Source organism: Vulpes lagopus, chromosome 5 (assembly GCF_018345385.1).
Source record: "Vulpes lagopus strain Blue_001 chromosome 5, ASM1834538v1, whole genome shotgun sequence".
Lineage (NCBI taxonomy): Eukaryota > Metazoa > Chordata > Mammalia > Carnivora > Canidae > Vulpes > Vulpes lagopus.
This window is the reverse complement of record NC_054828.1, coordinates 73,353,903-73,493,566: the sequence shown is the minus strand read 5'-3', so window position 1 is coordinate 73,493,566 and position 139,664 is coordinate 73,353,903. Positions and strand designations below refer to the sequence as shown.

Below are 139,664 nucleotides of genomic sequence, written 5' to 3'. Positions count from 1 at the left end.
CCAGTGTGAGTGCTCCTCACTGGAGGAATTGGTCACAGCAGAGGTCCTTTGACTGCTTAGAAATTCACCAGGCAGCACAGGAGGAAGTAGAGCCACTCCATATCCTTTGCAGAAACGACAAGCACTCTGGAAATGCTGACAGGAGCCGGTTAAGGGTTTCCTGTTTGGCTTTCTCTGAGCACCGTTCAATTAGTCCACTGATCTTTTTCTTTCTTTCTGCCAAGAATGCAGTTGACTGCAGCCCCCTGGGGCATAGCCAAATTTACGTGAATCCTTTCTAGACCAAAGGAACTAGAAATGCAGCCTTTTTATCCCTGGCCACTTCCTCCTAGCTCCCCTTTCTCCTTCAATGCAGAGAATGGAAATTTTTCACTTAGGACTTTTTTTCCCTCTTCTGCTCATTAGCTAATTCACACCCCAGGTTTCAGAATGCATTGGATGGAGACCTTCCATTCCAGACCTGATTGTGTCTTCTAACTGCCCAAGGTTCTGTTCTCTTCTTTTACAGTCTTGATTGGCATGGGCCTATATAGACTGTGCTTTTCACAGAGTATGAAGAGGGTGGAAGCAGGGTGGGGTTGCCTGTGGCACCAAGACTTGCAAGGCTGGAAGGCAGGAGTGAGTGTACTGCCATACTGGAAAGGGAGGCTCTCAACCCTGGCCTTGAGGGCTTGGTGGGGTGAGCAGAGACTCAGACTGGAGGAGATGAAGTGGTCTGGAGACCAGAACTGGAGATCTGAGAGTCCTTGAACCAAAATATGCCTCTGCTGGACATTTACCACAGTTTGGTTGTATCACCATGTAAAGCAGCAGGGACTTGCTCCAGGGGCTAAGGAGGGTCTATGGGAAGAGGAAGTAGTCAGAAAGGTGGTTTATTTATACCTTTTCTATGGAGAGCAGCGACAGGAGGAGGGTGATAAAGCCCAGAGCCTGAGGAAGGGCGAGGTGAGCAAGCTGCTCCTGATTTCAGCAACCTGTTTATTACCTGTGTTAGGTCACTGGTAAGCCAATTCTTCTGCGCTGCTTGAGTATTTTGTGGACGGAGGATTGAATCTGCTTGCCTGGGACCTTTGCCATCAAGGTCTGTTTCTTTGAGCTGGATGCTGAGAGCTGCCCGGACACGCAACTGTCAGCAGCCAGCTTCCTGCAGATCTGGTACATTGGCCCCAACATGGGAAAAGCAGCTTGCAGGAGCACTCCTTGCTTTCTGAGCAAGAGCCCCTATTCCTGTATCTCTTCACATGTCCCCTTCTGCAAATAGAAAAGGCCTGAGAGAGGGACATGGCATGTCCCCAAGAGGTGCATGGCAACTTTTAAAATTTTTACTTATTTTCATTTTTATTTAAATTCCAATTAATATATGGTGTGGTATTCGTTTCAAGTGTACAATTCAGTGATTCAGCACTTCCATACAACACTCAGTGCTCATCACCTATTTAATGCATCCCCCCCACCCATGGCAACTTTAAAATTTTCTTTTTTTTTGTCCCCCCTCTGTCCGCGCACCCCGCGTGGGCCTGCCGCCCAACTTTATTTTTTTTTTAAGATTTTTATTTTATTTATTCATAGAGACAGAGACACAGGCAGAGACACAGGCAAAGGGAGAAGCAGGCATCATACAGAGAGCCCGATGTGGGACACGATCCAGGGTCTCCAGGATCACGCCCGGGCTGCAGGCGGCGCTAAATCGCTGCGCCACCGGGGCTGCCCGCCGCCCAACTTTAAAATTTTATTTTATTTTTTTTTAAAGATTGTATTTATTCACGAGAGAGGCAGAGACACAGGCAGAGGGAGAAGTAGGCTCCCTACAGGGAGCTGGATACAGGACTTGATCCCAGGACCCGGGGATCACACCCTGAGCCAAAGGCAGACACTCGACTGCTGAGCCACCAAGGCATCCCACCGCAACTTTTTTAAAAAACTAAATTTCTAAAAAAAAAAAAAAAAACTAAACTAAATTTCTAAAGCCCAAAGGTGATTTGTGCATCTTCATCTCTATTCAAAAGAATCTTTCACCATGAAGTGTTCCAAGATTTACCTTGGAAAGATGCTCTGATAAGATACAGCTTAAAACAACTTAATTGACGAGAAGGGTAGCATCCCTTGGGGTTCTGAAGCAGCTTTAAGGAGATCTTCGGTAGGTGTTGCTGTTTTTTGTGGGGCTTCAAGTAATCCCTGGGCTCCTTTGTTCCTCAACGCCAAGTGGCAGAGCCGGGGCTTCTTCAGGCTCTGACCTGACAGCAGATGTTAGCCTAGGGCGGTTGGCTTCTTTTCCATGCTTTGATTTAGTACTCTGGCTTCCCAAGGAGAAACTGTGTCCTGTCTTCCATGCTCCAGTTCTAAGCGCCATGGTCTTGAAACTCAAAGTTGGAGACCTAAATATCTTCCAGACCCTCTTTCTCCAGACTGAAGACAAAGTTGTTTTTTACAGGTAAGTGATTTCGAGCTCCACCTGTGCAGAGAGTTGGCAGTGAGACTTCTTTGAACTCTGAAATGTGTGTGGCCTTTCTGCTGGAATCTTCTCTTCTTCTGGAGCCTTTCAGGACACAGGACTGAGGGTAGATGGTGACGGGATAATTAATTTCCTGACAAGGTGTTAGTCACCAAGTTGTAGAACACAGGATCTCAGATGACAGCTAGGGAGGAATGAAGCCATTCACCCTCATCACTTAATCTGTCAATTCAGTGCTGCATAGACACCTAGGCCTTTCCTCCCACTCCCCACTATGCTGGGTACTATGTCTGCAGGAGTCTGGGGACCCTTCAACCTATTTTACGTCTATCTACATGTGTGTGAGGGGGGGGGGGGGGCGCGTGAGCTGAGCCATCCAGATCTCCCAGGACACTTCACTTCTGACACTCCTGGTCACCAAACATGTAGGATTTTCCCCCATACCAAACCACTGAGGACACCTGCTGGGTGTCTTGCAATTTAACTCCATTCTGACATGATTTGCCTGGAAACACGTGTCCATCCTGTCCCTCAGGATAAGGGCTCAGTCCACAAGGCTGCCCCCCATGGCAGATGCCAGTCACAAGTAGCAGGTCCCCCAGGTACCTACAACTTCTGTCTGACTTGGCTGCAAACTGGAAGTTCCCACAACCCCCTCGTTAGCTTCGATGAATTTGCTAGAGTGGATCACAGAACTCAGGGAAACATTTAAGTTTCCAGTTTATCACAGGACATGATAAAAGATACAGATGAACAGCCAGGTGAAGAGAGAGATACCTAGGGTGTGGTCTGGGAAGGTCCCAAGTGCAGAAGCCTTTGTCCCCATGGAGTTGGAGTGCATCACTCTCCGGGTGTTTGGCAGCCTGAAAGTTCTTGGAACCCTATACTATTGGGGGTTTTTGAAAGCTTTCTCAAATAGGCATGGTCAGTTTTTAATTCCATTTCCAGGCCCTCCCCTCTCTGAGGAATGGGGGATGAGGCTGCAAATGCTAAGTTTCTAATCATGGCTTGGTCTTTCTGAGGACCAGCCCTCATCCATGAGCTTGCCCAGAGTCGCCTCACTAGAACAACGATGCTTCTGGTGTTCTCTTATCCCTTAGGAATTCACAAGGTTTCCAGGAGCCCTGTGTTAGGAGCCAGGGCCAAAGACCAAGTAATTAGAGCAAGAAATATTCCTCATGCTCTTATCACTTAGGAAATTACAAGGGTTGTCAGAGCTCTGTGCCAGAACTGGGAACTGAGACTAATATATATATTTTTTTCTATTATCTCACAACTGGTCTAGAGGGCTGACCTCTCTCCTTGAATATATTGTAATCTTAGGATAAGGAGGACAGAAATTGACTACCTTCCAAAATATCTCCCCTATTCTATACTTTCTTTTGTAAACAGTCACTCTCTTCAGTGATTCAGGCTAGAGACTTGAGATTTTTTTTTTTTTTTTTTTTTTTTTTTTTACTTGACAGAGCACAAGCAGGGGGTGCGTCAGGGAGAGGGAGAAGCCGACTCCCTGAGCAGGCAGCCCGATGGGGTCTTGGGATCATGACCTGGGATCGTGACCTGAGCCACCCAGATACCCTGAGCCATCTTTAAAGCCATCTTTGATTCTTCTTTCCATTCCTTTGTCCTTTGTGTCCAGTTGGTCAACATGTCCTAATGTCTCCTAGTTTGAAAAATCCCTCAGACTTGCCTCTTCTTGTGTCTACAGCCTTGTCTCAGCCAGTCTTGAAGGCTGGATTGCCTCAGAAGCAACGCCTGCCAGTCCTCTAATTTCCAGTCTTTCCTACCCCAAGCCCATCTTCCTTACAACTATCATTTGAATCTTTCCCAAATGCTAGTTTCATCCTATCAACTGAGGTTATTCAGTCCGGATAAAAAGAGGCTGTTGGGAAACAAGACAGTCTCCAAAGATGAAAATCTCGTCTGTAGGGAGAGGGGCAGTTTTACCCTCCCCCCTCCCCGCCTGGCTCCAGAGGGCAGAACTCAGGTCTGTGTGTGGCTTTGGTGGGACACAGCCAAGAAACAAAAGGATGCACTGACAGAGAGTCAACTGGACTGTGATATCCAGTTGGCAAGTTTCCCCCATAGACACCAGTAACAGCCCAATCGGAAAACACCGTGAAATATAAAATACCTGGAAGTTGGGGTGCCTCTGTGGCACAGTTGGTAAAGTGTCCCGACTCTTGACTTCGGCTCAGGGTTGTGGGATTGAGCCCCACAGTGGGCTCTGTGCTCAATGCAGAGTCTACTTGAGTTCCTTTCTCTCTCTCTCTCTCTCTGCCCACCCCACCCCTGTGCTCACTCTCTCTCAAATAAATAAATCTTAACAAAAAAAAAAAAAAACTAGAAATCGTCTTTATTGGAAATGTCAATTATCAATATGAAGACAATGACCAAATTTTGCTGCGAAATATGGGAAAGGTCAATGAAGAAAAGGTTCTCTGGGTGGCATAGTTAAAATTGTAAAGATGTCAATTCTTTCTTATTTTCAGGCTTCATGTAATTACAGTGAAAAATCCCAACAGAATCCTATTTAGAATTGGGTATAATTTATCTGGAAGAATAAACAGGGGAGATGGCAAAGAAAACGTTGAAAACAGAACTTAATTGGGAGGAGTATGAGCCTTGGCAGATAGTAAAACATATAGCTTACACATCAATTAAAGAGACTGGCTAGGCAAAAAGACCCAATTTTATATTAGGATTTAAAAAGAACAATCAGGAGAAATCAGCATTTGAACAGTTGGTTAAAATTTGGGGGATGAGAAAAAAATTTTGGGATGGGGGAAGGGGAAAGGCTCTATTCTTGAACAGTACACCTAAATAAATTCCAAGTAAAGTAAATATTACAAGTTAACTAGAAAAAAAAACTGAGAGGAGATCCTCAGATTTAAAATTTAGAATTTTAAAAGGTCGTGAAGGTATATGTCAATTACACCTCAATAAAAAAATTTTAATTCATATAAATGTGAATTCTTTTTTTTTTTTTTTAAATTTTTTTTTTTAATTTTTTTTTTATTTATTTATGATAGTCACAGAGAGAGAGAGAGGCAGAGACACAGGCTGAGGGAGAAGCAGGCTCCATGCACCGGGAGCCTGATGTGGGATTCGATCCCAGGTCTCCAGGATCGCGCCCTGGGCCAAAGGCAGGCGCTAAACCGCTGCGCCACCCAGGGATCCCATAAATGTGAATTCTTAATTAAACTAAAGAAAGCCAAAAGAGGGACGCCTGGGTGGCTCAACGGTTAGGCGTCTCCCTTAGGCTCAGGGCGTGATCGCGGAGACCTGGTTTCCAGTCCCACATTGGGCTCCCTGCATGGAGCCTGCTTCTCCCTCTTCCTGTGTCTGTGCCTCTCTCTCTCTCTATGTCTCTCATGAATAAATAAATAAAATCCAATAAATAAATAAATAAATAAATAAATAAATAAATAAAATCCTTAAAAAAAGCCAAAAGAATGAGGAATAATTAGTGACAAAGATGATGAAAATGTAGGATTTTTATTGATAAGCTCAAACAAATTGATAAAAATACGAAGATCCCATTAGACCACTGGTCAGTATAAGAATGGATAGTTCATACACATTAAGCTCCTACTCTGTGCAAGCCACCTAGCCTCAGACTGAGGATTCAGGTAGGGTGATAGCAGTGAGACAAGTGTGTCAAGTGGGATAATGTGGGTTGCAAGTCCAGTTGGCTTAAGCAATAAAGGATCAGTCTTATGGTTCAGGTAACAGGGGGTGGAAAGTCAGAGATGCTTTAGGCCCCGGCAAGTGTTCACAGAGTATTTTGAGGTCTCACTAAAGATCTGGGGGATACCTGGGTGGCACAGCGGTTTAGCGCCTGCCTTTGGCCCAGGGCGTGATCCTGGAGGCCCCGGGGATCGAATCCCACGTCGGGCTCCCTGCATGGAGCCTGCTTCTCCCTCTGCCTGTGTCTCTGCCTCTCTCTCTGTGACTATCATAAATAAATAAAATTAAATAAATAAATAAAAAGATCTGGGTTGTTCTCTATCCTCTCTCAACACAAGAGGTTTATTGCCATGCTTCTTGTAACAGTGTAAAATGGGAAGTGTGTCCGACAAGAGAGAAACGGGTTAAGTACGTGAGGATGCAACCCCCCTGGAATATTGTGCATGCACTACAAATGGCCTTTATGAAAACTATGTTGCATCAGGGAACAGTGCTTAGAATGTTAAGTGACAAAAAGTAGGGCACAAAATTGTATGGGCACTTACTACAGCTTTGCAAAGGGCTAGCAATAAATACTCTGAAACACTCACCAAGCTAGGGCAGCATGGTTTTTCTGTTTGCTTTCTATTACCTTGACCTTTCATTTTCCAAATTTCCTGTGGCCTTCATTCTTCTCCCTCCAGCAAGGCTGCTTCCCATGCTGCCTCTGCTCATGCGGGGACCATTCCTGTCTCTGTACGTTTTCTGGTGTTATTTCCTACACCTGGAATGCCTTCCTCTTTTTTTTTTTTTTTAAGATTTTATTTATTTATTCCTGAGAGAGGCAGAGACACAGGCAGAGGGAGAAGCAAGCTCCCTGCAGGGGATCACACCCTGAGCCGAAGTCAGATCTGCCTTCCTCTTTTGACCTGTTAGCCCATTAGATATTTCCTGACACAAGAATATTGTGTTAGCATCTGGAAGATAATGTACATGAAAACTTTATAAAGTGCTTTACAGATTTTAGGTTTTTTTAGGAATTAAAAAAGAAGAGGGGGAGGAAGATAAAGAAACCTATCATTTGTACAGTATTGTGCCAGGTGCTAAAAGGGAGGTCAGAAAGGAAAAATCCAGAAGCTTACAATCTTGCCAGGTGGATGCAGGGGTCGGTGGGGTGAGGGTGGGGGTGGAAACATGTGGAATGTTAATGTGAGAGGCAAGTAGTGCTGTGAGAGAAGGGTAGGGAGGATGTGGGGTTAGAAGTAGACCCTGGGGGCACCTGGGTGGCTCAGTGGGTTAAGCGTCGTCTATCTGCCTTTAGCTCAGGTCATGATCCCAGGGGCCTGGGCTCAGGCCCCACATCAGGCTTCCTGCTCGGAGTCTGCTTCTCCCTCTCCCTCTGTGCTCTCTCTTTCAAATAAATCTTTTTTTTTTTTTTTAAGATTTTATTTATTCATGAGAGTTACAGAGAGACAGAGACATAGGCAGAGGGAGAAGCAGCCTCCCTGCGAGGAACCTGATGGGGGGACTCGATCCCAGAACCCCAGGGTCATGAGCCGAAGGCAGACGCTCAACCACTGAGCCACCCAAGCATCCCAATAAATAAATAAGTCTTAAAAAGAAAAAGAAACAGACCCTGAAGGATTTGAGCAGGTAGGTTCCAGGAGAAAGGGCAAAAAGAAAGCCGAGTTAGAAAAAATCAGCCTGTGTGGGGGATGGTGAGCATAGCTGAAGAGTCTGGCTGGAAAAGTAGTGGAGGATTAGAAGGAGGGAGAAGTGGCTAGTCTGGACTCTAACTTCATAGCAACAGGTCTCCAATGGAGTTTTTTCAAAAACTAGTATGTAGGTTTCAGGTAGGGGGAGGGCAAGGATCTTCCTCGCCTGTCTTGTTCAGCACTGAATCCCTAGTGCATAGAAGAGTAGTACCTGGCATACAGTAGATGCTCAATAAAGATTACTTGAAGGGAAGTGGGAATGAAGGCTAATCCCAAAGAAGTGGATGACACAGATTGAAAAAGTAAAGGCTGGGGATCCCTGGGTGGCGCAGCGGTTTAGCGCCTGCCTTTGGCCCAGGGCGCGATCCTGGAGACCCGGGATCGGATCCCACATCAGGCTCCCAGTGCATGGAGCCTGCTTCTCCCTCTGCCTATGTCTCTGCCTCTCTCTCTCTGTGTGTGTGACTATCATAAATAAAAAAAAAATTAAAAAAAAAAAAAAAGGTAAAGGCTGGTGGCAAAGAGACAGGTTAACAGACTGTCAGGGCCCTCCAGGCATGAAATAATGAAACTGACCTGGAATAATGGCCATGGAGCTAGAAAGTAAGGGACTGCTGTGAGAGTCATTTGGAAAGATCAGATAGTTCTTGGTGACTGATCAACTGAACGCAGGACGTGGCAAGAAAAGAAAGATAACATCAAGGAAAGTCACTTATGCTTCAAGAGAGCCTGGGTTCCTCTTCCAGAAAGTCTTCCCAGAATTCTCAGGCCTGTGCTGTGTATTCCCTTTCTGAACTCAACACAAATAATCTGTATCACCCTGTTTTAGGGTGTAGATATTATAATCCAGAGTATGCATATGTCTGTTTCCCCAACCAGACTGCAAGCTTTTATTTATTTATTTTTTAAAGATTTTATTTATTCATGAGTGACAGAGACAGGAGAAGCAGGCTCCATGCAGGAGCCCAATGCGGGACTCGATCCCAGAACTCCAGGATTATGTTCTGAGCCTGGGGTAGACACCCAACCACGGAGCCACCTAGGCGTCCCAGACTGCAAGCTTTTAAAGGTCAGAGGTATCTCTAATCCCCTCAATGCCTGAACCTACTACTGCCACAAAGTAGATAGATGCTCAAGAAGTCTTTATTGATTTAGAAGAAACCTGTATTCTCATCTGTGCTGAAGAGGGCGCTTTACTTCCCTTGTGTTTTCTTTTTTTAAATTGTTTTCATCTTCTCTCTTAGTTGGCTCCAGGGAGTGAGAAGGAGGCACATCCTAATACTTTCCCCATGGAAAAGTCAAGTGCCAGCTATTGGCACTGCCACCAGCAATGAAGAATTTCATTCATTCATTTGTTCTTATACTGGGTTAGTTATAGGGGAAATATTGTAGCATGGAATCTAAGCTCAGCGGGGGCTTTGGATCTTGCTTATAATCTTAGATCTATCACTTACTGGCCATGTTGGTTTGGAAAACTTATTTAACCTCTCTTAGCTTTAATTTCCTCATCCATAAAATCAAGATGATAATGTCTACCTAGTAACATTTACTGAGTGCTTACAGTGTGCCCAGCACTGCCATTAATTACCACTTTACAGATAAGGAAGAGGATATACAGAAAGAGTAAGGATGTATAGGTAGGAGATGTAGAACCAGGGGTCAGTTATAGGCAATCTGATCCCACAGCTCTTGTGCTTTGGTGCTGTGCTTTATAACCTCACAGGTGTGGCAGTGGTCAACACAAAGCCATGTGGGAGGATCACATGTCATGTGTCTGGCACACAGCAGACACTGAGTATGCTCATTATTGTTAATATTTTTGAGCATCTGGGCAGGTCGGGTGGCTCAGCGGTTTAGTGCCGCCTTCAGTCCGGGGGTGGGGGGTGCGATCCTGGAGACCCGGGATCAAGTCCCATGTCGGGTTCCCTGCATGGAGCCTGCTTCTCCCACTGTCTGTGTCTGTGCTTCTCTCTTTCTCTGTGTGTGTCTCTCATGAACAAATAAATAAAATCTTTAAAAAAAGTCAATCTAAATAAAATAAATATTTTTAAGCATCTATCTAATATGTCAAAGGTAGAGACATGGGCTTTGGGATGTGAACAGGAAAAGATACAGACTCTGCCCTCAAGTGGCCACCAGTTTAGTAGTGCCACCACTATTTGTGGGCCAAGAGGCAGACAATCATAAACCATCACTGCTCAAAGAAACTGCAGAAAACCATAGAACTTCCTCACTTTACAGGTGAGAAAATTGAGGCCCAAAGTGGGGGTGGGAGTGGGGGTGAGTCACTCAAGGTGAAAGCTTGGACAACAATCTAGATCTACACTGGAATGCTGTGTCCTTGGCATAAGAAAAGGTTAAAAAAAAAAAAAAAAGTAGGAGATGGTCCTTATCCAAGGCCTGTGTGCACTTACAAAGCAATTTCCCTTGGGGAGCAGAAGACGGGGTGGGGGTGTCACTGACAGGTGGAGAGAAATCCATTAGATCTTCTCTGTTCATCTGGCTCACCAAGTCTGCAAATTTTTAGTATCATCGTGTCTTTCTAAACTTCAAATGGCTACTCTTCTCTTCCTTCCTTGTCTTTCAGTGAGGATGGGAGTTTCATTCCAGACTATTTCTCTAACTGGGATGTGTCATTGACCAAGTAACACAATCTCTCTGATCCTTGGGCTCCTTCTCTTTAAAAAAAAAAAGCCAACAAAATTGGGGTTGGACTAAGGTCCCTTTCAGCTCTAAAATGACATGGATCTTGTGGGGAACACTTTCAGAGCAGCACATTCACTCAGTAAACCTGAAAAATAGAGGATGTTTTGTTTGCTAAGTGAAGGGTAGCACTGCACCGCAGGTTGTAGGCACCAGAGGGCAGCAGGTCCTCCAGTACCTGGGCAGGTGGCCATGGTGGGCCCCACAGGAAGAGAAGCAGCAGCCTTTCTCCTGGACCTTGCCTAGGGCCCCAGAGTTTCCCTGTTGTAAAGGCCAAACTCACTTCTTTAGCGAAGGGCAGCCAGCCAGGTTGGGGTGAGACGAGGGAGCAATTTTGCAAATTAAGTCTAGCACCAAAAAGATGAAAGACCAGTCCTAAAAAAAAATTGGATTCTAGGAAAGTAAATATTTTGTGAAAAATTTTAAATGCATCCCTGTCCTAGTTTAAGTTGCCTAAGCTCACATCATCAGAGGCAGAATTTTGAGAAGAGCTGGGAACATTTTACAGGCTGATAAAAAGTTTGGCAGGCTAAAAGGTGATTTTAACAACTTATTTGTGAGGCTCATGGGTTAGATCAACATTTCCTAAAGCTACTTGAGAAGTTTTGGTTTATTTTGCTCATGTTTAGTTAGGCCTTACTCAGGAAAGAATTAGTTCTGGAAGTTTCCAAAGAGCTCAGCCAAGCCACCACTATTTTTTTTTTTCTTGAGAGGGTTAAATAACCCAGATTATCATGTGTCATTGGGTGAAGAGTACCAGCCTGGACACATTAATGTGTGGAAAGGAGAGGAAGTTTGGTGAGGGTGTTGAGGAGAGCTGGGTGCTGGCCTGGCTTATCCTCCAGAGTTCCAATCAACAATAATCACATTTCATACATTTTTTAAAAATTTTATTCATTTATTCACGACAGACACAGAGAGAAAGAGAAAGGCAGAGGGAGAAGCAGGTTCCATGCAGGAAGCCCAACGTGGGACCAGGTCTCCAGGATCAGGCCCTGGGCTGAAGGCAGTGCTAAACCGCTGAGCCACCCGGGCTGCCCTCACATTTCGATCACCACAAAAGCCTGTAGATTCCAGATGACCTGCCCAAGGGCCTTTTCAAATGTATAAAAGACCTTGATTCCTTGAAAAGAGAGTTCCCATTGTAGATTATAATCTTGCAAAACTTCTAGACCACCCATAGAACAGACTTACCTGGAAAGATTACCTTGCTTAATTAACAGCAGTAGAGGTAGAGCTTCAATTTCTTTTGCCCCCACCCCCAGGGCCATGAAGGGGTGATGGGATTAAGCTGCCCACTGCCTTACTCATTCAGCCTCATTTCTGGACCTCTACTACCCTGTGAGTTTCTAAAACACACTGTGTCTTTCACCATTTCTGCTTTTGCATATGCTGTTCCCTCTACCTGTCATTCTTTCCCTCCCCTTATCCTTCTAACAAGCTTCTATTCAACCTTCAAAACCTCACTCAAATGACACTGTTTGGTGAAGTCTTCCCTGACTCCCCAGAGAATCCCCAGACTGTTAATCAGCACTCCCATAGCAGCTGGCACAAAACTTATCCCATTGTACAGTAATTGTTTTCATGTCTGCCTCTCCCCCCAGACATGAGAATTCCTAAAGGGTAGGGCTGATGATTTATCTCTATGTCCCCAGCCCTGGCTCAGTGCCTGACATGTTGTGGATACTCAGTCAATGCCAGCTGAACAGAAATGGATTCTCTTTCCTGTAACTGGCAGAGTGTTTTGCAAGATAACTAACCAGAATTATAGAACAAAACAAAATCATTCCTGAAGGGAGCCCTGGAGCACTTGCCTGGTATCAGGAACTAAATGCAGAAAACTGCTAACGTTTAATGTTTGTGCTTTGGAGGGCACACAGCATTCAAAGCTTAATGGAGGGCATTTGCCTAGAATCTATTTTAAGAAGATTACATGTAAGGAGAAATTTTCTGATCATGTGATTAAGCTCTGGGATGTGAATTTAAGGGAATGGCGGGTCCCCTGTTGAAGATATTCATAATCTATATTTTTTGGAAAAGACTTACGAGTGAGTAGGTTAAATATGAACAGAGACTTCTGATTACAAGTTTATGTAACAGAATTGCCCAGCTCTGGGCACTGGACATGGGGTGGGGCTTTGGTAGCTTCCAGTGGAATGACGTGGCCCTCCATGAATGGGTGTTGGGGTTGGAAACATAACTGTCACTTCTCTGCACAGCTCCTCACAGCTTTGCCTCATTTGCAAACATCTGAGAGATTAGTAAATATTAGTAGATACGTGTTGTCAGTAAATAGACTTTGTTAGAGCTGTCGACACCTGCTGGTGCTAAGTGTGCTTCTCTCTGGCTCTGAGTCTTTCTCTCTGCCTCCTTGTCCCAAAGGCTCTTGGCATGGATGTGGGGAGATCCACACATCCTTTAGCTGTACTAAAGAGGACTGAGAGACAAAGGAAGAAAGGTGCAGGTAAACTCAAGGGGAAAGTAAGTGGGTATTGCAGTGGGTTACATTCTGTGCAGGGGATTCCCTTGCAGGAAGCTTTTGGGGCATGGAATTTCTTGATCTGTATGTCAATCAAAACAACGGTGTGTTTGAGAAAAGAGGGAAGGATGACACACGAAAGGGAAAGAAGTGATTGCTGAGACTAAGAAATGATTCTTGGGGATCTCTGGATGGCTCAGCTGTTTGGCACCTGCCTTCAGCCCAGGTCATGGTCCTGGAGTCCAGGATCAAGTCCCACGACGGGCAACCTGCATGGAGCCTGCTTCTCCCTCTGCCTGTGTCTCTGCCTCTCTCTGTGTGTTTGTCATGAATAAATAAATAAAATCTTAAAAAAAAAAAAAAGGAAATTATTCTCACCCACAAAGTGGGCAAGAGTTCAACATAATGGTATCAGAGAGAACCATGAATTTATATCGCTTTTCATTATAGGCTTTTTCAATTTTAGTGCAATTCCTTCATTGTATATCTTAAAGAGCATATTACATTTTTTATTGTGATAAAATAGACATAAAACTTACCATTCTTTTTTTTTTTTTAAGATTTTATTTATTTGACAGAGAGCAAGAGAGCACAAGCAGAGGGAGGGGCAGAGGGGGAAGCAGACTCCCCATTGAGCAGGGAGCCCAACATGGGGCTCCATTCCAGGACCCTGCAATCATGACCTGAGCCAAGGCAGATGCTTAACCTACTGGGCCACCCAGGTGCCCCCAAACTTACCATGCTAACGACTTTTAAGTGTATGATTCTGTGGGGATAAGTATATTTTCATTGTTGTGCGACCATCACCACCATCCAAGTTGAAGAAGTTGAACTTCTTCAACTTCCCAATTGAAAGTCCATACCCATTAAACACACTAACCCCCCATATCCTCTTCCTCCAGCCACTGGCAGCTACCATTCTGCTTTCTTTATAAATTTGACTACTCTAGAAATCATATAACTGGAATTATACAATATTTGTTCTTTTGTGACTTGTCGGTTTCTTTGGCTCTTCTTTGAGATTCATCCATGTTGTAGCATGTGCCTCACTGTTTATTACTTATTATTATTATTATTTTTAGAGAAGAGGGAGAGGTGGAGGGAGAGGGAGAGAGAGAATCTTAAGCAGGCTCAATGTCCAGTGCAGAGCCCCATGCAAGGCTCGATCTCACAACCCTGAGATCATGACCTGAGCCGCAATCAAGAGTCGGATGCTTAAATGACTGAACCACCACTGTTTTTTAAGTGTACCCTGCAAAATCCTATTTCTTAAAGCATCTCCATGTGTAGATTGTGGGTAGCATCATCTCTAGTTTACAGTCAGAGAAATCAAGTTGAAGAGAAGTGCATCAGAGAAGTACAACTGGCTGCTTCTCTGAATCCATATTCCCATGTACTCTCTCCCTCATACCCGTCTTTCTTTCAGCAGAGCCCCAATTGTGTTATCATATTTACTGGCAAGCCATGCTAGGGACTATTCTTAGCTCCATGAGTAACTCCTGATTAGTTTGGATCAATCTAATTTTAGGTCCTTTGCCAATGATTGGTTTAGAGGATACACCTTCGGCCAATGAGACATGAGAGAAAGCTGATGCAAGACTTTTAGAATTTCTTTGCTTTTACAGATAGACACAAGAAGAAATTTCCTATTTTCTGCTTCTCAAAGTGGCCGTGTGCCTGCGTGATGCTTGGAGCTCAGCAGCTACCTTGCCACCATGGGAGGAGTTAGCCAAATGTTGAAGTGGCAGAGAGAGATGGGAGGAATCTGATCTTTGATGAAATGAATAAGCTGCTGAATTAATCAACATGGAACTCCCTACCTTAATCTTGCTATTTGTTTGAGGTCATAAATTTCCTATTTAAAGCACTTTACTTTTTTAAAGATTTTATTTATTTGAGAGAGAGAGAGAAAGAGAGAGAGAGAGCACAAGGTGGGGGAGGTTCAGAGGCAGAAGCAGACTCCTCTCTGAGCAGGGAGCTTGACACCAACACGGAGTGATCATGGGACTCTGGGATCAATACCTGAGCCAAAGGCAGACGCTTAGCGGACTGAGTCACCCAGGTGCCCCTTGTTTAAAGCACTTTTAAATTTTCTCTACTTGCAACCGAAAACATACTGAATGACATGTTAAGGATTACAGCTAAACAGGAATGCAGAGGACCCAAGTCTCACTCCCCTTTTCCACTGGTTGATGCTAATGACTCAGGATTGGTCTTTTTACTATGCAATCTCCCGACCTATTGTATTATTTCTGAACTGTTGGCTCTAGGAAGTGTTTACTGGGGAAAAGGACCCCTGGAAAATTAAGTTTCATTTTGAGGAAAGAGTGGGGGGCACTGGAGAAAATTAAGAGAGACACAGATAACAGAGTGACAACTGCCTAAGGAGTTACAACTGGAAGGATGGTGTAAAGTGTTATGTGGGAATGACCCTCTGAAACATAGCGGTCGGGTGTGGTGAGAGGGGATGACAGAAAAAAGCTAGCCAGTGTGGCTGTAAGAGCCATGGAGCTTTTCTTTCCAATGGGAAGCCCAGCAAATCTGGGAGAGGTGGTATGTAGCAAACTGGACAAGGCATGATAAGAAGATGGCCAGGTGAAGGGCATGAACCACCACAACTACAGAACGCTAAGAGAGAAGTAACATAACTACATACCAAGCTGACACCAGTGCTCACTTAAGCCTGTGGTAGATTGTACTAGCTACTTTTTATAGTTTACCCAAAAGCTTTCTTTTGGCATGTGCTCTTGGTATGGGATCCAGGTTTGGATATAGTTTTCCATTCTCCTGGCAACTTTAATTGTTCCAGGTGATGGGCACATGACTCAATGGAGGGCCAAAGTCCTGCCCTGAGATTAATATATCAATTCTGAGAAAAATAAGGTGTTTTTTGCTAATAGATAAATAGAAGCAGAGATGAACAAAAATGAAAGGCAGATGAAAAAGAATTAGGTCGCCCTGAGTTCTGTCTGACCCTGAGGCATTGGTTCCTATGGCACTTGGCTTGAATCCAAGAGCCATCCCAATGTGGAAGATTATATTTTTCAGGGATGGCCATGCTGATATATCCCAGCAGCCATACTCTGATTAAGCTGCAAAATTGACACTCTTCTCATCTAGTGGTGGTTGTGTCTGTGTCCCCTTCATTGTACTTGGGCAGAACTTTGTGACCACTTGGACCAAAATAATATGGTAGAATGATGTCATGTGACTTTCAATGCTGAGTCATAAAAATTTCATGCACTATTGTTTTATTCTGGAACATTTGATTTTGGAACCCAGACACCATGCTTGAAGAAGCCAAGAAGAAATCACATGAAGAGGCCATGTGTAGGAGTCAGGTCAACAGCTCCAGCTGAAGTCCCAGAAGCCAACCAGTCTCAATTGCCAGGAATAAGAGATTCCCAGATGACCTCAGCCATCCAGTCACCCTTAGCTTTTGAGTCTTCCCAGCTGAGGCCCCAGGAACTGTGGGGACAGAAATCAGTCATCCCTATGGCTCTCTGAATTCCTATCTGAATTCCTGACTCATAGGGTCCATAAGCATAATAAAATGATGGTTTTATATGCCACTAAGTTTTGGGATGGTTTGCTATGCAGCTACAGTTAACATGAATACCCAGTGTCCTTCTTAGTTATGTGCAAAAAATTCTCTTTTTTGCTTAAGCTGGTTTGAATTAAGTTTCTGTCACTTGCAACTAAAATAAATTTGATTCATAAGCCCTCTAGTCTGTAGATGTTATTCACTTGCAAATCAGTTACTCAATTTACCAATAAATAAATAATTTTCATATGGTCTTTCTTCATGGAAAAAATACTCTGTAAAACAGTGAGGAGGATAGAAGAGTCAGAATTAGTCTGAAAAAAGGGCCCTCTTTTTGTTTTCTTCAACCCATGAATCCGTGGGTAATGACACAGCCTTATTGCCTCACGTAAGCAATTTAATTTTTCTTCTTACTGTTGAGTTCTAGCCACCGATCTGCTGAGTGACCTTTGATGTCATGATACATTGCTGAGTCTGTTTCTGTTTTTAGAGGGTGGTAGTGGAGAGAGCTATTTCTTCATCAGCAAAATGAGGGAATGGGGCTAGATGTGATATGTATTAGTATATGTATCAAAGATAACAATGTACTAAGCATTATGTCAGGTGTTTTCCACATATCACTCATTTTACTCCTATACAGCAGCTGTTATTAGCCACTTTCTGGTTCTTCTCTAGACAAGACTCCATCAATATTCCTCTTGTGCCTCTTACTCTCCTACCCTCTGAGGACACAAGTCACATGTGACACATTCCTTGTTTTCCAGAAACTGAAAGGTAAAGCTAGACTAGATATTAAATTATTTTGGTCTAAATTGAGTGGCACACCATAAATACAACCAGAGTTACATTTGTTATCTCCTGCCATGTAACAGATGACCACAAACTTAGCAGCTTAAAACAACACACCACACATTTATTATTTCATAGTTTTTGTGGGCCAGGAGTCTGGACTCAGCTTAGCTGGGTCTTCTGTAGAGTCTCACAAGCCTACAACCAAGGTATTGGCTGGGCTGTGTTCCTTAAAGGAGCCCAGGATCCCCTTCCAAGCTTATGTGGTCATTGGCAGAATTTCTTGCAGGCACTGGACTGAGGGTCCTATTTTCTTGTTGTCAGCTGGGGGCAAATCTCAGCTTCTAGAGTCTCCTGTAGCTCCCTGCCGTGGGCCTTCTCCATAGGCAGCTTTCTTCTTCAGAGCCAACAGGAGACTCTTTCATCCTAGTCTGCTAAAAAGAAGTTATATAACGTAACTTCAGCATAAGAGTGACACACATCACCTTTGCCACATTCTATTTCGTAGAAGAAAGTCACAAGTCCTGCCCACAGGCAAGGGGAGATTACACAAGCTCGTGACTCACTGGGAGGTGGTGGTGGGGGGTGTCACTGGAAGGTGTGTTTGCCACAGGAATTTAGAAAAAAAGATAAGTCAGAGTGAATTGGAATCCTCAAGGGAGGCTTTATGGAGGGCCTTAAGCTAGAGCTTAAAGGATAAGTAGAATTTAGACCCAGAAAGAGGAAAAGAGAAGAGGCTGACCACCCAGGATCAAAGGACTATATACATATGAGCAAAGGTGTGAAGGTCAGGTACTTATTTAAGTTAATGCATATACAGGGATCCCTGGGTGGCTCAGTGTTTTGGAGCCTGCCTTTGGCCCCGGGCGAGATCCTGGAGTCCCGGGATTGAGTCCCACGTCAGGCTCCTGGCATGGAGCCTGCTTCTCCCTCCTCCTGTGTCTCTGCCTCTCTCTCTCTCTCTATATATATATATATTTATCATGAATTAAAAAAAAAAAGATTGATTGATTGATTGATTTATGTATTTATTTATTTGAGAGACAGTGAGCCAGGGGTGGTGGGGGGAGGGAAGGGCAGAGGGAGAGGGAAACAGAGTCTTAAGCAGACTCATGCTGAGCACACAGCCCAGGCAGGGCTTCATCTCATGACCCTGAGATCACAACCTGAGCCAAAATCAAGAGTGGAATGTGTAATGGACTTAGCCACCCAGGTGCCCCAGAACTTTTTTTTCTCTTTAACCGAAAAGAAACTGCGTAGTGAAGAGAGTACTGGCCATAGTGTCAGAAAATTTGGGTTCATGGTTCGGTTATGCTATAAACCAGCAGTATGACTGGGGCCTTCTGGTTAGCTAAGGTAGTTCCCTGTGGATGATTCTATTAACACGTCTATTGTGAGGACTATGTAAGTAAGCTCTAGGGTGGGAAGTGCTCTGCAAACATCCTGGGTCCCATTTCCAAAGGCAGCTTCAGTGAGTTCCAAAACCCCAGTCTCCCCAAGGCTCTCACTCTTGGAATCCTCTTTATCACTCTGTCACCAGGTTTCTCTTGAGGTCTCCTGAATGTCTCCAGGGAGGCACTCTCCAGGTTCTGGCCTTGGCACCCCAGTCACTTTGTTACCTGCTCTGCCTTGGTGCACTCCACTTCCACTACCGACCACCTGGAGTCCACGCTCACCAATGCATGCCCTAGCCACCCCCTTCCCCAGGGCCAGCCTCACAAGTCCAAACCATTACTCAATCCATCCCTCTTGGATGCCCCCAAGACCCCTCAAATCCTTTGTACCAAGAACTAAACTCATTGTCCTCCCCACAAGTCTCTTCCTCTTCTGCTTTCGCCTGGTCTTGGGAAATCACACCACAGAATCTGGGCCCTTAGGCCATTCTTTTCTGCCCTGCCCTCACACCTGAGCTCCAACTGGTGCCAAGTCCTCTCTGACCAGTGAGGCCTCTCCCACCACAACTGCCAAGCCTCATTCTCATCAATTCCCGGAAATCACAGCACTTCGGTCTTAACTGATCTTCTGGTCCACACTTCCTGCAGGATGAACTTCCTCAAGAACAAATTTAATGTCTGTTCTGCTTAAAAACATTCTCTCTCTCTCTCTCTCTCTCTCTGTGTGTGTGTGTGTCTCCCATGAATAAATAAAGTAAATTTTGAAAAAAAAATCATTCAGAAGGGGATGCCTGTGTGGCTCAGCAGTTGGGTGTCTGCCTTCGGCTCACGGCATGATCCTGGGATCTGGGATCCGGTCCCACATCGGGCTCCCTGCATGGAGCCTGCTTCTCCCTCTGCCTGTCTCTGCCTCTCTCTCTGTATCTCTCATGAATAAATAAATAAAATCTTAAAAAAAAAAAAAACATTCAGAGGCCCCTAAATACTTGAGAATAAAATTCAAACTTCTGGACACTATATTCAATATCTGAAATCCTCTCAGATCTGATTCTTGGGGGCACCTGGGTGGCTCAGCAGTTGAGTGTCTGCCTTTGGCTCAGGTCATGATCCCAGGGTCCTGGGTCAGGTTCCACATCAGGCTTCTCTTGGGGAGCCTGCTTCTCTCTCTGCCTATGTCTCTGCCTCTCTCTGTGTCTCTAATGAATAAATAAACAAAATTTAAAAAGTAAAAAGATCTGATTCTTGCCCACCTCCTCTGTCCCTGCTGCTTCAGTTCTACTGAAGTGCTGGCAGTTCTCACATTGTATGTTCTTTCAAATCTCTTCGTTTGCATGCACTGCTCCCCTTGTCAGAAATACAGGACCACACCATTCTTCTCTGCCTTGCCAACCTTTTTTCTTTCTTTTTTTCTTTCTTTCTTTCTTTCTTTCTTTCTTTCTTTCTTTCTTTCTTTCTTTCTTTCTTTCTTTCTTTTTCTTTCTTTCTTTCTTTCTTTCTTTCTTTCTTTCTTTCTTTCTTTCTTCTTTCTTTCTTTCCTTTCTTTTTCTTTCTTTCTTTCTTTCTTTTTCTTTCTCTCTTTCTCTCTCTTCCTTCCTTCCTTCCTTTCTTTCTTTTCCTTCCTTCCTTCCTTCCTTCCTTCTTCTTCTTTTTCTTTCTTTCTTTCTTTCTTTCTTTCTTTCTTTCTTTCTTTCTTTCTTTTTCACTTTCTTTCTTTCCATTTTCATCCATGATTACTCAGCCTATTTGCTGTTCCGTGTTCAAGGCCCCTCCTGTGGACACTCTTGCCAGCTTGTGTGGGCCTCCATCACAGCTCTCATTACTCTGGAGACCCAAGGCCTGTGTTGTAATGTTTTTTTTTTTTTTTTTTTGCTTTTGCTCTCTTGCTAGACTGAGTTCTCAAGAGCAATAATGATATCTTATTTTAGTTTCTTTTTTGATGCTCTGATCACCTTTTCTTCCAAGCTGATCCTTTCTACATATTTTACGCATTTATTTTTTGAATAGGTAACACATTCATCTGTCTAAAAATTCAGAAGTTACAAAAAGTTACAGAATGAAAAGTCTCCTTCCAACCACTGTTCCCACTCCAGCTGTCCAGTTCCTCTCCCCAGGAGCAATCAAAATGATCAGTTTCTTGTGAATACTAGAGATAGAAATACTTTAGAGATAAAAACATATCATTCCCCTTTTATACAAAAATGCTATGATGTTCTACAGACTGTGCTGTACCTTGTTCTCACATATGTACTGTATCTATGGGATCATTCCACTTTAGCACATAAAGAGCTTCCTTATTCTTTATTTTCAGTCTTCCATTGTGGTTGCATTCCAAGTTAACCAATGAGCATTAGGTTTATTTCCAGTCCTTTGCAAATACAGAAAATACTTCAATGACTATCTTCACAAAAATGTCACACTTCACACATGTACAAGTGTGACAGTAGAATGAATTCTAGAAGTGGAGCTGCGCCAGATCAAGAAGTATGTGGTATTTATGAGTTTCACCATGTCCTATTGCTCCTCATCGAGTTTGTAGATAACATCTTCTTTATCTTTGTATCTCTAGCCACCATTGCAGAGTCTAGAACAGAGCAGGCATTCACTACATTTTTTTCAAATAAACAAATGAAAAAAAAATAGCTCTTTCAGTGGAAGCTCCCTTTTTCTTTTCTTTGAGGCCTTTAGTGGATAAATTCCATCCCACTCAGAGCTCAGTTCAAATCAAATGACTGCGGAGTATTATTGTACAGCAAAATCCTTATTCCAATTTGTATTAATTTCCCTATTTGTGCAATTGAGACCCTTCTTCATTAGGTTGCTTACAAAATAAGGTTATACTAACTTTTATGTTCCAATAATGGAATCCTCATTCCACATTTTAAGACATGTCTTAATTATTCTACTACTCTCTTCCCCCACATTCCAAGCAATTACTAGAAACCCACACACAGTCCATGAATTCTTCCAGGGGGTTGCTTGTTGCTTTTATAAGTCACCAGACCTCTCTGTGCAAGGTAACTTTACTTTTCTTTTTTTTTTTATGACTTTATTTATTCAGTTTAGAGGGCAGAGAGAAACAAAGGAAGAGAGGGAGAGAATCTGAAGCAGACTTCTGCACTGAGGAAGGACACCCACCTGGGGCTTGAGACTAATGACCTCAAGATCAGGACCGCAACTGAAATCAAGAGTTAGACACTTAACCAACTGAACCACCCAGGTGGCCCACTTTTACTGACTTTTTTATTTTTTATTTTTTTTAATTTATTTTTTTTTAAATTTATGATAGTCACAGAGAGAGAGAGAGAGAGAGAGGCAGAGACACAGGCAGAGGGAGAAGCAGGCTCCATGCAGGGAAGCCCGACGTGGGATTCGATCCCGGATCTCCAGGATCGCGCCCTGGGCCAAAGACAGGCGCTAAACCGCTGCGCCACCCAGGGATCCCTACTGACTTTTTTAAACTACGAATCCCTGTTACTTCTCCTGGATTGTTTACTAGCTGTGTGGCTTCTCTACGCCTGGTTTATTCATCTATAAAATAGGGCACATTACTGAGTTGTGAAGACTAAATAAAATTATAGATGTAAAGTGCTCAGAATAATGTTTGGCACACAGTAATGTTGAGAGAAACAGTCCTTCATTGGTCTGTCATGCTTCTACCCATCTTCCTGGGTATGCCAAAATGCAAGACCCTGACTGCTTTTTACCAGGGTCATTTCTCAAGATTGTGTTTATAGTGAGCAACTTTAAGGAATAAGGTAATGTCTCTCTCCAGCACAAAGAGTAGGTTTGCTCACTGCTTCCTATAGAGGACAGGTTCCCCAAACCCAGTGTTCTTCAACTGCGACGTAAATCCACCAAGTAAGTGCACATTCATGTGAGCCCTCCCTGTCATCCCCATAAAACGTGGGGGAAGAGGAATTGACACCAACCTGCTGAAGCTCATGTCGCTTGCTGTGTCATAATAGTCCTTTGTCTCTCACCCAGGAATTCTGTCTTTTGTTAGCATCCACAAAACAGTAACAGACTAACTCACTAGCCAGTCAGGAGGGTAAAATGAAATACCAGACTTGAGTACTACATGCTTCAGTAAGCTATTTTCATTATTTTTGCTCTAGCTCTTCTTGTCTTTGCTAGGCATCCTACACACACTATCTGTGAGTGTGTGTTTGGGTAGGTAGCTGACAAACATCAACTGCAGCCATTGCCAAAGATTTCTACTGTTGTGGGAAACAAAATGAATTAGAAATAAAGGTAACCTGGGACACCTGGGTGGCTCAGTTGGTTGAGCATCTGCCCTCTGCTCAGGTCGTAATCTCAGGGTCCTGGGATATAGCCCCACATCAGGCTCTCTGCTCAGTGGGGAGCCTGCTTCTCCCTCTGCTGCTCCCCCCTCTGCTGCTCCCCCTGCTTGGGTTCTGTCTCAAATAAATAAATAAAATCTTAAAAAAAAAAAAAACACTTCAAAATCGTTGCCCAATTTAAATTACTGGACTCCTCTAATATCCAGTTCTGCATCACTAAGGCCATAGTCTTCTTTGCATATACACACACATATACATATTTTTTGTATAGTTGGAACATAGTTTTTATGTAGTTGCAATACATGAAAGTTGCGAAAAAAGCAGCCCGGTGGCTGAGCGGTTTAGTGCCGCCTTCAGCTCAGGGCGTTACCCTGGAGCCCCAGGATTGAGTCCCAGGTCGAGCTCCCTGCATGGAGCCTGCTTCTTCCTCTGCCTGTGTCTCTGCCTCGCGCTCTCTCTCTCTGTGTCTCTCATGAATAAATAAAATCTTAAAAAAAGAAAGTTGCGAAAAAATAACCGGGCCTTAGTTCCTGTTACCTAACAGCAGGATGACTTTGGGCTCTCTATGGTTCAGTTTCCAAATAACTGAAGTAGAGAAACGAATTCATGATCCTGCCAGCTCACAAGGTTGTTGGGGTTGTTGGGGCCATGGAATAAAATAATGGATTCATGTGAACACAAGCTATTAAACAAATGAGTTGTTATAATTTAAGGCTGAAACTTAAAGCTGTCGTCACAAACATCAGTTTATGCACATATTATTGTTTTAGAGGCTAAGAAATGAGTTAGGAAATGAAAGAAGCAAAAACTCGCCCCAGGTCAACAGGTTCATCAGTCGGCTACAATCGGTGCTGGCTCAGCGGCTCAAACTACAACTCCCGGCAGGCTTTGTTCCTCAATTCGTCACGTAATCTCCGCTCGGGCCCGGGCCCTGCCCTCTCCCCCGCCCCAACCGTCCAGAACTCCAACTCCCAGGAGGCTCCACTGGGCGCAACCGTCAGTCTCCCCTTTCCCCCCGCCAGCAGCTCTGTGGCCGACTCCGGTCCCGCGGGCGGCGGAGCGGGCGCACGCCTGGGGGTCGCACGGCTGCTGAGCGGGGCGAGCGCGCTCGAGGAGGGAGTGGAGGCGTAGGAGGGCGGGGGTACGGCTCGCTCGCTCGCAAGATGGCGGACGAGGACGGGGAAGGGATTCACCCTTCAGCCCCTCACAGAAACGGAGGCGGAGGCGGCGGCGGCGGGGGGTCCGGGCTTCACTGCGCGGGGAACGGCGGCGGGGGAGGCGGCGGCCCGCGGGTCGTACGCATCGTCAAGTCCGAGTCCGGCTACGGCTTCAACGTTCGGGGCCAAGTGAGCGAGGGCGGGCAGCTGCGGAGCATCAACGGGGAGCTGTACGCGCCGCTGCAGCATGTGAGCGCCGTGCTGCCCGGGGGGGCGGCCGACCGGGCCGGGGTGCGCAAGGGGGACCGCATCCTGGAGGTGTGAGTATCCGGCTGCCCGCCGCCCCGCCCCCTCCGCCCGCAGCCCCTGCCGCCCGCTGGCCGCACCGTCCCCTCCCCCTCCCCTCCCCACGCGCCCCTGAGCCGGCTGGGTCCCACTCAGGCCCTTCCGCCTCCCCGCACGCTGGGGACCCCCGCCTCCCTCCCTGTGACCGGTCAGAGCTCCCCCGCTGCTCTTACCTTCCTACCCCCCCCCCCCCCCCCCAGCACGCTGCCCTCTGCCCCTTTCTGCCCTCGCTGATTGCGGCTCTTCTGAGTCTCTCCTGGCCTCCTCCCCAAGTTCCCATCTTCAGCGTCGTAGTTTCTTGTCCACCGCTGCCGTCCGCGCCGCGGACCGTCCGTCTGGCTTTTACACCAAGCAGCCAGGGCCTGCGCCTCCACTTCATTCCTTTTGCTCTCCTCGGTTACCCTCGCTCGGGGTTAAGCACCCCTGCATTTTTATGCCCTGCGGAGTGTCCTTTCCCCTCCCTCTTGGAGCCACGCTCCTGAGAGCGCACCTTCTTCTCTGACCCTTTGTGAAGGCATGCCTTTGTGTTTGTTTTGCTTTGCTGGTTGGGGAGGGTGTCTGGCCGCTGGTTTCTTTGCCCCGTTGTACCGTATTATACCGGGATTTTGCACCCAGCGTCGCCTGTCTCCACGTTCCTCTGAGAGCATCCCTGCCCTGGCCCATCTTCACTTCTGCACTAACTCCTACTTCTTTTTAGTGAGATTTGTGGTGGAGCTCTCCTTCGTACCGACTTCCCCCCGAAACTAGACCCGTCTTTTGGGTCTTTGACCTCCTCATTTTTTCAGGGCATGCCCCTCTATTCTCTCTTTCACTCTGTCCTCTTGTGCTCCCACGCTCGACTTTCTTTATCCTATTCTTTATCCCCTCCGGGCTGCTTTCCTTGCTCTTCTTAGGCTCCTGCTGCAACCCATCCCCTTCCTTACTGCAGCCCCTCCCTCCCATACTCCTTCATCCTTCCTTCCCCCCAGCATCCTGAAGCTCTAGCAGGATGCTGCCTTGTCTTGCAGTTTCTGTGCACACCTCCGCTACTCTCTTCCCGGTGTTACCTTTGTGGATTTGTACTTTGTATTAAAATTTGTATAGTGGTGGCTGGTAGGTGGCATATGCCCTCATTACCTCCATTCTCCTCAGCAGCCCTCAATCTTGTATCTCTTGCCTTTTTACTGAACCTTATTTTTTCACACTTTTGCCCTCTCCCTCAGTACTTGGATTTGCCCTCATGAAGTCTTTCTTATTTTTTGTAAATGTTATTTTAGTTATAATTTCTACAACCTCCAGTCTCCAATAAAATAGTAAGTTTGCTCAAGGTTTCAACAAGGTTAGTATCTTGAACATCTGGCCTATAGAGGAGTCCATCCCTTTTTATTTACCTTATTCCCCCTGCCCTTACCTTGACATTCTGTTTTTTTTTTTTAATTTTCTTTCTTTTTTTTAAATTTTATTTACTTATGATAGTCATACAGAGAGAGAGAGAGGCAGAGACATATGCAGAGGGAGAAGCAGGCTCCATGCACCGGGAGCCCGATGGGGGATTTGATCCCGGGTCTCGAGGATCGCGCCCTGGGCCAAAGGCAGGCGCCAAACCGCTGAGCCACCTAGGGATCCTGACATTCTGTTTTTTTAAAGATATCTATCTATCTATCTATCTATCTATCTATCTATCTATCTATCTGAGAGAGTGTGTGCACAAGCAGGGAGAATAGCAGGCAGAGGAAGAGGGAGAAGCAGCCTCTTCACTGAGCAGGGAGCTCTGAGCTTGGGGCTTGATCCCAGGACCCCGGGGGATCGTGACCTAAGCTGAAGGCAGACGCCTAAGTACTGAGCTACCCAGGTGCCCATTTGACCTTCTTACTCAATGATATTCACTCATTCTCTTTCCTCTTACCTTTCACCTGAAGAAAGAGTAGCTCACTAAAGTAAGTTTGGAGCTATTAAAACTTCTGTTTATGCCTTTTTTTTCCTTTAATGTTCTACATGCTCTTTTCTTTTTCTCTGGTAATATGTTCTTAATCTTTGAGAGCCAGGGTATTCAGACTAGAATGCAGTAGTGACCAAAATTTTGCTCTGTACCTGGGCATATAATTCTTTTTTTTGCTAGATAACTCAAAATCTGTGGCTATTTCCTTCAGATAGAAGCTCTTGGAATTGTCATTTTCCTTTTCTTTTGCAAGTTAACTTTGGATCCAGCTGTTTATTTTTAAATTTAAAATTCAAGTATTTATTTGAAATTATAAATTTATCATAAAATTATAAATAATTTACTCTTTATAAGAGTTAAAAGAACTAAATGAAAACAATTCTTTAGGGACAGCCCGGGTGGCTCAGCGGTTTAGTGCCACCTTCAGCCCAGGCCATGATCCTGGAGACCTGGGATCGAGTCCCATGTCAGGCTCCCTGCATGGAGCCTGCTTCTTCCTCTGCCTGTGTCTCTGCCTCTCATTCTCTCTGTGTCTCTCATGAATAAATAAATAAAATCTTAAAAAAAAAAAAAAAAGAAAACAATTCTGTAGATGACTACAACTAACATCAACCATTTCAAATATATATTTATGTTTATATATCAACTAACATAGTAGCTTCTTGCTTTTATTATAATTTTGTAGTGAAGTCTAGATATAAATTAGGTATTGTAAGGGAGACCGCAGATGTTCCCCTAGGACAGATGGAAGGACTTGTGTCAGGCCCATGTTCCAGTTCAGGCCCATTCTTCCTTCAGGGGAGAAAATAGTGAGTTTTGGCACATACTTGGTGGTGAGCAGAGACTGTCTTGAAAAAGACAACAGAGTGGCCAGGACAAAAGAATACTCTTTGCTTAGAGAACCTTACTCTGGAAGGTTGTGATGATCAGACTTCTTCCTAACAGTGGTTTCTCACCTTCCAACTGTATTTTGATTCCAAATTCTATGAAGCTTCTTTGCTACTATAGTGGAAATGGTGGTGGTTACAGTATAGAGTCAAGCAAGTTGGCAAATTCTCAAAAAAAAAAAAAAAGTTGGCAAATTCTCTGAGACCTCAGCTATATAGTCTCTTTCCTTTTTCCAAAGTCTGCATCTTCTCCTTAGGTTTTCTTTTCTTTTTTTTAAAATTAATTTTAGAAAGATTTTATTTATTCATGATAGACACACACACACAGAGAGGCAGAGACATAGGCAGAGGGAGAAGCAGGCTCCATGCAGGGAGCCCGATGTGGGACTCCATCCCAGGACTCCAGGATCATGCCCTGAGCTGCAGACGCTCAACTGCTGAGCCACGCACGCGTCCCCTCCTTAGGTTTTCAAGTGAGAGGAGGAAATCCGTGATCAAACATGATTCTTCAGAGATATCTGGGTCTGCTACTTGTTTTGATTTTGGTTAGCTTGATGCTAATTTTCCTAAAGCATTCTTTAGTCAGCACTCCTTAGGGCTTTTCTGTCTCCCACAAATTCGTAAATTAATCTCTCTGTTGTCTCAGGAAAGTTTTGCATGTTAATTGAAGTGCTAAGTGGGGTCAGGGTTAGGCATAGGTAGATTATTATTGTGTAGACATAGTTTGCATGAAGTCATAGGTGGATGTCTGGTCCTTGATGATTGCTGTTTAAGACTTGTCCCTATTTTAGACACTTTCCTCCTGTACACAAATTATTCCAACTTTTTTATATTGTGGTCCTTTGGACAGCTGATTGAGATATGAAAAGAATAGAGTAACTTTGAGATTTAAGAGACTAAAATCTTGGACAAAAGTCAGAGCTTGTATTTCTTTTAAAGTCTGCCTACAAAGGCCTTGTCCTCATTGAATCTTAGAACAGTCATTAAAGGGGGACTCCCCAGGTGGCTCAGCGGTTTGGAGCCTGCCTTCGGCCCAGGGTGTGATCATGGAGTCCTGGGATCAAGTCCTGGGATTGAGTCCCGCATCGGGCTCCCTGCATAGAGCCTGCTTCTCCCTCTGTGTCTCTGCCTCTGTGTGTGTGTGTGTGTGTGTGTCTCATGAATAAAAAACAAAACAAAACAAAACAAAACAGTCATTAAACTAAATTGAGTATGGTTCTGTTTGTCCTTTCTCCCTTCAAAACTGACTAGACTTTAACTGGTTTGGGAAAGAGAGATGTTGCAGGGCTGGTTAGTAGGGTATGAACAAGCCCTCTGGGCTCTAAGTTTTACTGCAGATGGAAAGTTTTGTACTAGGAATGTTAATCTCCACCTTGTAATTTTTCCCAGTATAACACATCGAGAAGGTTTCCCTTTGATGTGTATATACCTGGAGGTATGCTTTCAAAAAGTAGAACCAAAATAAATATGTCTTTGTACTAATTATATAGTATATGAAGTAACATTTAACTTCAGGTTAATTTTCTTAAGGTAAAGTATTTCCAAGGGCTCTTGATTGATTTCTTGGGTGCCCTTAGTAGGGTTTAACATGCAGTAGATATGGTTGTGGTACCATCTATATTTTTAAGGGATTAGGTTTGTGTGTTGGCTAGCTTGTTTTATCTCTTTGGTATTTGGGTAGTGTGGTCTTTAACAAGCCAGTAAGATTGGCTTGCAAGCATTTAAAATCATCCTATATTTGTGCAGGGTAGAGTATGTGCCTTCCCTCTTGATAGCTACAAGATAATATACCCATCAACTTTCCCTTGTTAAAGTTACACTTGGCTCAAAAAAAAAAAAAAAAAAAGTTACACTTGGCTCTTAGCCAAAAGGCCAAGAAGCAATTCTCTTGTTAAAGTAATCCATAAGAAAAATTAATGCTATGTATATGTATGTATGTATATGTTTATTGGGATTTCAATTTAATAACAGGAATATCTCATGGTCTTTTTTTTTTTTTTTTTGGCTTCATTTAATGTGAAGTTTGAGATAAAGAGCGTGGTGCCACAAGAAGCATTTTTACAAGTTAAGTGTAAGTCATTTAATACTGACTGCTAAGTACCTTCTCAGGAGAAAGCATTCTCAATTGTAGATGAATTCTGTTTGGCCCAGATTTTCCAGGTAGGTTTTAGAAATGGTGTTTGAAATCATGGTTATTGGTCAAAGGAAAAGTGTATGGTAGTGATTCTTAAGCTTTAGGGAGTATAAGAATTACTAAGTATGTTTGTCAAAAGCATAGTTTCTTGGGCTTACTGTTTATATATGATTCAGTAGGTCTTGGACGGGACCTAGAAGTCCTTATTTATTATTTAAAAAATTTTTTTATTTATTTATTTTTATTTATTTATGATAGTCACACAGAGAGAGAGAGAGAGGCAGAGACACAGGCAGAGGGAGAAGCAGGCTCCATGCACCGGGAGCCCGACGTGGGATTTGATCCCGGGTCTCCAGGATCGCGCCCTGGGCCAAAGGCAGGTGCCAAACCGCTGCGCCACCCAGGGATCCCTATTTATTATTTTTTAAAAGATTTTATTTATTTATTAGAGAGAGAGAGAGAGAGCGTACACAAGCAGAGGGAGGGGCAGAGGGAGAAGCAGAATCTCCTCTGAGCAGGGATCTGGACACCGATCATGGACCCTGGGATCATGACCTAAGCCAAAGGCAAACTCTTAACTGACTGAGTCACCGAGGCGCCTCCTAAAAGTCTTTTTTACTCCCTTTGCAACCTGTGTACCCAACCTGTACCTGGAGCGACCCTGCAGTCTAGGCCTTGAATTCTTAGTCCATTTTATCTTTGTGGTTATATTGAGAGTCATGGGCTAAGACTGTACTAACCGAGAGTAATTTGTTAGGCTCTTGAACTCTAGCCCTTAACAAAATCATTTCAGTATGATAGTGGACTATTTATATGTGCTCATCTAGATTTTATTGAATCTTCCTTAATGTAATAAAGATGTATGGTGAAGAGGTAGAACAAGGTAATAAAAATCATTGTATCACTTTGCAATTTTTTTGGTTAAAGATTTATTTATTTATTTATTTATTTATTTATTTATTTATTTATTTATTTATTTATTTATTTTAGAGAGTGCATGAGAGAGTGGGTGTGAGCTCGAGGTGGGGGTGATGGTGCAGAGGGAGAGAACATCAAGCAGACTCTGCTGAGCACAAAGCCCAACTCAGGTTTTGATCTTACCACCCTGAGATCATGACCTGAGCCAAAATCAAGAATTGGACATTGAAAATCAAGAGTGGGATATTCAACCAACTGATCCCCCTAGCGCCCTCACTTTGCACTTTATGTAGTGTGTTAAAATTTACACGGTATTTTTACATTTGATTTTCACAACAGTTTTGTGAGATTGGGAAAATATAAATTCCTTGAGGATAGGAGCTACATACATCTATGTTGTTTTCCCAGGCAAACATCTAGTGGCCCATACGGAGTATTAGTCAATAAATACTTACTGAATGAATGTATGAGTATTATTTGTCCCTTTTTCATAAGAAAAGAAACTGGTGTTGTAGTAGCGAATGTTAACCAGAATTAAACCCAGGTCTTTGGATTATGAATCCAGTATATTTTGTATATCTTTGTTTTCTCAGCTTTTGTTGACTGTTAATAGTCAACTATTCTTGACTGAATAGTCACTTAAAATTCAGTCGCATCCCTATAAACTTGGATAGCAGTTGAGCTTTGGGTTTTTTTTTGTTTGTTTGTTTCTTTGTTTTTTAAAGATTTTATTTATTCATAGATAGAGAGAAAGGCAGAGACACACAGGCAGAGGGAGAAGCAGGCATCATACAGAGAGCCTGATGTGGGACTCGATCCAGGGTCTCCAGGATCATGCCCTGGGCTGCAGGCGGTGCTAAACTGCTGCACCACCTGGGCTGTCCTGAGCTTTGGTTCTAATGTAAAATGTAACTGTCTCATATCTTTATTAACCTGGTCTCTCTGATTATTAAATTGGGTGGGTGACAGGGAACCAAATCGGCTATTCTTTGCCCTTGTTTGTTGATACCTTTATTGGTTATCAGTAAAGAGAGCCTGACATAATTGCAGCCCCAGGAATTACTTTTAATTCCCTAAGTAGTTGAGGTAGCAAACAAAACTAAATTTGAAAATAGCATTATATTCCCCTTGGAAATCACTTCCCACAACATTGCTGTTACCAGGAAAAGATGTTGTTAGTACCATGAAGATGTGGCTAGGTCATATAAATTATTGTGAAGAAGGGTTCTCTTTAGCCCCCACAGACTGGTTTGTTTTAGGTGAGGGTTTGTTACCATGCTCTCAAAGATAATTTAAAAAAATTTTTTTTTTTTTTAATTTATGATAGTCACACACACACACACACACACAGAGAGAGAGAGAGAGAGAGGCAGAGACACAGGCAGAGGGAGAAGCAGGCTCCATGCACCGGGAGCCCGACGTGGGATTTGATCCTGGGTCTCCAGGATCGCGCCCTGGGCCAAAGGCAGGCGCCAAACCGCTGTGCCACCCAGGGATCCCAAAGATAATTATTTTTTAAGATAAATCCCGTTGGGAGTAATTCTTATGATAAGCAAAAAGACTCAGTTGACATGCAGAAACTTAAAATTTATGATCAGCTGTCCTATGCTTTGGGAGCATGACCTGTGGTGAGTTTGTTAGATGATGGCATTACTGACACAGTGGATATTGTGGTGGTTTAGGTTAGAGCCAGTTGAGATCATTCCTTTTGACTATCAGCTGTATAGATGATTTCTGTGCTTTACTTGGGCAATCCTCTAAAAACCTATGTATGGGTGGTGCAGTTCCAGCCCCACACATGGAAAAAAAATATTTAGAATTTTTTTTCAAAGTAGGCTCCATGCTCAATATGGGGCTTCAACTCCATGATCCTGAGATTAAGAGTTGCATGCTCTACCAACTAAACCAGCCAGGTACGCCCAAAATAGGCAGCTGTAAAATATTTTTTAAAAACTTGGCAACTCTCTGTAAGAGATACATTTTATATTAGAACCAATATAAATGCAAAAAAACCCCACCTGAAGCAAGTTTCACAAAACCATATGTAGTGGTATCTTGCTTCCTACCATTTTTTTAGTCTGTTCAGTATTTTGGAGTTTTTTGTTTTGTGATTTGAAGCTTGATGGTGGTCTACATTAATTTCATGACTATTAGGTTATGATCCATTGTTTGAAAAACATACAGGGTATCACTTATCTGGTGTTCGCCCACTATCACTTCATATTCAGTCTGGTTTCGAAATTAAGTACAAACTATGTGTAAATTACTGTTAGGCTTGTATGAGTCACAGAGTCTCTGCATCTCTGCCCTTGAGAAGCTTACACTGCAGTAGGGAAGTGTACAATTTACTGTGTGTAAAGCAAATGAATTGATGAACATAAAAGAAAAACAATGGGAGTTTTAGTTTTTTTTATTATTAGTTTTTAAAACATTTCTGGTTCAAACTTAAGGGATTTATTTATTTATTTTTAAGATTTTGTTTATTTATTCATGAGAGACATGGAGGCAGAGACACAGGCAGAGGGAGAAGCAGGCTCCCCACAGGACTCAATGTGGGACTGGATTCCAGACCCCGGGATCACATCCTGAGCTTAAGGCAGACGCTCAACTGCTGAGCCACTCAGGTGTCTCCACATTGGAGTTTAAAGAGTGAATATAGTTGAGATGATTGGTGGATAGATAGGTCATAAAAGACTTTTAAACTGATTGAAAGGACAAGTGTAATTTCAGGAGGCAGAGAAGGGGGAAAGATTCCATAGGCTGAGGGAACTGATTGAAGGGAGGAAGACATGAAAAGTTCCTGGGATAACAAAGAATCTAAAGTTATTTGTAGACAATTGTGCTTGAAGTTAAATAGGGTTTTGAGTGCAATACTGTCAAGTTTGGATTCTGTTCTGTTTTTGAGGTCAGAATATAATTACATGTGCATTAATACCTAGGACTCCCTGTGAATTTAGTTTTTATTTAATTATTTACCTGAAGAGGTTGAATAACTTCCAAGGCCAAAAAGGAAAATCACTATTAGAAGAATTTCAGAGCATCAAGTCTCTTGGGCTGTCTTGTACTATATAAAGAAGGGAACTAAGAACAACTAAGCTCTTAACACCCAGAGCTGGGAACAGCTGCTAAAGAGCTGGTTGCCTTTAATTTGTGTATGTTTTACCTCACAATCTAGTCCAGCTTGTTGAATATCCACTCCTCAGGGTTTTTGGCTTTTTTTTTTGTTTTGTTTTGGTTTTTTTGTTTTGTTTTGTTTTTTTAGGTTTATTTGAGAGAGAGGCGCAGGGTAGGAAGGGCAGAGGGAGAGGATCTTCAAGCAGACTCCCTGCTGGGTGCAGGGCTCCACACTGGGCTCCCCCCAGATCTCATGACCCTGAGATCATGACCGGAGTCCAGATCAAGAGTCAAATGCTTAACCCACGGAGCCATGTAGGCACTTCTCTTTAAGTTTTATTTTATTTATTTATTTTTAATTAATTAATTAATTAATTAATTTATGAGAGACAGAGAGAGGCAGAGACACAGGCAGAGGGAGAAGCAGGCTCCATGCAGGAAGCCTGATGTGGGACTTGATCCTGGGACTCCAGGACCATGCCCTAGGCAGAAGGCAGGTGCTAAACTGCTGAGCCACCCAGGGATCCCCCTCTTTAAGTTTTAAATGAGCATACTTACTGTTGTGTTCACAGTTGATAAGTTTGATCCTTATGTGCTGCAGGCCCACTGTGCTCTGCCCTATGATGTTCTGTTTTAGCTGTTCTAAGAATTCCTACTCTGCTCCTCTGATTTGAAGATGCCTCCTTTAATTTAAAGCTTTTGTTTCTGCATACAGTATATTGTTGGGATTTGAGGGGACTGAAGACAGGCAACTTAAGATAGTACTAAGGTTTATACCTGCTGTCTCCCTTCAGAATGAAAATCCATATGAAGGTCCTTAAAATAAGAATCAGTGATGACCACAAAGTCAATTTTTGCTTTCTCTCATAAGTGTGAGGGGTACTTCAGGATTAAATTGTGTGATATGGTATTAGTCAAATAATAGGTAGTATGTATGTAGTCTCTTTTGTTTATTACTTAATGCATTCCCTGCTAACCAAGTAAGGTTCTCCTATTAGTTGAGGAAATACACCTATCTGCAAGGTATTAAAGTTGCAGAGTAAGGAACTGTATTTGAGTACTCTTATGTATACTTTATTCCATGAACTTAATGTTATTATGAAAACATCTTTTAAAAAATGATTTATTGGGATGCCTGGGTGCCTTAGTGGTTGAGCGTCTGCCTTCGGCTCAGGGCATAATCCTGGGGTCCTGGGACCGAGTCCCACATTGGGCTCCCTGCATGGAATCCGCCTCTCCCTCTGCCTATGTCTCTGCCTCTCTCTCTCTCATGAATAAATAAATAAAATCTTTTAAAACAATGACTTATTTTTGCTTAAGTTATCTAAAACCGTAGCTTCTTATGTCAGACCTCAGAGCAAAACTAGAATGAGATTTATGTATTCTGTGGACTTGAAACAAGTAATGAGTTTCCTTCTCTTTGGAAAAGTACAGAGTGTCTGTAGAGAGTCAGCTGCTTATGTGGGTATTCTCCCAGCTGTGTTCGGGCAGCTGATTACTCTCCGAGAACTATTCAAGGAGATTAACCTGGAAGTTGTCTTTTTTCCCCCCAAATACTGCAGTACTTTTATATTTATATGTCTGTCTAGTTTTAGTTATGTTTATATAGTATGTTTTAAAAATTGGGTGATTGATTAAATTAATTTTTGGTGATCTTGAAAATGTCAAAGTTTTGGAAACTTCTTCCACTTTGCTGATCAGTTTAATCATCTATAAATTCTGTAACTTGTAAAATGTGTTGTCTACTGAATGTACCATGGATTACTTAAAATTTTTTTTACCCAATATTATTGTCATTTTGATTTTGGTAGGGTTATTTTTTTTTTAATTTATTTATTTGTGATAGTCACAGAGAGAGAGAGAGAGAGGCAGAGACACAGGCAGAGGGAGAAGCAGGCTCCACGCACCGGGAGCCCGATGTGGGATTCGATTTCGGGTCTCCGGGATCGCGCCCTGGGCCAAAGGCAGGCGCCAAACCGCTGCGCCACCCAGGGATCCCTGATTTTGGTAGGGTTAAAAACAACTTTCTGAATCCATTTTCTCAAGGTATGTAACCTGCATCTGTCTTAGCAATGAGTTTTGTTCTCTGGCTGGTATTTTGAACCCAAGGAAATGTGACACTTTTATGAGTTATGTGCTGGTAGATTATTTTAGATTTCCCTACCCTACCCAGTTATCCTTTATATTGCTGATTCAGAAAAGTTCTTACTATACCTTTCTTCTTGTTCAGTGTGTTAAAATAGACCACAACTTAAACTGTAGTCTGTGTTCCTCAGCTTCCAGGAGAAAATTGCCCATATTTAATTTGGATTAAAGGGTAGTATTTGGTTACTAAAGGACTGTATCCCTTCAAAAGTATATCTTTTTTTTTTTTAAGATTTTATTTATTTATTCATGAGAGACAGAGAGAGAGGCAGAGACACAGGGAGAAGCAGGCTCCATGCTGGGAGCCCGATGTGGAACTCGATCCGAGGACTCCAGGATCACGCCCCAGGCCGAAGGCAAGGCGCCAAACCACTGAGCCACCCAGGGATCCCCAAAAGTATATCTGTTGATATTAATTGTAGTTGTTATGAATTCTTAAAGGCTGGCTATCATAGATGAAGGCATTTTTGAGCTTTTTTTTTTTTTTCCAGTAGTATTGATCTACACTTCTTTCTGTATACTTATGTATAGTACCTCTTGAGAGTAATTGACTAGGAAATAGGTATTAGGATTCAAGGTGTAGGCTGTTATCTTAGAACAAACTTACCAGATCACAGGAGTAGTTATGCTTTTAATTACATTATGTAGTAACCCAGAAATAGTAGTGAAATAGAACTTTTAAAAAATTAAGATTCCTTCTTTGGTAATTTATGTCAGTTGCAAGCTAAGGTTGTTGATAAAACTGGTAGATTTTATTCTTTAATTAACTTTCACTGTGATCAGTATACCAAATTAAAAACATTTTGGGGATTGTATTTAACTTAGCCATGTAGGCAGTGGTTCAAAATAGAGCAGATTTCAAACTCTTTGAGTTGGTGTTGGGAAATGATTTAGAACTGATTGTTTTCTGGTGAATAACTGAAGGAGGGGTTCTCAGCAACAGTAGTATATGTAGGAGGCAGTGTCAGTTTAGGGAAACCATATGGCTAGTAGCAACTTTCTTTTATCTAGCATTCATTATCCCACAGTGTAAAGAAGGAACCCATTTTCATATCCAGCCTTACATTTAAATAAAACCATGAATTGCTACATGCTGATCAAATGTTTAAAGACAAAAATTGAAAAACAAAATCCTATCAAAACAAAATAAGTCAATGTTATAATTTTATTTTATTTTAAGATTTTATTTATTCATGAGAGACATAGAGGCAGAGACATAGGCAGAGGGAGAAGCAGGCTCCTAGCCCCATGTTGGACTCCATCCTGGGATGGTGGGATCACGCCCTGAGGCCAAGGCAGATGCTCAACCTCTGAGCCACCCAGGTGTCCTAAGACTTGAGCTTTTTAAATGTCAACATGTTTATTTCTTACTCCTTTTCACCTCATTTGACTATCCTTGGAGTTAGTATTTATATTTAAAAATTAATAGCAATTAAGTTACTTTTATTTTCAACATCTTTGAGTAAAAGAAAACAGCTTCACTTTGAAATTGCTTAAGTAATTGAATGCCATATTTTACTGAAGCATTATTTCTACTACCTTCCCATAATAGAAAGCAAAATGATCACTAGTACTAAAATTTGAAAAATGTAGAGCTTGCATAATGTTTTTAGTACTTCCCCCTAAACAGTGAAACCAGTATAAAATTTAAAAATAAGGAGTGGAATTAAGAAAGTGCATGAGGAGAACCATTATTGGATGTTTTTTTTTTTGCTAGCCTTAATAATTTTTTCATACATTCAGGGAAAAGTTTGAATGAATGCTTACTACCTAATGAACATGGGATTAGACACTGGGGATAGAAAGCTGAATAACATGTAGTCCATGCCCTTAGGATATTTATGGTCTGGTGGGGAATGGGCAGAACAGACAATTTGTTGTTGGAGTAAACCCTGGGGAGGCTGAGGAAATAGAGATGGCACCTGACCAGACTGGGGTTGGCAGGGAAGGAAAGATAGAAGCCTCAGGTCATCCCCCACCCCAGGACATTTTTAAAGCCCAATTGACCTGATGTCTCAAACCTCCTCTCCACTCTCCTCCCAATGGGATGAGCAAACCTAATTCCTTCGGTTCCTAATAAGTACTTTTTTGCCCCAAGTTATCTGAACTAGTAAATGCAAGTGCCCAAGAACCATGTGCATTTTAACAGAAGGCTCCCAGACAAAATGTGCTGAAATTATAAGGACTATATATGGTTTATCACCCAAACCAAGACACTTGAAAATGACAGAGGACTGTGAATTATGCCAGGACAACAGATATAAAATAGGTGTGTCCTGGCAATCTGGAACACAGGTCTGTATAACTTTAATGATTTAAATATAGAACGCTTCCTTTTTTTTTTTTTAAGATTTTATTTATTTATTTATTCATGAGAGACACAGAGAGAGAAAGAGAGTCAGAGACACAGGCAGAGGGAGAAGCAGGCTCCATGCAGGAAGCCTGATGTGGGACTCAATCCCAGGACTCCAGGATCGCGCCCTGGGCCAAAGGCAGGCACTAAACTGCTGAGCCACCCAGGCGTCCCTAAAGAATGCTTCCTAAGTGGAAGTGAAATACCATTTAACTCTTTTAAGCTGTGGCATTTTTCTTTTCTAGCTTTTTATTTTATGTTTTAAGTAATCTCTATGCAGAGTGTGGGGCTTAAGGTCAACCCCAAGATCAGGTCCTGTGCTTTCCTAATTAACCAGCCAGGCACCCCACTAAGCTGTGGCATTTCTCTGATTTGAAGATTTCAGATCTTTGTTTGATTTTCATAACACAAAATGGACTAGCTCACTCCATCTTGTTATTGAATTATTTATTTACTAAGGAGTCATGATAAAGTCCTAGTCTTTTCGTTTAGAATTTTAGTGTTTGACACCTGAGGTTAGACCCAGTTTTCAACTCCCTTGGGTAATACCCAGGAGCATAATTGCTGGTTCAGATGGTAAGAGTAAGTTAGTTTTGTAAGAAACTGCCAGACTGTCTTCCGAAGTGGCTGTACCATTTTGCATCCCCACCAGCAATGAAGGAGCATTTCTGTTAATCCATGTTCTTGCCATCATTTTGGAGTTGTCAGTGGTCTGGATTTTGGTCATTCTAATAGGTGTGTAGTGGTATAAAATTCATTCTCTAAATTATAAAAGTATTGTAAATATGTAGGAGAAAATTTGGAGACTAAGGAAAAGAAAAATAATCCCCCACTTCATCATCCTAACAAAACTACTTTGGGTATTTTGGCTGTTTTATTTATGCATTTTATATGAAGTTGAAATCATACATCATGTATAATCTGTAATCTAATTTTTAAAATTAATACTTTATTTTCCAGAACAGTTTGATTTACAAAAAAAATCAAACAGGTCCCATATATCCTTCTCCCACCTCTGCCATATAATAATTTTTAAAATTAATACTTTATTTTCCAGAACAGTTTGATTTACAAAAAAAATCAAACAGGTCCCATATATCCTTCTCCCACCTCTGCCATATAATTTCTCCTTTTGTGAACATCTTACATGAGTAAGTCCATTTGTTTAAGTTAATGAACCAATACCGACATGTTATTACTAACTTATGCCCATAATTTATTCACATTTCTTTGGTGTCTAGTCTAATGTCTCTCTGTTCCAGGATCCCATCCAGAATACCATAGTACATTTACTTGTCATGTCTTTTTAGACTTGTTTTGACTGTGACAATTTCTCAGTGTGTTTTTGATGACTGACAGTCTTGAGGAGTATTGGTCAGGTGTATTATAGGATTATAGGATGCCTGACTATTGGATTTGTCTGATTTTTTTTTTTCACAATTACACTGAGGTTTTTTTTTTGGGGGGGGGAATATTACAGAGGTGAAGTACCATTTTCATTAGTTCATACTATCATGATTTGTGATGCTGATCGTCTGACTGGTTTCTACACTGCAAAGTTATTCTCATCCCCTCTGCCCTACTGTACCGTTTGGACAAGAGTCACGCTTTGTACAGCCTACACTTGAGGAGTGGGGAGTTATGCTCCCCTACTCTAGAGTGTAGTACCTGTATAATTTATTTAGAATTGTTCTGTGTAGGAGAAGGATGTGTCTTCTCGCCTATGTATTAATTTATTCAGTCATTTACATCATTATGGGCTCATGATACTTATTTTATAATATGGGCTATATAATCTGATATTGCTTTATTTTATTGCTCTAGTTGTTCCAGCTTTGTCCATTGGTAGCTCCTTTCAGTTGGCCCCTGTGCATTTTTGCCACAACCCCCATTAATGTTTTGTTTTTGAGTACTTATTTACTCTGTGGCACTACAAAAGCTCCAGGCTCATCTTGTATATTTTCTTTCCTAGTCCCAGAATCAACCATTTCTCCAAAGGGTCATAGTTCTTTTTATTGGGGAATGGTATTAGAAACCAAGATCTGGGCACTAGGTGTGGTGGTTGCTGCTAGGGGATAACTTCTTTCAGGTCCTCTCAGCTGACAGCAAAAAATATATGTGTATATATTAACCCCTGTATATCACATATCTATAAATATTTCTATATGTAACCTGTATCTATAATTAAGTTAAACATGACTTCTTATTCCATTACCATATGGATCTTTTTTGTCACTCTCCCTTGTAGATCTGTACCAATTCAACAGTTAGAAATTTGGCTCCCCACATTCACCATTCATTTACCTTAATTGTTCAATTCCAGTATACATGTATAGCAATTGTTAATATGTACCCTGGGGAAGCAGTTTTATCGACTAGAGAATAGTACTTATGTGCAATCCCTTCATTTCAGTTACTTAGGTCTGTACCTACCTCCATCAATGAGGTTGTTTGAAATGCGTTTGAAATACAGTTAGATTCTTTTTTACAGTCTGGGATTCTCTCAACCTCCTAGCTGATTTTTTAAAAATTTGTGTACATTAAGGTTTACTCTTTGTGTTGTAAAGTTCTGTAAGTTTTGAGAAATGCATTATGTCGTGTTTGTGCTGTTATACTGTCATACAAAATAGTTCACTGTCCTAAAAATCCCCTGTGCTTCACTTATTCATCTTCCCCCTCCCTGGCAACACAGTGATCTTCGTGTTTTCCAGAATGTCTTATAACTGGAATCATACAGTATATAGCCTTTTCAGATTATCTTCTTTCCCTTAGCAATATGCATTTAAGGTCTCTTTCCCTATATCATATCTTTCTGTGACTTGATAACTTATTTCTTTTTATAACTGAATAATATTCCATTGTCTGGGTGTACCACAGTTTTGTTTATCCATTCACTTATAAAGTAAATCCATTCACTTATGGTTGCTTTCAGTTTTTGGCAATTATGAATAAAGGTGGTATAAATACTTATGTGCAGGTTTTTGTGTAAATATAAGCTTTCAAGTCAATTGAGTGAATACCTAGTAGTGTGATAGCTGGATCTTATGGTTGAGACTATGTTTAGCTTTTTAAGAAACTGTCAATTTGTTTTCCAGAATGGCCATACCATTTTGCATTCCCACCAACAGTGAAACATCTGTGTGCAGGTGCTCTTGTTCCACATCCTCATTAGTATTTGGTGTCCTTAAATTTTTTTATTGTAGCTATTCAAATAGGTGTGTAGTGGTATCTCGTTTTGATTTGCAATTCTCTAATGATGAATGAAGTTCAATAAATTTTCATATTCTTATTTGCCATCTATGTATCTTTGTTGGTGAGGTGTGTCTGTTCATATCTTTTGTCCAGTTTGTAGTTGGGTTGTTTTTTTTAATTGTTGAGTTTTAAGAGTTCTTTCTGTATTTTGGATAAGAGTCCTTTATCAAATATGCATTTTCCATGTTTTTCCCCAGGCTGTGGCTTTTCATTCTCCTAATAGTATCTGTCACAGAGCAAAAGTGTTTAATTTTTTAAAAAGATTTATTTATTTATTCATGAGAGACACACACAGAGGCAGAGATATAGGCAGAGGAGAAGCCGGCTCCTCACAGGGAGCCTGATGTGGGACTCAGTCCTGGATCTTGGGATCACGCCCTGAGCTGAAGCCAGAGGCTCAACTGCTGAGCCACCAAGCGTCCCAAGTTTTTAATTTTAATGAAGTTCAACATAGCAATTTTCTTTTTCATAGATCATGTTATTGTTGTATATAAAATCTCTTTGCCATATCCTAGATATTCTCCTTGTTACCTTTTAGAAGTTGCATTTTATTATAATCTACTTTTTTTTAAAAGATTTTATTTATTTATTCATAGAGACAGAGAGAGAGGCAGAGACACAGGCAGAGGGAGAAACAGCCATCATACAGAGAGCCTGACGTGGGACTCGATCCAGGGTCTCCAAGATCATGCCCTGGGCTGCAGGCGGTGCTAAACCGCTGCGCCACCGGGGCTGCCCATCTACTTTTTAAAAAAAATTTTATTTATTTATTCATGAGAGATACAGGCAGAGGGAGAAGCAGGCTCCATGCAGGGAGCCCGATGCAGGACTCGATCTCAGGACTCCAGGATCACGCCCTGGGCTGAAGGCAGGCGCTAAACCACTGAGCCACCCAGGGATCCCCTATAATCCACTTTTTAAAAAATATTTTATTTATTTGACACAGAGTGATAGAGCAGCATCAGAGGGAGAGGAAGAAGGAGAAGCAGGCTCCCTGTTGAGCAGGAATCCTGATGCAGGGCTCAATCCTGGGACCCTGGGGCCCTGGGACCCTGGGAGCATGGCCTGAGCTGAAGGCAGATAGTTAACCACTGAACTACCAGGAACCCCTATAATCTGTTTTTAGCATAATATTGGCTCAAACATATTTCTAGATTATTTTCTTCATTTCTGTAATTTTAAGTGATTGCTTTATGGTTCATTTGTGCTATAATTTTCTTAACCATTCATCCCTCTATTATTGACTTTTTATTAGAACAGAAATTTGGAAACAGTCCAACTTTTCTTTGTTGAGTATTATTTCATTCTTTCAACATATATTTGAGAGTGGTCTACATGCCAAGGTAAAGTTCTTGCCCTTTTAGAGCTCCTATTTTGATGTTTTCCTTAAGATAAATTTTCAGTAATGCCATTTTAGTTGAAAAGATAAGAACATCTTTATGACTTCAGATGCATATAACCAGTAAAATTGCTTTCCAGAAGAATTTTACCTATTTATGTAGTTATCGTTTTATTTTCCATGTAAGTTAACAGTAAAAGTACTGAGATAATAATTTTGAACTTTTTAAGTTGTTGATAAGATTTGCTGTTTATTAGAAAAAGCTCAAACATTTTAGAAACCTTTGGCCATTTACATTCTCTTTTCCCATCAATAAATTAAGTGTTTTAAAATGTAGGATGCAAAATGTTATTATTTTTGAAACAGATTCCAAAAAATTTCTTTAGTGGTCCAGAATAGTAATTTTGCATAGACATATCCAAGCTTCACTTCTTGTGACTATGTTTTTGGCATATGTGCTTGTTTGAATATCTTATCCCAAGAGTTAAGGGCAAAGTACAGCATGATTGCTAAGACAATTAGTCAATAAAAATATTCTCTGACTTTATTGTTTGCCTAAGTAATATAGCAAGGAGGCCGACTTAGTTGAAAAGGAGCCAATCTAAGCCAGTCAGATGACTTAACTGCAAAATTGGAAAGGACAGATTTTCACATTTCAGTAGAGTAGTTCCTTATTTTTATATGGTCTAGTGTCTAGTATTGCTGTGTACCCACTAACTGACAATGAACCAGTGAAAAGTCAAAGGAAATGTCACTCTTCTGATGTGTCAGGAGTCTATTTTTCTCCAACTTGTGAGTCTTCACCCAATTTCCAAAAAGATATATTGTGGAGAAAGTAGGAAGGTTATTTAAAAAGTTTTGTGTAATTGAAGATATAACAGGTATGTAAAATTTTTAAGAATTACCCATTATTTAAGAATTTTTAAGAATTACCCATAGTTCTAGTCACTCTAACTCAACTATTTTCTTATTTTACACATTGTGCCTTTTCTTGGGCAAAAATATATTACATGCTTATAATCACTACAGACAATATTTTGCATTTAACATAATGTAAGGATTTTTCCATGTTATATTGCACATAGTCTTTATAGATATTTTTTAAGAATAACTGGTCAAGGGTGCCTGGGTAGCTCAGTCAGTTAAATGACTGACTCAGGGCTCAGGTTGTGATCTCAGGGTTATGAGATTGAGCTTGCACCAAGTGCAGAGTATGCTAGAGATTCTCTCTCCCTCTCCCTCCCACTCTGTTCTCCCCCATGCTTGCATGTTCTCTCTCAATAAATAAATAAAATCTTAAAAAAAAACAAACAAAATAAACAAAATAAAAAGCCAGAAAAAGAATTGTATGGTCCATTTGCTTGATGTACTTCAGTGTCTTTATTCAGAGTAATCTAAAGTAGTAGAGGGATTATGATGGACTACTGTTTCACATTTATAAATGAGGATATTGTAGAATAATTTTTAATTTTTTAAGATTATATTTGTTAAGTAATCTCTATACCCAGTGTGGGGCTTGAACTCACGACCCTGAGATCAAGAATTACATGCTTTAAAAAAAAAAAAAAAAGAATCACATGCTTAAAGATTTTATTTATTTATTTTTAAGGATTTTACTTCTAAGTAATCTGTACACCCAGTGTGGAGCTTGAACTCCCAACCGTGATATCAAGAGTCGCTTGGGGCACTTGGATGGCTCAGTTAAGCGTCTTTTGGGTTTCCTGCTCAGCAAGGAGCCTGCTTCTCCCTCTTACCCAGCTTGTGTTTGTTCTCTCTCACTCTCTCTCAAATAAGTAAATCTTGAAGAAAAAAAAAAGTGTCATATGCCCCACCGACTGAGCCAGCCAGGTGCTCCAGTAATTTTTATTTTTATATCTACTTCATTGAGGTTTAATTTACATACAGTCAGATGCACACATCTTGAATGCAGAGTTTGAGTTTTGACAAAGGTATAGACCCATTTAACCACCACCCAATCAAGATATAGAACTCTTCTATAGTTTTTGAAAGCTTCCTTGTGTTCTTTTGCATTCAGTATTTACCCCTGTCTCCCAGACAGCCACTGATTTGATTTTTACCACTGTAGAATAGTTTTGCCTATTCTGGAACTTCAAATAAGTGGAATCAAATAAATCAGACCCTTTTCTGTCTCGCTTCTTTTGCTCAGTTTTTGAGATTCATCCAGGTTGTTGTGGATACCAGTAGTTGGTCCTTTTTATTGCTGAGTAATAGTCCATTGCATAAATATGTCACAATTTTTTTTTAATCTGTTCACCTATTGAGAGATCTTGGGCTATTTTCAGTTTTGGACTTTTATGAATAAAGCCTCAGTGAATATTCAACTGCAATTGTTTGTGTGGATATGTTTTCATTTCTCTTGGATAAATACCTAGGAATGGCATTATTAGGTCATATAGTAAATATGTGTTTAATTTTATAAGAAATTGCCAGATTGTTTTTGCTTTATGCTCCCATCAGCAATGTATGAGAATTCCAGTTCTTCCACATCTTTGGCAAAACTTGATTTTGTCCTCTTTTTTTATTTTAGCCATTCTTGTGGGCATGTAGCCATAGTGTTTTAAACTACATAATTGAAAACAAATCATATTGTTTGCATTTATAGGAATTTATTGTCTATTTTTTTGATGGACTGCCTTTGAGGGACTAATTGCCCTTTAATTTACTTTCTTTGGGACACCTGGGGTGGCTCAGCGGTTGAGCATCTGCCCTTAGCTCAGGGTGTGATCCCGGTCCAGGGATCAAGTCCCTGCATTGTCTCTGCCTCTGTCTGTGTCTCTCATGAATAAATAAGTCTTTTAAAAAAATTTACTTTCTTGAATGTCACAGGGGGTCAAGATAATATTTCTGCTTACCATCCAGAATGGCTCCTTGCTGTGGTACATTAAGTGATTAGCTCTGTCATATTTCCATCCATAGTTTTAGTGTATGCAGCTTCCTTCACAGTATACAAATCCTGACTATTTAGAACTTTTTCCCCCTGCGTTTTAGGGTGTTTATATTAGCTTTACAATTTCCCCAGCTGGCTAACTTTTAGTTGAGTAAAAGTCTTAATCTAAAGCCACTCCCATTAGCTAGCTAAAGGCCCCTGATTGGGCCAGATTTTGGTCTTATATAAAAAATGAGAATTTTATTAAAATTATTAGGTATATTTTTATAATGCTGAAGACACAAAGAAAATTTTGGGTATCATCTACTTACATAAACAAGATTTTTGGTTTTGCAACACCTGGGTGGCTCAGCAGTCGAGCATCTGCCTTTGGCTCAGGTGGTGATCCCGCAGTCCCGAGTTTGAGTCCCACATCGGGCTCCCTGCCCAGAGCCTGCTTCTCCCTCTGTCTGTGTGTCTCTGCCTCTCTCTTTGTGTTTCTCATGAATAAATAAGCAAATCTTAAAAAAATTTTGGGGGAGTCTTATTTGTGGATTGTTGGGAGTTTTTTTACTAGCCTTCTTTTTTTCCCCTCACATTTTATTATGAAAAATCTCAAACATAGAAAAGTTGAAGGAAATGCACAGTGAATACTTGCATAACTACCACCTAGATTTTATAATTAACATTTTGCTGTTTTTGTTTAATCACATATTTGCTGAAAATGTTTTGATAGTGTGTTTAAACCATGCCCTTTCTTTATGGAAGAACATAAATGAGTAGGACCCATTGGGCAGTAGTTACTTTTTGTGTGGTGTATGGTTAGCTGATTCCCTGATGCAGTGGTCTTATGAAGGTGATTCCCTTCTTGTAATGGATCAGCATAAGTTGAGAACTCAATCATTTCCGTTTTTTAAAAAAAAAAAAAACCACAACATTTTATTTATTTATTCATGAGAGGCAGAGGGAAAAGCAGGCTCCATGCAGGAAGCCCGATGTGGGACTCGATTCTGGAACTCCAGGATCATGCCCTGAGACAAAGGCAGACGCTCAACTGCTGAGCCACCCAGGCGTCCCTCAATCATTTATTTTCAAATGAATTCCAGCTAGATTATATTACAAAAACAGAAGAAAGGCAAAGGAGGTTGGTGGTAGAAAGGATTTGTGTCATCATGAGGCCAACATACTACTGACCTGCTTGCTTAACTGATACATGAGTAGCTATCATTTATTGAGTGGTTACCTTCTAGAGCTTTATCACATTTTAGTTCTCATTCTGTTAGTCATAGGTATTATTAGCACCATTTTATGGTTTGGGAAACTATGTTAGTGAGATTGAATAATATCTGTTAAATGGCACAAGTGATACTCAAACCCAAGCCTGTCTAAAACCTGTGCTTTGAACCAGAAGTCTACTGCTGAAAGTTTATTGCAGAACTTTATTGCAGAACTTATAGTTTACATTTATGTCTTTAGAATTGTCCAAATTGGACCACACTTAATTTGAGCTTGGTATAGTGGCATTCTTGTGGAAAAGATAACACAGAAACATTTTTATGATTGTGAAGGCCTCTTAATTCTTGAGGAGGGAGGACCTTTTTTGAAATTAGACATCCTGGGGTTTTTACTGACCTCATTTCATTCTCTGAAGAATGAAGGCATTTCTAGCCTTCTGTGAAATTGTGGAATGTATAGCATTCCTTCTGTAGTTGAACCATATAAACATTAGCAAATGTGCTTAGAATGTGACACTGGTAGTTACCTTTCTCTCTCTCTCTCTTTCTCTCTCTTTCTTTTCCCGTTTGTAAAGAGGTTCTTGGGATGATAGCCAATTTGAATCTTGGTCTTACTGATAAAGAAGTGAAACTAAGCAAGCTCCCTTGCTCCCTGGCTCTTGGAATAAGACTCACTTAAATTTCTCTGATGACTTTCATGGCTTGTTTTTGTGAGTGACTCTAAGAACAGTGTATTTTTCTAACTTACCTGAATGGGTGAAGGAAATGTGCGTTGAAAGCAGTAGTTCTTCACCTTTCTGGAGGTTATATGCTCTCTTTTGAAGTCAGTGGAAGCTGTGGACCCCATCCTCAGGGGAAAAAAATATGTATATGTACAAATACAGTTTTACATACAAATGCTATAGGTGTTCACCAATCCCTGACCTATTGACAGAGTACCCAGATTAAAGATCCTTTAAAGGGAAAAATTGGGGAGCTGGAAAAGAAGATTTGAGCATAAACTTTTTTTTCATAAATGTGCATTTCATAAAATTAATTGTACTAACATAAAAATCTTGTTTTAGTATCCAAGATGTTCAGTTTCTTTTTTTTTTTTTTAAGATTTTATTCATTTATTCATTGAAGACACACAGAGAGAGGCAGAGACACAGGCAGAGAGAGAAGCAGGCTCCATGTAGGGAGCCTGATGCGGGACTTGATCCTGGGACTCCAGGACCACGCCCTAGGCGGAAGGCAGGTGCTAAACCACTGAGCCACCCAGGGATCCCCTGATGTTCAGTTTCTAAAGCGAGTTTTCCCCGCTTTGTTGAAAAACTATTGAAGATATTCATGTGTAAGCTAAGATTTTTAGGGTTGGACGAAGTTCTCTGTGTTGATTTCTAATTTTTGCTTTTTCAGTTTATTACTTCTACCAGCAAAATATTTTCTCAGAACTAATAAGGCTAAAGATTTAGATGAAATCCTTTGGCAATCCCCAACTTCAGGTTTCCATTTCTTCTTCAGCTAACATTTCTTCAACAGCTTCACAGTACTTCCTTATTATACCTTCTGATGTAAATGTTTAGGTATTGTTCCCAGCGAGTTAACATGTTTCATTACATTAATCCTCACAGCAGTCCTTGTAGGGGCTTATTATTGTCCCCATATTACAAATGCAGAAAACAATTATAAGAAATTTTATTTTTTAAGATTTTATTTACTTATTCATAGACAGAGAGAGGCAGAGACACAGGCAGAGGGAGAAGCAGGCTCCATGCAGGGAGCCCAATGTGGGACTTGATCCCAGGTCTCGAGGATCACACCCCAGGCTGCATGCAGCGCCAAACCGCTGTGCCACTGGGGCTGCCCTATAAGAAATTTTAAATGACTTAGTCAAGACCAGTGCCTGTTCTAAAGGCAAGGCCAGAATTTGAACCCATAGCTTCAAAGCCCATTTTCTCTCTCATCATCTGGCTCTGTGATCAGAGTTGACCATTTTTTTCTGATTTCTAGTTTGACCTGATACAAATTTTAAATATTCAAATTTCCATCAGTGGAAGGGGTGCTTTTATTTTCTTCTATAGCTAGCCAATTGTAAAATTACTGAATATTTTTGTGTTAGACGTTAGGTTGTGAAATGTCTAGAGTGCTGAATTTATTGATTAGATTGTTAAACCCAAGTAGAAGGAGGCTTAGCTGAGTGATCTCCTGCCTGTTCTGTTTATATAAATGGATGTTTCAGATACCAGAGTCTGATAGAGACAATTCTAGTGACTGAAAAGTCTGTGGAAAACTTGTTACTAAACTTAGCATCATTTTCAGGAAGGAAAAATCCTAATGGTTTGGAATTGAAAAGAGCTTAACTCTAAAGGGTAGATAAGCTTTTATCAAATTGACTAAAGGCCAGGTGTGTGTTTCCTAACTCTCATGGGATAGCCATGGAGGGAACCTGCAGGCCAGCTAGCTGCCTAATGGTTTTTGCTGAGACAGCAGGAAGGGGCAGCATTATAGGAAAGTAGTTCAGTTTGCTAAGTGAGTTTTGTGAGACTCAGCATCTTTCTTGACAGAATTACCTTTCTTAAACCTTGTACTTTTCCTAGTTGCCGCCTTTTATCCAGTGAAACAGGGAAGACAATGAGTAGGTTGATTTACTATATAATTTAAGATGTAGATTTTTTTTTTTGGTTTAAACTGATGACACAGGGCTTTAAGTGAGATAGCACAGAGCAGAAAGAAGAGTAAAATGCTGAGAAGAAGGTAAAATGCTGAGAGATGTGATTGAGAGGACAAAGGAAGTTGATTCAGATAATGACATTTCAAAATTGCCTTTTTAAAAACCAAGTGATAGAAGAAATTGTGTGTATGAAGATAGATAACATTTAACTCCCAAGGTGATGAGACTTGGTATGAAGGTAAATTAAGTTGACTGATTTGGAGATAGGGTGAAATCAGATCTAAATATAAGAATGATCTTAAGTCATACTTTTTGAGTCTTTACAGATTATAGGAATGCATTTTGTAAAAAATTTCTTCTAACAGAAATTTCAGGAGGTTTAAAAAGAACTTAAGTACAGTTCAAATAGCATTGTTAAAAGCCACTTTGTATTGTATACATGCTTGGTTAGGATGAGGAAATTAGCTTTGAAAGCTTTGTTTCCTCTGCAGCTTCACCATGTGCTTTCCTGAAGCTATGTGTGGGATTCTAGCATAGAGGAAGGGCAGGTCCTCTCACCTGTTTCCATTTTTTCTCCCTGCCATAAATTCACAGACACTTTTTTACATTATGATCTATAAAAATATAAACAGCTTTTCTGGAACCAAATTAATCTTGATTTTATAGTTCATATTGTGTGACACTAGAGTGGGGGCAGGAGGGTGGAGATATAAGGTGTTTGGACCCTTCTGGTTTATGGGATTGTTTTTTTCCCTTTTTCCCCTTAGGAACGGCGTGAATGTTGAGGGGGCGACACACAAGCAGGTGGTGGACCTGATCCGAGCAGGCGAGAAGGAATTGATCTTGACAGTGTTATCTGTACCTCCACATGAGGCAGATAACCTAGATCCCAGTGACGACTCGTTGGGACAATCATTTTATGATTACACAGAAAAGCAAGCAGTGCCCATATCGGTCCCCACATACAAACATGTGGAGCAGAATGGTGAGAAGTTTGTGGTGAGTGTCAGCCCAACTCAATCCTTAAAACATTGAGCTTTATTCCCCCCCACCCAGTCTTGTCATTTATAATACATATTAGAGTACTAAAAGTAATCACCACAACCTAGGTCAGCTCATCTACCAGGAAGGTGGGTTCACACATAAATAAAAGACACCGACCATGATTTTTTGCAAGGGGTAAAGTACACTAATGGAAACGATTTCTATTTCTGCTTAAATATAAATTCGTTTTCTTTCCAGACAGTTTTATGTTTGCATTCTGGTCTTTTGTAAACACGCAAGTTGGTTTTGTTTGTTTTTATTTGGTCACCATATCTATTTGCTAATAGCAGTCTCTCGCTTACTGTTGACTCTCTAGAGCTATAGAGCTAGTTTTAAAAGATGGTGTCTCCCAAAACATTTGGGTAATATGGAGTTTGTCCACATCAGAATCTACAGGTGCCCTACACTCCTCTCTACCACATCTTGTTCTTTTTCATTTTCTTTCAAGATACCTGTGTGAATGATTAATTTGAGTTTTCCCCAAGCTCCTCATTATACTCTGAATACAGTTCACATGAACTATTCTATATATTTCCAACCTGTTGCTATTGTAGATATGCAGGAAAGTCCACCCTGAGTTCTGGGTGATATGTGCCAGCCCCTTTTTTGAGTGCCTTTGCTTGTTCCTCAAAACCTAATAGCTGCTGGTAACCTAATCTACTTACTTTTTCCCTTTCTCTCTCTCTTTTTAAACTTTTTCTCTTGACTGAAGTATGCTTTATTTGCCTTTGATTATTTGAGGAGTGTTGATATAATGAGAAATTCATTATTCTTTGTAGACAGTGCAGTGAGTTCTGTTGGATATTGGCAGACCGACTACATGTGTTTCAAGCTGAACTACTGATTGAAGTTGCAGTCTTGGAAACTGAGATTTGTTTCCCATATAGTAATGAGCTGCAGGACATTTATGGTAAATTCTTAGTGGGGAGATGAGAAAAGCGAGCAAAGAAGCCAGAAAAGTTCAGAAGGATGTAAAAATGTTCGACTGCATTTGTAATTTAGCTGGTGATGATAGCATGTAGCACAGTGTTCTCCAGCTTAGTCTATGGATTCCCAAAGCCATATACCCAAAGTTTAGAGTTTTGTGTTTTGGAGGTGCTATACTTTGAACCATAAGGCATGTAAAACATAGAAACCAAGGTCAGCACCTAAAAGAACAGATTAGATGCTGAGACCTTGGGAATGTATGTAGACTTGAGAAAAGGAATTATCCCTTTTAAGAAAATCAACATTATTGAGCATAATGTATCTGCATTAACATTCACCTACATAGGGGATCCCTGGGTGGCGCAGCGGTTTGGCGCCTGCATTTGGCCCGGGGCGCGATTCTGGGGACCCGGGATCGAATCCCACGTCGGGCTCCCTGCATGGAGCCTGCTTCTCCCTCTGCCTGTGTCTCTGCCTCTCTGTCTCTCTCTGTGTGACTATCATGAATAAATAAAATCTTAAAAAAAAAAAAAAACCTTCACCTACATTAAATGTCCAGTTTCATGAATTTGGATAAATGTACATAGCTTTATTTTATTTTCTTTTTTTAAAGATTTTATTTATTTATTCACGAGAGACATACAGAGAGAGGCAGAGACTCAGGCACAGGCAGAGGGAGAAGCAGGCCCCACGCAGGGGGCCCAATGCGGGACTCGATCCCAGGTCCCCAGGATCATGCCCTGGGCTGAAGGCAGACACTCAACTGCTGAGCCACCCAGGCATCCCTGTACATAGTTTTTAATCACCATCACCACAATCCAGATACAGAATATTTTCACCACCGCAGGAAGTTCCCTCTTGACCTTTTGCAGTCAGTCCTCTCCCCATAATACTACCTCTATTGACCACTATCAGGTTCCTGTTAGTATATTTTGCCTTTTCTAGAATGTTAGATCAACAGAATCACATAAGTGGTTTTTGGTGTCTGGCTTTGTTCATTTAGTGTAGTTTTTTTAAGATTGATATGTGTTGCATATATCAGTAGTTTGTTCCTTTAATTGCAGTTAATTTTTAATTGGATAAACTTTACTGCAATTTGTTTATCCAGTGACTTGTTGATGCATGTTTTGGTTGTTTCCAGTTTTATTATGACTGAAGGTGACATGAAATAACATTAATACATGGGGCTTTACGTAGATGTCTGTTTTCATTTCTCTTGCATAGCTAGAAGTGGAATTGCAGGATCCTATGGCAAATGGAACTTTAACTTTATAAATAACAAATTGTCAAACTTTTCCAAAGAGACTTTACCATCTTAACATTCTCATCTGCAGTGGAGTTCCAGTTGGAGTTCCAGTTGTTCCATAACCTCTTCAACACCTGGTAATATCAGTTTTTTAAATTCTAGGCATTCTAGTGGTTTCTCTTTCCAGTTTTTTTTTTTTTTTTTAAGATTTTATTTATTCATGAGAGTCACAGAGAGAGAGAGGCATAGGCACAGGCAGAGGGACAAGCAGGCTCCCCATAGGGAGCCCAATGCGGAACTCAATCTAGGACCCTGGAATTGTGACCTGAGCCAAAGGCAGATGCCCAACCACTGAGCCACCCAGGCATCCCCCTCTTTCTAGTTTTAATTTGCATTTGCCTAATGACTCATGATGATGAGTTTTTCTTCTTTTTTTTTTTTTTTAAGATTTTATTTATTTATTTGAGAGAGAGAGAGAGAGAGAGGGAAAGAGCACAAGTGGTGGGAAGAGGCAGAGGAAGAGGGAGATAAGCAGACTCTGTACTGAGGAGGGAGCCTGACTTGGGGCTCAATCCCATGACCCCAGGATCATGACCTGACCGGAAGGCAGATGCTTAATAGAACGAGCCACCGAGGCACCCCAGAGTTTATTTTCATGTACTTAGTAGCCATCCTTATATTTTCATTGGTTGAAGAGTTCAACTTTTTTTTCCCGTTTTAATTAATTTTAATTAATTTATTTTTAAAGCTCCTATCTATCTATTCATGAGAGACAAAGAAAGGCAGAGGCACAGGCAGAGGGAGAAGCAGGCCCCATGCAGGGAGCCCAATGTGAGACCTGATCCTGCAACTCTGGGATCACGCCCTGAGCTAAAGGCAGACACTCAACCACTATGTCACCCAGGCATTCCTTTATCCCATTAAAAAAAAAAAAAAAAAAAAAAAGATTTTATTTATTTGAGAGATAGCGAGAGTGAAAGAATGAGTGGGGGGAAGGGCAGGGGAAAAGGGAGAAGTGGACTTCCCACTGAGTGTGGAACTGATGGCAGGGCTGGATCCCAGGACTCTGAAAACATGAACTGAGCTGAAGTCAGACGATTCATCTCTTAACCATCTGAGCCACACAGGTGCTCCTCCCAGTTTAAAATTTAAATTGTTTATCTTCTTATTTTGTTGTTAAGAGTTCTTTATATATTTGGAGTCTTTTTTTTTCTTTAAGATTTTATTTATTTATTCAGAGACACAGAGAAAGAGGCAGAGACCCAGGCAGAGGGAGAAACAGTCTCCATGCAGGAAGCCTGATGTGGGACTCGATCCTGGGATCACACCCTGAGCTAAAGGCAGATGCTCAACCACTGAGCCACCCAGGCGTCCCTGGAGTCCTTTATCAGAGAGATATTCTTTATTTACTCATGAGACACACAGAGAGAGGCAGAGACACAGGCAAAGGGAGAAGCAGGCTCCATGCAGGAAGCCTGATGTGGGATTCGATCCCAGGACTCCAGGATCACGCCCTCAGCTGAAGGCAGATGCTCAACCACTGAACCACTCAGGCATCCCCTTTTTATTTTCTGTTTAACAGTATCTTTCAAAGAACAGAAATTTTAAATTTTGATGAAGTCCAGTTTGTCTGTTTTGTTCATTTATGGATAATTCATGTTCCAAGACATCTGTCTAACCCAGGGACACTATCTTGTAAAAGTTTTATAGTTTTTTTGTTTTTGTTTGTTTTTAAGATTTCATTTATTTATTCATGAGAGACACAGAGAAAGAGGCAGAGACACAGGCAGAGGGAAGAGCCAGCTCCCCTAGGGGAGCCCGATGTGGGACTCAATCCCAGGACTTAGGGATCACGCCCTGAGCCAAAGGCAGATGCTCAGCCACTGAGCCAACCAGACATCCCAAAAGTTTTATAGTTTTATTTTTGTTTTTGTAATAGCTTTACTGAGATGTGATACATACTAGCAATTGTATACCTTGAGTGTATATAATTCAGTGGTTCTCCCTTTGTTAGAATAGTGCAGCCATTTACCATAGTCAATTTTAGAACATTTTCATCACCTCAAAATGAAACACTATACTTTTTAGCCACAATCCTCCAAACCTCCCATCTGCTCCCTATAAATCTTTCTCTCTCTATAGATCTGCTTATTCTGGACATTCCATGTAATGAAATCATTTGTGTTCTCAGAGTTTATCCATGTTGTAGGATGTATCAGCCAAGTAACATTCCATTGTCTGGACATACCACATTTAATTTATCTCCAGTTGATGAACAGTTATTTCTACTTTTTGACTGTTATGAATAATGCTGTTTGGAGTATGTATATACAATTTTTTATGTGGATACATGTTTTCATTTCTCTTGTATATTACATAGAAGTGAAATTACTGGGTCATATGGTAACTCTTGTTTTAACTTTCTGAGGAAATGGCAAACTGTTCTCCAAAAAGTGGCTCTGTCAGAGTTTTCACTATTATGTTTAGGTCTGAGGTCCATTCAGAGTTGATTCGTGTATCAATACTGTATGATATATAAAGGTTAAGATTTTTTCCCCCATATAGATATCTAGCTGTTTCAGCAACCTTTGCTGAAAAAAGAATATCCTTTCCTCATTGAAATACCTTGACTTTATTGTTGAAAATCAGTTGAACATATATATATATATATATATATGTGGTTCTATTTCTGTATTCTGTTCCAGTGGTTATATCTGAACTTTTTTTTTTTTTAAAGATTTTATTTATTTATTCATGAGAGACACAGAGAGGCAGAGACACAGGCAGAGGGAGAACAGGCTCCATGCAGAGAGCCGATGTGGGACTCGATCTCAGGACTCAAGGATCACGCCCTGAGCCGAAGGCAGACATTCAACTGCTGAGCCACCCACGCGTCTCTATATGTGAACATTTGAATGTTTATGTTATTTTGAGATTGTCCTCTGTTTAGTGTCTTTTCACTTAAAAATGAGTAATAGCCTCCTGGTTCTTTGTACAGAGAGTGACTTTGGATTGTATCTTGGATATTGTGAATGTTGCATTGTGTAGGCCCAGAGTTCTATGGTGGTCCCCTGGGAAATGTTGATGTTTTATTTTACCTGTCGATTAACTGTAAGCTATGCCCCTAGTTCAACTCTTTCAGACTTTTCTGTGCTAGTTTGAGTCAATTCTGCATGTGTATTATTCAGAGAGAGATCAGTGTTAGAAGGATGTGGTGTTCATTCACAAAATTAAGGCATCCTTTTCTCTATTTCTCTCCTCTGGAATTCCCTATTCATTCTGGTGGCAGTCACAGTTGCCTAGAATCTTTTTTCTCTTCCCTTCAGTCAACAAATGTCAGAATTTCTGCTGGAATTTTAGTTTCTGAACTTAGGTTACTTTGTGACTGATGCCTACTATCAGGACAAAGGCCCTGAAAACAGGAACTCCCCCCACCCCACCCAGCTCTGTGGGGGTCTCCAACCCTCTGCAGCCTGCCTGCATTTAAGTGTAGTATTCAGAATTCTTAAGTAATTGATTTTGCATTTTGTCCAGAGTTTGTAGTTACTGTTACTGGAAGGTTGTTCTGTAGAGGAATCTTTAGTTCTATCAATTTTTTTTTTTTAAATGTATAAGAAACTTGCCTTCTTGATGAATTGGCCCCTTTAATGTTACAAAACATCTCTTTAGTTTTTGTAATACTCTTTGTTCTGAAATCTCTCTGATATTATCATATTAGCCACTAACCTCACCTTTTTTTTTTTTTTTTTAATTTATTCAGGAGCAGCCCTGGTGACTTAGCGGTTTAGTGCCGTCTTCAGCCCAGGGTGTGATCCTGGAGACCCGGGATCGAGTCCCACGTCAGGCTCCCAGCCTGCTTCTCCCTCTGCCTGTCTCTCTTTCTCTGTATGTGTCTCTAACAAAAAACAAACAAACAAAAATTCATCTGAGAGAGAAATAGCATGAGTGGGGTCGGGGGAGGGGCAGAGGGAGAGGGAGATTCTCCCCCCCCCACCAGCAAACTCCCCACTGAGCATGGATTCCCAACACAGGGCTCCATCCTAAGACCCCAAAATCATGAGCTGAAATCAAGAGTCTGCCACTTAACCGACTGAGCCACCCAGGTGCCCCTCACCTTTCTTGTAGCTATTATTTTCATTGCCAAATTGGATAAAGAAGCAAGACACAGTATATGCTGTCCTAAGACACTCACCTTAAGTACATCTATATAGATAAGTTAAAATTAAGTGAATGGAAAAGATATCCAATGAAAACAATAATTATTTGGAATGTATAGTCTACTTATAATTTCATTTAATTATTGTATAGTCAGCTTTAAGTCTACCATATTACTCTTTATTAACTATATCTTATGTTCTTTATTCCTTTTTTCCTTCTTTCCAGCCTTCTTTTTGATTAATGGAGTATTTTTTTAGATTTTTTTTTTTTTTTTTTTTAAATAATCTCCACATCCAACATGGGGCTTAAATCTACAACCTTGAGATCAAGGTCACATGGCACTACCAACTGAGCTAGGCAGTCCCCCGAGTGGAGATTTTTTTTTTGTTTTCATTTTTGTTGTTTTTTGTTTTTTCAATATTTATTTATTCATGAGAGACACACAGAGAGGCAGAGACACAGGCAGAGGCAGGAGAAGCAGGCTCCATGCAAGGAGCCTGATGTGGGACTCCATCCTGGAACTCCGGGATCACATCCTGAGCCAAAGGCAGATGCTCAGCCGCTGAGCCACCCAGGCGTCCCTGTGTGGTTTGTTTTGTTTTGTTTTTGAGAGAGAGAGAGAGCACATGAGGAGGGGCAGAGTGAAAGAGAATCCCAAGCAGGCTCCATGCCCAGCACAGAGCCTGATGCATGGCTCGATCTCACAACCTGGAGGTGACCTGAACCAGAATCAAAGTCAGACACTCAACTGACTCAGCCACCCATGAACCCCTGGGGTATTTTTTTAATGATTCTATTTATCTCCAATATTATATTACAGATAAACTTGTTTTATTTTATTAGTGGTTGTTTCAGGTTTATGGTATTCGTCTTTATAAGTATTACCTTTAAATAATACAGTATTACTTCTCATATAATAAAAGACTTTTACAACAGTATATATCATTTCCTTCTCTCATCCTTTGTTCAGTTGTCATATATTTTACTTCCATGTGTATTATAAATTCCATGTTACTTATCATTGCTTTAAACAATTCAAGAGATTAAAAATGAGGAAAGAGTTCTTTTATATTTAACCACATATTTACCATTTCTGGTGCCCTTCATTCCTTTGTGTAAATTCAGTTTCCATCTGGTTGCCTATTCCTTCTGCCTGAAGAATTTCCATTAATATTCTCATGGTACAGATTTGCTGGCAATGAATTCTCTTAGCTTTTGTTGGTCTGAAAAAGTCTTTATTTTGCATTTATGTTTGAAAGTTATTTTTACCTGGTATAAGATTCTGAGTTGATGATTTTTTTCTGTCAATACATCAAAAATGTGACTCTGTTGTTCTGGCCTGCATAGTGTCTGACGAGAAGTGAGAGGCCTGCTTGTTTTAGTTTTTGTTCCTCTCTATGTAATGCTTTAGCCCCTTTTAGTTACCTTCAAAGTTTTTAAACTTCAAAACCAAGTCTTTCTTGGTATTTATCCTGCTTGGAGTTTCCTAAATTTTATAGATCTGTGGTTTGATATCTTACTATTTTTCAAAAATTCTCAGTATGTCATCAGATATATATATATATATTTTTTAAGATTTTATTCATTCATGAGAGACACACACAGAGAGAGAGAGAGAGAGGGAGGCAGAGACACAGGCAGAGGGAGAAGCAGGCTCCATGCAGGGAGCCCGACATGGGACTCGATCTTGGGTCTCCAGGATCATGCCCTGGGCTGAAGGTGGCGCTAAACCGCTGAGCCACCGGGACTGCCCTCACCAGATATTTCTTTAACTGTGTTCTTTTTCTCTTGTTCTTCTGAGATTCCAATTACATGTATGTTAGGCTGTTCAATATTGTCCTACAGCTTTTGGATGCTTTATTTATTTTTTCTTTTTTTCTTTTTTTGCTTTATTTTTATTACCCTGTTTTGTTTTCTTTTTTTAAAAAGGATCCTATTTATTTATTTATGAGAGATACAGAGAGAGAGAGTGTGAGAGCAGAGACATGGGCAGAGGGAGAAGCAGGCTCCTTGCAAAGAGGCCGATGTGGAACCCAATCCCGAGGCCTGGGATAACACCAGAGCCAAAGGCAGACACCCAACCTCTGAGCCACCCAGATGTCCCTACCTTGTTTTTTTTTAATGCAAAAATTCAGGTTTTATTTTTACTTACTCTTACGTTGGTGGGAGCTGATTTTCAGGAACTTATAGGCAAACAAGAACTTTTCTACCTCTTAGCCGAACAAAAACATGCACAATGTGGCATTATCATTATTCAAGACATGCTTTTTTACATTTCACACAAGAATACAAATGTCCAGATTACTAAGGAAACCATCTTTAGAGGAAATGTTTAATAAGCATATTTTATTTAAATAAATCCTCCAGGAGGAAATGGGAGAATTCACTGTCTTTACTTAGAAGGCAGCTGTTAAGTAGTTATCTGTCAAATTTATCCGTGCAGCTCACCAACATTTCTTTTTTGGAAACATCAATATTTCCACATCACAGTTCCCAAAATGACTTTAAGAGTCTTAAAATTCTGTGTCTCCTTTGGCTTGCTTCTCTCTTGATGTTCACTTCATATGATCATCTCCATCTTCATAAATTTCTTTTAGCAGGTTCATCAGTCGCTCACTAGGATCTGTTTCAGTGTCATAGGACGGCTTTTCTTTCTTTTTGCATTCTTTTTCAATCTGAGTCAGATAGTCCCACTGTGTGTTTTCTGCTTTCTTTCTACATAAAAGAAGAACTGTATCTGTCCTGACTTTTTTTGAACTGCCTTCCACAGAGATGGGTTTTAAGAAATTGTTCACTATCATGGAATAACTCTCTTCCCATTTATATTCTTTACCAAAAGATCAAATCACCTCTCTGTGAGATGCACTTGCACATTCTCAGTGGGGACTTGAACTCCAGTTAAGGTAATTTAAATTTTCACAAATTTATCTGATTGATCCTATCTGTAATTACTAATTTCCACTGTATATCCTATTGTAATGGGAGCAACCATAGCAGCTGGCTTCTCATTGTCAAGAAGTTCTGCCTTTCTCTGTGATTTCTGCTGCATCTTGTTCTTGATTTCTATCTTGATCTTGGATTTTTCAGCTTTAAGGGCATCACATACTCTTTTTCTATTGGCCTTTTCTAGAAGTACCTTCACCTCTTCTAGATCTTTCTGTAGCTCTTCCAAAGCTGAAGCCATGATTGAGCTGATCAGGCAAGGCCCAAGCTGCAGCCACACAGGGGAGAGAACTGTAAACACTGCACAGAACATGCTCACCCGGACATAGGCCCCAGCTGCACGAGTCACATTGCCCAAACTTGCATGCACACCCAACCTAGCAAGACCCGGCTTGCCTCCCCCCAGGCCTATTACCCTATTTTCAAGTTCACTGATTATTTCCTCAGCTATGTCTAATCTACTGTTGAGCTTGTCAGAGAAATTCTTCAGTTCTGATGTTGAGTTTTTTACTTCTATCATTTCCTCTGAAATTCTCCATCTATTTATACATGTTGTCTGCTTTTTCCATTAGATTTTCTAATGTATGAATCATAGTTATTTTAAGGTCCCTGTCTGATGGATTTGACACCTAACTATCTCTGAGATTGCCTGTCTCTTGACATAAGTGGGGTTTTTTTGTCTTCCTTTTTTGTCCTATAAAATATGATTGAGTTCCAGGCATCATGTGTAGAAAAGTAGAGACTGAAGTAAATAGTATTTAAACCCAAAAATATGCATATGTCTTCTGTTAGGGGATTGAGTCAGTAGGTTCAATTTGAGTATTGTTTGGCTTTTGGTACCTTTATTGTGCCATAGGCTTCAAATCCCTTTAATAATAGGCTGCTTTGTGCTTAGAGTAGGGGCTGGGATTAGAGGCTCTGTTTTTCTGTGTTCTGCTCACCTTTCCCTCCCAGCTTTTAGCCACGCCTGCATGCCTGCACCACAGACAAGTTCTCTCCGTCTTTGCCTCTCCGTCACTGGTGGACTGTTCTTGCTTTTTATTTAGACCAGATTTGTAGTAGGGGTTCTCTGTTGTCTGGGCCAGCTTCCATTTTAGACAGGTCTACAGATACTCTCTGCCTATGTCTTGGGAGTGAGGCTTTTTTCATTTTTCTGCCCTTCTTCCTTATCACAGTGAAACTCTGCCGTGTGTCTGTGGTTAGTCTTGGAATTTTTGCTTGTCCCTCCCCAGCTATAGACCTCTACTTAGTATCAGTATAGGAACTTGAGCCTACAATAATTTCCTGCCTCTCACCAGGAGTAAGGAGTAGAGGGGTTTTGCTTTACTTTTTTCCAGAAGCAGTGGATCTTTGCCAGTTGCCCTCTGTATGAAAAGATTTGCTGCCCATCACCTTAAGGCTTAAGGCTTTGCTTAATAGAAGAGAAGGGTCTAGGGGAGATAGGTAGGGCATTGTGTCTGTCCCCCAACAATTGCCAATCACCTCTCTCATGCCTAGGCTGCCACAGTAGCCCATTTCTAGTGTCCTGCTCTGTCCCTAGTCTTTATTGTGAGCACAAGAGGCCCAGGGGGAAGACTTGCACGTGCATGGGAAATCTCTTATATCTGGTGTGGGATTACTGTTCTTGCAGTTTCCTAAATCCTAGATAGAAGCAGCCAAAGATAACTGCTTGATATATTTGTCTGCTACTACTTTTGTTTCTGTCTGTTCTGAGTCTGTTTCTACTGCCTGGAGTTTTCTCCTGCTTATAGGTCAAATTTTCATGCTTCTTTATATGTCTGATAATTTTTGATGTGATATTGGACCCTGTTAATTTAATGTTATTCTGTATTAGATTTTGTTATATTCCTTTAAAAGAATGTTTCTTTCTTTCTTTCTTTCTTTCTTTCTTTCTTTCTTTCTTTCTTTCTTTCTCTCTCTCTCTCTCTCTCTCTCTCTCTCTCTCTTTCTTTCTTTTATTCTGGCATGCAGTTAAATTACCTACAGATTACTTTGATCCCTTTTCAGGTTTGTTTTTAAGCTCTTTTAGGGTGAGCATAGAGTAGCTTTTACTCCAGAGCTAATTCACCTCTACTTGTAAAGCACGACCCTTTTGAATTCTTTTGAATGCCCTGGAGATTCAAGGGAGTTCTCTTTATTCTAGCTGGAGGGAAGTCAAATGATTCCAGATGCTCTTTGAACTCCAGTAATTGTTATTTTTATAGCTCACCCTTAATAGTTCTTTGTTCAAATTACTATTTAACCAGAATTCAAGGGGATCCTATGCAGGTTTCTAGAACTCTTGTCTCTAGCTGCCTCCTCTTGTGTATTCTATCCTACAAATCCTACCTGCTTTGGCCTCTCTGAACTCTACCTAGACTCTTTTGTCCACAACTCAGTGAAGTTGCCATAGTTTGGATGCCCCTGTCTGAGCTGCAGTGCAGGCGTTACCTCTAGACAGAAAGCCTGGGTTATGGTTACGGCTCATCCTGTTTGTTTCTCTTTTCTCAGGGAATCACAGTTCTTAGTTGCCTGTTATCCAGTATCCAAAAATAGATGTTTCCTATGTTTCCCCCCAGTTTTCTAGGTGTTTACTGTGAGAGGTTAATTCCAGATCATTCAAAATTCCCAGATTATCCTATAAAAGCAGAATATTTTTATTTATAGGTAATTCAATTTAAATTTAATTTTCAGTATTCTTGATTTTAAAAGAAATACCAATAGAAGCCTGCTTCATACTATTTAGAAAAATTGATTCCAGATGGATTAAGGACTTAAGTGACAAAATAAAAAAATTAGAATCTCGTAGTAGAAAGTATAAGTGAATAGGTTATTGATTCGGGGTATAAGAATTTAATACAGAAAACAATGGCACTAAAAATATTGATAAATGAGACTCCATAAAACTGAGAAATTTTTAAAAATCAAGTCACTTAATAAAGTGAGATGACAAATGACGCAGGAGAAGATACAATATACACACATGAAAAAGATTGTCAAGAATTTATAAAGAACTCTACAAATCAATGAGAAAAGCACAAAAACTTGGTGTAGTACTGGGCAACATATATGAATGTGTATTTTGCAGAAGAGGACACTTACATGACCAAATATGTGAAGAGATCATCAACATGATGAGATGAAACGTTAGAGAAATGTAAATTAGGACCACAGTGAGAAATCTTTTCACACTCATTCCCCATTGGCAAGAATAACAGGACCTTTTTATGGTTTACTGAAAGGAGTATAAACTGATGTAACCATTTTAGCTTATAGTTTGACATTATCTCTTTAGGTTGGTTATTCACATACTTTATAACCTTGCAGTTCTACTTTGAGTATACCCAAGAGAATCTCTTACAGATGTACAGCAGAGGGCATGTGTACAATTTCATAGCAATATTTGTTCAAGATCGCAAAAATCCAGCAACAACTGAAGTGCCATCAGCGGGATAACAGAGACTTAAAAAGCAAAACAACAGGGACACCTGGGTGGCTCAGCTGTTGAGTGTCTACCTTTGGCTCAGGGTGTGATCCGGGGTCCCAGGATCCCGTCCCACATCGGGCTTCCTGCTTGGAGCCTGCTTCTCCCTCTGCCTGTGTTTGCCTTTCTCTCTGTGTCTCTCATGAGTGAATAAATAAAATCTTTAAATATATATATATATATATATATATAAACAAAACAACAAGCTGTTATATACAACAGAATAAACCACACAGGTATGTAACATTGTGGATGAGATTAAGGGAAAAGATAATCCATGGAAGGTGTCACTCTGCATGATAACCTTTTTATAAAACTAAAATACCCCCTTTGTAAAAAATTAGTTTCAGAGGTAGAATTTAGTGATTCATCAGTTGCATATAACACGCAGTGCTCATTACATCAAGTGCCCTCCTTGTTGCCCTTCACCCAATTATCCCATTATTATCCCCCCCAGCAACCCTGTTTATTTCCTAGAGTTCAGTCTTATAGTTTGCCTCCCCCCCAATTTTTATCTTTATTTTTTCTTCCCTTCCCCCATGTTCATCTGTTTTGTTTCTTAAATTCCATATAGAGTGAAATCATATGACATTTTTCTCTGACTTATTTCGCTTAGCATAATACCTTCTAGTTCCATCCATGTCTTTGCAAATGGCAAGAATTTTTTTTGTAATATTGCATTAAAACTAAAATACCTCTTAAAAATTAAAATAAAGTACAAATTTAAGAATTACATATAAATACAGGAAAGTACAATAAAAAGAAAAGCAAGAGAATGATAAACATGGTTGAGTTTAGGGGGTCAGGGGAGCAGGGAGAGGGGATGATGAAGTTGGTGGAGACTATGGTTAGAAATTATCAGGGTCTTAGCTTACAGTTCACTTTTTACAAGGCCAAGAATAACTAATTAAATATCCAAATAAAGAGCTTGCCATAATGAGACTATATTGTGAACCAAGGATTATGATTAATCCAGTTCGGTCCAAATAAAGAAAAAAAGTAACAGAGACCATTTATAATCCTTCTTAGGGAAATACACATTCGCGTGCATGTGTGCACAAACAAGGAACCTAAGTTATTTAAGAGCATATCATGGCCTTTATGCTTTTTTATTTCCAAGAAGGAGCCTTTGGGAAAAATCCCTGAGTTAAGAAATCTCCCCTGATTTACCCAGAAATCAACTAAGAGTACTGTATTTCCTTTTGCTTAATAAGCAGCTTGTGAATGGCAAATAATGTAGTCTTTTTAAAGATGAATTTTCAGCTAAAAATAAGATTAAATGGCAGGGTGGTGTTGGAAACAATTTGTTGGTCATAATGTTCATTGAAGATTCATCCAGATCAATAGTAGGAACCAGGACAGCTTATATTTTACTTTTGGAAGCTGAACCTGAGTGGTGGTATTGCCATGGCCAAAATGTCGTCATGTTATTTTTTTCCCTAATAACTTTTGCATTAAATAAGGAGATTCTCTTTTTGTGTTCAGTAGCACAATTCCTGTCAGTTACTAGAGATTTGAGAAAATAAGAACTTTTTGAATATCAGAACCTATATAGGATGAGGCATTATCATTTAAAAGCCTTAAGAAATCTATAGGTGGGGGTTAAGGAACTAACAAAATGAAGATCTCTGATATCTGGGATTTTGGTTTTCCTACTGAATGCAGAGGAATAGAATCCAGATATTACCAGAATTGCTTTCCCTGTTACTAGGGTTGTGCTCATTGTAAGATTTTATCAGTTACAGGGCTCCTGGCTGGCTCAGTAGAGCACGAGACTTGATCTCAAGGTTGTGAATTCAAGCCCCACATTAGGCATGAAGCCTATTTAAGAAAAAGAGAAAGAAAGAAAAGAAAGAAAAAAAAAAAGAGAAAGAAAAGAATGTATCAGTTACCATCTTCTGGCATTCATTACATAGAATTAAATCGTGAGGCTAGAGAGAGAAACAGCATGGCATGAATTTTCAGCATTTACATATTAGAAATTATTTTGAAGCTGAATTTTTAAAAATTTTTATTTATTCATAAGAGACACAGAAAGAGAGGCAGAGACATAGGCAGAGGGAGAAGCAGGCTCCATGCAGGGAGCCCGATGTGGGACTCTATCCCAGGACTCCAGGATCACGCCCTGAGTCAAAGGCAGACACTTAACAGCTAAGCCACCGAGGCATCCCATGAATTTTGAATCTTAGACTTGCAGAATCCAGAGAAACAAGATTAGACCACTGATAGATGAGTTTTACACTTTCCCCACCTATACTTCATGCCATTTTCCTTTTGGGTTCTTACTAAGCAAAGAGGAACTCAAGAGGACTGAAACTTGTTGATGGCACTAGGAGCGGTGCTGAGCATGCTGGGTTCAGCTTGTGGGCTGCCTCCCAGCTCACCACGTCCTGCCTGCCCTCCCCAGGAGCCTAAGGGCAGGTGCTGTCTGAACTCTGTGCACAGGCTCTACTCTGCTCTCCATGTGTATATTCGCAGACAAACATGAATGGTTAGCAACAGATAATGGTATTGGAAGGGTGAGATTCAGCAGTTTTGCACAGAAAACTCTGGTAGATGTTGCTTAATGTAGTCTTAACCTGAAGTTGGGACAAAATTGAACAAATGATGAATTTGGTGCTTTGGAAAGTGTGGAAAATGCTAGTGAACTCTATTCTCTATCAGGAGAAGCAACTGAAATTAATGAAACTCTTGCAGAAAACCCAGTACTTGTCAACATACCCTTTTATGAAGATGATTGGGTGGTCAAGATAATAGTCAGTAACCTTTAAGAATTGGATGAATTAATGAGTGAAGAAGCATATGAGAAATACATAAAATCTATTAGCAGTGAAAATGGCACCCCTAAACAAACTAGTATGAAACAAAAAAAAAAAAAAGAAATTTGTTACTTCAGACAGCTGGCATTGTAGTGTGAACACCCCGACTTTTGAAGTCTTATAGGATATAGTCAGATCAGAAAGTGACCAGTGATCATTAAATTCAGTGTACTGTCACAAGCTAGACTAACTTCATCTATTCCATTTATAAGCCAGCCAGTCTTAGGGTTTAAATTAAGGTGGAAGCACCCAGGTGGCTCAGTGGTTGAGCATCTGTCTTTGGCTCAGATCGTGATCCTGGGGTCCTGGGCTGGAGTCCCACATCAGGCTCCCTGTGGGGAGCTTGCTTCTCCCTCTGCCTGTGTCTCTGCCTCTCTGGTCTCTCATGAATAAATAAATAAAATCTTTTTTTTTTAATTTTTTTTAAATTTTTATTTATTTATGATAGTCAGAGAGAGAGAGGCAGAGACACAGGCAGAGGGAGAAGCAGGCTCCATGCACCGGGAGCCCGACGTGGGATTCGATCCCGGGTCTCCAGGATCGCGCCCTGGGCCAAAGGCAGGCGCCAAACCGCTGCGCCACCCAGGGATCCCCAATAAAATCTTTTTTAAAAAAAATGCAAGTGGAAAGATCCCAGAATGCATTAAGTGAACCAGTCTTTTTTTTTTTTTTTTTTTGCAAATGAGTGTGTCCAAACCAGGGAAATAGGAATACTAATAGATCTTGGTTAATTTTAAGGACCAGTGAAGAACAATGCAGTCTCTGTTGGTACCTATTTTAGTATGTTTTTCATTTGCTAAGCACAGTTAATTTAAAAATGGTTTGGCTCCTGTGGAAGCCATTCCTATTTACATCAAAGTACTACAGAATTGTCAGATGCCTGGGTGGCTCAGTCGGTTGGGCATCTGCCTTTGGCTCGGGTCATGATCTTGAGGTCCTGGGATCAAGCCCCAATTGAGCTCCGTGCTCACTGGGGAGTCTGCTTCTTCCTCTCCCTCTGTGTGCTCTTTCTCTCTGTGTCAAATAAATAAGTAAATCTTAAAAAAAAAAAAAAGACTATCAGGGCATACTATTTATATTTCTGTACCTTTTGATGCCACATTTAAATTGAGAGTGGTGAGGACTTAAGTGAAAGTCTATTTGATGTTACTCTTCTCACTTTATAAGAAGTTGAAAGTTGAATCAACTTTTCAGGTTTCTTGTTGAAATTATCACAAAGGCCTCTCAGGCTGTAGGGTTCTTTTTGCCCTAAGGAAATGTTTTACTGGACTTGAGATCACTCATGTGATCACCTTTGAAGAAATGCAGTCATAGTCTTCATGTGCATTATCAAAGACTTTACTCTTCTTTGGAAAAAGACATTGAAGAATATCTTTGAACTGAAGTGTCATTAACTAGTTTTACCTCCCTCCCTTCCTTCCTAGTATGAGGAACTCAGGCTGATATATATCACCCTTAGTGTTATAGACTTCTTTTTAAGCAAAGGAATGACGCTGTTATTGAGAAATTTGGATAGCTTAGTTTGAGAAGGAAGTATACAAGACCAGGTTGGCTGAATAAGACTTTCTAAGACTTCCGGCCCTGAAGAGAACTGTGGTATTGTTCTAAGGGGGATGCTCTTCTTCATTTTATGCATTTGTACTTCAGGAGGCAGTGATTGGAATGCTTTATAATATATGTGATCCATGACAATTACAACTTTGAGTGATAATCACAGGAAGAAAGCTCATTGATCAGGATCATACTCTTCTCTGGAGACTGTTGCATAGTGATTAGAGGCTCTGCTTTTAATTGAGGAAGGAATCATAGGTTGGGTATTAGGGGAGAGGAGTCTTGAATGAATAAATTATTTTATGTTTGCATTTAATTCATGCTTCCTAAATCACAGAAGCATGGGAAAGATAACTTCTTGAGGGTTGAAGGAAAGGCTTTGGCCTATGCATTCTCGGTGATTAACTCTTGATTCCATGAGTAGATGATCTGTTTTTTGCACATTTGAAATTTGGAATGACTTTTGCAAAACCAGTAAATATGATTCGGGGCCTGTTTTTCCATCTCTGCCTCATTTGTTATGTTCTAAGAATACAGAGGAATTATTAGATGTTTTTGGATTACACATTCTCTCACTTTCCTTTATGAGGGTACATATTCAAGAATTTCACGTATATCCGTTTATTTCTTCATCAAATATTTCCTGAGTGTCTGCTATGTTCCACACCCTGTTCTGGAAGCTTGGCATGTATCTATGAACAATAGACAAAAATCTCTAACCATTTCTTCATGAGGATTATTAATTCTTTGTAATTACAAGGTGGTCCTTATAATACATTTATTCTTCAACTTTTTGTTAACCCTGTTTTAATGATGGAAGGAAGAACAAAACTAAAGATATCTGACTTCAGGAAAGGAGGTTTTTTTTTTTTTAAAGATTTTATTTATTTATTCATGATAGTCATAGAGAGAGAGAGAGGCAGAGACATAGGCAGAGGGAGAAGCAAGCTCCATGCAGGAAGCTCGACGTGGGATTCGATCCCGGGTCTCCAGGATCACGCCCTGGGCCAAAGGCAGGCGCTAAACTGCTGCGCCACCCAGGGATCCCAGGAAAGGAGTTTTTGCAACAAAGACACTTTGCTAACAAAATACTACTGTTACTTAGATCATTTTTAGACCTTCCTCTGGATGTTTGGGCTATACACAAGTATCAGTCACATTGCTTTATAGTACGTCCTCACTAATAAAAGTCCACTCTTAAGAACTGATAATTGCCTTTGAAGATATTTAAAACAATGTATCGGAGGTGACTTTAATAGCAAAAATAAGATTATGGGCCACTTGAAAGGAGTAGCACTCTTTTGTACATATATCATTTCTGGCATGTTAATTAAAAGTTAGCCTTATTTTACAATGACCTTGAACACATTGTTAAGTACATAGCAGAATATACCTCACCAGTTACCGGTCTGTGTTTTATTTTAGATGATTCTGTGATTTAATTTGTAGTAAGTAGGCTTTTTTTTTCTTTTCTTTTCTTTCTTTCTTTCTTTTTTTTTTTTTTTTGTTCTTTCCCCTCACCAGGTATACAATGTTTATATGGCAGGGAGGCAGCTGTGTTCTAAGCGGTACCGGGAGTTTGCCATCCTACATCAGAACCTGAAGAGAGAGTTTGCCAACTTTACATTTCCCCGACTTCCAGGGAAGTGGCCATTTTCTTTATCAGAACAGCAGCTAGATGCCCGACGTCGGGGGTTGGAGGAATATCTAGAAAAAGGTAAGCTGGCTATTAAACTCTACTATTTTAAATAGACATAGAGTCTAGGTATGTGTTGCAACTCCTAAACTTCATTGCTAAATTTCCTGAAACTCAGTAGTGAAAGCCAATCATATATCTGACCATCAGTGTTGAATGATCTGAGCTTTGAAGCCAAGACTGAAATGTCCAGTGCAAGGATTAATAGCCTATTTCACTGACTTGTTGAGCACTTAACAACAACAGAAAAATGTGTAGTTTTTGGTGCATTAGGGACCTAATTATTTATAGGGTTATATTATTTGCCAGCAGACACATACAGACTCATCAACATGCTAAATTGATGGGAACTAAGTGGGCAGTATTTAAAACATTTTTATTAAAATGATTCTCAGTTCACTAGCCTATCCTACTTGAAAACTCGTTTTTCCTCTTACAGGTGCCAAGTTGTAAGTAACCTAAGGTCCCATTGATATAAGCAGGTTATAGGTTGAAGTATTAAAACTCACTTGTTATCTTAGGACTTCCAGATAGTACATCAGAGGTCTGGAATGTGAATGCTGAAACATTTGCTTATCTGAAAGGCAAGGAGAAATGACCCAGATTTCCAGAATAAGATAGTCCATTTTGTGGCTCAGAGAAGAGATCTTGCTTCACTATATTACAGAGTTATATAATTTGTCATCTGTGCAGTAGGCTTTTCTTTAAAATACTAATTTAATAGAATAATGGTCCTTTGTGATATTTATTATGTCCTTGTATAAGAACTAATTGACCTAGTTGAGTTTTTTTTTTAAAGATTTTATTTATTTATTTGGGAAAGAGGGAGCATGAGTCGGGGGAGGGGAGAGGGAGAAGGAGACTCCCTGCTGAGCAGGGAGCCCAATGCGGAACTCTGTCCTGGGGACCCGAGCCAAAGATGCTCAGCTGACTGAGCCACCCAGGTGCCCCTGAATTTTTTTTTAAACTTTAGTAGAGAGCCTTATCCCTGAAGAAAAACTATTTCCCCTGTAGAAGGTAGTAAGACTTTATCTGTTTTTAGCTTTCTTCTAACATGGGATGGCCTCTAAACATAGCCCTTGAGAAATGAAAAAGGATATAAATTTTTAAATAAAATGAAGTAAAATCATCAGTATAACTCAATATCCACATGAGAGTGTCAGGAAATTAATTTTCTTAAATTTAAACAATTACCTACTTACTTTCCTTCCTTCTTGTTTCCTTCCTTCCTTCCTTCCTTCCTTCCTTCCTTCCTTCCTTCCTTCCTTCCTTCCTTCCTGTTGTTTTGAAGCTAAAGTTAGTGAGGTGAGAAGATGTGCTGAGCTTAGTGCTTAATTAACCATCCATTTTTTTTCCAAAGTAGTTTTAACTGCTTATGGTTCTCTGACTGTCCCGGTTCCTAAGCCAAGTAGACATTTTTCCTTTTGTATTTTAGTTTTGTGTTTGCTTTATTACTTTTTTAAAATATTTTATTTATTCATGAGAGACCACAGAGAGAGAGACAGAGACACAGGCAGAGGGAGAAGCAGGCTCCATGCAGGGAGCCCGATGTGGGATTCGATCCCAGGACTCCAGATCACGCCCTGGGCTGAAGGCAGGGCGCTAAACTGCTAAGCCACCCAGGCGTCCCTGCTTTATTCCTAATTGACCTTACCCTTGCTCTATTGTCTGATTTGTTCTTAACATGAGATCACAAAGTTAGATTTACTCTAGTGTTGTTTTTTGGGGGTAACTTCCTTTGGCTATGTTTAATATTTTTAGGAAGCTTGGGGATCCCTGGGTGGCTCAGTGGTTTGACATCTGCCTTTGGCCCAGGGTGCGATCCTGGAGTCCCGGGATCGAGTGCCGCATCGGGCTCCTGGCATGGAGCCTGCTTCTCCCTCTGCCTGTGTCTCTGCCTCTCTCTCTCTCTCTGTGTCTATCATAAGTAAATAAATAAATCTTTTAAAAAATATTTTTAGAAAAAAAATAAAAATAAAAAAATAAAAAATAAATAAAAAAAAATAAAAAATAAAAAATATTTTTAGGAAGCTTCATCTTTAAACATCCTCTTATTCCCCTCTTCTAGTTCATATTTATAAGAATCTTTCTTGTGCCTTAACATGTCATATGTCAGGAATGGCATACCACCTCTGCATTGCCTGCTACTAATGATTTACACTTAAACCTTGATATGTTCTTGACTTTAAAGTCTTGATTTTAGGGCCTCATGCCAGATTCTATTTTTATTTTCTACAGTGTGCTCAATACGAGTCATTGGTGAGAGTGACATCATGCAGGAATTCCTATCAGAATCCGATGAGGTAAGTCCCTTCAGTGACTGTTTACACTTTGGTTCCAAGTGCAGGAAAATAAGATCAATTATAGATGGAATTGCCATAAATTCCCCATATGATTGTTTTTTCAACTTTCCCTTTCTTCTCTATCTTGCTTGTCTTTCAAGACCAATGCTAGGTTCACCTTTTCTTTGAAGCCTTCTCTGATACTCAAGTCATTGGTTTTCCATTCCACCAAGAACTTATATAGTCAGGATTACTCAATCATCACTTTGTTGCTCTCTCATTCTCTAATTTTTTATACATTTAATCAAATTATCACTTTATATTTTTAGTTCACTAGACTGTGAATTACCTATAGATAAGAGCTAAGTCTTTTTTTTTTTTTTCATTCTTATTCAGGTAGAATTGACAAATAAGAATCATCTATATTGGGCATCCTAGGTGGTTCAGCGGTTTAGTGCTGCCTTCAGCCCAGGGTGTGATCTTGGAGACAGGGGATCAAGTCCCATATCGGGCTCTCTGCATGGAGCCTGCTTCTCCCTTTGCCTCTGTCTCTCTCTCTTTCTCTCTCTCTCTGTGTCTCTCATGAATAAATAAATTAAAAATCTTAAAAAAATATCTATATTTGAGGCATACAACTTGGTGTTGTATGTATATACATTGTATGATATATGTATACGTTGTGAAAGATCACCACAATCATGCTAGCGAACATATCCATTACCTCATAGTTATTGTTTTCTTTCTTTCTTTTCTGTGTGTGTGTGTGTGTGTGTGTCTGTGTCTGTGTCTGGTGAGAACACTTAAGATCTACCCTCCTAGCAAAATTCAAGTATATAGTATAGTATTGTTAACTCTGGTCACTGTGCTCTTATACATTAGACTCAAGAACAAGAGCTAAATCTTGGTCATCTTTATATTCCCAATGCCTTACCACAATGACAAGCATATTGTAGGTGCTTAATAAATATTTATTAAGTAGAAGAATGAATATGTAATGCTGCTATATTAAATAATGTGTAATCTGCTAATTAGTTTATATGTATATGTCTTATTTTCCCAGCTAGATTATAAGTTTCTTTCAGACAAGGGTATATAATGAGTAATGCTTAGGACAACTAATCTAGGTTTTAGATGATAAAAATTTTTTAAGTGGTAAATGAAGGTGGACTTGCTCTTAAATAGTTGTTTCTTGCTAATAAAACTTAGAAGGTCAAATATCCGTTAGAAGAAGGGCACCTGGATGGGTCAGTTGGTTAAGCATCCAATTCTTGACCTCAGCTCAGGTCTTTTTTTTTTTTTCTTCCAGCTCAGGTCTTGTTCTCAGAGTCATGAGTTCAAGCCCCAAATTGGGCTCTATGCTGGGCATGGAGCCTACTTAAAAGAAGTCTGGGGGGTGCCTGAGTGACTCAGTCATTTAAGTGTCTGCCTTTGGCTCAGATCATGATCCTAACTCAGCAGGAAGTCTGCTTCTCCCTCTCTCTCTCTGCCTGCTTGTGCTCTCTCTCATCAAATAAATAAAATCTTTAAAAAAATTCTGTTAATCATCAAAAGCAATAAGAAAGAAGGATCTTTTGAATTAAGGGATAAGACTTATTTACTCTTCCCTGGAAGAAAATTGGGCGTTACATTAACTCAGATTTCCTGCATTTCATCAATTTTTCCTGTCAGAGGTGTCATGATGACTTCAGGGTTCAGAAAGGAGCTTGGGATACTACTTGAACCAGTTTAGCATGTGTAACCATTTAAACCCAGAGAATATTTGTCAAAACTACTGCTTTCAGTTGTATCCTTTTCTCATTTGCAAGTTCCCAGTGTTTGGAAGTAAGTAAAAAATCTCTCCCTGGGTGTTTGACCTAAACTGCTTTACACAAGTGTTCTGTTTAAAATGTGAACACGGGCAGCCCCAGTGGTGCAGCCGTTTGGCGCCGCCTGCAGCCTGGGGTGTGATCCTGAAGACCAGGGATCAAGTCCCACATCAGGATCCCTGCATGGAGCCTGCTTCTCCCTCTGCCTGTGTGTCTCTGCCTCTCTGTGTGTGTATCTATGAATAAATAAATAAAATCATAAATAAATAAATAAAATCATAAATAAATAAATAAATAAATAAATAAATAAATAAATAAATAGAATGTGAACACATTGGCTTTAACATTTCTTTCCTCCGTCTTCTTTTTAAAGGTTAACAACGTCTGCTGTAGCCTGAAGTCAGCTCTTTGATTTATAAAATATATTGACTTTAAGGTGTCTTCTTTCCCCCCTTTTCATTGGAACATGTTTAGATTATTGCTTAGCTAGCATGTTACAAGGAGAATGAGGATATGCTGGCTCATAAATTCTGTCTCTCTGTCTTTTCCCCCAGAACTACAATGGTGTCTCCGACGTAGAGCTGAGAGTAGCACTACCAGATGGAACGACTGTTACGGTCAGGGTTAAAAAGAACAGTACTACAGACCAAGTATACCAGGTAAATTAGACTTGAACAAGTAGACTCATCATTAGATGGCTTAAAGCTACGGAAGATGGATTACATGAGTTAGTACATACAAAATGCTTAGACTGTCTATGTAATAAGTTTATTAAATGTTAGCTACTATCACTGATGTTATTATTAATGTGAAAGTACTTTGCTCTCCTTGAAAGAAAGATACAGTATATATCCTGGGCCAGAGTGGTTGTGATTAGCCCTCATTTTAATTGTAAAAAGTTTTAACATACATGAAAACAGAACAGAACCTCCATTTTTGCATCATTCATATTTAATAATCATCAAGATTTTGCCACATTTGCATTATATCTTCTTTTTTCCTTTTCCTTTGTTTAAATATTTTAAAGCAGATTCCATTTTTATTGAGCCTGTGTATATTTCAGTATAAATCTCTAAAAAAAATAAGGACATTCTTATATAAACACAAAGCCATGATCAGACCTAAAAAATTGACAGTAGCCCGGGTGGCTCAGCAGTTTAGCGCTGCCTTCAGCCCAGGATGGGATCCTGGAGATCCGGGATCGAGTCCCACGTCGGGCTCCCTGCATGGAGCCTGCTTCTCCCTCTGCCTGTGTCTCTGCCTCTCTCTCTCATTCTCTCTCTCTCTCTCTCTCTCTGTCTCTCATGAATAAATAAATAAAATCTTAAAAAAAAAAGTTAACAGTATTTCCATGGCATTAACTAATCCATTGTCAAATTTTCCCAGCTGTCTGAAAATGATTTTTTATAGTTGATTTGTTAAAATCTAGATCTAAACGAGGCTTGGTTTTTATGTTTGTTTTAATATAAAGTAATCTCCCTTCTCTTCCCCAGCTTTTTATTTCCATGTTATTGGTTTGTTGTGGAAATTAGGTCTGTGTTGCACAATGTCACACATTCTGAATGTATCTGTTTCTCTTATCTATGTCATTTAATACGTCCATCTTCTTACATTTTGCATAAATGGAAATTTGCTCTAGAGGCTCGATTAGATTCAAATTCAGTTTTTTTAAATAGACTACTTCATAATTGGTGATATATATGTACATCCTATTGCTTCTCAACAGGAGATATCCCACTTTTAATGATTCTAAGATTAATCAGTGGATTTAGGTGGTGATAACATGGACTCTTGATTGTAAAATTCCCCATTTATCTGTAATCAGGTGAGTGTATCATTGATGGTTGCTGCCTTAACCAGTGATTTCATTAAGGGTTGCAAAATACTGATTGTCTAATTCTGTCATTTATTCATATTGGTTAGGTAGAATTCTTCTGTAAAGAACTTTTCCTTACTAACTAAGACTATGTAGTTATCCAAAAATGCAGTTTGTAGGAAAGGGAGGATAAATATTTAATTTTCTTATTGCCAATTTCAGAGTAAAGAATTAGTGTCCTCGTTGATTCCAGTGATGTCCAATGAGATAATTATTTTTGTTTTGTTTTATATTATTTTAATATTGTGGGTTTTTAGATATTCCGTGTGATTTAATCAATAGCATATATTATCTTTGATGCTCACATTGTTCCATTTTTGGCCAGTGGAAGCTCCTTCATGTTTGCTTCTGTATTTTTCTGATGCAACTTATTTGTTTGTGATATAGCATTTTTGCTTTTTGGTACAAGATGTTCTGCCCTCACCTTTGTATATTTCCCATCCTAGTTCTAGAACCAGCCACTTTACTCAAGGAGTCCTGGTTTCTTTCTTTTTAAAGTTAATTTTATTTAAATGCAGTTAATTAACATATAATGTATTATTAGTTTCAGAGGTAGAGTTCAGTGATTCATCCATAGTTTATAACACCCAGTGCTCACCCTACGTCATGCCCATCACCCAGTTACCCCAACCCTGTTTGCAACCCTCAGTTTGTTTCTTTTTTTTTTTTTAAAGATTTTATTTATTTATTCATGATAGACATAGAGAGAGAGAGAGAGAGGCAGAGACACAGGCAAAGGGAGAAGCAGGCTCCATGCCAGGAGCCCAATGTGGGACTCGACTCGATCCCAGGTCTCCAGGATCACGCCCTGGGCCAAAGGCAGGAGCTGAACCGCTGAGCCACCCAGGGATCCCCTCTCAGTTTGTTTCTTATGATGAAGAGTCTCTCTCTGACTTGGTCTTGTTTTTCCCTCCCTTCCCCTGTGATCCTCTATTTTGTTTTTTAAATTCTGCATATGAGTGAAATCATATGATAATTGTCTTTCTCTGACTGACTTATTTAATTTAGTATAATAGTTCCATCCACAGCATTGCAAATGGTAAGATTTCATCCTGTTTGATGCTGAGTAATATTCTAGTGTGTGTGTGTGTACACACACCACCTTTTTTTTAAGATTGTATATATTTATTTGACAGAGATAGCGCTAGTGGGGTAGGTGGGAGAGGGAGAAGCAGGCTCCCTGTTGAGCAGGGAGCCTGACGTGGAACTTGATCCCAAAACCCCAGGATCTTGATCTGAGTCCAAGGCAGACACCTAACCAACTGAGCCACCTAGGCACCCTCTACCACCTCTTTTTTATCCATTCATTGTCAGTGGACATCTGAGCTCTTTCTATACTTTGGCTATTGTGGACATTCCTGCTATAAACATTGGGGTGCAGGTGCTCCTTTAGATCACTACATTTGTATCTTCGGGGGTGCTCCTTTAGATCACTACATTTGTATCTTTGGGGGAAATACCCAGTAGTGCAATTGCTGGGTTGTAGGGTAGCTCTATTTTTAACTTTTTGAGGAACCTCCATACTGTCTTCCAGAGTGGCTTCACCAACTTGCATTCCCACCAGCAGTGTAAGAGAAATCCCCTTTCTCTGCATCCTCACCAACATTTGTTCTTTCCTTACTTGCTAATTTTAGCCATTCTGACTGGTGTGAGGCAGTTTCTCATTGTGGTTTTGATTTGTCCTTCCCTGATGGCAAGTGATGTGGAGTATTTTTTCATGTGTCTGTTGGTTGTTTGTATGTCTTTGGAGAAATGTCTGTTCATGTCTTCTCATTTCTTGATTGGATTTTTTGTTCTTTGGGTATTGAGTTTGATAAGTTCTTTAGAGATTTTGTATACTAGCCTTTTAGCTGATAAGACATTTGCAGATATTTTCTCCCATTCTGTCGGTTGTCTTTTGGTTTTGTCGACTTGTTTTCTTTGCTGTGCAAAAGCTTTTTATCTTGATGAAGTCCCAATAGTTCATTTTTGCTTTTGTTTCCCTTGCCTTTGGAGATGTGTCTAGCAAGAAGTTGCTGCAGCAGAGGTCAAAGAGGTTGCTGCCTGTGTTCTCTAGGATTTTGGTGGATTCCTATCTCACATTTAAGTCTTTCAGCCATTTTGAGTTTATCTTTGTGTATGGTGTAAGAGATTGGTCCAGTTTCATTCTTCTGCATGTGCTGTCCAATAATCCCAACAACCATTTGTTGAGGACTGTCTTTTTTTCTTTTGTCTTTTTTCTATTGGTTATTCTTTCCTGCTTTTTTGAAGATTAGTTGGCCATAGTGTTGAGGGTACATTTCTGGGTTCTCTATTCTGAGAAATTATATTTAAAGGTCATAATCTGGGTGCTGGATAAAATCCTTGCTTTTAGGCTTTTTTATTTATCTTTAACTTGATTTGATTAAGACTTTCAGTGGGACTAACAGGTTTCTGGATATTAATGTTTATTTTTCCTTTGTAGCAAACAATGTTACCCATTCATTTTTAAAAAGATTTTATTTATTTATTCCTGAGAGACACAAATAGAGAGGCAGAAACAGAGGCAGAGGGAAAAACAGGCTCGCTGCAGGGAGCCCGATGTGGGACTTGATCCCAGAACTCTGGGATCACGCCCTGAGCTGGAGGCAGACACTCAACCACTGAGCCACCCAGGCGTCCCTGTTCCCCATACATTTACTCTTGTACTGTATACCATGGCAAAGGATATATGCAGAATGTGAGGTATTTTTGAAATTACAAAATGCTATGATGATTGTAAGGAAAATGTTAATTTTGTAGGTTGCTGATGTTTTGTTTTGTATTCTTTTTTTTCTCCCAGTATTTCTCTAGCAAGGCCAGTTACTTAATTTTTTGGCACTTTTCTCCTTTCCCTGAGACTTGTAGTTATAAGCCATTTTCCAAATCTTGAAAGCATTTCAGTTTCTGTTCAGTATAGAATGATGACTTAGAATATTTATAAAAATCTCTAGTTTCTACCTCACATTAGGGATGAACTTAGGTTTGATATGTGAGCAGATCTGGGAAGCAGGGTATAATTGTGTTTGATTTACTGAGACACTAATATTTAACAATTTTATCTTGTTCAATTAATACCTTATGTATATTGCAATTGATCTTGAAGAAGAATTGTACTATTTTGTGTTTTTTGAGTTTTGCTGTTGTTTGTAATCTCAGTTTTCATTTATTTACATAGTCTCTTTCAATTGCTTTTTGTCATATGAGCTCCTTAGAAAGAAGGACTAATACTTGTTTAATATGCTCTGTTGTCCTAACATTTTGCTGTTTTCATGTAGATGTTCATGATGATAATTCTTAGGAAATGGAGGTCCCTAACCTGAGGCATGGATCATCCAAAAAATAAATGAGAATAATTTGTGAAGCATGAACAAAACTGACAAACTATTTTAAACTCAAGAACCAAAGACATAGACTTTGTATGTTAACAGACTGTATTAAATGTAGGCTATATGTGTGAGAGTGGATATTTAAGAATTTATTTTCTTCTTAAGATCAGTTCTTAAAAAAATTTTTTTTAAAGATTTTATTTATTTATTTATTTATTTATTTATTCATTCATTCATTCATTCATGAGAGACACAGAGTGAGAGAGAGACAGAGACACAGGCAGAGGGAGAAGCAGGCTCCATGCAGGGAGCCTGATGTGGGACTTGATCCCGAGACTCCAGGATCACACCCTGGGCGGAAGGCAGGCACTAAACCACTGAGCCATCCAGGGATCCCTTAAGATCTGTTTTTATCAAGCAGATGACTTAAAAGTGTTGTTAAAAAGACCTTTGTTGGATGAAGTCATATTTCAGAGAGGAAAGATGATATTTAAGAAGAGATTACTATCAGCTTGAATTGGAGGGGGAAACTCCTATTTAGAGATGATAGCTGTTTGGGTCAAATACAGGTATTTTTTTCCCCTTGTATTTCATATGTATGCGTGCATGAGTACATGTACACATACATACAAAGAATAGCTATCGGTCATGAATTTAGTTCATTTGAAAGTAAGATGGCAGAAGTCCTTCCTCTCCCCCAACCCTGCCCCCCACACACACACATGCACACACCTGTCTTTTCCCACAGCATTGTCTGATTTATTTACCCTGAAATGCATCTATCCTGTTTATACAATAGGCTATTGCAGCAGAGGTTGGCATGGACAGTACGACAGTGAATTACTTTGCTTTATTTGAAGTGATCAATCATTCCTTTGGTAAGTGCCGGTCAGCCAATTTTAAGTTTTGTCTGTGGGTATTTTATTCTAATACATCAGTATGAAGCACCCAGATTGAAACTATTTGCCTAAGATGCCATTTATTTTATTTTATTTTTTTAATTTTTTATGATAGTCACAGAGAGAGAGAGAGAGGCAGAGACACAGGCGGAGGGAGAAGCAGGCTCCATGCACCGGGAGCCTGATGTGGGATTCGATCCCGGGTCTCCAGGATCGCGCCCTGGGCCAAAGGCAGGCGCCAAACCGCTGCGCCACCCAGGGATCCCTTGAAACTATTTGCCTAGAGAAGAAGAGCTTGCAGAAGGGGAGATCCCACTTATTAGGACTATCTCCCACAAGTGGACCAGGCAAATCCTATTAAGCCCAAGTCAAAAGGGTGTCTGATCACTGTCAATCCTTTTTCTTCTTTTATAAGTCCAACTTACTTACACCTAGTACTAAAACAGATACTTCATAGTTTTTTAAAAATCAGAGTTTCAAAATTAACATATTTCAATGAAATAGCCAAAAAGAGGGATGTTTTGTTTAGCCACAACTTGGTTTAGTGTGCTTTTATGCTTTTTGTAGGTAATTAAGAATAGCTTTTTATTTTCAGGAGTTAGAAAAAGCCTTTGCTTTAATGCATGTATTGAAGTTTCCATGTAAATAGATATTCTTTTTCTAGGAAATTTTATTGCATAGTGACAGGAAGTTTCTCATATTATTTTATAAAAACTAGAAACAGTGGTGACATTGGTTGCATTGAGATCACGAAGAGAAGGATGTCTGAGTGCTTGCTGTGAATGTTGTAGATTTCCTATCGTTTATGGGTCTTTTCCACATCATATATATATATATGGGGCTAAGTCCAGAAATAACAGATAATATTGATTGATCACACCTTCCTCATCCAGAAAGGGGGAAAGTTTGGTAGGTTTGGGTCATCTTGCCATCCCTGGTCAGGGTAGAACAAGGTCGATTTCCTCTGAAGCAGCCATCTCATTATTCTTCATCTTCCCAACTCCCTGTGGTCTAACTAGGCAGATAGAAATGTGCAGAAGATTGCTAAACCAGGACACTTGGATTCTAATCTTATCCTTTTTTTCTAAGCTTTAGTTAAGAAATAAAATGGGAAATACTAAATCTTTTTGCAGTGTGACAAAGTCAAGTAAACATTAAGAGAAGAAAACTCTGAGCCTTTCCAAAGTGAAGTAACATAGAAATTAAACATGGTAGTGTTTTATCGTGCTTGTGCATTGTTAGGAAGAAGAAGAAACATTAGTGGAAAAATACTTTTCTCTTTGATGAATGTCTTAGAGTTGGGGGTGGGGAATGGGAAGAGCCTTTTGGCTCTTAACAGTAGAAGCAGTTCATTGAGAATTGCCACGTGAGAGACTCTGAATGAACCATAGCTGGGTGGGTAAGAGGAGAGGCTTGCTTTAAAGATGTCCAGTGGAAATTGCTGTAATTTACCAGATAATGGGTAAGATATCTTAATTGACTTTGGAATAGATGCTGTCAGCACAGTCAGCATGTTAACTGAAGGGTGTGTCATACAGGTGATAGATTTCTGTCACTTTGAGGCTCAGTTGGCCATAGTTATAGTTAGAAGGGATATATTTGGCTAGAGAAATAGTTATTTTGTGGTCCCATAGCAGAGCTCCTTGGTGACTCCAAGCTGATGTTCTGGTTAAGGATAGCCTGTCATTCTTGATCTGCCTCACACAATTTGTGCTGAGCTAATTCCTTATGTATCTTTTCACTCTAGCTTTCTTTCTTTCATTCTTTTCTTTCTTTCTTTTTTTTTTTAATGTCTTCCCTTCAGTACGTAAGCTGGCACCTAATGAATTTCCTCATAAACTCTACGTCCAGAACTACACGTCAGCAGTGCCAGGCACCTGCCTGGCCATTCGAAAGTGGCTCTTTACCACAGAAGAAGAAATCCTCCTAAATGACAATGACCTTGCTGTTACCTACTTTTTTCATCAGGTGGGTGAATTGATCTTCCTGGAAAGGCTTGATTTCTTTTTTCTGTTTATATGTAGCGAATAATTTGCCAATATAGTGTGAATGCTTAGATAAAACTGCTTTGCCTCCTGGATCGTAGTTAAGTTGCATTTTAAAAATATTCTATCAGGGGGCGACTGGTTGGCTCAGTCAGTAGAATATGTAACTCTTGGTGTTGGGTTTGTATATTTGAGCCCCATGTTGGGTGTAGAGATTACTTAAAATCTTTTTTTAAAAAATATTTTACTTATTTCAGAGAGAGAACGCATGTGTACATGGAGGTGGGGAGGAGAGGCAGAGGGAGAAGCTCTCTGTTGAGCAGGGAGCCCGATGTGGGACTCGATCCCAGGATCATGGGATCATGACCCAAGGCGAAGGCAGACGCTCAACCAACTGAGCCACCCAGGTGCCCAAAAATAAAATCTTTAAAAAAATAAATAAAATTAAAAATGTTCTATCCTATTTATGGAAGATAAATAAGTTTAAGAAGTAAAGATGTCCTGGAGTTAAGAATAAATTTATTAGAATGGCTCAGTGGTTGAGTGCCTCCCTTTGGCCCAGGGTGTGATCCTGGAGTCCCGAGATCGAGTCCCACATTGGGCTCCCTGCATGGAGCCTGCTTCTCTCTCTCTCTCTCTCTCTGTCTCTCTGTGTCTCTCATGAATAGATAAATAAAATCTTTAAAAAAATTAATTTGTTATTACTTTTTAAACAGGAAATGAGCATATGGCTATGTACCTATTAAAAATTTTTCATCAAAATTATACATAGAGTTTAAAGCCTCAAAGAGTTCTACACAGGTTATTATGTATTAGTTACCCCACTTATCTTTATCTCCCCTCCCCTTAGGCAAACATTTTTCACCTCCCTTAGCTTTTGTTTGTTGTTTGCTTTATATTTATTTCCATGTCTCTTTTATAACTTGGTTATATTGATCCTACTTGAATTTTCAGATTCAAGCAGTATCTCTTAATTTCCCACTATCAAAGATGTACTCTAGCTCCATTTCTTTCTCCATTCCCACTACATACCATACCCATACTGAAGTGTACTTTGCTAGATCATAGAGCTAGAACGTTGAACTAGTTTCTTGACTTCAACTCTGAATTTATTCTATTATGTAAATATTTTCCCTTAAAAAGGCTTTGGGGAATGATTTCTACCTTACCAGTCTTCTGGTAAAAGTTCAAGTGGCCCCTGCCTAGTGCTTGCAAAAGTTGTCCTTGTAGTAAATCACTGCGATTGGATTCTGAAATGCCCTGGACAAATGATTCCATTTGTTCTTTCCCTTCCTTTTTTCTCTCTCCTACAGAGGAGTTTTCCCTTCTATTAGAATTCAAAAGTTTTTCTTGGGGTAGAGTGAGGTGGGGAAGGGGATGTAGCTAAGTCAGGAGTAGTTTAGAATTAACATATTATATCTAGGTACCTTCATGCCTATATCAAGTCCTGTTGGGGATTTTTGTTCTTGTGCGATCTCAGATTTATTGACTCTCTTCTAATTGCTACCACCCTACACTTCATACTTAAAGCACCATAGCATCATCAGTCTCCCTTATTTTATTCTCTCTATAGCTTGATTCATTTGGCACTCATGTATAAATCAGTCTGTCTTTTAAAAATAACACAAGTTTTTATTGCTTATTTTACCTCTAGTAGTCCTTAGTGCTATCCTTAAGTCTAAATTTCTGTGCCTGTTTTCTGGGATCCTTCATAATCTGTTAATTTACCCACCCAGCATTATATTTTGTTGTCCCCTGACACGTACCTTTTATTTAAATCAGGCAGATCTGTCTTCTGAGTGTATATAAGCTCAGTTGGCATTCCTGTTTACTGACTTCCGGTTTGCAGTTTCTTCTGTTCAGCCTAACCTTTGGAGTCCAACTAAGGCTTCCCTGATACATATAATTAGCAAAAAAACTCTACTGTTCTTTTTTTTTTTTTTCTCTGCTGTTCTTATTGAGTGTATTACTTACTATCTAAACCATACATCTTTGCTACCTCATTGTTACCTTTAACAATTATATACTGTTTCTCAGTGTTCTCTCATTGTTTCAACCTGTATAAATTAACTGGAATTTAAATCTCTTAACAGGAGAAACAAGATCCCTGATGTATCTAGAACAATTCTTGAGTACATTTAAGGCACTCTTTAAATGCTACTTATTCCAAAAAATATATCCTTGTGGCAGAGTTCACTGGTGATGATGATCATGGTCCAAATGGTTAAGAGTTGTTCTGAAAATGAATCTGTATCTCTTTATTTTTATCAAGAATGTGCTTGATGATGACTTTAATGTTCCTTTCTTCCCTACCCTTGTTTTGGTGATAGGCTGTTGATGATGTGAAGAAAGGTTACATCAAGGCAGAGGAAAAGTCCTACCAATTACAGAAGCTGTATGAACAAAGGAAAATGGTCATGGTAGGTTTATGTCTCCATAATCTCTTTATAAAATCCCACTTCTTATCTCTTAAACCTGTTGTTCCAGTCATTTTTGAAAGATGTTACAACTGGTCAGTGGCTTAATTAATTTAAAAAAAAAAAAAAAGGAGGGGGATATAGACCTTCATGTAGTAGCCCCCTATGTTCCTCCATTTAGCATATAAGAGGATATTTTTCTATATATAGATATAGAACTTTATTATGGACAATAATCAAACAGCATTATTTTTTGATTAAAAAAGTTCTAAAACAGGGGATCCCTGGGTGGCTCAGCGGTTTCGTGCCTGCCTTTGGCCCAGGGATCCAGTACCGCATCGGGCTCCTGGCATGGGGCCTGCTTCTCCCTCTGCCTGTGTCTCTGCCTCTCTCTCTCTCTCTCTCTCTCTCTCTCTGTGTGTCTATCATAAATAAATAAAAATCTATAAAAAAGAAAAAAGTTCTAAAACAAAGAAGTGCAAAACATTTAATATCAATTCTCTTAAGAGTTGATTTTTTTTAGTTTGCCTTTTTTTTTAAGATTTTATTTTATTTTTGACTTTTTTAAGATTTTATTTATTTACTTGACACACAGAACACAAGCAAAGGGAGTAGCTGGTGGAGGGAGAGAGAGAAGCAAGCTCCCTGCTGAGCAGAGAGCCTGACTTGGGACTAGATCCCAGAACCCTGAGATCATGACCAGAGCTCAAAGCAGATGCTTAACCAACTGAGCCACCCAGGAGCCCCAAAGAGTTGAGATTTAGATTTTTAACATTAGAAATTCTTTTATTTTGGCTCAGGTCATGGTTTCAGGATCATGAGATAGATCCCTACATAGGGCTCCATGCTCATTGGAGAAACAGCTTGAGATTCTCTCTCCCTCTCTCCTCTGCTTCCCCGACCCCCTGCATGCATGTGCGTGCTTATGCGCTTGCTCTCTTTCTCTGTCTCTCTCTCTCTCAGATCTTTGGGGAAAAAGTTATTTGTGGTTTAGCAATTGCAAAATTATGTGTCTTTACAACTTCCTTCTCTGCAGTTGCTTAAAACATGTATACTCAATGGTGTTTTTGGTTAGTGTGATATCTTAGAGCTGTTCTGTTGGATTTGATAGCTGCTGGCCTTATGTGGCTATTTAAATTTAATTTTAAATTCATTTAAATTAAATAAAATTTAAAATTCAATTCCTCAGGTGCATTAGCCTCATTTCAAGTGTTGAGTAGCCACATATTGCTAGTACCTACCATGTTGGACAGCTCAGATACAGAATATTTTCATCATCATAGAAAGTTCTGTTGGAGAGGGCAGTCGACAATAGTCCTTAAATGTTTTAAAATGAGTATTCAGTTGCACTTGCCATAAATACAAGAATAATTGTCAAAAGTAAAATTTGTAAAGAACACTTATGTAGGAATGCCTGGGTTGCTCAGTGATTGAGCATCTGCCTTTGGCTCAGGTCGTGATCCCGGAGTCCAGAGACTGAGTCCCGCATCAGGCTCCCTCTGGGGAGCCTGCTTCTCCCTCGGCCTATGTCTCTGCCTCTTGTTCTGTGTCTCTCATGAATAAATAAAATCCTTAAGAAAAACACAAACTTTCACTCATAACATTTTAAAATTTCTTTCTTGACAAATTCACATATAGTGGAAAGTTTTCCAGTTACAGTTTTTCATGATTTCACACAAGGCAGCTACTAATAGGTCACTTGAATTTCTTTTGTACCCTCTGTGTGAGCACTTTTTTTTTGAGGAAATATTCTCTTTCTAAATTAATTGGTTTGGAATAAGAATGCAAATAAGTCACTCATTGAACTCAGCCCATAATCTTATGTCTAGCTGGGATAGTTATTTTATCACTTATCTGACAACAAGTAATAAATCTGTTTGTCTTAGAAAACTGCCAGAGATCATGGAACCATTTACCAATGTTCATACCAATAGGCTAAAGTAGACAACACAAAAATCTTTTAAACAGAATTAATTCTTGGGATCCCTGGGTGGCGCAGCGGTTTGGCGCCTGCCTTTGGCCCAGGGCGCGATCCTGGAGACCCGGGATTGAATCCCATGTCAGGCTCCCGGTGCATGGAGCCTGCTTCTCCCTCTGCCTATGTCTCTGCCTCTCTCTGTGTGTGTGTGTGTGTGTGTGTGACTATCATAAATAAAAATTTAAAAAAAAAAAAAAAAAAACTCTCATAAAAACAGAATTAATTCTTGGCAGAATTTTGGTAAAGAGAATTTTACTATGTGAGAAATAGGATTTTAAAACCCATTTTGGGATGGCTCAGTCAGTTGAGCATCTGATTTCCACTCAGGTCATAATCTCAGGATCCTGGGGTTGAGCCCCTGTGTCAGGTCCCATGCTTAGGGGGGAGTCTGCTTTTCCCTCTCCCTCTGAACTACCCCCCCCCCCATCTTTCAAATAAATAAAATCTTTATTTAAAAAAAAATTGATTTCCACCTGTTCTTTAAGATCATGGCATTGTCTTCTGTATATTAACACATGATTCTGACCAGCACATCTGCATCTTTTTGGTGAAAAGGACCAAATACTAAAGGACCATCAGCCTCTGAAATACTTTGCCTTTGCCAAAGGCAACAAATATTTCATAAGGGCATTTGATAACAGCAGTATGGAATATAAATTGTTTTTTTGCACATGTGGTACTCTAGACACTGTCTTTCATATATGCATTCAACAACGAATATTTGTTGACTACTAAGTGTGTGCTAGGCATAGTGGAAAATGTTTAAAAAATATAAATAGGTTTGGGTTGTTCTATGGCAAAATATAGAAGATCTGAATTTAACAAGTATGGTAATCTACTAGAAAATTACTTTTAAGCTCAAATTTATATCCTGTAATCACTCAACTGAGAATTTAAGTACAAGAGCGCTTGGGTGGTACAGTTGGTTGAGCATCCAGCTCTTGGTTTCAGCTCAGGTCGTGGTCTCAGAGTCCGTATCTAAAGGTCATGAGCTCTGAATGGGTGCCTCTGCTTAAGCTCTCACTCCCTCTCCCTCTGCCCCTTCCTTCACCAAGCTCATGCATGTACGCTTCCTCTCTCTCTCAAAAATAAAAAAATGAATTAAAAAAAAAACCCAAAACTTGTGTACAATTGATGTATCCCCCTTAGATCATTGGAATTGAGTATAAGATATGCTTAAACATTTATGGAATTCTGTTGTCTTGAAAACCTAGTGACAAGTGTGTACTAGCCCTATAATATTGCAATTAGATTTTAAATAAAATCCTACCAAAGTTTGAAAAGCTTGAATTTCATTCAAGTATAATCTCATGTATTCAAGTATTAGTGTTCAAGACGTTAGCCTACGCAGTGGTCATGTTCAGTACATTGAAACTTCCCATACAGATGGACCCTTCTGAGCCCATGCATCTTGATACTATTATCTGTGGCAACTTAATATGGTTGATAGGCCTAAGATCAGGCCAAATCACTACTATTAGTTGCCAAATCACCGTGAGACCTTCAATTCAGTCCACTTCTCAGTTTTAAGTTTTTTTTTTTCTATAAAATGGGAATGTTCAGATTGCCAGCAATATATCAAGTAGACTTGACAAAATACTCCAAAATTCTGAAACATTCTGTAAGTTCCCTGTTTTCCAAATATAGAGGACAGCTTATATCTTTATCCTTTGAGCGTATCTAGGAATATAGAGATTTACTGAAAGCTGAGAAATACTACGTGAAAACCTTACATTTCCCATACGAGACTTTACCTCTGTCATCTGACCAAGGCCACAGGTGAAACCTGTTTTCCACCACATTGGAAACCTTAGTTTCCACTCAGGTTATTTTTTGAACTTAACACCGTTAGAAAGTCCCTTGAAGGTCCTTTGCTTTCAGGGACTACATTCTTGAATATAGAGGGATAAATCAGGATTTTGATTCAAAGGCAAGAGGGAGGGGCACATACTGTGTGCCTGATACTGTTCTAGGCACAATATGTACATTCTCATTTCCTCCTTAGAACAACCATGCATGGCATATGTTTTTCCCTCTAGCAGGGAAACGAAGTTGGCAGCAGTGTCCTTCATTTCCAGATGGTAGAGGGGAAGCCCCCAGGCAGAGTAACTTACACAAGGTCACAGAGATAGAGTTCAGGGTATGCATAGCTTCATGCCTCATCTGATGTCTTTTCCTAATCCCTCCCTTTGTCTACATGTTTCTCGTTTTGAGAAATAAAATAAAGCTCCCTATTAGGAATATGGCAGAAATATTTTTTAAACAGTATTGGTGCCTTTCAGAGAGGAGAACTCTCAGCAAATGTGTCATATGTGAGGTTGTTTTGGTAAAGGACTCAAGCAGAACCAATTCCAAGGCTATGTGATGATACCTCCCCAGCATTTGCAGAGATCCTAAGCACCTTTGAGCAGAATTTGCTGCTTACTGAGGATGCAAAAACTTTCCCATGACTGTTAGGGGAATGCCTTGGATTGAGCACTGGAGGGCTGCTTGCAGGACACTCTTCTTTTTCTCTTTAATACTTTATTGTAGAAAATTTCAAATATGTAAAGAAGTTGGAATAATAGTACATTTAGCCCCTATGTACTCATTACCTAGTTTCAGCAACCTTCCACTTTTCTGCCATTCATGTTTCATCTGTTTCACACGCATGCTTTTTTTCCCTTGGAGTTTTGAAGAGTAATTTCCATACACATCACTTCACAGGGCATTCCTGAGAGAGAAAATAGTTGAGCCCTCTGGCTAAGGATAATGGAGCCTTTAAAATTATTTTTTAAAGCTATCATTTATTGAATACCTAATTATGTACTAAGTACTATGCTAAATACTGGTCACAAATAACTGTGATATAGGTTTTATTATTTCCCTTTTCACAGGAGAGGAAGCCAAGGCTCCTGGGATTTGGTAATTTGCTGAAGCACAAGTACCTTGCCCAAGGTTACATAGTTAGGAAGTGATGCAGCCAGGATTCAAGCCCAGGGTAGTCTGAGTCCAGGCCCTTGACCACTCTTTATCCTGCCACCTATCTCAACTTTTGTTTCTGCTTATAACCCCAGAAGAGTTCAGTTCCATGGCATACCTGTTCTATATACCAAAATTTAGGGGCCAGGGATATCTTTTTGCTCATAATGCTAATGGAAGGGCCAAGCAGTATCTACTTTTAACCCTAGTACAGGAAGGATGATGAGATATGGGGTTGGAGTTGGGGTGATGGAAGGAGAAATGAGAAAAGAAATGATGCAAATCAGGTATTGTGGCACTTTTGAATCGACTCTGTTGCTATGTTCTTGCTATCATTTTATAATTTTTCCCCTTCAAAGATGCCATTATTTTACTTAAACAGAAATAAATACAAAATAGGGAAGGGAGCATGTGGTGTGATTCCCCCCCCCCCCCCCATGGGCCTTTAAGTCTTTCCAGATAGGGACGCCTGGGTGTCTCAGTGGTTGAGCGGCTGCGTTTGGCTCAGGGCATGATCTCGGGGTCCCGGGATCAAGTTCCACATCGGGCTCCTCACATGGAGCCTGTTTCTCCCTTTGCCTATGTCTCTCTCTCTCTCTGTGTCTCTCATGAGTAAATAAATAAAATCTTTTTTTTAAAGTCCAGATAGGGCAGCCTGGGTGGTGCAGTGGTTTAGCGCCGCCTTCAGCCCGGGGCCTGATCCTGGAGACCCAGGATCAAGTCCGACGTTGGGCTCCCTGCATGGAGCCTGCTTCTTCCTCTGCCTATGTCTCTGCCTCTCTCTCTCTCTCTCTCTCTCTCTGCGTGTGTCTCTCATGAATAAATAAAATCTTTAAAAAAAAAAAAAGTCCAGATAATCTCCAGGGCAGTAGCAGTGGTCTTGGGTACCATTCATTGGTACCAGAGCTACAAGTTGCCCAGGGTCCTTTTTGTGCCTCAGTCCCTTTGTCTCTTCTCTCCTAGGCAGGTGACTCTCTAGTGTGTTCCAGTCTCCCTTCCATCTAGTGCAAATCAGCTAGTGTGCTGTGCCTCTGTCTTCTCTCCAGCACTTCCCACATGTCCCCTGAGTGCTCTGTTCTCCTGTGTGCTGGGCAGCTGGGGGTGTGGGGACTCAAGGCTCTTTGCTTATTTCATAGTCAGTCCCTGAGAGGAAACCGGGTCAGAGTCCATGCGTCTTTTTTTTTTTTTTAATCATCTTTTCCCTATTTCTCTTCTGCTCTCCTTCCCACTCATCTTTTACTCTCTCCTCTTAACTCAAAATAGTAAGTTGAGTGAAAGACAGGCCAGTCTTCACTGTAGAGGGGAAAGGACAAAGCTGAATTAGAGCCCTTTCTGAATCAGTCTTGTAGCATTTTACCTCTGAGGGCTGTATATGCCACTCAGTTTGGTCCACATGCTTTTTAAGGAGGCACATGTATTTAGAGGCCATGGGATGGTGGTGCTGATTTGGGGACCAAGATTTTCTTTTCTTTTCTTTTTTCCTTTTTTTTTTTTTAGTGGCCAAGGAGTTAAACCCGGCTTCTAATCCTGATTGCACCATTTATTATTACCTGTGACCTTAAGCAAGTCTCTTGTGACTCTGGGTCTAGCTTTAACAGTTTTTTTCAACATGTTATGAGTAGGAGATTTGGGGTAACCTATGCCTTGTCACAGAGATCCTTGTAACTTTTGATTTGGGAGGAGACATGAGTTCCCTTTCCTTAATCATGCAGATTGGTTTGATTCCCATCTGGGAAGCAAGTGAAAGAAGAGACAGACCTAAAGGCCTTGTGAGTTCCTCTAGACAGAGCACCTCTTCTGGCTTCGTTTGTGTACTTTTTGAGGTAGAGAAAAGAGGTGGGGTTGGAAGTCTGAAGATAGAAGCTGGAAGTGGAACAAAGGATCAGCTCAGAGTCCTGGTTCTTCTTAGGGCTGAGACCAGAGCATGGTCTTCAGGTTACTGGGTGGGAGGATTCTCTTTTTTCTTTCTCTGTTGCCATACCAGCAGCCCTTCATGGTGGTTTAATACCACAGTAACCTGTTTCACCTTTTTTTTTTTTTTTTTTTTAGTACCTCAACATGCTAAGAACTTGTGAGGGCTACAATGAAATCATCTTCCCCCACTGTGCCTGCGACTCCAGGAGGAAGGGGCACGTCATCACAGCCATCAGCATCACGCACTTTAAACTGCATGCCTGCACTGAAGAAGGACAGCTGGAGGTGACAGTTCAGCATGGGGCTGGGACTGGGAGCACTAGGGACACTCTTGCTCACTTAACTTGCTGAGATTTTTGTTCCTAATGCGAGGGGAGATTAAATCAAAGCTATTTTGATGGGGTAGGTAAAACCATACTGGATCCACACTAATTCTTATCTTTCTGGCTACTCACACTGACTCTTACTCTTCAAAATCTTTTCATTGGAATGATGCAGACAAGTCACTCATTTCTCTTCTGCTGTCTGGTTCAGAACCATCCTAGCTAAGCTTCCAGCATTCTCAGACTCACACTCTTGTTCTTCATTTGTTTAGAACCAGGTAATAGCATTTGAATGGGATGAGATGCAGCGATGGGATACAGATGAAGAAGGAATGGCCTTCTGCTTTGAATATGCACGAGGAGAGAAGAAGCCTCGATGGGTTAAAATCTTCACACCATACGTGAGTGGTAGACAGGGAGATACTCTTGGGGAAGGTAGATTGGGTTTGAAGTTCTCAGGCCTAATGCATAAATGAGAGCTGTAGAGATGGCAATTGTGTTTTGAACCCTAGAACCCCCAGGTATCTTCCTGCCTTTCCTGGAGGACCGATTTGACTCACAACTACCACTAGAAGGAGCCAGAGAATAGTAGATGAACCAGGCTTGTTTTGGTTGGTTGGTTGGTTGGTTGGTTTTTGGTTTTTTGGTTGTTGTTTTGTTTTGTTTTTTGTTTTTTTTTTTTTGTTTTTTTTTTTTTGTGGTGCTTGTCAGGGTTTTTCTCTAGGCTGAGCAAGTTTGGAAGGTGGGGTTACTGTGGGCAAGAGTTCAAAGGCATGGCCCTGTGATGCCTGGTCTTGAGAAGTCAGTGTTGCTATGCTGTTTTTGTTTTTGTTTTTCAGTTTAATTATATGCATGAATGCTTCGAGAGGGTGTTCTGTGAACTCAAGTGGAGAAAAGAGGTAATTGTAAGCAATCTTGAATTGACTTTTCATTGTTTTGTTTGTTTAAAATAATAGGCCTATGGCCAAATACCTGGAACCTTCACCTCATCTCAGTCTTTTTAGGAATATTAGCTAGAGACTGTTTATTCTTCTAGAGAGATTATTCTTCTAGCCTTTGGATGCTGAATAGACTGTGCAAAAGAAGCCCTGCTTCTTCCCTCATCTAATGGGTAGCCATTGGCTGCAGGCTGTTCTATCTCCTGTGATTTCATGGACCCTTCTCTGCTGGTTTTTTTTTTGTGTTTTGTTTTGTTTTTTAAATCAAATCACTGCCTTGTTGTTCCTGACCCAAAAGGGCAGCTGTCCTCAATGTTAGCTGTTCTGACTAGAACGGAGTCATGACAGAACCTGTCTGGGCTAATCAAGAACGCATATGCGTGGGAAAGTTTCTGCTCCTGTTTTAATGTTGCCCATATATGCCAGTGGCGGAGCAGAATTTGGAAGATTCTGAATAATTGCTACTTATTCTCAAAGACAGTGTTTCTGAAGTTCAGAAGGTAGTCAGGATTATGAAAATTTATTTTTTTTTATAGTAGGAACCACACTGGTCTCTGAGAATCAGATCAGGATTCTCTCCCAGCTTTTTTCTTCCCTGCAACATGGGGCAAATGAGCCTCCCTAGATCTATTTTCTTGTCTTTTCTCATCTATAAAATGGGAAAGCTGATCCAGATAATTAATATCTAAGCTCCTTTCTGGGTCTAAAAGGCTGTGTTTGTAGATGGGAACTTAGAGGAAAGGCCAATCAGATTGAGTAATCTAGCCATACATTTTTCTCTTTCTGTCTGAGGCTGGCCTCCAGGTGGGAGGAGATGCAGACACCTCAGGCTTCCCAGTAACTGTTCTCTGTTTTCCTTTCAGAACATTTTCCAGATGGCGAGGTCACAGCAGAGAGATGTGGCCACCTAGCCTTTCCTCACCCCCCCTTCTCTTCACCTTCATCCTCTCACCCCTTTCGTCTTCTATGTCAGACAGAGTAACCATTAACATAAAAGAAGAGAGAAAAGGAAAAAAGTCATTATGTTCAAAAGCCCTAAACTAAATACTATTAATAATCCCTCTGAGTGTCATGTCTCTGGAATTGAGCTGGTAGAGAACAACAAATTGGTCAGCACCAGGACTCAGCTGAGTTAAGACAGGAAAATAAGCCCAACAACGCGCCAAAGGTATCTTTGTCCTTTCACCTGGGCCTCATACCAACAGACTCTCCTTGTACTATATTTTTAAAACTGGAACTATGAACTCCATCCATTTGCACTGTTCAGACATATATATGTATGTATGTAAAAATTATATATACACAAATTAGCTGCACGTATATACATATATATATTTCTTTTTAAATTTCATATTGATGGCAGTACCTTTTTTAGCTTGTGTTTTTACACACCTTTCACTAGAATTCATGACTTCTCTCTTGCTCTCTTTATTTTGAAACAAACTTTAAAAAGGAAAAAAAAAAAAAATTTTACCAGGAAAATACCTCTCCTCATGAAGGACTCAAAAAGTTTACAACCTGCTTGGGTTTTTTCCCCCCTTTTTTGTATTGAGTGAAAATTCTGGCTCATGGGTTGCCATAGAGTCTGAGGAGCAAGGAGCATAGTTTCTTTATCTTCCAAGAGGCTGCTGAGGAGGAGAAAGAGGAGTGTCTCTCAAGGGCAGCAAGGCTTACAGATCTGCAGGGAGAGTCTAAAGACTTGGTGTGGTCCTTGATTCCAAGACAACTTTCCTGGTCCATCTCTCTCTCTCTCTCTCTCTCTCTCTCTCTCTTCCACTCATGGCTTTCTAGCCACATTCCACATCTCCTCACTTCCTGAGGGCCCCACTCACTTCTGGGCCTCCACTGGCCTAGAATGGAAGGGAAGGCCAGCTCAGGAGGTGGATGCCACAGGAAGCTGAAACATTTTGTGGTTGTAATTTCCCATTTCCCTGCCATTTCTGAAGCAGGCTGAGTACTAGGGACCAGAGTTAAAGCCAATACCTTTAGGCACAAAGATTGGACTTAGGTAGTTTAGGCACAGAGATTGGACTTGGGTAGGGGAAAGGAAGGAAGAAATGCCTCAAGTACCTAAGCTCTTCCCTATCCATTCCTGACCAATAACCACCCATAACCATTACATTCTCCGTGGTTTCCTTAAACAACCATGTTGCGGAGGGATCTGACAATATCCCTCAAGGCCTTGGGGAAACTTGGAATGAGTCAGTAGTCTGTGCCAACCAAACCGGTGCCCATCCAAGCCAGCTGAGGACCCAGGAAGGACCAGTAGGAATATGGTTGATGTGAATTGGATCTCAGCTTTGAATGAATAGGAAACTGAAGGGAAGCCTTTTTGTCCCTCTAAGAGCTCCTCATCTCACCTTGCAGTTTGAGCTTTTGAGACCTGAGAGTTGCATTCTAGGACCTGAGGGCCGGGCTGACCAGGTGGGGCAGTACTCTCAGCCCCAGGCTCTGTAGATACTGCGTTGTGAGCTGAAGTTGGGCTCTGATGCAACAGAAACACATCTGTGAGCCTTCTTTTCTCTACCTTCTAAACAAAAACCTCATTGGGTGGCAGCTTTTGTTTAACTGGGAGGCAACCATGCTTGGTTTAACCACTCCATTGAGCAGTGGTAGGGTGGTTTGAAGTTTCTTTTTTGGTAATTTGTTTTTGCAGATTGTTGTGAGGCCACTTTTATTTTTCTCTCACTCTGTTATCCTGGCAGCTGCTTGCCCCAGGACAGTGTGGGATCGTACAGGACACTTGTCTTCCCTTTCCTTCTCCAAATCTAGGTAGAATCACAGAATGCAGAACGTAGGGATGCTGAATGTTTAAAGTTACAGAGAACGATCCTTGATTTGAAAGTTTTGATACAGGATTAAGTTCTTTTGGCTTAAATAAATTTAATAATGAGTCAAAGAGCCCTAGAAAAAAGATAAGCTGATTCTCACTCCAAGATGCTAAAAAAAGTTTTTGGCACCAGTTTTGTTTAGACGGTAAACATAGCAGCAGTTTGCCCCTATTTCCTCATAGTAGGAGAAGAATAAACAAATCTGGAGGCCATGCAGTATCCCAGTTACTGACCTCCTGTTGTGAGATGTGAGATGTGGGGGAATGCCGTTAGGATGGATGTCCTTGGGGTAGGTGGATGCTGCTCTGGTCCCTTCATGGCAGAGCATTCATTCACTTCGTGCTTTGGAGACTGGGCGAGAGCCCTGTAGGTATTGGCTTGTTGGCAGAATCTGTTTAGGAACAGCCCCTACTGTGGCTGTACCACTAGCAAAGCACCCATTTGCAGCAAGGAGGGGGAAGGAGGGAGCCCCTAGGACAGCACCTTCTCTTCTTCTACCCACAGCAGGCCTCCTGGACCAGGGCAGAGGTCCCTGTGGCTCCATAGGGTCAACATCTTTTTTTGCATGAAGCAGTGTTAGTGTGACACTCCTTTCCCACCTTGCTCTGTACTTCTTTCCCTAATCCCTGCTATCTTTCTTTGTCCTGGGTTCTGTCCAGGGAGCCATCTGCCCAGTTTTCTTTTGCAGTTTGTCTCTGGTGAATAGAGGGACTTCCATGCCCCTCTGCTTTGCCCTTGCAGAGCCAGCAGGATCTTCCTGATCTGTTGTCCTTCCCTTCTGCACCCAGTTTCTATCCTTTTTGGTAAAAGCTCCGAGTTTTGTATAGATCAGGAGAAAATGCAGGCCCTGAGAAACCTGTCCCTGCAGAAAGGTTCCCTTGGGTCATTCTTTGGGCTCTCTGCTCTTTATATTTTTGTTCTACTCTTCCATTTTCTTGCCCTCCCCTAGCCCTTCACCTAAGCTCAGCCCAGGTGTGTGCTCAGGGCAGCTCTTAGGCCTGGCCCATCTAGTTTCATTCTGTCATCACCCAGGCCGGTAGCTAGGTTATCCCCTCTTGTAGCTCCAAACCTAGTGCTTAGAGCAGCAGTACAGGGCATTGACAGGAGGGACACCTCTCTCTCAGAAGTTGCCAACCTATGGCCTGGCTCCTAGGCAGTTTGAGGGGAACTGCATCCTGGCTGACCTGGAGTCTTCAGACCTAGAAGGACTACTGTGCCCCCTTTTTCTCTTCATTGTGCTTTCTGGCTAGATCAGTTCAGCATAGAGACCGTTTGGGCTGTTGGAGCCCAGTACATTGCTAGGTTTCTTTGCCAGGCTGATTGTGTCCCATTGGCTTCCTTTTGAAGGGAGGACAATGCAGTTGATACTCAGGAGAGAGGCAGTGGATTTGCTTCTTCAACTCCTGTCTTCCAGTTCCACCTCCTGCCTTCCTTTCCCCTAACCTGAGCATGTCATGCCAGGCCTCACTTCTACCAAGACAGCAGCTCACTCCTCAGCAATAACCTCAAGTGTGGGGAATGCTTAGGGTTATGGGAAAGGACAGGAGAAAGAGGGGAGTTCTGTGGGTTTGAGGCACTTGGCCAACTGCTAAATTGAACACCAGTTTTATATCATGCCCCCTTTTTAAGCCGGTGAGCTGGGCTTCAGTTTCCCCCAGGCCATGCATACTTTTAATTTATTTGAGAAACTCTTAATTGTATTTTCACTGCAGTATCTTGTATTTTTTATTTGTGATTTAAGAAATGTGAAGAGAAAATACACAGACACATAATGGCTAACAGTGTTTCTTTCATTCCTTGTTCTAGAGCTAACCACTCTAAAATTGTTTGGTAATGTCACTTAGTGTAATTAATTGTAACATATTCTTTTAAATAAATTGATTTATTGATGAAACTAGTCTATGCCTTCCTAGACTACACATCCTTTGGGTTGCATGGGAAACAGTGAAGAGGGACCTTTGAGATTGGAGTTAGAAACGTCAGTCTGAAAATGGGAAGGAACACCTGACTGGTTCTCCAAGTAGCTAGAGGGGCAGTTTTTTGAGGGCAGAAGAAGAACCTGGGAGGTCCCTCGCCTAAAGTTCAGTTTCCTGTGGCTCCTTTGAAAATGCCTTCTCCTCCTCCAGATGTCAGAGTTGATTGTGCCAGAGCCTCCAAATCCATGGTAAGACTCACAGGACTCCTCTTCCTCAGCCTGGCAGAGTCTTTGGGACAGATCTTAGTACTGACCCCCTTCTCCAGCAACATGATATATACTATTATTCAAGTACCTCAGGAGGCTGGTCTCCCGAATCTGAACCTTGTGAGTGCCGGCATTATAACAGGTATTCTGGGTGGTTCATAGTCCTTCCTCTGCCCACACCCTGAGAATGAAGGTAGTCCTGAAAGTACTTTTATTTTACAGAGAAATCTCAGGTGCTGTGGCCTAATGACCTACTCCAAAGAGTACCTGCTCCTCTCTTTACATTAGCTCATGGGCCGAATCTGCTCTGGAAAGCTTAGCAGTTGTGTAAGGTCAGATATTTTTGTTATTTTTGTAAACGTTTTTTATTTTTATAACCCCTGACCATACGTTTTTGCTTCTTGATTGAAGACTGTAAAAGCAAGAACTAGTTTGTCATTTCTTTTGGCAGTTTAGGGAGAGAAATTTGTTCTGGGTCTCATTTACTCAGCCATCAGCATTAAATAATTGGAATCTGATAATGATGAAATAATTTTTTTTTCTTTAACAAGGAAAAAATCTGTAGAGAAATAGAAAGTGGAATCCCAGAGTTGGATTACAGAAGTTTAAGTCAACAGACATTTACTTATTGGCTATCTGCCACGCGTAGGGCCTCATGTTCCATAGCACAGCAGATACAAAGGCGAAGTAAGAGCCATTGTTCCAGCTTTCAGCCCAGCAGAGAAATGAGAGATTTATGGAATGACACAATACGCAGCAGTGGAAGGTTGAAGTGCCATAAGACTAGGAAAAAGAGAGGGAAAAAAAGACCTATGGATGAAAGAAACTAAGGAAATCTTCATGAAGAAGGTGGCATTTAAGCAGAATTCCAACAAAAAGGTTTTCTGCAAACTTTGTTGAGCTGTTAGGTGCCTAACACTTGTAATTGGGAATGAAGAGCCGTGGTGGGGAGGGGAAGGATCAAACATGTCCAGATGAACAATGAATAGTCCTATTTGATTAGACCTTAGGGATGTGTAGGAATAATAAGATGGAAGATGAGGCTTTGAAGAGCCTTGAATGCTAGAGTGAAGTGTTCTACATTTTTTAAAAACAGCATTGTTTTTTTTCAATCAGCTGCACTTTAGAAACATTAGTGCTTCAGAATACATACAAAGGATCAATTAGGACACTGCTATGATTAGTTGATAAGTGGAGGCAGTAATAATTGAAAGGAGGGACATTGGATGTGAGAAAAAAATTGTGGAAGTAAAATCTTTTGTGATTTAATAACATTGAATGAATGTGTCAGGAGCAAAACACTCCCAAGGTTTCATGTCTAGATGGCTAAAAAATAGAAGTATTTAAGAGTTGGAAATAGGGAGAAAATATTTTAGCTTTGGACCTATTATGATTTAGGCATGGGTGAGAAATCTATATAGATATAGAAATACAGATATATAGGTATATAGATATATAGATATATCTATCCAGAAGTTACTTCTCAGTTATTTACTGAGGGCCTTCTAATGCTCTGGGCACCGTTGAGGGTGATGCAGATACAGTTGTAAACAAGGTGGAAGATGGACTCAGTATCCATCTGTGAACGGATCTATAGAAGACTCCCATGTAGAAAACAGGTTGTAGGACGGCAGGAGGGAAACGACAGAAACATGAGGATACCACAGGGCTCTGGGGTGACTTTGGACTCTGTGGCCATGGAGATAGACAGATGTGCGAAGGTCAACAATATATTTGAGAGAGAGGACAAATAGGGCTTTGCAGCTGGGTTGCCTAGGAGGTGTGAGAGGGTAAGCAGTAGTGCTGGATACTGTGAGGAATACTAAGGGAGAAAGGCACTACTCTGACTGGGTTCAGGACAGAAGTTCAGTTAGAAACGCACTGGTGGGAGTCCTCATCAGTGGATGAGAGGATGCAGTGTATTGGGAGGGAGACCCCATCCATGGAGGGCAAGAGGAAGCTGCCTCATTACTTAGGGAAGAAGAAGGCCCAGAGGATGGGAATCTTGAAAGGACCAGATGCTTGGCTCAGGGTGACTCAAGTTGTCAGACTTGGAGAAGAAAGTGAGTCTTGGCCACAAGTGGAAACGCCTACAGTCGCAATACTAGAAGCCAAGGCTGTGAAGGCTTTGACATTTTAGCAGGAGAGTAAGAAGACAAAGGAAACCCTCCAAGTTGGGCTGGTCCTGCAGGGTCTCTGCCAGAGGAAATGGAAACACCTTGCCTGACGTTTGTGCATTTCTCAGCTCTCAAAATCTGGCCAGGGCATGGGGCTGCATTGGAGGAATTATCCAGGGCTTTTCCTGGCCACACTCTCATCCCTGGAGCCCCCCTGACTCAGGAGGATATTTTTTTAAATGTCTCTTTTCGTTTCTATAAATTGGAAGGTTTATCCCAATCCCTCCTATGAATCTGTCAGCTCCACTCTTCTTGCCTTAAATTCTTTTCCGTTTCCCTTCTTTTTTTTTGCTGCCATTGAGCATTTTAGAAGTAGCTAAGTTTCATGCTGCTTGGTCTGACTTAGGGGATCCTATTGTCCTCATTTCTTATTTCTACTGCTGCCCCATTTCATTACTGCTCAGAAGAGATGGTAGTGAGCTTTGAGAGCTAACAGAACTACCCTACTTTATACCCTTCCTACTCTATTTGAAGCTAATATGATGCCTGAGAAATTGGTTTATTCAGAATACAAGTTCGAAGTTTCCATTTCTGTCTGCAGGTGCCCTACGTTTTGCCATTAAAGTACCTGGAGATGATGGGCACTGGATGACGTATGGAATTATTGAACTACTATATTGTATACCAGAAACTATATAACACTGTTAATATACTGGAATTAAAATGATTTTTAAAAAGGACCTGGAGAATCCCTGCCCCCAAAATGTTTTCTTTTCCCCAAAAAACCCCTCTGTGTCTCCATCTTCATCATTCAAAGACTAGGATTTTCTCTCCTGCTTTTCTCTCCTGCTTCTCTGGAGAAAATCTGGCTAAAGTGTGTTGCAGGGAGGGGTGCAGCAGTGAGCAGTGAGACAATAAGTAGTTTCCAGTGTTTGGGGAGAGCTGCCTGAGAGCAGGGAGGATGCCAGGAGGAGGAGACTTCTGAGTCCTTTTGCCTCCCAACTCCCACATCCTTGGAGAACCCATCAGTCAGTATGCCACTCTGGGAGATGCTCTTCAGTCTAATATTCACCTTCTATCTTTCTGTCCTGACCCAGAAACTGCAGTGAGGCCATGGCAAGACAGTTCAAGGGAAAATTCTAGTGTTGATACCAACTCCTGCTATCCTTGCAAACATTTTTGCCTGTCTGTGACCACACACACACACACACACACACACACACACACACACACACACACGTGTATTTGAGATTTCAGATTCTTCTAGCCACATTTTCTTCCGAGTAAGGCCCCATGGCAAAACAGTTCAAGGGAAAATTCTAGTGTTTGATACCAACTCCTGCTATCCTTGCAAACATTTTTGCCTGTTTGTGACCACACACACACACACACACACACACACACACACACACATCTGTATTTGAGATTTCAGCTGGATTCCTAGCTGGATTTTCTTCCTTCTGAGTAAGGCCCCATCCCTAATCTCTGCCAATCTAAGAGACTTTTTTTCCTGAAACAATGTCCACAGATATGTTTCTAGTGCACTTCACATGTTGCTTCTCTTTTTACTACTCTCAGTTTGGGGCAATTTAAGAGGTCAAGGTACAGGTCTGAGGTGCAGGTGAGCAGTGAGGATTTACACAGCTTTGTGCTCTGGTGGAACAGCTCTGGCCTAAGGCTGGCCGGGCTGGAAGGTAAGCAGGTGGGGGGGGGGGCTTAATAAGGGTGGGGGTAGCAGATTGTTGCAAAAAGCAAATGGCCCAGGTGCTGGCCCCCCCGGTGAGCCCCTGAGCCTAACCCCAGAGTAGTTTACAGAGAAGAATTTAAGAACCGAACTGGAGGGACCTTAGGGTTTATGCAATCCACTTTCCACTTGGTGGGACTCACTGCCACAGCCTGCTTGATACTTGTTGGGATCTTTGCCTTGGGTCAAAAAAACAGGTTGTTGACAACACCTGCTGGACAAGACCATCATGGGCTCTGGAGTCTAACGTACTGGGCCTCCTTCCTGCCGCCCATCCCTTTGTAATTCTAGGACTCTGGGGAAGTTGGTTACCCTCCAAAGACCTTATTAACCTGTCTGTAAAATTGTATCCTGCCTCCCAGAGTTGTGGCAAGATTAAATGAGGAAATGCACACTGACAGCCTGTAACAGAATCACAGAGCAAAAACTTAGCTCCCTGTATCCCCACTGGTAGGTGCAGGGGCAGCTCACCCCCATGAACAAGGGAGACCTGGAGATCAGGAACAAGAGAGTCCAGTCCCAAGCCTTCAGAGGGGCAGGGCTGGATATGGGAGAGGCCTGCTGCCCTGTTTCCTTCCTGTGCCTGGCGTTGCAGAGCATGTGGAACTAAACCCCAAGGAAGGGTGAAAGAGTGTCATCATGAGCCATGGTTAAGGTCTCTCTCCCAAATCTCTCCCCTCCCCTTCCCAGCACGCAAAAGTCCCTACCCTCAACTCTCCCAAGACTCATTTGATGCTTTTAAACTTTTTTCTTTATTTAGACAGAAAAGACCAACTCTTTAAAAGTAAAATGCAATAAATAAATAAGTTAAGCATAGAGAAGTGTCTGAAACAGACTCCCCAGTCTCCCCTTACCACTCCCACCCCCCCCCCACCCATTTATGTCCCCTAAAACCTTTTCCTAAAGAAAATGATCAGGTAATAAACCCTTGTAACCCTCCCCACACCCATCCTCCCAAATACCCAATTACCCCCAAAGCAAAGGGAGAAATCAAGAGAGAAAAAAATCCAAGGGAAACATTGTCTAAACTCCCAGAAAGAGAGATGGCAGCGTCCGGGCCGGGCCGGGCTGGATAACGCACGGGTGGTAGTGGTATTTACACGGAGGGGACCAGCAGAGACTGTAAACATTTTTAAGGGTTTGGGGAGGTCTTTTCCTCATATGAAAGGAGGAGGGTCTCTGTGGCTGACTGGTGGCAAGGCAGCCCTCAGGGCTCCCCCACACCCTCCTTAGAGGGGGCCCATGGGGGAGGCAGTGAGTTTTAGGGCTGGGAGCCCAGGGTTCAGGGATATCCTACCTCTAACTGAGGGTGGTAGGGAGTTTGAGAACCAGCTTCTGAGAGACCCCTAGTATGGGGAAGAGGCTAGGGCGAGGGTGAGGTGGGGAGTTTGTGGGAGGCCCCTCTACCCTTCCAGGGCCACAAGCCCGCTGGTGGGGAGGTGAGTGTGAAAGCTGGGCACAGGAGGTCACCGCAGGAGCCCCAGCAGAAGGCAGATACCCCGGAGCCTTCGGGCCTGTCCCACGCTCCCTCACAAAGGCCAAAAGGGCACCTGGGAGCAAACAGGCCCTTCAGGAGGGCGGGGTGGTGGGAGTGGGCCACGGTCCTGTTCCCCCAGGGCTGTGAAGCAGCTTTTGCCCCAGAGCCCCATCGAGGCCCGAGCAGGTGTGCAGAAAGGGCTGGGACCACGTGGGGCGAGGGGTTTGGTGCCCCTTCCTCTGGTGTCTCCAGACCTGTGAAGGAAGGAGACACGGGTGACGCTGTGGCCACAGTCCCCGGTGGGGAAGAGTGGCTGGGCTGGTGGACGCAGCCCAGGAGGGAAGGGGACCGCCCAGAGAAGGCAGGGCGGTGGCAGAAAGGCCTCAGCTGCTGGACGGGGGCAGTGGTGGCTGGCGGGGACGGGAGGGAGCGGCCCACCATATGAGAAACCCAAGGATATCCAGAGGAGATATTCACACAGCCCAGGAGAAGAAGAGCTGGAAGGTATGGTGACAGGGACTGGAGGGGACGAAGCAAAGGAGTGAGACAACAGGCAGGCAGGCAGAGAGAGCAAAGAGAAAGGAGAAGGGGCAGCAGACAGACGGACACCTGGAGGAAGAGCAGGGCAGCCAGGCTGGGACCTGGGGCTGGGCTTGGGGCCGCAGACTTGAGGGCTGGGATCCCCAGCCCCTAGACCGTGCTCTCATTCCTTTTCGGAAAGGAACAAAGAAAGCAAGAGAGAAACGCACAGAACACAGAGCACAGTCACCAACCACTGTTGACCAAGCACATCCCGCGAGCTGCCCCCGGCCCTGACCCTGGGCTGAGGGGCGCTTCCCTCCGCGGCCCCCTCCCCAAGTAACGAACAATCGGCTGCAAAGACAACACGCTCGTTCCATGCGACTTACAGGGGCCCGGAGCGGGGGTCCGGGGTGGGGGCTTCGGCCGACAATAGACACGGGCCCTGGGCAGGGGGGCCCCCAGGGTGGGGGGGATTAAGCAGCCAGGATTGGGGGGAAAGGGGGAGAAACAAAATGTGGGTATTGTTCTTGGGTTGTGTTTTTTCAGGGGTTTGGTCCAAAGGAGATCAAACAAACACAAAAGTCACCAAAGCTCACAGCTCTGTGGCCATGAGGCCAGGGTCGTGTGGGTAATGGGTAGAGGGGACCCAGTTAGTGAAATGCAGGCCGTCTAGCATTTTGGCCTTCTCCACCTAACTGGAAGCTGCTCCCAGGAGGCCTGAAGCTTGGACTTCCCCAGTCTATCCTGTGCACTCTCCACTGTCCCATGGGTCTACACTACAGAAGAGTCCACGGGCTATGCTCCCCGGAGTCCAGGGCACTGAGGGCCCGATGTCCCCACCTCTCAGGAGGATAGACAGTCCAGGAGCTATGATTCTAGAAACCAGCCTCCTTACTTCCCCAACTCTACTCCCCTAATTCCATTCCAACCCAAAGGAAAACCAGAAAAAGAGAGACACACAAACACATGGACACTGACCAGACAAACAAGACCAGATACTGAGGAAGACCTGGGGAGTGGACACAGATATAGACAGACTCGGCTCTCTCTGGGGTCACTGTGTGTGTGTGTGAGTGTGCACACATGTGTGTGTGAGAGAGAGACTGACTCTGGTGACTGAAACATGTACATGTGTGTCTGAGAGAGAGACTGACGTGGGTGACTGAAAGAGCAGAAGGAGCTATACCAGATCCCTTCAAGTGCCCAGAGTCAGGGGTGGGGTGGGCATCCCTGATGCTGGGGGGACATGGGGTAAGGGATAGTCCAAGTGAGAGCCCTGGCTTCAGTGTGAGGGAGATGAAGAGGTCACAGGATGGGAACAGGACCCACCTGGGGGGCCCTCAGTAGGGCCGGTTGGCATCCTTAGGCCGCTTTAGCTGGACTTTGAGGCGCTTCATGCCAATCTGGAAACCGTTCATGGCCTGGATGGCAGCCTGGGCACTGGCCGGATTGTCGAAACTCACAAAGCCTGAGATGAAAGGGGCATAAGGCCCAGCCCAACCCCACCTGACTCGCCTGTGCTTAGGGCCAGAACCTGCTTTTTGGTTCCCCGGCACTGCCCAACTTCCTCTCAGGATCTTGAATGGCTGGCCCACAGCAGGCATTTGGTGGGTAGCTGCTGATGGGTAGGTTGAGTGAATGAATGCAGTGCAGCCACTCACATGCACTGGGACATTCTTTCCGGCACTCTTTGAGGGGCAGCCCTTCTCAGCCCAGAGAACTGTGAACCTGCCTTTTGAAAACACCCCTTGTGGCCCTTCACGACTTCCCACACAGGGAAGACCAAGGCTCCTCTCCCCTGAAGCAACCTTTCAAGACGAGGCAAAATACTATGCTCCCTAGGCCTTCCTCTCGGAAGCCAGACCTCTCATTCCTGAGCCTCTCCCAGGCCTCATGGAGCATGAATTTGACCAGTGCTCATAGAGAAGAGTGAGGCTGCAATTTTGGGAGAAGCTGGGCCTGGGCAGCAGCAGTATGTGATGCCAAGAGGGTAAGAAAGGTTCTTTCCCACTCTTGATCATCTGGATTTCAAAGTTTGGGCCCACTGTGACCAAAAATGCCTTCAGATGTCTTGGACCTTGTCCACATTTGGAGTTTGGCAAAAATGGTGCCATAGTTTATCTTTTGGATCGTCATGTTCTTACCAAAACACTTGCTCTGATTGGTGGCCCGGTCAACAAAGACTTTGGCTGAGATGACGTGGCCGAAGGGGACAAACATCTGGAGGATCTCTGAGTCTGTGAACTCCTGGGGCAGGTGGTAGATGAAGATGTTGCAGCCGTCAGGGCCTGGGTGGCAGCAGAGACAGAGGAAGAGCTCAGTGATTGGGCAACACTCCTGGGGCCTGGGCCCCACAGGGAATGGGCCGGGAGGACCCTCCAAACCCAGCCCATGGCATGCAGGCCGGGGCACCAGACACCTCATCCCCACTCGCTTTCTTTCCAGGTGTGGAGCGAGCGACAGGGAGCCCACAGCCCATGACAAGGGCGCTCCTATCCCTGGGGGCTCCCGGCCAGGAGGAGCACTCTGGGAGGAGCGCTCAGGTCACACCTTCCCGTTGCTGCTGCTGCTGCTGCTGCTGCTGCTGCTGCTGGGGAGGAGGAGGGGGTTGCTGGGCGACCAGGGCAGGAGGCTGTGGGAACGCGGGTGCCACCAAGCTGTAGGCTGCTGGGTAGGCTGCTGGGGTGGGAGAACAGAGAACTAGTGGGGGGGGGTCTTGAGATTCCTAACCTGGCCCCCAGGAACCCCTGACCAGTCCCACAACATCCAGCCCAGGCCAGCAAGGGGGATGGGCAGAGAGGTGCCACAGAAGGAGCCACTTGGACTCTGGGCACTGGCCCCTAACAGTAGGTCCCATAGGACCAGGAAGGAAGCCCCAGGGGGTAGCTGGTGCCAGGGGCAGCTGGCAGGGAGCCTGGAAAGCCAGCCTGTCCCACACAGTCCCTCCCATCAGGGCTTGGGCTCCTCACCTGTGTAGTGCTGCATCCCTGCGTAGGCCTGCTGCAGGGGGTCCACGGGGGCCGCGGGGCTCTGGGCTGGGGAGAGCAGCACCGACTGTGAGGGGGGGGCAGGATGCAGAGCAAAGGCCAGGCGGAGAGGGTGGGTACTGCCTCCCAGGGCCCGGGGGTGACAGGAGAGCATGCAAATGCACAGAGCCACAGGGAGGAGAAGGCAGAGCGTGGAGTGTGTGATTGGCTATGCAACTGCGGACTTCACTCAGCCTCAGCTTGATGGCGGGCAGGAGCATCCCTGCCCTAGGATGACAGGGCAGGAGAAAGACCTGATGACCCAGAGGCCTGGAGAGGGAGGCTGTGTCACGGCTGCCCACCGGCAATGGGAGCGGAGGCTGGGATAGTTGCTGGATGAGGGGGGGCAGGCAGAGACCCCCACCTGGGTAGGGGTGAACCCCGTTGGGATACAGAGCATCAGGGGCAGGCTGCCCGGTGGGCTGGGTAGGCACGGGGCTGTAGCCGTTGACGCCCAGGGCAGCAGGGATTGCAGACACGGGCGTGGCAGCGATGGCAGGAGGGGTGCTGGTTCCTAAGGAGGAGAAGGCGACAAAGACAGAGCAAAGAAGCAGGCAGACATGCACACACACACACACACACACACACACACACACACAAATGCAGAGGACCAGTCAGCAAGTCTGAGGGCAGAAGGGAGGAAGCAGGCCACTCTCACCCCTGAGTCCCTTCCAGACCCTGTGGCTTCCCTGAGCAATGTGCCCCCCACACACACACACTATGTGGTAGTTCATCTCACCTGTCCTGTTCACACCCAACCCAGCCTGCCTTGCTTGGGCCTTACCTGAGGATGGGGTGATGGGAGTGGCGATGAGGCCATTGGCATTGATGGCAGCCATGTGCTGCATCTGCACGGCAGCCATGGTGGCCATGGGGCTGAGGTAGGCACTGTGAGCCGCTACCAGGGCCGCCTGCTGCTGCATCAACTGGGGGAAGGGGAGGAGAGGAGGGTGGGGCCAGGTATCCCACACCCAATCTGGTTCCCCTCCCAACTCTGGGTGTTGGCCTTGGGAGAGTGGGGACTGGTCCTGGATGCCAGGAGGAAACAGGGATGGGCCAGGCCCAGCATCCCAGGGGTCAGTGCTCACGGCCTGGGTGTAGGCGCTGTAGGCTCCAAACTGCAGTGCGATGGGGCTGAACATGCCCAGCTGGGTAGCCACCTGCTGCATTCGGCGGAGACCTCGCTCCTTCTCCGTGTCAGCAAACTTCACCACCAGGCTGGATGAGGCACCCTGGGCATGGGCCACGCATGTGGTCAGAGGGACAGGATCAGGATCTCTCCTCCCAACAGCCCTCAGGGCCTGGCCTCAGTTCTACCCCTCCTGGCCCAGCTTCTTTGGGAGGACAGCCACATTGCACCTCTGTCACCGGGAGGATTTTAATCCCAACCTCCTCCTGTGCCAGGATGTGTGAGAGACTAGAAAAAGCTGAGAAGCTTGAAGGCGTGTGCTTGAAAAGGGAAAGGCCTACTGGAATCCAGAGGGCATCCCTGGCTTCTCTGTGAGGATTCTGAGCTGGAAGTTACCTCCAAAGAGGATCAAGCCACAGCAAACGTTTCATCTCAGGCTGGTCTGCCAGGAAGCTGCCCTAGACCTGTACCGTGACTTCTATCCCCACACCCCAAACCTCACAGTGTGCTCAGAGGAGAAGCCTTAAATTGCAATACCACCCTGCACTAAATAAAAACCAAACCGAAGCACAGGGATTGTTGTAGAATCCTAGAGTCTAGAATGCAGCTCTCCATTCAGTGTTGCATCCCTTTGCCCAAGTTCCTGCTAAATGCTTGCTGGGCATCTGCTGAGGGAGCTTCAGAGTCAGCTAGCTCCGTAGGAGAAATTTATTCTGCGGGAAAGCCCTTCCACAGTGCAATCTGCTAATGTGCAGAGAGCATAAGTGTTCAGATGCCCAGCCAGGGAGGGTAGGGTGGGAAGATGAGAGAAGAGACAGGAGACAGAGTGGCCAGAGAGGAGTGCAGGGTATGTGGGCTGGAGGGGATGGGTGAGGTAGGGGTCGGAGGTGGGGAGCGGGCATCTAAAACATGGATGTGAGTGGGGCTCACCGGCAGGGTCCGGCTGCTGTGAAGGGTGTTGATGGCCGCCTGGGCCTCAGCATGGGTCTGGAACTTCACAAAGGCGCAGCCTAGAGTAGAGCATCCAAGAGCAAGAAGGAAAGGGTGAGTGCTCCCCGTCAAGGGCCCCCACGTCCTGTTGCCCAGAAGCCAGTGGAGAAGGGGCAGGAGGGCCAGAAGGCCTGTTGAGGAAGGGGCAGCAGCCAGGTACCTTTGCTGGTGCCATCTGGCCCCCGGAGCACAGTGCACTCGTCTATGGTCCCAAAAGGCTCGAACATCTTCCTGACGTCCTCATCTGTCTGCTGCTTCCCTAGCATCCCCACAAAGAGCTTCCGGTCTTCTGGGGGGTAGGGCACAGGATGAGGGGGACATTCAGGGTCCCCTGGCTGCTTTCCCAACTCCATTCCCCCTGGGACAGGCTGAAATCCTGCCCTTTACCCTCAGCAACTCCCTGGAGCTCCAAATATTCCCCTCCCCCGGGACTCATGCTTCCAGCGTGTAAAATCTGTGATGTTGGGGGAAATGGGGTACAGTTACAGAGTCCTCAGCCCAGTTCTGAGGGACTTGCACTTGCACTCCAGCTTCCCTACAATGGGCTGGATGACATCCCCTCTGACCACACTGACTTCAATCCCCACCTTGACTGGGAACCCTTTGGAACTCTCAGATTTTCTTTTTCAAGAGAGGTTGCACCTCACTGCTCCAAGCCCTGGGCCTGGGTTCAAAGTCCAAAGGTACAGAACCTACCTCCTCGGCTCTCGCTGTCGGCTGGCTTGACCTGGATCGGCCTGTTCATCTAAAAGGAAAGAAGAGAAGGCACTGCTGGGGATCTCCCCTGAACACCCCCCCCAAGAGCCCTCCCTAGGCCCGGAGCTGCAGAGGGGCTAGAGAGAGTGAACCCCAGGCCCTAAATTGCTGATGGGAAGGAAGGGATCGGGGTTTCATCTTGTTTAGGATTAGGACCTGAGGGGATTAGAGGCATTGGAAGGTGAGGATGTAGGGAGGATGCTCCTGGGGCCAGCTCCAGGCTGTGAGGCCCCAGGTGACTTGGCCAGGGTAAGTGATGTTTTCTTTAGGGGGAGAACGGAACTTCCTATAGGACATGGGTCCTGAGGCAGAGCCCAACTGAGGGGCTATTCAGCAAGAGCTGCTTCAATTTTACAAAGTAGGGGCAGCAGAGGCCACTCCATGAAGGAGCCCCAAAGAAGACTCTCAACCACTGCACAGATGCCCCGACTTCCTTCTGACCCCCAGAGGTGTGTCTGCTTCTCTATCTGCCCCCCTACACCCCGTGACCCCAGGGGGAAGGCTTACTCGGGCAGCACAAAGGGAGCAGATGCCCAGTCTCCGTGGCAACGGGAGAATGCGCGCCATGGCAACCGCCCACTCAGCCTGATTTATCCCTCCCGTCGCCCTGGCGACCGTGGTGACGTCATCACTTCTGTTGCTCCACACACCAGGAGAAGGAGTGGGGGGGGGGTGGGAACAGGGTATGCTGGGGGTGGATTCGGTAGGACTGGGAGGTGGGGGAGGGGCTCAGGACAAGCTTCCTGATTCGTGTTGAGCAGGCTCTGCAGGGCCACACTGTCCCCTCCCTGCCTTCCTGCTCCAGATCAAATCCTTGGAGTCTGGCAGCTGAGAGGGCTCTGAAGCAGGAGCTGCTGTCCCATGCTCCTTTGACATTCTCCCTGTACCCTCAAGTTCTCCAGAGCTCTCCCTTCTCTTTGCTCCTGCAGCATCTCCCTTTGTTCAGTCTCCAGTGGAAATGCAGACACCCCCCAGTTCCACTCTCTGTTCTTGTCTGGTGAGAGGGCTCAGCAATGACTCCAGCAGGTTGATTTCCTTAACTAGGGCAGGGGACATCTTCGGAACTGGAGGGAGGGGAACGACTCAGCATTTCGCGTCTGAGTCGCGACGCGACTAGACCATGGGGGCCGCACATGGTCAGTCACCCCACCCTCTCATTTGACGGTGGGGCAGTCCGAGCTCCAGTGACCAAAAATAGATATTAAACAAAAGCAACCATTTATCTACATTCTGAGGGGGGCTACGGGCATCCTCAGGAAAAGCACTGGGTTGCGGGTCAGGAGACCCTGCAAGAACTGGCTCTGCCACTCTCTAGCTAGGTGACCTTGGCCAAGTCACTTCTCTCCTGGGGCCTCAATTTTCTCATCTGTAAAACCGTGGGGGTGGGATCCCTGGGTGGCTCAGCGATTTAGCGCCTGCCTTCGGCTCAGGGCATGATCCTGGAGTCCTAGGATCGAGTCCCACATCAGGCTCCCTGCATGGAGCCTGCTTCTCCCTCTGCCTCTCTGTCTCTCATGAATAAATAAATAAAATCTAAATAAAAAACAACAACAAAAACAACCATGGGGCAAATCAGGTGGTGGCGAGTCAGGTTCCCTTCAGTTCTAGAGTTCCAGCTGTGGGTCTTGTGTGTCTGCTTCACACAGAGAAATGCCCCCTGCCCTTTCTCACACCAACCCTTTTCTCTGGTACGGACCATTCCAGTCAGTGTGACTGACTGGACTCTGTGGTGAGGTATTCCCAGCCCTGGATCCAACCTAAGCCCCACCTCCACGGACACTCCTGTCCTGACCCACCCCCACTTAGGGATCTGAGAGCAGCTGGCTGGGGGAGGTGGGGAAGAGTCACCCAAATCCTCCAACCAATCCGCCCCCAGCTTTATCCTCCAGCAATCTGGGATTATCCCATGGAGGTTCAATCTCCTCAGGAGCCTCTGTGTGTGTGTGTATGTGTGTGTGTGTGTGTGTGTGTGTGTGTGTGTGTGTGTGTGAAGCCCAGGGCCCTCAGTCTTGAACCCTTCTCCTCTCTGTATTCTCCCTAAAGCAATCAAGAAGTGCCCCTGGGCACTCAGCACTAGCCATAACCCCTACAGCAGAGGTAGACTGAATTAGGGTCTGTCCACAGCCTCAGGGAATTCCTTACTTGACCCTAAACCCTTCCCCAGATGCCCCTAGGTATTTGCTATTCTAGTCCGGGTGGGGACCCTGAGGTCCAGGGAGAATCAATGCCATTCCCTTGCTGCATGGCGGGCTCCCAGGCACAAAAATAGCACCTCAATAAATATCCACAGCTGATGGGAATTTGCACAAAGACACACACAAGCGCATAGGCCGCAGTGCAGACCACAGTGACAGAAGGCTCCCCTCACTCCCTCACAGCTAGCCTCCCTCTGTGGCCCCTAGTGACCCAGGCCAAGGCTCTCCTCCTTGGCCTGGCACTTCCTGTGGGGAGCTCGGTCTTTGTTAGCTCAGCTCGGCACACCTGCCCCCTCCCCTGAGTCCAGCTGGGCCCTGTTTACCTGGCAACATGGAGTCGGGCACTTCTGCTCCCTAGCCACCACCAGCCAGGTGATAAGCCCTCCCCAGGGCCTCCCAAAGAAGAGGCTATTTATATTCCACGTATCACTGAGACCGCTCCCCACCGCCAGCCTGGTCATTCATAAGGCCCTCATCCTTCTCACCAATAGCAAAGACCCCACTGCTCTTCCTGTAAGGAAGAGCTCACATTTCCAAAAAATCTAATTCTCCTGAGGTCACAGGTCTGCTGCCTGCCTCCCTGGCTTCAGGCTTCCTTCCGCCCAGTGTCCCAGACACACACAGAGTCCTTTCCACGGGGTCAGAATTCACTGACCAACAGTAAGCGGATGCAGCCCATTCCCCAGAGTGGGATTTTGGCCCAAGAAGAGCACATCGGGCAGGCTAGGCAGAGGTCCCTCCCACACCACCTCAAGGAGGCCACACCCTTGGGACAGGAAGAATCCAGTGGCCTGTGGCATAGCCCCTCCTGGGAATGCTCCAGGGAGAAAAGGAAATGGGGCTTGACAGCCACAGGCCCAGCCTCCATTCTTCCTTTCTGCTGTGGAAGCATCATCCTGATATGGTGGCACTGGTGACAGAGACGGGGAGAAAGGAGAGAGGGCTGAATGCCTCCACTAAAAAAAAAGCCTGTATTAGGGCAGCTGCTTGGTGCAGTCAGTGGGGTGGGTGACTCTTGAGCTTGGGGTCATGAGTTTGAGCCCCACGTTGAGTGTAGAGATGACTTAAAATCTAAAAAAAAAAAAAAAAAGAAGAAGGCCTATACTATATTAGGAGGGTTTGGAGATTAGATAGCAGGAAGAACTTCCCACAGGGCTGGCACACTGAACCCACATGTGTGTGCGCGTGCGCGCGCACACACACACACACACACACACACTGAACAATTGAGGAAATAACGCTGCCAGGAGGGCAGGTGGCAGAGAAAAGACCTGGGGCATACAAAGGGTCAGGGAGAGTGGGCGCTGACATCTGCTCCCCAAGACGGCTGGTCTGCTCCCCTAGGCTCCTGGAGGACAGGAGCTCCATCCCCTGCTGGAGGTCCTGTCAGACCACTCTGGATCCTGCCCCCAGGCCTTGGTGTCACCTGGGAGCTCGCTGGCTGATCATTAACCAGGCATCCTTCTCCCTGGGCCCATATATATATACATATATATATATATATATATTTCTTTTTTCCCCCCAGGAACGGGAGGCAGAGCCTTTCCACATCGCCAGGCCTGCCGCTGCCGACCACAACCAGAGCCCTGCCCAAGCGCGGGTACAGCTGGGAGGAGGCCAAGGCGGCACCCCTGCTAGCAAGACCAGGAAAAGCCGGGATGAGGCCATGGAGATGAAAACTACCGATTTGTCAGGGTCTCCACAGAGAACAGGAAAGCAAGGAAAGTTGAGATGTGACGTGATCGAAACCAGGCTTCCCAGGGCTGCGTGTGCCCACACCCACACACCCGGGCCACGTGCACACGCACGCGCACACGCAGGCTCCCCAGATCCTGAGCCTACTCACACACACCGAGGGTCCTCGGTTCCGTGGGCAAGGACCCTTCAGCTACCCTGCCACCGGCTAGGACAGGATGAACTGCGAGGGCTGAGGGCCACAGGGTGGGTGTCACAGACCTACCGAAGGCTTGAAGTTGGGAACAGCTGAAGTGGTCTCGATTTTCCTGGATGCCCCCACCCTTGTTGCCCATCTGTTTGGTCTATTTCCCTCCCAGGAAATAAAGGAGAATCAGCCCTTTTTCCCATTTCCCACACAGGGGAAGGGGTAGAGGTTGTGACACATGTGTCTCCAGCACCCAGGCTGGGCTCAGGAAACGTTTGCTGAAGGGCCGGATGGGGTTAGCTCTCAGGACTACTTCCTGGGCCTCAGGGGCAGGAGACAACAGAAGCAGGTAGACAGTGGAATAGAACAGGACAGCCTTCCCCCCTGGCTGCATGGCTGGAGGCATCTCGAGATTCTCTCTCTCTCTCTCTCTCTGTCAGCCCAGGCCTGGGGCAATCAGCAAGGCTGTCCCAGAAGAAAAGCAACAGAGCTCAGACTCTACAGGAGAGAGGCCATGTCAGAGGGCACCTCTGCCACCTTGGACACCTTTGCTGGTCAGGCCTGATCCTCCGCAATGATGTCCACCCATGCCCTTGCTCGCACCCCCAGCCCGGGCCGGCCCAGGCCCTGCTCCACCCTGATGCCCAAAGCTCTCCCTGGGAGGCACCAGGTGAGTCCATCAGAGCCCAGCAGCCAGCACAGAGATGCTAGTCCAGCAGGCACCAGCCGCCCCTGTCACAACCAGACATCCCACCTTCAAGAGTGCCTGGGTGCCTCCTGCTTACTTTGCCACACACTTGGTGTTCAGAGTCTGTCCCCACGCCTCCCAACCAGCTCCGTTCCCTAAGTGTTGCCCCATGAGCAGGTTGGGAAGTGGGGAAGGGGCTGCATCTGCTCCTTACAAAGGTCACATTTGCTCTGCTAACCACTGTCTTTCTTCTCTCCAGGTAAAAGAAGAATGGATCTCCAGCAAGAAAGAGGAATGTTAGAAGGAGAGGGGGCTTCCTAGTGATGAGAAGAGGTAGAAAACAAGCTCCATGTCTCAGGAAGGTGGTGAGCCCCTGACCCCTTCCAGGGCCCTTCTCAGCCCTCTTGCCTTATAAGTATAGGACTCACCCCTGGAAGCGTCTTCTGTTCGTGCAGGGCACTCTGGGCCTTCAGGGCTGAATCGCGGGCACAGTATGTCAGGAAGGCACATCCTGAGGAGGAGCAGGGGCAGAGGAGATGGGGTTGGGATGAGTCCCCAGTGTCCCCTCTCTAGAAGATTCCCTCCACCATGAGACTGAGGACGGATTGTTTCTTCTTGCCGCCTTCTGCCTGCTGGAGTTGGGAGGTGTCTGAGAGGGAGTCTCTGGGTTGCTGAGCTCAGGGCAGAGACCCAGAGCTGGGAGGTTTGTGTGGTGGTGGCACTGGGAGAGGGGGCTTCGTGTGGGGGCAGAAGGGGCCTGTGGTTGCCAGACAAGCATGTGTGCCCTGTGACTTCTTTCCTCCTTAGCTGGCCTCTTCCGTTTTGCCTTTGCCTCCACCTCCCTCCATCTTGCTCCCTGTCACCCCTCTCCTCTCCCATTTTCCCTATTTCTTCATCTCTCTCCAACTCCTCAGGAGGCAGGTACAGGGTGAAGCATGGGAGAGAGGGGAAGGAAAGGGAAGAGCAGTTCCCTGCATGTTCCCAGGCCAGTGGAGGGGGAGGCAGTGCCCCCCAGCCCCTCCCCCCAGCTCTCCAAGTCCTGACCAGGGCCTGACCTGGCTTAGCAGGAGCACACAGCCCTGGACAGGCCCAAGGAGTGCCTCTGGCTGGCTCTCTGAACTTCCTGCCCCACACTTCCAGATCCACACCCTGGAGCTTCCCTGCAAAGTCCACGTCCATTCTTGCCAGGATGACCCCCACCCCAATAGTGTCTAAGGCTACTAATAATCTCAGGCGTGCACACACACATGTGCACACACACACACACACACACACACCCCCCTGCCTGGCTCCTTATCTCCCAAGCCAGATCTCTTGGTCCCCCATCCTCCTTTGAGTTCACCCACAACATCACCCCCTCATCCCTGGGATCTAACATCTCTGTGTCCCCCAGGAGGCCCCCCTGAGGCCTGCATCAGAGTCCCCGCTTGCTCACCCTGCTGCTCTCTTATGGCTCCTCCATCCACTCCTTATCCCTGAACTCTTCCCATCCACATCAGCCCTTCCCAGCCGCTCCAGCCCTGCAAGCTGGCTTCCCTTCCTCCCAGTCTCCTCTCCCAGCCCTGCTGCCTCCGCAGCCTGGCCTGACCCCTCACCCTTGTGCAGCCCGGTGTACTTGTCCTTGATGACAGTCAGCTCGAAGATCCGACCAAACTGTTCGAAGATGGGCTTCAGGTCCTTTTCCTCCAGATGCCTCGGGATCTGCCCCACAAACAGCTTGATGGCATCCGGCTCCTTCATTGGGGCGGCCCAGGAGGAGGGGCCCAAAGGCCTGGGGGAGCTGCCCAGCGAGGAGGCAAGTGGCGGGGGCCGGAGCCCAGCCGGGGCTGGCTTTCCCTTTGGCCCCAACCACAGTGCTGAGCAGAGGGGCAGCGCTTCACACAAAGGAGGCCCAGGGAGTTGAGGGCTAGGGGTCAGGGGTCTAGGCAGACACTGTCATGCCACCAGGGGGCATAGCCCAAACAAATGATCTTCCTCCCCGAGATCTGGAAATATCCCAGGATGGGGGTCAGTGTGCTCAAGATCTGGGGGGTGAGAGGGGTATCAGGGACGCTGGGAGCTGGGGTGAACAGCTGGAGTCGGGGAAAGGGCCTGAGGAGGGTGATGGAGAAGGGGGCTGGGGGTGGCCAGCAGCGTGGGGGGGGGGCACTCCTGATGTGGGGCAGGTGGAGCTCTCGACGGCTTTCCCGGGAAGACACCTCCCCTGTGGCCGATCCTTCTGCTGGGTCCGAAGATCCCTGATGCCAGATGCTTGGTCTCTGATGGCGGCAGGGCTCTAGGGTTCCCTTTCGCCCTGCCGCCCCCCTTCGGGTCCTCCCCTCAGCCCCCCTCCCACCCCACCCTGGTCCCCGGGCCTGTGCTGCTGCTGGCTGCTCCCGCTGCTGGGGCTGCCTGCTTTCCCGGTCACCTGGGTCCCGGAGCTCTGCTCTCCGGCCGCGCTCTCCTCAACAAAAACCTCCCCCCTCCACACCCCCCTCCCCACTCCCACCTCCTTTCCCCTGACATCAGTGATGTCAGTCTCAGGGGTGGAATACAAATTCTCTACCCTGGAGAGGGACGCACAATCCAGACGAGAGCCACGCCCTCTTTCTATCTCCTTCCTCTCTGACTCCTTTCCCGCCCCCGCCCCCGCCCCCAGAAGAGCAGCTGGTCCTGTTGATAATAACCCTTCCCCCATCTTACTCCCCAATCACGAGTTGGGCAAAACACTAAGATGGAGAATTTATAGAGGAGCCCTAAGGTGGGGTCCATTGTTCCGGGGGCTGGAGCTGTCCCCGGTGCTGGAAGCGAAGACCCAGGAGAGGGGAGCAGGGGGAGGAGAGGGGAGCCGGCATCTGGGGAGACTGAGTGTGGGGAGCCAGGGAAAGAATCCAGGGACAAGAAAATAGCAGAGAAACGGTTGGGCAGGTTGGGGGTGGGGAGAGGAGGGAGATGTAGATGGGGCGGGAACAGGTCTCAGAGCCTGGGGGAAAGGGCAGAAGAGGACCCGGAGAGGAGAGGTGGAAAGGGGGGCGGGGAAGGAGGGAGCGGGTGAAACGAGCACAGAAAGAGAACTGTGTATTTTCCAGAAAAGGATCCAAGTAAAACTATGTCTTGCTGGCATTTGCCAACGCCCCCTTCTCTCCCTCTGGGTGGTTTGTGTGTTTAAGTGCGTGGGCAGGGAGGCGGCGGTGGTGACGACTTCCAGAGCTAGCACTTCTAAGCTCCTTGAAGACCAGGGCACTGGTTAATTCAACATTTCACTGTTTGGGGTCTAGCACAGTGTCTTGCTCATACGTAGCTGCTCAACAATTATTTCTTGAGTAAACGGTTGATGCAAAGAACCTCTGATAAGAGCAGATTCCTGATTCCTTTAGGGGAAGGAACCACAGTTGGCAAGCTCCTGTTTAGGGCAGAGGAAACCCAATTTCCCTTTCCCCCCCTCTCCCAGTTAGGTTCCTTGAGTGGGACTCTCAAAGTGAGTCAGGTAGCCAAGAGCGGTGGGGGGAGCACATTTGGGGGCCATTATTATCCTGAACAACTATTCCTTTTATGGAAAATCTGTTTCGCCCCTAATCCCAAGGGAGCTTAATTCCTCCAGGCACTGGACCCACTCACAGTACCCTTCCAGGCAGGGAGTACCTGCTGCCATCAACTTTCCTGAACAGGACAGTCCTTGTGGGATGCCCTGTCTCTCGTCATTCCTTCTTCACCCCAGAGTGGGGCTGATGTCTCTACAGTGCCACTGGTGTCTCTGAAATGCATCCCAACTGGATCCCAGCAGCCGCCACTCCTCAGCTATCACAGCAAGCAAGCTTCAGGAAGAAAAGTAATAGTAATAGCCCTTAGATGACACTTAGGGTGTCCCAGGCACATTGTTCCAAGTGCTTTATATTTACTAATTTGTTTAACCCTCAGCACAACCCTATGATGTAGGTTCTACCATTATCTCCAAATAAAGACAAGGGAACCAGGGCACCAAGAGATAAAATGGCTTGCCTAATGCCACACAGCTAGAAAGAGGTCTCCATGAGGCTGAGGTCCCGTGAGACTGGGGTCCCTGGGAGGCTGGTTCCTGAGTCCTGACTTTAACCCCCACACCAAATGCTCCCTGTGGGAATGGGAGGAGTTGTTAAGCCTGGCTTTCTTCCTCTTATGTCTTCATTTGAGCCCTGTGTGAGAGATGGCCTTTCAACTGCTTGTTTCTCTGTTGAACCACCTTCCATCCCTCCTTAGTCTGGGTTTGAGTGTGTGTGTGTGTGTGTGTAAATACAATTACACTTCATGATATGGATGCCCAGGTCCCCCCAGTTGGGCCACTAAGATGGGGGTGGGGTGGGAGATGGTAGAGGACCCAGTACTGGGTGGTCAGAACACGTGATGGCAGTGCCAGGGAACCAGGAGTGCAAACACATCTGGAAAGTAACTTTCTACTCCCTACTCCACCCTCACTGCTCCTTTTCTTCCCTCCTAATCTGATCTTAGTATTTATGGAGATGCTAAACAGATCGTACCCTCTGAGGATGGAGTCCAGGAAGACCCCACAGCCCTGTTGATCTTGTTACTCTGTGTCTTGTCAGCAGATCTGCTGCCCTGCTGCTCATTCAGGCTTGAGGCTAATCACATTAATTGAAATATTAAACATTTACAAAAATGAATTATAATGAACTCTCCTCGTTCTTCCTCCCAATCAGCAATGGGGGTGGGGTGGGGAGACAGCTGCAGGCAGCAACATGCTTCCAACCCTTTGCTTACTTTGTGGTCCCCAGATGGAGGCTTCCATCTGAAAGGAGAGGCAGGGCTAAGGGAAGAGTGGGAGCTTGTGGCAGGCCATCCTTGCTGGGGACTGGGGGCACATCTCTGTCCTGTGCTGTAACTCCGGGGTGGGGTTAGGGGAACCTTATAACTCAAAGGCCCATTCTGGGGGATGCTCTCCAGGAGGAAATGAGGATTCCAAGCCCTAGTTCTCCCAAGGTCCTTTCTCTTTCTGCCATCCCCAAGCTCACCTTCTTTCTTACTCTTCTGCACTCAATGCTAAGCTGCCCTACATAAAAAGATTGACTTTATGAAGGCAGAGCTCTACTCCTAATTTAGATTCTTAGAAAATGAATAATTGGGATCTTTTTCAGAAAGGCAAAATGTAGTGGTGGTTTATGTGGGCAGAGTGGCTAGTACCCAAACACTTGCTGGCCTCACCAACTGAAAGCATAGTGAAGCCACATGCAGCAGAAACCATGAGACTACATAAAGAATCTACTCTATGGTCTTCTTTTCCTTAAGTGGCTTCTGCCTCAGATAGCAAGTAAGACAGGCCAACACCATGTGGAATAGTGAGGACTGAGGTGCTGTAAGAAAACAAAAGTAAGTTAGAAGTAGCCTCTCTTATTTACACATAGTGGTATTTGTGTCATGGGAAGTGCTCAGTCAAGAAAGGCTTGGTTGATTCTCAAAGTGTAAGACCACAGACTAGCAGAAGAAGGACATTACTTATTTTATGCACAGGGATGGGAAGATGGAGAAATTTTACATATTTATGCATGTGTGTGTGTGTATAGATTTGCCAGTCCAGACCAGCAGTGTTTAATATAAGGCAAGACATAGATATAATTTAAATTTCTAGTAGCCACAATAAAAAAGAAGTGAAATTACTTTTACTGATAGATTTTATTTAACTGATATATCCCAAATATTACTCAACGTGTTTATATGATATATCCAAAATATTCAACATCATCAACATAAAGATGAATAAGATATTTTACTTTTTTTTAACTATACGTTCAAAATCCAACGTGTATTTTACACTTTTTAAAAAAGATTTTATTTATTTATTCATGAGATACACACAGAGAGAGATAGAGAGAGGCAGAGACACAGGCAGAGGAAGAAGCAGGCTCCATGCAGGGAACCTGATGCGGGACTTGATCCTGGGTTTCCAGGATCACCTACTGGGCCAAAGGCAGGCGCCCAACCACTGAGCCACCCAGGCATCCCAAGATGGTGCAGCTCTTTTTTTTTTTTAGATTTTTAAAAAATATTTTATTTATTTATTCATGAGAGACACAACACAGAGAGAGATTGAGGCAGAAGCAGGCTCCATGCAGGGAGTCCAATGCAGGACTCTATCCGGGGTCTCCAGGATCACACCCTGAGCTGCAGGTGGCACCAAACCGCTGCACCACTGGGGCTGCCCCAATGGTGCAGCTCCTAAGCTAGTTGGGTTGCCCCAGTAGCTTTTCTGTGGGTGGAGGGGTGCGAAGAAAGAAGTCTGGCCAACAGGAACTATCACCTCCAATTAACCTTTGCTCCTGCCTGAAAAAAATCACTTGTGACAGATGGCAGCTTATCTACGTCTCTATTAACCCTTCCTCCTAAAAAACCAAACAGTCACAATGATTACTAACTTGGATGCGATTTCTGGGAAGAGGCCTGTAGCTCACTGCATAATCTATCTTCCGTGGTGTTTTCCTGGTGTGGGTACTGCCAACATTTTCTGTTCTCCTCAGTGTTTGCGGAGGATAGAGCTATACCAGTGAGAGACCCCCTCCAAACCATGGTCTAAATGCTAGGTTTGTTTCTCCTTGGGCAGTTGTTCTCAAATCTGAAGGACCTGCCTCCCTTGGGAGGTCTGGTCCCTGTCCCAGGGGGCCTCTGCTGGGCATGGTCTGGTGTGTGTGTGTGTGTGGACAGACAGGCTCCTGCCCTTTCCAGGCCTATTTTCAGTTCCCTTTCTTAGTTAACTTCCCTTTCTTAGTTAGAAACTCAAAGAACATACCTTGAAGACCAACTGTCCTTCCCCGCCTCTGTTCCACTGGGAGTGGGAGAGAGAATTGAGTTTATGAGGAGCAAGTGAACCTATATATAGTCAGTTCAAGAGGGAGAACCTTTGGCAGAATGTCCCCTAAGTCCTTTCCCGTTTGGTCAGTGCAAGGACCTTTCTTCCTTTGCAGAACTCCCCTCCATCCAAGGGATGCCTTCGTGTTACTAAGTATCAAGTTCGGGGGCGGGGGGGGGGGGGGGGGGGGGGGGATGGGGGGGTGGCAGCGGGAGTGGGTGGGGTGGGGGGGTTGGCTAATAAGCCTTCTGAAGGGGAAGGAGCTGGGTTTCTGCTGTCTGGTGTTGTCGTCCCCCTCCCCCCCGCCCCCGCAAGCCCCGGCCCATGGGGCTTCAACAGCTGCCAGAGAACGGACAGGGTCATGAATCAGGTTCTGTGAGACTTTGCCTTAGGAATTCCTTCGCCAGTTTTTCTCTGGAGTCGAGAAAAACAAAACTATTTGTGGTTGGGTGGGGTCAGGAAGGAGGCCTCCTTCCGTGCACGACTCAGCCAGGAAGTGAGCCCCCCAGTCTGAGGAAGGCGATCCCATGGAGGCCCCCCCAGGCTCGTCTAGAGTCTCCTCCTCGGCTTCTGCAAGCCCCCGTCTCACTTCTCCCCCAGGGACCATTCCCTGCAAGCAGAGCAGCCGAGGCCCGACTGGACTGGGCGAGGGGGAAGGGGAGCGGAAGGGATGGGGAGGGGCGGGGCCTCCGCGCCCGCGTCCCCGTCGCCCTGACGACCCGGACAAGATGGCGACGCTGCAGGGCGGGCTTCTGGGGCCGGACCCCGGGGCGCTGAGCCCCGCGCAGCAGGAGCAGCTGCGGGACTTCAAGGTGGGTGCATCCTGACCCCGCGTCCATCCAAGTGCAGCCGCCCGGGGCGAGGGCCGTAGGCCAGGGTGGGGGAGGGCGGAGGGGCGGGGAGCCCGTCCTCAGGTGAGGGCCGGAAGGCCGTTGCGGGGGCTAGGGGGAGGGAGGGTCTGGGAGGGGGCCCGGAGGAGGGCGACGAGCGGGCCCGGGGGGAGCCCGTCCCCAGGTGAGGGCCGGAGGCCCGGGGAACCAGGCGGAGCCCTACGGGCCCCTCGCGGTGCGGGAAGAAAGGTCACAGGCACCCGGCGGGAACGGCCCGGGAGGACTGGCGGAGACGGTGACTCGGACACGGACGAGGGCTCCCGGACGGCGTAGAGCAGACACCGGCACAGTTAGCGCCGCGGCCCCGAGCCCGACGGCGCCCCACGGAGCTGGGCGGCCTGGGCGGCCTGGGGCTGCGGGGCGGGCGGCCGGGCGGGGCTGCGGGGCGGGTGAAGGCGTCAGACCTCCCGCTCCAGGGCGCGCCTGGGGCCCGCGGCCTTACCCCCAGGGCTTGCCCCCGAAACCTGCCTCCTCCTTTGCTCTCTTACCCCCAGATTCAGACTCGGATTGCTAACGAAAAATACCTGAGGACCCACAAAGAAGTGGACTTGCTCATAAGTGGTTTCTTCAGGTAGGTGGGTGTTCCCAGTCGGCCTTGACCACCAGTGGAAGATGCTACGGAAAACTTGCTGCGGAGATGAGCGCCTGCTGCCCTCAGGGTCAGAGGTGGCGGACAATAAGGTAACATAACAACTAAATAAATACGCGCACACACACACACACACACACACATATTTGGGTAGACAGGTATTTTAAGATTGAGTGTTTTCTGAGATCTGTATCATCCAGGGCATTCTTGAGTTATCTCTCTTCAGTTATCTGTAAATTCTCAAAAATATTAATATTCAGTCATTTTCGCTGTTAGGGTAAATATATATCTTCTGACTTTTGGAAGAGGTAATTTGGCATTGAGAAACTCAACAGGCAGCCATTGGGTGTAGAACACTATTTCTGCATCAGAGGAGCTTAACAAGATCACTAGAACTTAAAAAAAAAAAAAAAAAAAAAAAATCAGAGTCTGACCCTTCTGTCCCTGAGAGCTTTGTTGTGGAAAGACGCCAATGGTTGGAAGCCATTCGCCTGTAAGTCTTGGGGAAAAGACTGTTTTCCACCATATCCTGGGGCATGTTTTTCTTTCCCCTACATTGCCCTTAAGTGTGTCATTTGTTTCAATGGAAAATTCTCCTGATGGGATGAAAGGCAAAGAACTGTATATATAAAAAAAAAAATGTAGCAGCAACAAGGATAAAAACAATAGAGTTATTTCCAATACTGTTTGGCTACAGATAAGTAGGCAAGGTTTAAATGATAATAATGGCTTCCAATTCCAGGCACTGTGCTCAATTTCATGAGCCCTTATCACACTGAACTGTAATTTCATTGTCCTCTTCTGCTTCTGTCCCTGGTCAGAATGCCAAGCCAGCGGAGCCATGTCTGTGTCTCTGGCACGTGCATAGCGTGCATAGTGCATAGCGTATGGCGTCTTGGTACTTGGGCTGATCTTCCCAGCAACGACAAAACACAGCTTATCTTCACTCCTGTTTTATAGGTGGAGAGGTGAAGTACCTTCCCCAGGATGCTGAACCAGGATCCAGACCCCTGGTATTTCCACTGTGTTGGGTTGAAAGCTCACAGAAGGGGAGCCAGAGGCAGGGCTCTTCTTTATCTTCTCAACAGTAGACCTGGAGCTGTGTCTTTTTTCCAGGCTCCTTTCTTTCTCGGATCTCACTGTCCTTGATCTCCTAGTCATTTCTCCAGAGGCTGCAGATTCTCACAGGGCAGATAGGGGATGGAGAAAGGGAAGACAGAAACTTCTCTGTGAAGGTTGGTTTTGTTTGGCTCAGGGCTAAGGCTTAGGCAAAAAGATGGTGTAGGGGTCTTCTGTCAGTGTCAGTCCTGGGGATCAGGCTATCATTTTTTGCACTTTTTCTTCTAAAGGGAAATAAAGGTTGACCTCATTCCTATCGCAGGGAGCTCCAAGTTAGGAATGATTCCAGCAGGGAGGTTGAGGATAGATATTAAAAGCCTGAATTAAATCACCATTTGCATTGTTCACAAACACAAGGAATGGGTAGTGGTGGGGACAGTGGTGAATGAAGAGGGTAGTGTTTTTAGTTACATGTCAGGGATGGCCCAGCTTCTCTGTCCAGGAAGTTTCCAGGAGGAACTGGGTGTCTGCTCCTGGCTGCCTGGAGAACAGCTTTCCTCCCTTCCTTATTATCCCCACTACCACCACCCCACCCACCAACCCCTCCGGCCAGGTAGGCCACCAGGCTCTCCCTTTGAAGTTCTTGAAGCTACCTACAGGAAATTTCCGCCCCTTTCAGGCTTTTCTCTTTCTGAGGTGGAGGTGGGAGGGGGAGAAGAAGTGTTTAAAGTTTGAGGGTTTGCTTTTGTTGTTTTTGGGGTTCCTGTTACTTCTTCAGAAGAAACTGGGATGAGTTAGAATCAGCCCCCCATCATTTATACTGGATACTTCAGACGGTATTCCCCTTAGGAAAAGAGGAAAGGAGAATAGGGGACAGAATTCTGGGCAGCATACCTGCCCTTATCTCTTCTGCAGGTCCCTGCACTAGACTTACTCCAACCCATTGAGGACCTCCAAGATGTTTTTGTTGGGAAGCGAGCCCCCTACTTGGATTTTCCAGATCCTATAGCGATTCACTCACAGCTCTTCAGGGTGTACTTTTCATACACAGTGTATGAAACTCTTAATACCTTGAATTTTGGACCTGAAAAATAGAAAGGGTAGGGATTTAACTTATTTTAGGCACCCAGGGATCTTGGGTTTTAGGCTGGAGATATGATCGCAAAGTATGAAATTGTAGAAAGACTTTATTAGTTATTTTTCTAAGTAGCCAGGCAGATGAACCTTCCCCAAATTTATTTATTTATTTATTTATTTATTTATTTATTTATTTATTTATTTATTTATTTATTTTTTTCCTTCCCCAAATTTAGAACTGATTATGTCATTCCTTAGCCAGAAAAATCCTCAGTGGCTCTATAGCAATGCGCCCCCCCCCCACTTTTTTTTTTTTTAACATTCCGTTGAAATATAATGAAAAATGGCATATCCTAAACTGGGTGAACTTTTACAAGATGAGAATATACATGGCACGAGGGTCCAGATCAAGAAATAGAACCTGACTAGCATCACAGACTGTCTGTGGCCTCTTCCAGGCACTTCCCCCCAAAAGGTAGCCAGTATCCTGACTTCTCTTGTGGCACAGATTTGTTTTGCCTTTTTGTACTTTATATAAGTGGAATTCTGCAGTATGTACTCTTTTTGCCTGGCTTCTGTTGCCCAACAGTGTCTTAGAGATCCTTCAATCTTGAAACTGCTGGGGATGTTCCACTGTGTGACTAGTGTGAGCTTTACCCATTCCCCTTGCCTTTTGAATTGATATAAATGTCTCTCCTTGGCCTTCCAGGCTCTCCATAGTAGAGCCCCTTTGCTCCCTACTGCTCTCTGTTCTGGCCCCTCACTCCAGCCAGATGGAAGCTCTGATCACTCCATGGACCTCCCCACTGACCCTGTCAGGGACACTGACACTTTAAGTGCTCCTCTGAACTCTGGGGATACAAAAGGTGGATATTCTGGTTCCTACCCTTGAGGAGTTCACCGTCTATAGGACACAGGCTGTTTCCTTTGATTTCTTGATCTTTATTCTTGCCACTTCTCTGGGTCTGGGATGCCCTTATCCTGCCTGCCGAAACCCTGAGTGCACGGGGTACCAGCTGCTCTGTGAAGATTGCTGGGTCTCTGCTCTCGGAAGCCATCCTCCTTGTCCGTAGCACAGTGTTAACACCCTCTTAGAGCACTGCCAGGAGGTTCCTTGGCCTTTTGGACATTTGGGAACTTACCTGTTCCCTTTTACTTGACTAATTTCTCTGAGGTGGTGCTGTATTTTATTTTTTTTTTAAATCAATCCCTCATATCTAGTATAGTCACACAGAATTTGTGCTCAATAATTATCAAGTGGAATTCAAGGAGAAGGAAGGCAAATTCTTAAGGCTTGGGAGGTAGGGGCTTTCAGGGCCAGGAAGCCTTCTTCCAGGCTGGTGGGCAGAGCGGCCATGGCCAATTGGAGGTGTTGTAGAGAACACTGGCCTTGGAATCATAAGACCTGGGCTCTCTGCCTTTTATTTACATGCTTTGTGAACTTGGGCAAATGATTAACCTTTTGAAAGTTTGATTTCTTCATATGTAAGATGGGGCACAGTCGTTGCTGTTTCACAGGGTTGTTGTAAAATGAGACAATATTTGTGAACATTCTTTATGAACAATAAAACTCCATGCGAGATAAGGCAGTTCCCCTCCCCAGTGGCACCAGCGCTGCAGGCCTTATCAGTGTTCTGGTCAAGGCAGGGAAACAAGCAGCCTAAGTCTGCCCTCTCAGCTCTGCTGATGGCATTGCTCCCCCCACCTCGCCACCCCTTTGGGCACCCGTGGCTAAATGCAGTTACCAGCTGTGGGGTTGCATATGTGTCCGACCACACAGGAAGGCCTCGAGGACTAGGCAATGTGTCCTTCATCTTTACCTCCTGTCCCTAGCTTGGTCTCTGGTTCTGTGAAAATGTTTGTTGAATGAATGACATTCTTTGCCTGTCTGTGGCACAGCTGTCTTGTGAGGTGAGCTTGGTGCCATTTTTAATGTTTTGCCCTTTGCTTCAGAGCCTGACCTGAGGGAAAATAACGAATGCAAGGGTCTTGGTCAGGAGGTCCCCGGCTTACTGACTCCCAGAACGCTGTGTCTCAGGCCAATCTACTCCCTGAGGGTGGGGACCTGTGGCTGAGGCTGAGCGCAGCCTGCCTTCAGGCCTGCTTTATTCTTGCCCTTATTCCTATGTCTTCCAGAGAAATGTTTCTGAAAAGACCAGACAACATCCAAGAATTTGCTGCAGGTAAGTGAGGCAGTGTGTGTTGTGGGTGTTTGAGAAACCAGCCTAAGGGATATTGTTGCAGATGTAGACTCGGACAAGCCCCAATTCTCCCTGCAGAGTCTGGGGTGCTTCTTCACTCCATGTCACCTTAAGGAGCTTTTTTCAGAAGGCTACTCCATTGTCATTTCCTCAAAATGAGGACAGATGAAAAATGAGACAGAGCTTCCTTGTGGGGAGGGTTAAGAATTTTGAGATTCCCAAAGGAACACATTGGTGGCTCTTTACCTGGGCATCGTAAAGCAAGGTTCCCCAACCTTGCTATACCTGGGGAGCTTTTAAGGAATGCTGATGCCTGGGCCCAGCCCAAGAGGTTGGTGTTTCAGTAGCTCAGGTGGGGCCAGGCCCCACAGTTGAAAAAGTCCCCAGGTGACTCTAAGGGGTCAATGGTACTGAGAGGTCAATGCCTTAAGGTCAATGGTACTGAGAGGGAAGGGCTGAGCTGGCTGCTTCCTTGGGTCCTGTTGGCCCAGGGACGTAGTTCTGGCCTTGCACCATTTCTAACTGAATTTGATGTGTCTGCTGCCACAGCAGATGATGCCTCTGGTTCACATTATGCTGGGTGTATAAAAACTCCTCTGTCGTCATCGTGTGAGAGCCTGGCTCTCCTCTGAGAGGATATTCTCAGAGAGGAGAGGGCGTGATATCTCAGAGATGAGCTGGCAAGCTGAGCTGAGCTGAGAATAACATTTGGCATTTATTTGGGCCTCAGGATGGGCTGGGAGCAGAAAACCCAGAGATCCCTCGGCCCTCTGATGGCTCTTGTGCATCAGGAAGCTGAGGAACTGCAGGATAGCGAGGAAGGGACAGGAGCCATCCTGTATAAGCCCCTCTTGGGAACGCTTGAGCTCACAGGCTCAGCACCACTCCAGGCGGGGACAGTGACCACGGGATCTGCTGTGACTTCTAGTGTGTTGGAAAGCAGGGCCGCCTCGAACAGCCCTGCGAGGCTGAGCCATCCTAGCTCTTGAGCAGAGTAAGTGGTCTCCTTCCCTGCCTTTCCCCTTTGGGTTTAGATAATTTCTTCTTTTCGATTCTTATCCCAGACTATTTCACTGATCCAAGACTTCCCAACAAGATTCACATGCAGCTAATTAAGGAGAAGAAAGCAGCTTAATTAGCAGAATCATGATGCTCAGCTGCTGAGAGAGACCAGAAAGAATCCAGCCTTAGGGTGGGTGTTAACCTCACTTACAGACAGAGGCTTCTTTACTCTTGTCAAAATAAGCACTGGCTTCTCAGCCCAGGGTGTGAAAGAAACCAAAGGGAGAAGCTGCAGAGAAGTTTCATGCAAGTGTTTCGTTTTCTTGACACTATTTTGGGGAATTAGGGGCTGTGAAGAGCAGCCCGGGGTTTGTCTGGCATGTCCGTGGCAGGAAGAGACAGCTGTCTTCTGAGCCTAGTGAAACGTAGTCAGAGTGGAAGCGGAATCGTGTGGGAGTGAAGGGTGGCAGGGAAATGGGGGTGGGGCCTGCCAGCATCCAGACCCCGCTGTCAGACTGCAGAATATTGAGTGCTCCCCGCAGATGGCCTTTTCCTTCTTCCCTGGTGCTGGGAGCAGAGGGGGTTCCCGTTGCTTCTGGAAGGGGCGGGAACCATTTCCCTCGTTGTATCTCTTGGACTAGGGACTTTCCTGCTACCCCTCATCTTCAAACCAGGCTCTACTGTGAGAGCCATCTCACATATCTCAGGATGATTTCTGAAAGGATTCTGCAGATTGGGAATTTTTCACGTGAGGTGGGCAAAAGCCACATTCCTGATTTCATGGCACCATTTGTATTTTGCAGGGTCTCCTGGAAGCAAGGGAGCCCTTTGTCATCATCAGTGTGTGGTTCCAAGCCTCCTTGGGCCGTGTCTGCTGTTGCAAAGGCTTTTAAAGATATTCATTAAAAACAGACCTTTCCACTCTTTCTGTTGTATTTCACTCCAAAGGAGGAAGCCATCCAGCACAGAGGGCTGTTGTGCCCCTCCTTTGACCTGAGAAGCCACAGGGTGGGTGGGCTGTCTGCAGCAGCCCATGGGCCTCCGCTAGGTCAGGGGCTGCTCCCACATGTGCCTCAACACTGTGTCCTCTCTGCCCCTCCAGGCCACTTGCTCCCAAAGCCAAGGCTGGACAAAAGAATGAGGGTGGGGATCCTGCGAAGACCACAGTTGATCAGGGTGGTACTAAAGCCCTGTCCACACTTTAGCATGGCTTGTTTGTTGTTTGTTTTTCCCATCTTCCCTCCTGGGTTACTGTATGGGGTGTACAGGTGGTGGTTTAACTCTTTTCTACCAGCGATAATAGCAGCTGGGCTGGAAAGACAGTAAAAAAATGAGATTGGACAAAGAAAACCCATTCAGGGCCATGCCACTTGTAAAATATGAATCTAACAGGTGACTCAGGTGGTGGACTTTGTTCTTGAGGATTTTTAGCAACAAGCCACCTATCCATTTGGTTTTCAGCTAACAGGCAGGGGAGTGGGCCAGTTGGCCTCTTGACATCCTTTCCAGGCCCAGAAGGCATCCATGTCTTCTGTGTTATGCCCCGTTTCTCTGGCCTCCACAACCCACTGTATGAAGGACCTCTCACCTATGTGTGTCATGTCCACATCACCATGGCAACAGAGGCTTAGCCCAAAGCAGGGGCTGTGTTCTTTTTCTTTCCCTTGTCCCTGTCCATCTCATTCCCGGCTACCAGCCCCTGCCATGGTGGAAGGGCAAGAAAACCAGGTGGCAAGAGAACTATTAAATCTATGCATAATAAGCGATGTAGCAGGAACCGAAGAGTTGTTTCAAGTGCTTTCAGAATTACACTTCAGTGGCTATGGCTCTGACAGTGAGGTATCCCTGTTTAGAAAATCCAGATGAAGCCTTCAGCAGAAAACACATGTACCAAGGACCTCTGATGAGATGTGTTAAATTAGACTCTTGAAAGCTTTCCTGGGAAGAGAGGTCTGCAACAAGGTGGGGAAAGAACAAAGTGTTTTTCAGATGCTTGAGTGCATGATATGATACTGCAAGAGTATAGTGGCTCATTCTTGGGGGGTTCCTGGTAGAAATAAGAAATGCATTTCAAAAAAAAAAAAAAACAACAACAACAACAAAAAAAGAAATGCATTTCAATTAGAACATAATTCCAAGCCAAGGAAAGAAGGCATTTGGCACACTGTCCAGAGAGCATCTGCTCTGTACGACATCGTGTGCCAGGTTCTGAGGGTAAGGTGGGGAGGTCATCCTGCCACGCGGTGCTGTATCGTCTGGGAGGAGATGTGGAACTTATCACCCCAAACTTTAACTGTCCGGATAGCTCACCTTTTAGACTAAAAGCGCCATCAGAACAGGGAGAAAAATCTAAAAATCAGACCTGTTCACTGTTGAATTCCTGACTGCTGGCCCAGTGTCCGGCATAGAGTAAGTGCTCAGTGAGCATCTGAAGAGAATGAATGCTCATATAATTGAGTGAGCAATCATGTTCTATCAGCCCCTATAAAGATTATAAAGCAGGATGCCTGGGTGGCTCAGCAGTTGAACATTTGCCTTCGGCTTGGGTCGTGATCCTGGGGTCCTGGGATCTAGTCCCACGTTGGGCTCCCTGCAAGGAGTCTGCTTCTCCCATTGCCTATGTCTCTGCCTCTTTATGTGTCTCATAAATAAATAAATAAAATCTTAAACAAACTATAAAGCTACACAGCTCTGATGGATGTAGATACATCTACAGGAGGGGTAAGAAAGAATACCCAGTCTACCTGCAGCAGGAAAGAGAGGGACCTCAGGGAAACTGGCATGTGATGGGTGGGAAAGTACTTGCCAGGCGATGTGAAGAGCAATGTGGGGGGAGCCAGGGTATGGCAGGTGCTTCCATTTTGCTGAGCAGGGTGGTGGTCGCTGGCCCTGTTTGTCACCTGCTCATCCTCCTTACCCCTTTCTTCCTTGCTGACTGATCACCAGCTTTGTTGAGGGCAGCAGTGGGCTCAACCCCAAGTGGTAGATGGTATATTCTAAGCCAGCCACAGTACCACATTCCCTGGTTTCCCAGCCTGCCTTGCAAGGGGCAGCCATGTATAAAAGTGTGCTGCAGGTTTCTAGTAAAGCTTTTGCTTTCTTAACAAGAATAAGGGGATGGGGGATGATAGATTAAGTCGGTGTAGCCTTCCCTTTACCCACCTTTCTGTTGTGACCCTGAATGTAATGTCTAGAGTCAAGTGGCCATGGTAAGGCCATGAAGTGACCAGCAGGAGGAAGACCGCCCATCCTCCAAAGTGGCAGAAAGGAAAGATCAGAACACTGAGGCCCTGGTGGCGTCTTTGAGTACTTGAACAACCCAGCAAATGCCTGCCTTCAGACTTGTTGACAAGTGGGAAAAATACATCTCTAATTTGTTTTGAAAGCATACCGGTGTTTAATCCCGACCCACCACTTACTAGATGTGTGGCCTTGGCCAAGCCACTTTTCTTGTGAGGTTTCATATGTAAACCAAGACATGTAATTACCAGCTCTCAGGGCTGCTGGGTTAGGAACGAAGGAGGGGCAGTGCCTGACACATGGGCAGTGTTCACAGGGGGCTCTGACTGGAGGTGGGCACGATGCAGGGAGAAGAGGCCAGACAGGAAGATGGGACCAATTGTGAGGAGCATCACACACGAGGCACAGAAGGTTGATTTTTATCATCTGGGCAATGGAGAGCCAGCAAAAAATTTTAAGCCAAGAGGAGTTCCTGAAGAGATTTACATTCAGAAAATGCCAGAGTGTGGAAGACAAACTAGGGGAAACTTAAGCTAGAAGTGGAAAAACCCATGGTCCAAGCCATCACCAACCTCTCTCTGCATCTTGTCACTCACGTCTCAGCAGGCCTGTGCTGACTCCTGCCCGCCCCAGCTGAGAGCCAACTTCACTGCCTGGAACAAAAAACCCAGTTCATAGCTGCTTAATTTTTCTCACCTGATAGAATGTCTGGCTGTAGGCAAAATTCAAAGGTTCAGTGGTATCAGTAAGGACCCAGACCAGGCTTCCATTCCCTGCTCCCCTCCCGCCTCAGCTGGCTCTGGCCTGTGGCTCACCTCTGCAAGGGGCTGCCTCTATCCTCCAACAGGGAGAAGGAAGTGGCCACGCCAGCCCCGTCTGTACCATTTTGTCAGGAAAGAAAGTTTCCCTGAAAGTCCTTTCCACCTGTGTTTCACAGGGCCAGATCAGGGTCCTGTGGTCCACCCAAGTGCTCCAGAGACTTCTAGAGAAGAAGGTGTCCAGAGGAGAGTGGGGGTTGCTGGTGGGTCAGCCCCAAAGCTGTGTCTGCAGCTTGCTGGTTCCTTCTCCATGTCTCAGAATGGTTGCTTTTAAGGGGTGCCTGGGTGGCTCAGCAGTTTAGTGCCTGCCTTCTGCTTAGGGTGTGATCCTGGAGTCCTGGGATCGAGTCCCACATCGGGCTTCCTGCAGGGAGCTGCTTCTCTTCTGCCTGTGTCTCTGCCTCTCTCTGTGTGTCTCGTGAATAAATAAAGGTTCAGAATAAATAAACAAATAAAATCTTCTTTAAAAAGGGGGTGCCTGGGTGGCCTGGTTTTTGTCTGACTCCTAGTGTTGGCTCAGGTTGGGATCTCATGGGTCCTGGGATTCTCCATGTTGGGCTCCATGCCTGCCAGGGAGTCTCCTGGAAGATTCTCTTCTGCCCCTCCCCCGACTTGTGCTCTTTCCCTCTCAAGTAAATAAATAAATAGAAAAAGAAATAGAAAACAAACCCAGATCAGAGCCTGCCTAAAACCCTACCAGTGGTCTTCCAGGCACTTAAACCAGGTGGCTCTCTGGGCTTTTCAAGACCCTCTCCATCCCTCAGACTTTTTCTGCCCCCTGCCTCCCCCACCTGCCCGTGTTCTAGACACACAGGTCTTTCCTCCCTTCTTCAGGTATACCAGGGGAGTTTGGGAGTTAGGGCCTTTGAACTGTGCCTGGATTTTTCTTCACAGGTCTTCACAGGGCTGGGGTGCTCTGCTCTGAAAGGAAGCTTCTAAGGGAGCAGGCCATGCTTTTCTCACATGGCACAACTCACATGGTTGGTTTAGGACCTGCCTCTGCAGCTTCCTCCTTTTCCCTCATGGCCAAAGGATGAGCAGGAAGGACTGCAGCAGCGATACTTGTCTTTCTTTTCTGGAAAGCAGGTCTTCCCTGGTACAGCCCCTCCACCTCTGCCAAGTCCCCCTCAAATCTCATTGGCCAGACCCCTTTAAGGGAGGCTGGGAAGTTGAGCCTCCAGCCAGCCAACAGTGCCCTGGAGAGCTGCTTGTCGCTTCCTCAGAGTCCTTTCCTAGGGATCTAATTGAAGTAGCCTCACCCACATATTTTTAATACTTAATTTAAAAAGATGTCTAATTAGGGATCCCTGGGTGGCGCAGTGGTTTGGCGCCTGCCTTTGGCCCAGGGTGCGATCCTGGAGACTCGGGATCGAATCCCACGTCAGGCTCCCGGTGCATGGAGCAGCATTCGTGCGAGGCCCTCTTCTTCTAACCAGACGGGCCTCTACTGCCCTCTGCTGGCCATGCCTGCAAAGCTGGAGACCGCCTGAGGGACAGCATCAGCAGGAGAGAAAAAGGGTTTAGCAAGGATGAAAGTAGTCACCAACTCACAGATTCCCCTAGAAGGAAGTTTCTTCAGAAGTTACAACATCCAGGGCCTTGTCTCTAGCAGTCCTGCTCTATGAGCAGCCTAGATGTTTCCTTTTTTCAAAAAAAGATTTTATTTGAGAGAGAGACAGGAGGAGTGAAAGCAAGAGAGCACGAGTGGAAGGCAGAGGGCAGGAGGCAGAGGGAGAGGGAGAAGCAGACTCCCCACTGAGCAGGGGGTGGCTCAGTGGGTTAGGCATCTGCCTTCCTGTGCAGGTCATGATCTCAGGGTCTTGGGATCAAGCCCGACATCAGGCTCCCTGCTCAGCAAGGAGCCTGCTTCTTCTCCCCACTGCTTGTGTTCTCTTTCGGTATCTTGGTCTCTTTCTCTCTCAAATAAATAAATAAATAAATAAATAAATAAATAAATAAATAAATAAAATATTTTTTAAAAATGAGGGGGAAAAACCTTGCAAAGTTGATTATTCATTCATCCATTCAGTCACTTACTTGCCTACTCATTTATTCAACAAATATTATGGTACATTATGTATTGAGGATGCAGTTTTGGGAATCGGATATTCTTTCCTCAGGGAACTCATGATCTAGTGACTAAAGACAGATACATAGATAATTATAAAACAGCTTCAAAGGTGAAGAGAAACACACAAGGCATGATGGGTGTGCAAGACAGTGCCTCCCAATGTGGATGCAGAATGCTAACAGATGGATCAGGACCAGGACAGGGCCTAAGTTCTGTCTAATACCATGTCTCTCATTGTCAACTCTGAGGGGTGATTTTCGTTTTCTACAAGGAAAGTTCTTCCTGAAGTCTTCCTTCACTTTTATCTCTCTGTTTCATACAGTTGTTAGGGCCTTGCTTTTCACATCTATAGAAAGAGGGATGTACTACTAGATGTTAAGGTTGAATATCATTGACATGACTGAACTCTATGAATGCTAACATTGATGTGTTAAAACATCTCCCGGGAGCAAGGCGGCATGTGCCTATGGCCATCCTTGGGAAAATTCAGCTTTAGGCCCCCGGAACCAAATATGCCTTACAAACAATTGCCTCTGCCTAAATGCTTGTTAAAAAACAACAGATTCTGGGATCCCTGGGTGGCGCAGCGGTTTGGTGCCTGCCTTTGGCCCAGGGCGCGATCCTGGAGACCCGGGATCAAATCCCATGTCGGGCTCCCGGTGCATGGAGCCTGCTTCTCCCTCCGCCTGTGTCTCTGCCTCTCTCTCTCTCTGTGACTATCATAAATAAATACAAATTAAAAAAAAACAACAACCAGATTCTTAGTGTTCTTAAACCATTCCTGTTCTCTTGGGTGGCTGAGTTTCTTAATCTTTAAAGGGGATAAGATGTCCCTTGTGGATTTTGTTGTGAGGGCTGGTACTGCACACCTGGGCATCCATACTTGTGTCTGGCCCATGGCAGGCCTTCATAGATAGCAGCTACTATTTCAGTGAAGGGCAAAACTCAGTGCATTATTTTTCTAGAGCCAGGGGCGGCCCCTGAGGAGAGGTCACAGGTGTGGGCACCCTGGCAAGAAGAGGGAATAAACTAAAATTAAACACAAGTTGACATGTTGGAGTTTAGGACTATTTCATGTAGACTAAAAACTTAGAACTTTCTCAAGAAAGCTTCTTCAGGCCTCCGGACTTCTCTGGGGCCAGCAGCCACCCGACCAGTGGCCAGGGGCTGCAGGCTCAGCTAACTACCGTGGGCTCTGTGTCAAACCAGCAGTTTGCAGGTGGCTGTGCCAAGGCGCTGGAGGACGCTGCCTGGGGAAGCAGAGGAGCCGCGGCTGCTGCATGGTGCTGGCATCTGTAAGTGGTTCAGCTTGCGCAAGGGGTTCAGCTTCCTGTCCATGATCACCCACGCCAGGATCGCGCTTGACTCCCCAGTGGATATCTTTGTGCACCAGAGCAAGCTGCACATGGAGGGCTTCCGGAGCCTGAAGGAGGGTGAGGCAGTGGAGTTCACCTTTAAGAAGTCTGCTAAAGGCTTAGAATCTATCAGGGTCACTGGGCCTGGTGGGGTATTTTGTATTGGGAGCGAGAGGTGGCCCAAAGGGAAGAACATGCAGAAGCACGGATCAAGGGGAGACAGGTGCTACAGAGGTCTAGACCACCATGCCGAGGAATGCAAGCTGCCCCCAGCCCAAGAAGTGCCACTTGTGCCAGAGCATCAGCCATATGGTGGCCTCATGTCCACTGAAGGTCCAGGAGGCCCCCAGCTCACAGGGAAAGCCAGCATACTTTTGGGAGGAAGAAGAAGAGATCTATAGCCCTGCCCTACTCCCAGAGGCCCAGAATTGAGCTATAGTGGGTGAGGGTAATTCATTTGTGATCAGGAAGTTTGGAGGAGCAGGCATCAATCGGCAGAGTGGAGAAAGTGGGGACAAAGTGGGTAGGGGGCAGCTGGCTCTGCCGTACATCTCAGGCCAGGGTCCCACAGCATCACCCCCTCTTCCCTCTTGGCAGGGTTGGGGGGAAGGGGTGAGGCAAATGAACTACAACCGTGCTCTACCCAAATGCTTATAGAGGGTTCTGGAGAAAATCCCTCCCAGTGTGCTTTACCTGAGTCTCCACCCTCAGATCTCCAGGTTTTGAAAGTGGCCTGGATAGGAAAGTTGTTTTCCTTTCAAAGAAGGACATGTAATAATAATTTTCCCATGCCAGAGTATAGAGATGAAGCATGAGACCAGATTGATGGGCCCAACCCACGAACCACTATATTCTGTGGGGAGGGAACCCCTAAGGGGTAAGGCAGGGTTTTTCCACATCTTGTCCCATAACCCACTCTTGGGATAGGGTGCTGAGGACTGGGTTGTGACAGTAGCCACAGGGATTGTTGGGGGAATAGCTACAGACCTCCTGCTCCTAAACTTAATCCCACCCCATTCTGGGCCGATAGGATTTTATTTATTTGCTCCCTTGGACAACCGTACCTTGGGCCCCACTTTCTCCAGGATGCCAACTGCACTAGCTGTATGCGAATGACGTATCTTGTGCATTTTAACTTTTCTTTTCATAATATAAATATTCTGGTTTTTGTATTTTTGTGTATTTTTAAAAAGATTTATTTATTTATTCATTCAGAGAGAGCGAAGAGAGAGGCAGAGACACAGGCAGAGGGAGAAGCAGGCTCCATGCAGAAAGCCCTATGCGGGACAAGATCCTGGGTCTACAGGATCACACCCCGGGCTGCAGGGGGCGCTAAACTGCTGCACCACCGGGGCTGCCCTATTTTTGTGTATTTTCATCTTAAGGCCCTTGTTCCTGCACTGCGTTCTCAGGTACATAAACAATCTCAGGGATAAGTCAGCAGCAGCTCCAGGTCTGCACAGGAGGAATACTTTTTTGTTTTATCACCAGGAAAAACAACTATTTGGAGTGCATAGCCTATTGAACTACCTCATTTTTGCCAATTAGAGCTGGCTTTTCTGCCATAGTGTTCTCTTGAAACCCCTCTACCTTCAGTGTTCCACGGGAGATGAGGTTTTGTTTGTTTGTTTTTAAATATTTTATTTAAAAAAAAGATTTTATTTTATTTATTCATGACAGATATAGAGAGGGGGGCAGAGACACAGGCAGAGGGAGAAGCAGGCTCCATGCAGGAGCCTGATGTGGGACTTGATCCTGGGTCTCCAGGATCATGGCCTTGGCTGAAGGCAGCGCCAAAATGCTGGGCTATCAGGACTGCCCAGGAGATGAGGTTTTAACTCAGTTGCCCCATGACTTGATCTCCTTCTAGTGGAATATTGGAAATTGGTCTGAACAGGAAAAGCTGGTACAGGAAGTAACGTTAGGAGAGGCCGCACCAGCTGAAAGGTGTGGAGGGGAAGCCAGGATTAGTCAAGAGGTGTCTATACATGTAATAAAGGATTCCTGTTCCATACTTCTAATCCCAAGGCACAGGACTCACTTTACATACCAGATACATCCTTCACTGGATTGGGCTAGGCCTACCATGCACAACAGAGAGTGTGTGTGTGTGCGTGCACATGCGCGTGCATATTTTATTATTTTATTTTTTTTAAATCTCTTTTTTTAAATTTTTATTTATTTATGATAGTCACACAGAGAGAAAGAGAGAGGCAGAGACACAGGCAGAGGGAGAAGCAGGCTCCATGCACTGGGAGCCCGACGTGGGATTCGATCCCGGGTCTCCAGGATCGTGCCCTGGGCCAAAGGCAGGCGCCAAACCGCTGCGCCACCCAGGGATCCCCGCGCGTGCATATTTTAAAGATGAGTTGGTAAGGATAGGTTTAAGAATAGTAACTCTGGAACCCATCTTGAGCTGCCCAGGGATGGAGTGTATGAAGCTAACTTTCTTAACCTTTATAAATTCTGGGCTTTTCTTGTTGACTTCTAGAGAGACCATAAGCCATGGCTTCCTTGCAGTGTCCAGAACCAGTGTCCTGCCCTGCTGCAGCAGTGATTAGTGTCATGGTAGCTAAAGGATAAAAGAAGGTTTTACTTAATATGCTATGAGATCACCACAAACCTACCTCACTGTGTTGAAATGGGGCAGATGCAATAGAACATATTGAGTGATGTGTGTCTGATCCTGGGTTCTTGTCTTCCCTACTTGCTGCCCCCTCTAGTGATTGTATTTGTCTGGGTTTTGTAGGTTTTCATGAATAGCTGATTGGGTGATTGCTAGGTGGCCTGGTTTGTATAAATATAATGTGTTGATCTTCTCCATGTTCTTTTGGGGTTTTATTGTTTACAAACTTCTTTTTGTATTGAGAAAAAGAGCCAAAGCATCTTTGACAAAAGGTTCTGCACCAGGAAAAGAAACTGGAACATAGCTTGGTGACCCCTCTTGAGGTGTGGCAGCCTTGGACTATTCTTTTGTGTTCCCTTCCCGTATTTCCTTTTTTGGGCCAGATCTTCTGTCCTAAAAACTTGACTCCTACCCTATCCCCCACTCCCAAGAAAAGGCCCCACACATACACATTTCACATTCTCCCTTGTTCCCAATCCCCTGTGTCAAGACCATTCCTTGATCTGCTTCATACTAATACACTTGCATTTGGATGGAACAAACCTACTTTAATCTCTCCAGGCTGAGGGTAGAGAAGCAACAAGGGGGGCCTTGAATGTAGAAAGTAGGGTTGGGAGACCAAGAAAGGAAGATGAATGTATATCCAAGTCATTCAGGAACTCTTATGCAGGTGCAAGAAACTTCTGTCAAAGTGGCCACAAGATTGTTTAATAGGAGATGGACGAATGTAACTCCATGTTTACTGCTAGAAACCAAAGCTTTGTGTGAAATCTTGAATTTATTGGGGGTGGGGGTGGGGGTGGTAGGAAAGCTATACCTATCTGTTCTTAACCTGATCCCTTCCCCTCATTTCTGAACTGCAGGAGACTGAGCCCTCTTGGGCTTTAGTGACTCCATCTCTGGGGAGTGTTTATTTGATGGTTGGTGTTGCTGTGCCAGGTACTTCCTTTCCCACTTGCTATTGTCTTGTAATGCACATGCTGACCCTTTTCTCTTCTCTTTTTACCTTGGGAAAATACAATGAATAAAAACTTATTAGTACTGAAAAAGAAAGAAAGAAAAAAGAAAGAAAAGAAAGAAAAGAAAAGAAAAGAAAAAAGAAAAGAAAGAAAAGAAAAGAAAAGAAAAGAAAAGAAAAGAAAAGAAAAGAAAAGAAAAGAAAAGAAAAGAAAAGAAAAGAAAAGAAAGAAAGCTTCTTCAGAGCCCAATACAGTGCTTCAGTAGTCATACTTCTGACACCATCTCTCACAGCCCCCAGGTGGACTGGAATCAGGTCCTGCAGAAGCAGGACTTCACAAAGTACCTGATTCTTTTCTCATCAGGGTGGAGAAGTGAGAGCACAGATCCCTCAAAGAGTTACAAGGATGAGAAAGACTCTGGGGGCTGGGAGAACAGAATGCCAGCAGTTGTCTGGTAGCTGGAGGGTAGCTTTGTTGTCCAATTAGCAAGTACCTGAAAACAAAATCTGATGGAGAGGCTAAATCCATTACTGGATTGGAGAGGCAGTCAGGGTCTGGGTTTGACCAACGGAGTGCTAGAGGTCACTTGTGGAACATGGCTTTCTGGGTAACAAGGTAGATGGCACTCCACAAGGCTATTATTGCTCGATCTGTACAATAAAAAAGAAACCAAGAATGGATGATAGGGAGGCTGAGGACAGCTACCTTGATAAAAAGTTACAATTCCTTTCTGTTTCTACACCCTGAACCAGTCAGCTTTATTTTTTTTTAAAGATTTTATTTATTTATGAGAGAGAGAGAGAGAGAGAGAGAGAGAGAGGCGAGACATAGGCAGAGGGAGGAGAAGCAGGCTCCATGCAGGGAGCCTGATGTGGGACTCAGTCCCAGGACTCCAGGATCATGCCCTGAGCTGAAGGCAGACACTTAACCTCTGAGCCACCCAGGCATCCCAACCAGTCAGCATTAAAAAATAATTCTTTATTGAAGTATAATTTACTTACATTAAAACACCAACTTAAAATGTACACTTTAGGGGCACCTGGGTGACTCAGTCCATTAAGTATCTTCAGCTCAGATCCTATGCCCAGTGATGTACCAGAGCCAACTTATACCATCTAGTGAGATCCAGTTGTTAGCTAGCACCCTCTTCCATACTCAGTGTCTAGTGATGTTGCACTGGATATGTGAAATTGTCATTGGAAAGGACATTATACAAGAAACTGGCAAATGTGGGGTGCCTGGGTGGCTCAGTTGGTTAAGTGTCCAACCTTGCTTTCGAATCAGGTCATGATGTCAGGGTTGTGAGATTGAACCCCACATCAGGCTCTGCACTGAGAATGGAGCCTGCTTACAACTCTCTCTCCCTCTCCCTCTCCCCCTTTTCTTGTGCTGGAATGCATTCTCTCTCTCTCTCTCTCTCTCTCTCTTTCCCTCTAAAAAAAGAAATTGGCAAATGCTACAAACCAGGACTTCCTTCTCACTGAAAGCTG

At 43.9% G+C, this 139,664-nt stretch overlaps 3 protein-coding genes and 2 pseudogenes across 15 annotated transcripts; 3 read left to right on the top strand and 2 right to left on the bottom strand.

The window, feature by feature from the left end:
- The first annotated feature begins 24,013 nt into the window (after positions 1–24,013).
- SNX27 (sorting nexin 27) lies at positions 24,014–96,659 on the top strand. The gene is made up of 12 exons (XM_041755260.1): positions 24,014–24,523; positions 50,151–50,382; positions 69,059–69,251; positions 71,469–71,533; positions 73,872–73,976; positions 79,319–79,397; positions 81,223–81,386; positions 83,734–83,823; positions 90,809–90,958; positions 91,269–91,397; positions 91,836–91,895; positions 92,798–96,659. Exons 1-12 carry the CDS (start codon positions 24,210–24,212, stop codon positions 92,843–92,845), a joined length of 1,629 nt encoding a protein of 542 aa, XP_041611194.1. The 5' UTR covers positions 24,014–24,209; the 3' UTR covers positions 92,846–96,659.
- Positions 59,272–60,857, bottom strand: LOC121490971 (annotated as a pseudogene).
- Positions 96,660–101,667: 5,008 nt separating the features above from the next.
- Positions 101,668–115,917, bottom strand: CELF3 (CUGBP Elav-like family member 3). 3 transcript variants are annotated; one of them, XM_041757567.1, is made up of 14 exons: positions 115,881–115,917; positions 115,069–115,174; positions 113,902–113,984; positions 108,649–108,697; positions 108,113–108,241; positions 107,893–107,972; positions 106,922–107,065; positions 106,618–106,759; positions 106,198–106,347; positions 105,777–105,842; positions 105,358–105,486; positions 104,952–105,095; positions 104,137–104,275; positions 101,668–102,539 (listed from the first exon to the last, which is right to left on the bottom strand). In XM_041757567.1, exons 4-13 carry the CDS (start codon positions 108,695–108,697, stop codon positions 104,148–104,150), a joined length of 1,161 nt encoding a protein of 386 aa, XP_041613501.1. In that variant the 5' UTR covers positions 113,902–113,984; positions 115,069–115,174; positions 115,881–115,917; the 3' UTR covers positions 101,668–102,539; positions 104,137–104,147. The 3 variants fall into 3 exon arrangements, with proteins under 3 accessions (XP_041613501.1, XP_041613499.1, XP_041613500.1); XM_041757565.1 differs by lacking the exon at positions 115,881–115,917 and having other exon boundaries at positions 115,069–115,870; XM_041757566.1 differs by lacking the exon at positions 115,881–115,917 and having other exon boundaries at positions 108,113–108,238; positions 115,069–115,870.
- Positions 115,918–120,729: 4,812 nt separating this feature from the next.
- On the top strand, positions 120,730–131,551 carry RIIAD1 (regulatory subunit of type II PKA R-subunit domain containing 1). 11 transcript variants are annotated; one of them, XM_041757044.1, is made up of 5 exons: positions 120,730–121,099; positions 121,749–121,858; positions 126,039–126,085; positions 127,168–127,295; positions 127,909–128,029. In XM_041757044.1, the coding sequence occupies exons 1-4, from the start codon at positions 120,815–120,817 to the stop codon at positions 127,236–127,238; spliced, it is 513 nt and encodes a 170-aa protein (XP_041612978.1). In that variant the 5' UTR covers positions 120,730–120,814; the 3' UTR covers positions 127,239–127,295; positions 127,909–128,029. The 11 variants fall into 11 exon arrangements, 5 of the variants coding, with proteins under 5 accessions (XP_041612978.1, XP_041612976.1, XP_041612977.1 ...); XM_041757045.1 differs by lacking the exon at positions 121,749–121,858 and adding an exon at positions 121,672–121,748 and having other exon boundaries at positions 120,759–121,099; XR_005988071.1 differs by lacking the exons at positions 121,749–121,858; positions 127,168–127,295 and adding exons at positions 121,672–121,748; positions 122,727–122,779 and having other exon boundaries at positions 120,760–121,099.
- LOC121491818 lies at positions 128,810–135,021 on the top strand (annotated as a pseudogene).
- The last annotated feature ends 4,643 nt before the right edge of the window (positions 135,022–139,664 follow it).

Bases quoted from the DNA above. Each gene is read 5' to 3' on its own strand.
- SNX27 (XM_041755260.1), top strand. From the start codon at position 24,210: ATGGCGGACGAGGACGGGGAAGGGATTCACCCTTCAGCCCCTCACAGA. The intron at 71,534-73,871 runs GTAAGTCCCTTC...CTTTTCCCCCAG, and splicing joins TCCTATCAGAATCCGATGAG to AACTACAATGGTGTCTCCGA. The intron at 83,824-90,808 runs GTAGGTTTATGT...TTTTTTTTTTAG, and splicing joins AACAAAGGAAAATGGTCATG to TACCTCAACATGCTAAGAAC.
- CELF3 (XM_041757565.1), bottom strand. From the start codon at position 115,213: ATGAAGGAGCCGGATGCCATCAAGCTGTTTGTGGGGCAGATCCCGAGG. The intron at 107,066-107,892 runs GTGAGCCCCACT...GCCCATGCCCAG, and splicing joins ACAGCAGCCGGACCCTGCCG to GGTGCCTCATCCAGCCTGGT. The intron at 105,096-105,357 runs GTGTGACCTGAG...GCTGCCACCCAG, and splicing joins GCAGCAGCAGCAACGGGAAG to GCCCTGACGGCTGCAACATC.
- RIIAD1 (XM_041757042.1), top strand. From the start codon at position 120,815: ATGGAGGCCCCCCCAGGCTCGTCTAGAGTCTCCTCCTCGGCTTCTGCA. The intron at 121,100-121,748 runs GTGGGTGCATCC...TGGTTTCTTCAG, and splicing joins AGCAGCTGCGGGACTTCAAG to GTAGGTGGGTGTTCCCAGTC. The intron at 121,859-126,038 runs GTAACATAACAA...TATGTCTTCCAG, and splicing joins CAGAGGTGGCGGACAATAAG to AGAAATGTTTCTGAAAAGAC.